A 105250-nucleotide genomic window follows, 5' to 3' on the forward strand; every position below is an offset into this window, starting at 1 on the left:
CGAAGACACTGGAAATTTTTCATCAGCTCACTGAGGTACATTAGGCTTTATTATCGTCTTGTTTGAGGACATTGGGACTTTATTATCGTCTCGTTTGAGGATATAGGACTTTATTATTGTCTCGTTTAAGGATATAGGACTTCATTATCGTCTCGTTTGAGGAAATTAGGACTTTATTATCGTCTCATTTTAGGACATTGGGACTTTATTATCGTCTTGTTTGAGGATATAGGACTTTATTTTTGTCTGGTTTTTAAGGATATAGGACTTCATTATCGTCTCATTTGAGGAAATTAGGACTTTATTATCGTCTCATTTTTAAGGATATAGGACTTTATTATCATCTTGTTTTTAAGGATATAGGACTTTATTATCGTGTCATTTGAGGACATTGGGACTTTATTATCGTCTCGTTTTTAAAGATATAGGACTTTATTATTGTATCGTTTAAGGACATTAGGACTTTATTATTGTCTTATTTTTAAGGACAGGACTTAATTATTGTCTTGTTTGAGGACATTAGGACTTCATTTTCATCTCGTTTTTAAGGATATAGGACTTTATTATCTTCTCGTTTGAGGACATTAGGACTTTATCATCGTATGGTTTAAGGACATTGGGGCTTTATTATCTTCTCGTTTGAGGACATTAGGACTTTATTATTGTCTCATTTGAGGATACAGGACTTTATTATCTTCTCGTTTGAGGACATTGGGACTTTATTATTGTCTCATTTGAGGATATAGGACTTTATTTTCGTCTTGTTTGAGGACATTTGGACTTCATTATCGTCTCGTTTGAGGACATTAGGACTTTATTATCGTCTTGTTTTTAAGGATATAGGACTTTATTCTGTATAGTTTAAGGACATTGGGACTTAATTATTGTTGATAATGTTTAGTTTTTTATACTTATCAGGTCCTGCTGGTCCCTTAGCAAGGAGGAATTGAAAATGCGTAGGCTACCAAATAAAAGATCAGAGGATATCTCCTAGTTTGAAATTTGTCAATTAACTTTGTTCAAATTCATTATTGGATTACCAATAGTTATAAATGCAATTTTACCAAATAGAAATGACAAACGCACCTCCATGTTTTTTTCTCTCACCCTGACGAATGATTTTTAGTTATTGTTATTGGCTTATTCCTGGTGTAGTAGCACTAGTACATCTTTTTATTAACCACTGATAAAGCAATCTATTTTTTTATTTAAATAAAAGGTTTTAGTGTGTCTTTGAGGCTCCTTTGCAAGCGTTAAACATCCCCCCAACAGGCCCAGAGACAGCCACACCTACCAGGAAGTGCTGGGTGCAGTAACATGAGAGGCCACTATAATGCTCATCATCCGTATGTCCTGACAAAGACGGATTTTTTTTTTTAATGTTAAAAAGCATGAATGAAAGCATCTAGTCAAACAACAGCCCTGAAAACACCTCCCTTTACAGTCTGATGAGCAGCGAAGATGTTTCCTCCAGATAAAGTTTGTGATGGGAGGACTGCTTTCTATGAATCTCAGGGGATGATGCTGCAGCTGCAGTTTGTTTGCAGCCTGTTTCGGTTGCAGATCTGATCATGAGGCCGAGAAAAGCAACAAGATGCACATCGGATAAACTTTCCTCTCAACAGTGTCTCCGCTGCAGAGTTTGAATCAGGATGCCTCGGATGATGCACAGACGCTGCTGCCCTGTGTTGCTCCTCCTCGACAGACTATTTGATTCAAGTGTGTAAAAGGGACTTCAACCGGAAACCAAACTTTTTTCTGCGAACTTTTTTTTCACTGAGGCTAAACAGGAAAAAAAAGACAGAGACGACCCTTGGTGTCATAAACGGCACGGTTCCTTATTTTCTTCATTGACGTGTGCTGTTGGAAATGTGTCAGCGGCCGACCAACTGGGGAGACGTAAACAGTTTCTGGCGAGGATAAGGGCGACGTCGAGTGATTTCAGGCTGCTCAGCGCTCACATAACGGATTTTGGTCCTTTATCATGGAAGATGTGAGTAGTCACTTCAGTCCCTCCGTGTGTGCTGCTTCGCTCTTTGTAGCCGTCTTTGCAATGCAGGGCTGTAGTTTTAAGATACTTTAGGAGAGTGAATACTTGAGTATGCATGTGATGTTATAAACTCAGGGAGCACAAAACTCTGCAAGGGCGCGACCGAGTTATTAGAGCAAAGTTAGGGCCCATAGAAAGAGGTGGCAGGCTGATACTCATCAGAAAAACAAGTTAATTTTGGGATTTTATAGCGATGCCAGCCTCTCTTCTGCAGCCATTTAAAGTCAACACAACTTGGCACAAAGCACCTGCCCACCTGTCAATCTGTTTCATCAACTTCTTGGTCAGAGTCCATAAGAATAGCGACGAAAACTGGAGCGTTGCAAACCCCGTTTAAAAATCCTGCATTTTAGTGTAGCGCTACGTCTGGATGTAAGCACATAACTTTTAGAACAAAAAATCAAACCTTTTCTGACTTAGATATGCCCTCCAGCAAATTCGGCTTCATTACAATACTTATTTATCTCATGTGTGCATTGCATTTCATCATATAGTATTGGGCTACACACGCCCCATAACGGTTCGTTTCAGCCAAGGAGGACATGAGGTATAACGTGTCTAAAGGGTGATGTTTCACAAATGAAATATACCTGGTGGATTATACCTAAGCCGAATTTACTACGACAAGTCAAAGTGTCAGAAAAATTGCTAACAAAGGTTTAATGACGTTTATTGTTTTGATAATACCCAAGTCAATTCTGATTTGCCGTATTTATAAACGATATTTGGCTCACTGTTTTCAACAGGGTAAGAATAATGTGAAGTCTTCTCAAAATAAACTATTCTAAGGACATTTTAAATTTTAATTTGTGGCATCTGCATTAAAGAACTCAACACTTTATCCTTAACACACACATCACACACAATGTAATGTAATGTAACGGTGAGAAGTGTGGCATTTTGAGGAAGCCGACTTGCTAGAAAAAGGAAGTCAAGTAGTTACCTACAGTATGCGGGGAACTTGTTGCAAGCGTTTTCAAGCATGCTGTACCCCGCCCTTTTATTGTAACACTGATTACAAACTCTTAGCTCCCTTCCTTTCTCCATCCAGAGTCTGATATGATTAAATACAGACTTTCCTACTCTCCTAGAGTCACTATAGACTATGAAGGCTATCAGCCATTTAACAGCTGCAGCCCACAGTTAAACCTTATTCTCACATGCATCTCCCACCATGAAGTGTGTTGGCCCAGTGTGACAATTTTAACTTCCACTTTATCAGAATTAAATGCAGATGATGTAGGTGAAATTAAGGCCATAAGCAGAGCTGAAGCTACAAATAGAGCACATGTTTAAATGGTTTCCATCAGGTACAGACGTCAAGAAATACAACAGGGATATTTCCAGATTTGTAAGTGATTTGCCAGAATACTTCTTCAAACAGGAACAGCTGTGATGGCGGTGTGGTCTGGATGATGACTTTAAAAGGTTGCATTTTCCATCGCTGATTTCATTTATCAGTGCTGTGTTTGTGTTTTTTGGATGACATTGTGTGTCATTGTGTGTGACATCAGCATTGGAGTCTGAGTAGATGCTTGTGCAGCAGATGGTGGCGGGACTCGAGTCCTGCCCTAAAATCAAGTGAAAACTTAATCCGTCAACATCATTATAACATTACTGTAACTGTATTTCAAGTTATACGTGGAGGGATGACGTTATGAAGGAGGTTACATTATATGGCGTTATTCATAATATTTGAATAAAACAGATTTAATTGTTTGCTTTAAAACTTAACTATGGACATTTTGTGATATGAGACAACGACATCCAGTGCAGCTGGGGCTTCCCAAAGCTCAAATGGGCGAAGGCCAGTAGGACATAAACTGCCTGAAAAGGCTCCAGAGGAAGATGTAAGAGAACGTCAGCATTCGACGCTGTTAACGGGAGTCTGTAACACTAGTATTTTAATTCTTAATTCTGCTGACTGTCATCACTCTGAGAGAGGTGCATCCCTTCACACATACAGTAAAGCACACGTCTCACCTTCACAAGTTACCCACAAGGCCACCGCCATTAAAGTTGAAAAAGGGTGAGCCAGTAACACTTGTACTGAGCGAGACACTGCAGCAGAACAGGCTGCAGTGTAACCACTCAGGACATATGTGCACCGTTAATTCACATCCACTAAAAGTGTTTATTTTTGCCACTGACAGGCTCAGACTATTATTCAAAGTGTCTGGCAACATTATGGAAAGGATCCCTACAGAGATAGACTTTTTTTGTAAAAGAGGAAGATCCTTTTTTAAAACCAGAAACAGCAAACCCACCAGATTCCATTTAAATAAACAGTAATTTTAGCGTGCATAGAGGCAGCATGTTTTCACATCCAACTGGGTGAGTTAAGGATTTATCTCAGCCAAACCAGAGTTGGTGATTGTTGGAACATTGGACAGACGGACCAAGATGTTTTTTGTGACTTTTATTTTGCGTCAATTGAGTTTAAATAAAGTGTGTTTGATAAAGATAAAATAACTGTTTATTTAAATGGAGTCTGGTGGCTTTGGGGAAAGCAATTTAGGGGCTGCTTCTGGTTAAAAAAAAAGGACGTAACTCTTCAACAAAAAGGTTGAACTCTGAAGGGATCCTTTCCATAATGTTGTCAGACACTGACAGAATAATCTGAGTTTGTCAGTGGCAAAAACAAACACTTGACGGTGCACTAATGGTTCCATTGCAGTCTGTTTCACGGCTGCCACCTGCAGTGGTCTCACTCAATACTGGACCATTTTGAAAAACTGTGTTCCCATTAGTCTCTAAGGGTGCTTTCACACCTGTCTCATTTTGTCCAGTTCAGTAGAACTCAAGTTCGTTTGCCCCCTAAGTGCGGTTCATTTGGGCAGGTGTGAACACAGCAATCACACTCAGGTGCGCATCACAACAACTGGAGGGGGTCTCGGTTACAAACAAACTCTGGTGCAGTTCGTTTGTGGTGAGAACGTGTTCCGACCTGGATCTGAACCAACTGCAGTCACATGACACATCGTTTGGGTTAAACATGAGCATGTTACAGTCCTGGAGGATTATTAATGTGCACCTCCTCCTGTACTGCCTTAATATGCACATTCAGCACATCCAATGCATCAAAACATTGTTTTCTAGTTGGAGCCGCGCCTCGTTTTCAAACTGTATGCTTTGACTAAAATGAACAATGACAGCAATATAGTCCACGATGAGCAGCGCTAAAATCAACCTGCGTAGTTGTCCCTCCATTGTGACATTAGAAAGTGTCACATTTATCTTGCAAGTGTACTCTTCTTCAACGTTTGCTTTACTTCCTGGATTTTTCCCACGTGGAAATTCTGACCAATCAAGAGCAGCTTTCTCACACAAGGCATTTTATCTGGTCCGCTTGTAAATGCTGCCGTGAGAACATGAACCAACTCTAGGCAATAATACAACTTATAATGAAATTAGTCCCTGACTCAGACCAAAGCAAGACAACTCTAGGTCTGAAAGCATCCTAAGACGCAAAGCATAGGAAAATAAGGTCCAGGTTGAAAAATATCAAAGTCATATTCAAGTTTTATTCATTCTGCAGTGACAGAGGTCCTTAGATGTTCTCCAGTGCTCTTCAGGCTTCAAGAAATTTTGGTTCCACCTGAGGACATCGGTACTGTAACTTTATTTGTGCAGTAATTGTTGAGAACGTGATAACTAGGCAGTAGTAATGCTTCAATTCCAGCTCATAAACAGGCAGTTTGTTGGCAGACAGTCGGTGTGTTTCCATCCACCTCTTTTTGGTGCATTTTCAGTTTGCGCAAAAAAGAAAACCCCTCAGTGGAAACAACAAAAATTTGGAAAAATCTAGAAATATTGCAGGTTTATGTTTGGGAGAGGTGATAAAGTTGGTGTATTGATAAATGGTGAATGTGACTAAGTGCAGTGGAAACAGATTCAACAAATTAATGATGACTTATGGTTACAACATACCGTCTTTGCATAGGCCACTGCAGGCTCTCTTGAGACAGTAGTAGAAGGAAAAGCACATAAATTTGCATTTTCTTTGTTGATTTTCGGAAAATGTGAAGAGGTGTGTGGTGCTCTAGTGAGTGGTGTGAGATGCTGTGACATTAACGTGTCCAAACATATTTTTTAACCCCCTCCGAAAGTAGGAAAATGTGCTCAATAGCTGCGGTTTGTAGTTTATATTTTCTCCTCACAAAAAGTGAAATTCATTTTGACCCTTCTCATTTTGAAACTATTGTGGTTTGGATATTGTTCTCTTATATCTAAAGATGATCTGAAACTAGTGCTTGGTGTTTATGACTGGACAGACTGTTAGTATGAACACCCACTGCTTGGCCCACTGCCGACTGACAGCTGTTGGGTTCTTATCTGTGTCTTTATTTTTTATTTGTCATTTCCCGTTCTCCTCTGCTTCACACTCTGCCCTTTATCTTCTTTATCTTTCACCTCTGAAACACTGTGGCCCTTCCATGATGATCATTTGTCTCAGCTCTGTGAGTCATCCTTTTATCGCCATCCCACTGACCCAGAGTGCAGAGTGTGACGTGTCTGCCTGACCCATTCAGCAAAGAGGAAACAGACTGCTACATTATGTGTCAGGCAGAAAACAATTAACCCCCTCTCATCATCGTTCTGCTATCCAGGCCTGTGCTGCACAATGGATGTGTGTGTGTACACATCGTCTTACTGGGGCACCGCTGACAATTTTCTGGGAAAGTGCTTTTATGAAAAAGGAAAGTCCTCAATAGTGAATGCATGCGAGTGTTCTGGAATTTGTGTCCTTGCAGAGACAAAAGATGGAAAGACGAGGAAAATGTTCTTGTGGAGGACATTTTGCTCATTTCTACTCACTGCACAAGGGGTTAATTTAGGATTAAATAGAAATAGTGAAGTAATATTGTTGTTCGTTTTTTGACACTTCTCCATATTTCTCACTCTTTATTCTACATAGTATCAGGACCTGTGTCCTGTTCACAGAGTTGCAAAGTGGGAAGTAAAAGTCCTGTTGTTTTTTTCTACATAATGTCAGGTGACTGGCAGTTGGAGCACTTCCACAGCCAGGATGAGTGTGAAATTAATGTATTTTTAGGGCATTTTGCCTTTAATGGACAGGACAGGTACGTTTGAGGGGGGTAGAGAGAGAGAGGGGGGATGACATGCAGCAAAGGGCCACATGCTGGACTTGATCCCAGGCCGCTGCGGCAACAGCCTTGTACATGGGGTGCCTGCTCTACCCACTAAGCTACTGACGCCCTGCATGAAATTAATATCTGAAACAGCACAAGCCTGTGTATATAAATATGTTCCTGCAGTGCATTTCAGTAACAATCATCTAATCATTGAACTTCAAATTGTGGGCACCAATAACACTGAGCGAAAGTTAAAGATTGTGCTGTTGACAAACAATTAAGGCTGCTTTCTGGAGACACCATAAACCAGTGATACTCAATTTGCAGCCTGCGATAGGGTGTCAGGTGGCACCCAACCATTTTCTAGTTCACAATAAGAATAACTTTATTCACACTGGGATTTTTTTGTGTACTTTTAATCTAAATACAGTGCCAGAGTTTATTAAAAGCATCAAAATAGAGCTTGGTAATCAAATAAAAAAATGCCAGAGGAGAACCCCAGGACACCTCAACGAAGGTCTGAGCTAAGCCCTGAATGCCCCAGCATACACTTAGACTCACAAGTCAGTCTTTAGACGCTTTGCTTAACTAAAGACTGATGACTTTCTCCCTGATTTTGTGTTTAAATGGGCGGATACAACTTCAGAGTTTAAAAAAACTCCCTACGTGGCAGAACCAATAGTAAATCCGCAGGGCGGTCCTTTGGTGGCTCGCTGAACTCTTGTGCTCGTAAACATAGTCCGACTCTGTTAAAAGTTTTAAACAAAGTCGCTGTAAGTCCTTCATTTCCACAATCTTGTGGACTGAGCACACGATTGATAAAACGGAGATAAAACTCTCGGCATCCATTTTCAAGCTCTCTGTGTGTTTGTTTCCCTTGCGAGCACACGCATTGAAGAAATCTAGCTATAAAACTCATAGCATACACTTCAGCTTTTTGCAAAAGTGGGCTCTCTTAGGCAAAGAGGGATGTTGAGTATCCAGCATGCCACCCATATATTGTAATGGGCAAAGAATGTTGAGTATCCCACCCATATATTGTAAAATATAATGGACGTCGCTACAATGGGAGTCCACAAACCAATGTGGACTCCCATTATGAAGCCTCAGGTTCGGCATTTCAGCCTTAGCCATTGTGGTTTTTTGGAGCCAGAAGTTACGATATTTGGGCGAGAGGCTGGCGCTGTGGAGGAGTGAGGGGTGGATCTGACTGAGAAGCTAAGGACGCTATCAGCAGACAGCCTGAAATAAAATGTAAACAGATGAGTAATATAAAAATTCAGCCCCGCAGTTGTCATGAAGGAGGAATTTAGCTCTCGAGACCAAAACTATTTTTTGTAATCATGCTTACTTCTGCTGATTTTAACAGGGGTCTGTGGGAGTTGACTGGCCTGTGGACCCAGTCCCAAGTGGCCATTAGAGAAACTGCAGTTTTTAGCACTTCTGTGTTGGCTTCATTTTTCAGCTCCAGAGGTTACCGCTTGTTTTGCCAGGTGTTTATGTCTGTGATCAGACTTTGTCAACGCCAGTTTGTCACAACTGTACAAGATGCAGTCATGAAACTTTAGAGAGATGTAGCTGAGATCAAAATGATGACCTAGTTAAAAGATGGATGTGGTCTGAGCAAGCGGGCTAGAGGTGGTGGGATCGGAAGTAGGGAAGGGGCAACTGACTGCCCCCAATACACCCCTCACCCAAATTTGTTTTTAAGATTTTTTGTCTGGCTTTTTTATCATTGGACAGTTGAAGCGTGAAAGGGGGAGAAAGAGGTGATGACATGCAGCAAAGGGTTATGGGCTGGAACCAAACCCACAGCCACTGCAGCAGGGACGTAGCCTTTGTACATGGGACACCCACTCTACCCATGAGATATTGGATGCCTCAGCCCACATTTGTTTTAAGTCGCGGGACACTGTATCAGACTGATCTGATCACAAGTTGGTCTCTAATTTTTCTTGTTTGGTGCCATATTTTGGTCCAAAGTGTTATGAATTTGTTATAGCTCTGATCCACACCTCTGACTGTCTTCTTCATAGCAACAGGCTCTTGGGCATCATAGTATTTAGAGCCATCCGCCACACCTACCTGATGGAAAAATAACTTTTTCCAGGAGCTTCCTGTGTTTCAGTGTTCCCCGTTGGATGGGGAAGAAGACAGAATTGACCATTTATAGCAAACAGTCGTACAGTTACATTCGGCCAAAAAACTTTGGAGCTCTCGAATAATGCTGCTGGGAGAACTAATACCACCTTAACTCAAATTAAACTGTAGTTAAATCAGCAATACAATAAATACAGCACATAATGTCATAATGTGGAGGTTGGGGTGGTGGAGTTAAGCAGAGGTATGGTGAGAAACCTCAGGCTATAGTAACTGCGCGTTACACCTGCATGAATATGATTGGTCATGACATGCTTCATTAGTTTGGTCAGGTTCAGCCAGTTTATGTCTGCAATTCAGATTTTTGTTGGTCCAGCTGTCATCATTTAAGAGGAAGCATTTTATTTGGATTTTGTGGCTTATCAAGAAAACTTTTTAAAGTTCTGTATGTGGCATTCAGGGCATTAATAAAGCAGCAATCAACTCTTTTCTATGTAAAGATATATATTGGAGTCCGGAGCAGACAATGAAGTCACGCTCCCTGTGTGAGTTGTAATTTGAGCTTCTCCGTGGTTTGTCGTAAAAAGCCGATCCGGCCTCATGCATGTTAGTGCATGTGTGCATCCCACTCATTGCTGCTACTGTGCGATCCCACCATTAGCTCTGTCAGCACCCTGTTTATGGAGTTAGCACCATTAGCTTCCAGCCGGTGCTTCAGCCATCTCCATGTTGAGAAGTGTGTCCAGACAACTCATACATAGTGCATAGAGCACTCTAAATATTCCGCTTTGTTTGACTATGACTGAAAGAATTTGATGCCCGAGGCATAAAACAGAAAGTGAGTCATGGTCACGATCAGGTTTTGCTTCGTCAGACTTTTTTTTTGGTGAGTTGAAGTCATTTTGCTTGTCTGTTGGTTCTTTATATGCTGGGCCTGGTTTTCTCTTCAGCCAGAGGCAACTATAGAAAATAGAGCTGAACCAATCAGGCAACTAAGTGACTAATTGACCAGCAGAAATTGATATAGACATTGATGACTGATTGATATGATTGTATTTAATGTGTTATAAGAATAATTTATCAAGAAAAAGTGCCAGATATTTTCAGGTTCCAGCGTCTGCAATGCGAAGATTTGCTACTCTTCTCTTTTCTTATTGTTGTAAAGTGAGTATCTTTGGGGTTTCTAACTGTTGCTTGGACAAAACAAGATATTTGAAGACAACATATTTGGCTCCAGAAAACTATAATGGGCATTTGTTCAGTTTAGTTCATAAGTTTGTTTGTTTTTTTTCTAATCATGAGCGGCAGTAACACAGAGCGAAAGCTAAAGTTTGTACTGCTGACAGACAGTTAAGGCTGCAACTGATGATTGTTCTCATCACTGATTAATCTGCCAATTTGATTCTCAATTAATTGATTTATTAATCATCTAGACAGTTAAATTCCTTGTTGCTAGCCATGAAAACATGAGTCTGTGGTGTGCGTGTCATCACTGCAAAACGTGGTCCTGGAGACACCATTAACCAGTTAACCTTTAACTTTGAGCCTGCGTTAGGGTGTCTGGTAGCACCCAACCATTTTCTAGTCCACAATAAGAATACATTTATTCACACTGGGATTTTGTTTTTGTACTTCTAATGTAAATAAGGTGCCAGAGTTCATAAACCCCTGGACCGCTCAGCAAAGGTCTGAGCTAAGCCCTAATGCCCTCAAGTCCAAGGGACGCCTCTGCATACACCTCACTTTTGACAGGATATTTGAAGACATCATGGCAGGCATAAGAAAACAGTGATGGGCATTTATTTAATTTAGTTCATTGGTGTTAATGGACCACACACAACACAACCATTAAGCCAGATTTAGCGATAAAGCCATTTTGAATCTGCGGTCCCTCGGCAGGGAAAAAAATGGAATAAAAAGAATCAATAATTGTATCCTGTATGGAAGCTTTCATTTCTTACTGCTGATATGAGGCACCTTTCTCATTATTTACACTTGGAGTTCAGAATAACGGCTGTGTCTTAAGACTGTTGTGTCATGTGTGCACAAACGTTCACACAAGGCCATGACAGCGATTTAGAAATAGATTTCCTCCCTGTGCGTCGATTGCTCTATTAAAAAACCTGAGAAATACAGCTCCACTCTTGCACCACCATCAGAGGAGGCGGTACTTTTTTAGCCTGTATTACGAACCCTTTTGCTTTAGCTCTAAAGGTCAAGGTGAAGGATCGTAGTCTGGTTGTTTTTTAGCCAGTGATTTCAGCACTTTGTTAGATTAAGTTAGAAAGATACAAGTAGAAAGTTTATCCAGTCTCCACCGTGAGTGAAAGGAGGCAGTGAGGTGTCTTTGTAACGGCTCCATACTGGTAGAGACAGTATGCTATATGGCAGTGAACTGAAGATCGCTTATATTTAAGTCAGTGCTTTTATTCTGTTGTTAGCGATCAGAGCCTTTGGACCCATCTGTGGTCTGTGGTGTGATAAGTAGAACAGAGGCGTTACTGTCTTTAAACATAGAAGCATGCAGGAAAGTTTCAGTATAAATCATGTCAGAACACATACATCATGTATGTGACTGGCTTGTTTAAATCCCAATGCAACACTGAGCAACGACTTAGCCTGTCTGTTTCTGATGCTTGGGTGTGGATGACTGTGCAGCTCTGGGTGAAACACTCCTGTCATTTATTGCCATGAATTTGGCTGTGACAACACTGGCAACAAAGGCACAAAACAGGAAGTACACCCTCACATTGAAGTCAAGCATCTTTGACAGTTTTGAAGTCAGAGATTGTGAATCAAAACAGCCTTCTTTTTGTGCAGCTTTTGTCAGGCAGAAGTGGTGACATCACTGGCTGGGCAGTAACTCCTGTTTTATTTAAGACTGACTAATAACTGTTTAATTATACCAGCAAAACAGTATATTTTTCCACCCTCGCTGTCGTCTCCCGGCTCGAATCGTGCGGGGTTAGTGAGGGTAAAGTGTGAGCTCCAGAGAGGCTTGTGGTGACTTCAAGCTGGGCAGGTCAGCATGAAAATCAATGAATGCCAGATGCTCCCTGACCTAAAGCTTCATCAGAAACACATGTCTGCTAAGGTGTGCCTCCTCCGCCAAACCCTGCGCTCTGTTTTCTCTTCCTTTTTTAAGACCCAGCTTGCATGAGATAACTTAGCTTTAGCACATTGTAATTTTAAAACTGCATTAGCACTTGTCTCTGCAAATAATTTCTATCTGCACAGCGGTAGGTGACAGCTCAGTGTTCACCGCAGCACCACAGATAGAACAGCTTATAGAGTGCACAAACTTGTGTGGGCAGTTTTGGGTTGAAGTTTTGGTTAGGTGTGTGTTTCAGTGCAGAGCAGACTTCCTGTGTTAGTCCAAAATTATGATATCACAGTGCAGAGCTATAGTAGTCAGCTGAGCCCTGAGTAATGGAAACCTCTCACTGCTGCTCTGTTGCAAGGGTTTGGTGAGTGTTACGCTGCACTGACGTGTTCAATCTAGCACCATCCATTTTTTCCATGTTCACCCGTGTCAGAGGCATGCCAACGCCACAATGTGCCCAGAGGGGGCTTTTTCGAAAGCGCACAGTGACGCTGCTTTGTCTTTTTGTGATGAACTTATCCCAGTTGCATTATCACTACAGCACTCTATCACTCTGAAGTGGTTTCACAAAGTAGCTTTTCATTTCTGCCCTTCTCGCGCTCTGTCTGGCACGTCTCTCCTCCCCGCCTGGCGTTCCTTTCTTCACAGCTGCACAGCTGTTTACCAAGTGGAGAAGCACTTGCAGCTACAGTGAAAGTGGAAAAACAGTGAGATGACCTCCCACCTAATCCCAAAAAAAGGAAAAAAAGATATCCTGTGGAAATTCCTCCAACAGAAACAAAGGCTGTGAATTTTGCAGACACCTGCATTTCAGTCACTGTTTTAATCACCATGAGGAAGAAGTTTATCTGGGTTTACGCTTACTCCACAGGTCTATATATATATGTTCAGACCCAAGTTTATATTTCATGGAAGTTGGCAGCAGTTACAATGGAAGGATGCTGCAGGGAAGATGTATATTTGTAGCACAACACAGAAGTTTGTTCTCTCGACAAATAGCAGATGGGAGTTTTCCATTGGATTTTGGATTATTGCAAAAAATAAGACGTAGCAAACAAAAGTTTGAGACAAAAAAGGCAAATCATTGCAAACTTCTTTTTTTTCCCTGTCGTTTAATTCTGTACATATTCCACAAAGTCTGGAGATTACTGATGCCAAAATATCCCTTAGGAAAGTGCCGTTAAAAGTGTCGTCTTACTGGGGCAGCTGTTAAAAATCCGACTCGTAGTAGCAACAGAACAGAACGATTTCATGGCACAGAGTACAGTTATTCTCAGAAAAATTTCACAAGACAACTCACAAATGTTCTTATTCCAACCAACACTTTATTCAATATGTTTAGTATACACAGCATCTTTTTTCCTTCTAAATATACTTCTAAGTACTGTACTATGTCAATTTGTGAATACACCTTTGATGACTGAAGCAAATAATTCCAAGGTGTTAGAGCCAAACAGCCTCGGTGTGAAGTGAAAATACATTCATACTGTAGTAAAATGACGCTGCTGTTTACATCTTGGACTATTGCAGAAAATAAGATGTAGCAAATGATACTTTTATGTATTATTTAGCAAGCCAATCCTCACAAATGAACACCACTTTTATGATTTTTGAAGTGTGAATGCAGCCACTAAAAGTAAAAAGCTAATGTTAGGCTATAAACAAACTGCACAAGGGTTGCATGACGTCAGCGACACCACCACAATGAGGCTGTAATGCCGTGTTCAGCGTGATGACACTGAAGTCTCATTTAGCCACACTTAAAATTCCCTTGCACGAACAGTGACAAATAGATTCCCCGTGAAGGTTTTTTCAATAAAAACAAAATTTAGTACATTTCATAAGGTAGAGTTTGCCTCTTTATTAGGAAATGGATGCTCACAACATACTGATGCAATCAATTAAAAACTCATTCATAACTTTTTGTGTAAGCCCAGTTGAATATTGCAATAATAATGTGTGGTTATCACAAGATCCCACGACACACATAGATTTGCATCAGATGAGAACTACTGGTTTAAGCCATTGTGCCATTTTTGTCACTATCGCTGTCATGTCAAACACTTTAGCTTACATTACTGAGTTTTTTTAAGGTGTTTATTGCATCTGCCTTCATTCCAAAAACACGCTGGCATCTTTGTAAGTACGTGGTTGAACACAGCAGCATTCTGTACCATTTTCGTTATCCATGTAGAGAGTTTCAGTTCCGGTTTATTTTGGTCACAGTTTCCTTATTAATCAGACCACTGAGTGTGTTTTGTGTTGCCTAGCAGCTGCTGCCACCATGCTCTTCACTTTGTGCACTGACATACCGCCCTTTTTGGCTGCTCTGCAAACAGAAGTGACATGCTATCACTTATCTGTGGACAAACAGAGGAAGGCACAGAGTGGTGACAGTCCGAAGGTGTTAAAATCTGAGGCGAGGCCCTCTGTTAAAGAAGAGGGCAGAAATGAAAAAGCCTCATAAGAAGTGAGAGCTGCTGCTCCTAACAGGCGTCAGCCCGAGTTCTCTAACGCCAAACTATTTTTTGCAATAACAACACACTTTAAGCAGAACTTGGGTTTTTCTCACTCGCTCTCACTCTGTAAACTCCCTCTGAGCATAAAGTGATCACACAGCTGCATTTCTTCTGAGACTTACATCACCATGTCTTGCATTATAGAACTGGGAGAGGTTTGAAGCAGCACTGTGTAAATAAAGAGGAACCTCTGCTTAGAGTGAGGCACTGATTGGTCTCACTGCCTCAGACTAGGGATCTGCAATCTTAACTATCAAAAGAGCCTGCCTTGTGTCCTTGTATGCAGTGGGCTATTTATGATTATTTGGTACTTTAACATTGCATCGCTGGCGGTGGAGGCAAACAAATCTGTCCACACACAGGGTATAAAATTAACATTTTACCTCATCTGCCATTGGCTAGTGACCTCCAAATATTTACCGGCCAAACATATTTTTCACCAGCCAAATAAAAAAATCATGCCTTGTTTGACGAAAAATAATTACCTTACGTTTTTAGTATGAATATCCAACTTTAGGAAAACCCAACCCTGTCCTTTGTGTTTCTTTGGCGTGCTTGCGGCAAAGGCTGCAGCTCATCGTGTTGGTGTGCGGGTCGTAGGTCAGTCATGACCGCGGCTGGCCAGCCTCGTCTAGTTTCCATTTTTCAATAAAATGCCGTGCGACATTTGTACTCCATTTAACTGTCTGTTCTTCTTGTCCAAGTCCAACATGTTCATCTTCGTTTTTCCTCTTTTCTGGCGGTGGCTTCACGGCAGAAATGTGTCAGAAGTTACCATAGAATGCCCAGGGTTCCGGTAGCTGACGTCATGCCTTCCCGGCACACGTACAGTAAGCCGTGAGGGTCAAAATAGTCTGACACAGCTGGCAAAAATGGTCAAAGCACATAAAAAACCCACATGCAATTCAAAATTTTCCATCCGCCACTGGCAGGTGTGTGTTTTTGTTTTACATGCAAACTAGAGACTCATGCAGACTCATTTTTTACCCGCCATTGGTGCTTGGCGGGTGTTAATTTTACGCCCTGTCCACACACGATTAAATTCTGTAGTTTCTCTGAGACTTTTACTTTTATGGATTTGGAATCCATAGCTAGCCCAGCCAGGGAGGCTCAAGACGAGCCACCGCTGATGAGGTTTGGCAAAATTTAGTGGAAAAGGTGACGTAGAAAGGCCGTAAATATATGACGGACATTTCAGTTTCTTTTTAATTCAGTGCATAGGGTACACATGTACAGTTGGAGAATGTAAGAATTTCTTACTACAACAATGATAAATAAAAATGTTCATGTTCAATATTCATTTTTATGTGATATTTTTTGTAGAAGCCACAGAGACTCAGTGGCGAGCAGCTTAAGAGCAACATATGGCTCCATAGACCATAGGAGCAAATATGATTAAATATAAATATTAAGGTAACTCTTTTATGGATAGCACTTAAACACACGCTGAATATCAATTAATTATTGTTAATATTAAAATTGGAAGAAGTAATTACATATTATAAACTGTCTCACCTGTAGGTACTGTGTCACACATGTAACTATTCACTCACCTGTAACATCATTTGTGTCCTGCAACAAACAGATAATGTTACACCAGTCGCTACTGTTGTACTTGAGCAGGCTCTGTGGATGGTGCGTGTGCACAGAGGCATTTATGCTCAACACGTTGTTTGTTGTAGTGTCCTCCAAAATGCCAGGATGTGCACAACCAAAATATTTTGTATGTAAGTAAGAAGTGAGCAAGTTTTACTGGAACAACGTTACCAGAAAAGTAGGCTGCCTGGCAACAGCAGTAAACACGTACTATAATAAAATCATATCATGATGCTTCTGGTGATCACAATACTTAAGTCACAATACAATATTATTGCAATTTTAAACATTGTTGAATATGCTGTGTATTGCAGCAACATATAATGCAATTTATTACCTTTTTTCAAATTGTGTCACCAAAGGAAAACTATCTAATTAGATAAACAAAGTTTGTTCTTCTCATTTTAGTCATGGACTAAAAAATGGATTTTATTGTTCTATTAGGCTACGAAAAGTTTAATTTGTATTTGCAAATATTAATCGTTTGGCGTCCGTGTATCAAAACAATATTGCTCCACAAAATTTTGCGATGCTATGCCGTATCGATTTTTTCCCCATGCCTACTGTCACCTACCTCCAAGTTGAAATTATTTTTTACCACTTTGTTTCCCCCAAGGTTGCCACCATTTCCATGATGTTTTTTTTTTGTTTGTTTGGTTTTTTTGGCTTTTGCAGAGATCTCTCAAGTTCCTCCACACGCTGCGGCAAAGAGCCTCTTCTTTCCTCAGTGTGGTGGCTGTCTCTTTCCAAGAAGGTCATTTGACTGTCATCGTAGTCTCTCAATGAAGAGTTGTAGAGATGTCTGCACAGGCGAACCTTTTCGGCCAGTCTCCCCTGTTAAACTAAAAAGCGCAGCACACACAGTGGGTGCCTAGTTACAAAAATTCAGAGGTGCACAACCAAGTGCTGCTGCAATTTTTGGAGCCTTTATGTCAAAAGGGATTAGTACAGTATTTTCTGGCATGCGAACCTCGTGCTCGTGATAACAGCATAAACCACACTGATGGTATAAAACTCCCATTGTTTTCTATGGAAGACCTGGGTGTTACACACAAAATGGGCAACTTAAGCAGGCAATGATGAACCTGCACTTGTATAGCGCATTTCTAGTCTTCCGATCACTCAAAGCGCTTTTTACACTGAGGACGCATTCTCACTGGCGCTATTTGGTCCGCTTTAAACGAACCCTGGTCTGCTTCCACAGATAGTTCGGTTTGTTTGGAGTGGTGTGAATGTCATTCAAACTCTGGTGCAGACCAAGCAAGCGAACCCTGGTCCGCTTGAACACTGGGGGTCTCGGTTCACTTGCAGGTGAACCCTGGTGCAGTTCACTTACAGTGGGAAATGCAAATGGACTATCCTGCGAACCAAAGAGAGGAAGTGAACCAAAGAAAGAAAGTGACGTATGTTGGGTAGAAAAAAACAAAGTCAACAGCGTGAACAGGGAGAAGCAGAGGTTAAAACAGAAAAAGGTGGAAAATGTCTCGTGGGCAGACGTGGAGTAGCGAGGAGGTGCAGGCACTTATTGATATATGGTTAGAGAACTATATATTGCAGTTGCTTGTGGCTAGCCACAATGGATTTCCATTTTTGGTCCTGGCCAATTGAAGAGCCATCTTTTCTTCTTCCTAATGCTTTTTTTCTTCCTGGTCAGTGCTCGTTTTTACTTATGAACTAATGGATTGGGTATACCCTGGACAGTGCCTTGATTAAGCTCCTCTGAATGTTTTTTCATCTCTCCATGGCATTTCTTTTACTTATGTACAACTTTGTAGTTGCTGCATATATGATTACAAATAAACTAAGATAAATGCCTTTTAGCTGTTGATGAATTTGGATTATACGTGTTAAAAAATATACATTTTTGTAATTTGCTGGTATAGTTAACTATTAAATAAATACTTATGTCCTTTTCTAGTACAAGTGTACTGTGTAATACCATTTGGTAACATGACAAACTGAAAGTGATAACGACACTCCGACCTCTGCAAGTACACTGGTGTGTGTGTGTTGAGTGTGATTTCCTTCCTCTGTCATTGCAGGGTGCAAAAGAGGACCCAGCCCAGAGTAAAGAGCCAAAGTTCCTGGGTAAGGCTGGCTGGGTGAAGAAGGCCCCCGGCAGACTGCTGGCAAGCTATAAGGACCGCTACATCCATGTGGAGAAGACAGAGATTGTGGTGTATGAAAATGAGGTGTGTCACCATTTCTGCCACAAGTCATGTCTTCATACTCGAACAGCACACTCAGTAATTTGAACCATATTACTGTACAGACTCATGTCAACTGTTGAACCTTTACATTCAGTTCCGTTTTCATATCACAGACACAAAATAGTTCAGAATTAACAACAGTATGAGATAACAGATATATCTGGGTACAAAGACAGCACAGCACTGATTCATTGATATTAATAAAAAGCTAAGATAACCAGCTTTATCCTTTAATTTAAACAACATATTTGCAGATAATTAACCCATAACCTTGTGTTGCAGGACCTGCAGAACTGCTTAGAGAGGCTCGACCTGGAAAACTACGATCATTGTCATGAATTAAAGAGCCCCTTCAAGAAGAAGCACAGACTGATTCTGATTCGATCATCCAAGCCTGGAAATAAGGTGAGCAAGTAGAGTGGGCAGCATGCAAGTGAGAAATGTCATTGTGACACAAAATTTGATAGATCCATTTTTAAATGATCAATACTCTGGCAAAAGATATAGAGGAATTTAAAGGGGAAGCAGTGCCGGCCTGTGGCATAGGCCAGAGGTTTCCAACTGGTGGGGGAAGAAAAAAATAAATGTTATCTTTTGCTATTTTTTACTAATACTATTACTACTGTTATTTTGAAATATGACATAAGGCCATAAGACTACAACGACATAGCAAAGCCTACTAAATAATAGAGAGGCCTTCTTTTCTGAGTCCCTTCCACCCCCTGGCCCCCCTCCCAGCTTGTTACACTTTCTCTGCTCTCTGGGGGAGATGAGCGATTTATCCGACATCATGTGAACCCCAAAACACACTGTATAGTTATCGTATAGAAATGACAAAAGCTCTCTGGTGCCCACTCAACTACCACTACACTACTGAGAGGAGTGGATGTGTAGAGAAAGAAATCCTTGTTGAAATCGGCAGGAAAAGAGCTAGTTATCGTTACCTCTAAGCAGCCGGTGGCCGCGACGAACAGCTAGAGGGGTCGCATTGATTTACATTGTGAAGCGTTCTAGCTCTAGTCTAGTTAGTAAAAATTAGCATTTGGGGACAGTAAATTATAACATTCTCATGTAATCTGTGAGCCAGGGGGAGGCTCACCTAGGGCACCAAATGTGCCAGGGCTGCCTCTGACGGGAAGTATTATAGTTTCCCTTATTTTCTGTCATATACATATAAGACTTTCAGAAAATGAGGTAAATGTATGGTAAAGTAATATCAGTGAGCAAAAACCTCAGGCTTTAGACCATTCTGAATACTCCAAGTGTTTTTTCCTCTTTCGAGACCAGCTGATGTCAGCTTGTGAAGGATTTCTTTGTATGGTTGTCTGGGCATGCTACTATGCTAGTGTTTAAATGTAGCCTACACTGCTACATGTAGCTACATGCTAACATCAGGGAAACATGTAATCTTGGATGCTCTGATTTTGGATCATTTTTCTGCTGCAACATGTCCAGTTGTGTTTAAGAATTGTATTCGTGATTTTTTACAGTAGAAACTGCCGTTATTCTCCGTCACAGTCATTCTCCAGCTGCAAAGGATACAAAGGATTCAGATCGGCTGACCAGTCAGTCGGAGCAAACTGGACTTTTCAGGAGGGGAGCTCAAAGAGGCCGCAGCTAAACAGAGCAGTTTAGACAGAGGGTTAATACAGGTGTTCCAGCACAGGTAGTATGAGGAAAAACTAAGAGTTTTTTCAACATTTAAGTGTATAAACAAGTTCTCGTAGAAACATTAAATACAAGCATCAACCTGAAATGATCTTAAAGGGTCTGCTTTTATCAACATTACACCCTTTCAGTTAATCTGTAATTTGTACAATATGCATCAACTTCTCCTCCAAGTGCCGAATTATTTCTAACTTCGAACGTTAATATTATTAAACTAAAAGTATCTGTGTGGGTGTATCGGCATGAAGTGAGAACTTAAAATGTAGATCAGCTATTCAAACTGTGACATATGGAAGTGGGAAGTGAAACTGAAGAAGCAAAACATGTAAATGACAATAGCAAATGGGCAACATGTACTCACAACAAATGTAGAACAATAAACAAAACTAAAACCTACTCTACTGTGTCTGTCCCACCCTGTAGTAAGTTTAAAAACTAATTTCATTATCTTGGGTTGAAGAGCAGCTCAAAACCCTGTTTTAGCTTCAACACGCCCCCTTCACAGTTTCAGAGATGCACTTGAACTCTGACACGCATGCTGACAGGAAGTTCACTATCTGATACCTGAAAACAGAAGTTGTGAAGTTTGGTCATGGTGTAACGAGATTGTTGTGAAGAGATAATTCACTTTTGACTGAACGTCGACAAAAGTGTTCCACAAAGAGATTTAAATAAAACAGAGGCATGATCAAATAGTAGTATAATATAAAAAATATATATATACATTTCATGTATGATTATCGTGGCCAAAATAATTTTGAAAAAATCAAACATAACAAAAACTGGAATCACATAACCTTACTTTTTATAAATAAAACAAATATTTTTATTGCATCACAGACAGGACAAAGGTCTTTTCTTAGTAAACATCCATTTAGCGGAAAAACAAACAATCTTAAAAAAGCTAATCAGAAATCAAAGACCCCTGGTATGGAAAAGGATAAATTAATTAAAAAACGGGCTGCCTTTGTAATTGTTGCAGCCCGAAATGCCTGATTTTTTTGGCAGCATTTCTTAAAAATATACCTTAAGCCGTTTTTTCTATCACAACAAGAATTTAAAAAGAAAATGTATTTTTTAAAAGTGTAAAATTATTACATTATTATTATTACATGATGCATTTTTAGAGTCAATATTGGTGTAAAATAAAATAGATATAAAAAAAAATCTTTGCTTATCCAAAGTTTTCTTTGATTTAGAAGGCAACAGCAAGGTCCACGAGGATGAAACAGGCCTTGTTTTTAGCTGGTGGAGACCAAAACCGAGCTACAAGAGAGTGAATGTTGGATTTAAATCCATCAGGAGGACACAAACATTCATTCATTCATCCTCTTGAGGGTCGCGGGGGGCTGGAGCCTATGCCAGCTGACATCGGGCGAGAGGCAGGGTACACCCTGGACAGGTCGTCAGACTATCGCAGGGCTGACACATAGAGACAAACAACCATACAGGCTCACATTCACACCTACGGACAATTTAGAGTTATCAATTAACCTAGTCCCCAGTCTGCATGTCTTTGGACTGTGGGAGGAAGCCGGAGTGCCCGGAGAGAACCCATGCTGACACGGGGACAACATGCAAACTCCGCACAGAAGGGCTCCCACGCCCAGGATCGAACCACCAACCCTCTTGCTGTGAGGCGAGAGTGCTAACCACCACACCACCGTGCCGCCCATAGGACACAAACATGACTTTGAATAAATGCTTATGTCTGGATATGTAATGAGGCAACTGTTTGATAACCTAAATCATCTATAACAACTTAAAATGATGATGATGAGTCTGTGGATGTAGACATGCTGAAGTATGAGCCTGTCTTTGCACTGTGCGGTAAACTCTTCAGCACAGTTTCAATAAGGCTGTGGGCTGGTGTGAGTTGTCGTCACTTCCTCATTGAGGTCAGCTTTTATTTTTGTGCACTGGCTCTAAGTAACTGAGTGAACAGTATTTAAATAATTATTTACCCAGGGTTGATTTAATGAGCACATATGCTGTTGTAGAAACCTGCGACCTGCCACAGTGTTATTTGTTTGCATCTCTGCCAGAGCACCTGGAGGGGCACCTCAGCAGTTTATAAAGAGACACATGTCAGTACCCAGCCTGAGGTCTGAGCCCTCTAGTTACAAACCACAAGCTTCTCTAACCTTTACACCACTGCTGCTCCCACACAGCGCTGCAGCGCTGTTCTCAGTCACTGAAATGGTGAAAGACTCATCGAGATCTGTTTGTCCAGACTAAGAGTTAGGGTGGGTTCATATAATTTGTATATTATATATCCTCTACGGATAAATGGTACATTTAAGAGGCAAATATTGAAAGTTGACTTTAAATATTTGGTCTCATTCTTTAGCTCGTTTTCTTAGCTCGTGTTTGATATTTGCAGATCTAAATAGGTCATAAGACTATCTTTTGTTTGATACAGAGGAACTTAGCAGTTTTTTCACATTTGATTATATTTTTTAAAAAATTTAAATATGTTGATATTAATCCTACAAATGTTTGGGAAAAGTAATTGTTTTGGTGTTAGTACTGGGACTCATTCTGTTGGCAGTGATATACAAAATCTTTAGGCTTTCTCCAGCCCTCATTAATATCATTAAAGGTTCAGTAGTTAACTTCTGGGTGAAGAAGAAGGGTCATTTAAACTAAGACGGCAACGAAATTGTCTAACTGGAGCGACAACAAGATTCGGGAACTTCTGACATCATCAGACAAATTCAAGGAGCTTCAAGATACTCAGTTGTTTATGACCAAATTACAATCCAGCTCTACCCAGGCACTAAATCTGGCCCAAATCAAATGGAGTATTTCAATCAGGAGAGACATAAGAATGAAGTAAAGATAATGTTTGATATAGAATATGAGTGTACAGATTAACACATGATTTGTGATGAGATTTAACAGAATTCTTTTGCGCTCGGACACCAGAGGGAGATATTTTGTGATTAAGGGACATATGAGCGGCAGCAGGATAAATCCCCCATGAAGTCCACACTCTGGTGGTGGTGGTGGCTGCTGACTGAGGTGGATGAGGCTGATGAATCTGTAAAGATAAGGTCAGAGGTCGGCAACCTTTATTATTAAAAGAGCCATTATTGGCCAGGCTAACCACTGATATTGAAGTTCAGCAAGATTAAGAGGATAAGGCACCAGGTCGTCGACGTATAACACACATTTTAGTTGGTGCAACATGAAAACATTTCTTTTTGATGTGTACGCTAAACATTTTTACAGTTGTAGGATGCAATAATCACTTTAGGCCTACAACAAAGACAAAAAAAACCCCGAGTCATTATTCATTGCCGTACAATTTTATGTTAAAGACACAGGGAGCCAGTGGAGAGGGTCCAAAGAGCCGCATGCTGCTCTGGAGCCGCAGGTTGCCTACCCCTGATGATGGAGAGGTGCAGGTTGTGCAGGACTGCAGCAAGAAAGATCTGCAGCAGAAAAAGAGCCATATCAAAAATGAGGAGAAGTAAGATGATAGGCTGACAGAGAAGGTGTGTCGCTGTGATGTTGGTTGATTGTAAATCAGCTGACAAATCAGCCGATGACTCAACTGACAGACCCAGACAAATGACAGCTAGAGATAGTGAGTAAGCACGCATGCAAGGAGTGAATTGCAGGGTGAGACAGAAAACTTAGAGCCTGAGCATGAATAGCATTGTCTTCCTGACGCAACATTCGTTAAAGCCTCATCTCCAGTCGGAGAGAACGCATCTGAAAAGAAGTGAGTTAAAAGAAATTGACAGCTTCCTCATATAGATAAACCTATACCTTAGACTTTTCTAAATATACAGTTTTTATTCCCATTTAACCAACTTTATGAGGTCATAATGTGTCATTGTTGTGTTCACAGTTTGCTCTGAGTGGCCTGTTAATGCAGCTGTAAAGTGGCGCCCCCTTGACTTAAGAGCCTGACCATAAATCGCAGTGTCGCAGCTTCAAGTCCAGCCTTCACCTTTGTTTCATCTCTATCCCTCATTTCCTTCCATCTCTCTTTAAAATGGACAAAAATATTTTAAGAAATGCAGCATCAAAAATGTAACACACAAGTAGTGAATTATTTTGCCGTAGTAGTGCAAAGAGACGTGAGTGAAGACTTTTCCAACGTCACAACTTGAACAGTTGCCATCGTGACAATGTGGACAGCTTGTGTGTGTGTGTGTGTGTGTGTGTGTGTGTGTGTGAGTGTGTGTGTGAGTGAGACAGACAGAGGTGCACTTATTACTTCACAAACACACTCTCTGCTCTCTGGTGCATGTGTGTCAGTTTTTCCCCCAGTCTGGATGCAGCGACCAGTCTGCGGAGTGAGTCAGACACCAGTGTACACAGATGAAACTGAGCCCTAGACCTGAGCTCTGTCTGAACATGCTGCTGTCTTTACTGATTTGAAACACCATCAATTTCAGGTTGTGGCTCTGTAACTTGTAATGATGTTTTGATGAAGAAATTAAAGGCAGCCTGTGGAGATTTCCACTTCTAGTAGGACTTCTGTTCCTACCTTTCCTCTAACGTGGTCCACAGTTTTCTTGGCAGCCTTATGACAATAAACAAAGGTTACAGTATTGTAATCCTAGTTCCTACTGGACTCTGAGTAATACTCTCCTCCATTCAGAAGCATGCATTCGTCCACTGAAATTTGCATAAATATAGCCGGCCAATCAGGATATGCCCACCAAAATACATGTGGACTCCACAGCAGAGTCCTGTGTAGGACTATTTTCCTGATTTTCTCATTGTTACGCCCCCGTCTAGAGGGGTAGGAGCACAACATGAAACTGTGGAAGGCTGCTCCCTCCTTGGTCCCCAAACCAGATAACTCACAGCAGGAATTGCAGTTCAAAGTGAAGTTATTTATTACTTTATTAAAAACAAACAAAAATACACTCACTGGGAAAAATATACAAAATGGCAGCCCACCCCTCCAGCTTCAAAGTGAAGTTAGAAATAATAAGAGTGAACTATTGAAACAAATTAAATGCTCACAGTGTTTCTACAAACACAGATACGAAAATCTCACTAAGACGGCCCAGAGGAGGCACGGTCACTACAGAAAAGCCAAATCTTCAGATTTAACACAAACACAATACTAAAGGTGTAGAGGCAGAGGACAGGAACGCTGCTGCTGTCAGACAACTGTCGATCGGCCTGTGGGGAAGCCAAGGATTGGGGTAGTTGGGGAGCCAATCAGCGGTCCACACTCGCCCAGACTGAACCCACACCTCGAGCCTATCAGCACCTCACCCGTATTTAGGAGACAAAGATCCTCACACACAAGAAGCACTTGCTCTCACAATCAAACATGTGAAGGACACAGAGAACTGAAACACATCAAAATACAGCTGGAGCTGTAACACATTCTGAACATACGTGCCTGCACAGTAGATTAGTTATCGGAAGAAACGGAGCTCCAAAAAAATCCAGTCTAATCGGCAGATGCTGATACTGTGTCAGTGTGCCACGAATAAATGAATGTATGGGAAACTCTGGTTTTGGTATCCATCGTCTGTTAATTTCTGAATAAAGTAAAATAAAAAAGGGGAAATGTTGCTTAAAAAAAGGTGGAATATCATCATTCAGCATTTCAAAACAATCCCCTACTTGTTGAACTCTGAGTTCCTGAATCTGTTAGTAGTTTGCAGTCCATTGTGGTTGTTCAGTGTGAATGAAGTAAGTGGGTCTGACCAGGATGTGAACAGCTACTTGGCCGCCTCTTGGTTTCTCCGGGGTAACCCTCTTCAGCTCTGGCTCCGCACGGCTGAACGATGCCAAAAAGATTTATTTAAAGCAGCACAGCAGCAGCAGTGTGTCTCACCACCAGTCACCTGCAGCTGCTTCTCTGCAGTTAAGATACTGTAAGGTACACTTGTAGATTTAAGATACAGAAATGTTAGGTTTTGACAGGCAGGGTGAAAGATTTAGTTTTCTGTGTGTAGAAGAAAAAAGTTCAGAAAAAGGAAATTCTCCCTAACACACACTGTTTGTTATTTTAAAATGACTGTTGTGTAACAACAGCTGACATGAGTCATTTCTCTGTCGAAAGGTCCACGATGTGAAGTTTCAAGCTGCGTCTGCCGAGGAGAAAGACGCCTGGATTAAAGCTCTGCTCGATGGCATCAATCGAGCAAAGAACAAAATCTTTGATGAGGTAAACGTCTCTTCATTTCAGCCCTCACTGAGTTTTCATACACGTTCAGCTCCTCACAGCTCAGATGGATTCAGTGGAAAAGTGAATGAATAAGCGTAATGTTTTCACAGGTGACGGTTGATGAAAGCAGTAATTTAGAGCATGTTACTCGATCAAGGCCCAAAGGAAACCGTAACCGACGGCCACCAACCAGGATACACATGAAAGAGGTTTGTGTTTGTGTGTGAATGTGAGAATCCATTCACGTGTGTGTGAAACAAGACACTGTGTGGTTAGCTCTGCTGCTACAGTAAGTAAGTGAAGCTTTAAATCTCAGCTGAGTTTCTTGCCCTTTGCGTGGTTTTCTTATTGGTTCAGACACACATGGTAAGTATGAATGTGTGACTGTCTCTGGATAAGAGTGTCTGCTAAATGGCCAAACGTCCTCATGTCCCAAGGCCTGTACTATGAAGCAGGATTTGTGGTTAGGGAGGTAACATCAGGTTTAACCCTTCAGGTGTATGGCAGTTGCTATCAGCACCCAAGTGTACAAAGCCAACAATGCTACAGGAATGATACACAAATGGGTCTTTTGAGCTATTCTGCTAAAGTTTATGTAGCCTACACAGTGTGCATTCAGCAGCTTTATAATCCTCAAACCTGAAAATAATAAGTCAACTATCAACCAGCTCAGTCAATTCTGAGTCTTGCTAACCAGCCACAAGCATGTGTATGTAAAAGAGGTGGGACTGCAAATTAAAAGTGAGATCATTAGAACCATTAATGAAGTACTTAATATGATATGAGAGGTAATATTTATTACCTGTTTATGGGACAGCAAAAAGTCACATTTGTTGGTGTGAAATGTAAACGATGGCCTACAATAGTGTCCCTTTTGTCACCGAAAAGTATGACTAAATATCGTCGTCAACGAACCTTTATCACGTGACGAAAACGAGACGAGACGCAACGTAAATGGCGGTCATGTGACGATAACTATAATTAAATATATAATGCAATATTGTTGACTAATAAAAATGAGATTAAATGTGGTTTACAAAATAAAACCTCTGCTAAAATGTCTCTTCATTTTCGTTGACCAAAACGAGACGAGACGAAATAACGTTATAATGTTTAGTCGCGTTATTATTATTATTATTATTTTGCACTCGCTCTCATGTGATATTGCTTTTATACAACAGTTCAACAACAGCTTAAACAGCAATGCTGAGTAAGGAAATGTTAACAAAAGGTGATGAAATAAATTATTTAAGTATGTTATGTAGCTCCGCGAAAAAAAAAACAGTCCCCCCAGTCTGTTGCCAGGCAACGCAGCACACACACCAGGAACTCACAAGCTACTTTGTATTTACATTGATCTGCAACTGTGTAACTTCGTCCAGTTCGGCTGATGAAACCTTGGCAAACCTGGATGTTGGCACGGCCAGATTCAGCTTCCACTCTCTCTCATCCTCATCAGTACCTCATCAGATGATCACTGAGAATTCCTGACCATGTTCGCTTCATTTTTGCTCCTCTCCAGTTTGTCGAGGGCGGCTGATGTTACACAGACACACCTGGAAGTCTGCACAGAAGAGTCCTGGCTTTCCTTTTCCTCGTCCTCTCCTGACGACCACTCATAATTTAATTCAAATGTAATTTTGGGGAAAATATCTATCTTCTTGGTGTAACGCTATAGTGTCAGTTTGTGTCAATGTAGCGAGTGTGACAGTTGGTTAATTAACGGCTGTATTTATATTTATAACACCTGTGAGCGGAGTGATTTTACTGTTACAAGTCCCAGTGATGTTATACTCTATATCAGCACTCACGGAATGGTTTGGTTATACCATACTAGGTACTTATACTATATTGACTGGGTATAATAGAATTGCATTACTAAAAAGAGACTAAAATACAATTTTCATCGACTAAAACTAGACTAAAATGTCATCCGTTTTCGTCGACTAAAACGAGACGAAAATAGTCATGGATTATTCTGACTAAAATAAGACTAAAATGCACAGGCTATTAGTTGACTGAAACTTGACTAGACAAAAAAAGAGTATGAACGTGACTAAAACTAATAAAAACTAAAATGACAGTTTGACACAAAGACTAGACTAAAACTAAAATTAAAACAGGCCGCCAAAAACAGCACTAGCCTACAATCTTACAATACATGAAGAAGCTGTAGAAACACTAGAAATAATTTCCAAATGTTAAAAGCAGACAGAGGCTTTTAATCTGAAATATCTGTACAGGAAGTGCTGAGTGTAATAGACAGCAGCTTTGCAGCGAATGAAAAAAGAAAAGAAGAGATCAATATTCATTTGTGAATGGAAACAGTATTTCTTTTAAAAAGAGGAACCAGCCATTGTGTTTGTATAACAGCTTTTATTTTAGAAATGATGGCACATTGGCTTTTAATTTAACTAACTGTCTTGTTTGTGTGATATTTTTTTCCCCTTTAGATAGCTGATGTGTCGTCTGATGGTATCCTGCGCTTGGATCTTGATCTTGAAGATGCCACAATTCCTAATGGGACCCATCATGCAACTGTTGACGGCACTGGAGCCCCCAAAGCGGCCCCGACTCCTCCGTCCAATGCCAGTGAAGCTGCAGAGAAACAGACAGGAGGTGCTGAGGAGGAGGCTAAGACTGAGCCAGAGGTCAGTCCCCAGAAAAAGGTCCTCAAACCTCCCATGCCCCCCATCAAAGAGGCTAAACCCAGTACAATACCTGAGGATGAACCAGATAAGGATGAAGCCCCCGAGAAAAAGGTCCTCAAACCTCCCATGCCCCCCACCAAAGAGGCGAAACCCAGTACAACACCTGAGGATGAACCAGATAAGGATGAAGCCCCCGAGAAAAAGGTCCTCAAACCTCCCATGCCCCCCACCAAAGAGGCGAAACCCAGTACAACACCTGAGGATGAACCGGATAAGGATGAAGCCCCTGAGAAAAAGGTCTGTATAATACTATACAATGCAGAACTATTTGTGTATGTCTTTCTGTTTGGCTAAAATGGTCAATAAAATATGATTTCATGTGTTCAAGGTCCTGAAGCCACCTATGCCTCCGTCTAAGGAAGCAAAGCCCTGCGCTTCACCTGTTGAAGAAGCTATAGAGGAGGACAAAGCTGAGAAGGTGGCTGAAAAGAGTCCTGATGCCAGGAAAAAGACAGTTCCACCACCAACCCCTCCCAACAAACCCAGCTCCAGCGGCTCCATAAGCAACCTTGTAGAGGCCTCACAGTCCAGGCCGAACTCCCCTCCCACTCCTCCATCCAAAGAGAAGAAGCCCTCCCATCCTACTGTGGAGCCGGACCAAGAGGTTCAAGACACGGCTGATGAGAATGAGGAGAAGGAGGAAGGTGATAAGAAGGAGGCAACAGGAGAAGCTGTGGAAACAGATGAGGCTACACCCAGTGTCAAAGATGATAAACCTGAGAGTCCCAGTGAAGAAGGAGAGGTTTCTGAAGAAGAATCAGGGGAGAATAGTGGCGTAAACGAAGCATCTGACAGTGAGCCTCAAATCCCTGCAGAGCCCATCAGAAAGAGCCCCAGTCCTCTTCTAACCCCCAAGAAAAAGCCTGAGAAACCTGTTGAGCCTGACACGCAACACACAGATGACAACACAACCGTAATGCAGACTAATGAGGGACAGGACCCCACTGCATCACTGCAAACAGCCTCAGATACCTCAGCCAGTTCTCCTCAAGCAGAAGAGGCACCACCCAAGAGTGAACCCCCCTCAGTAGTTGTCTCTTTGGATGACAGCCTCAACTTGAGTCCACTGATCTGTCACTTGCCCGGGGAGAAGAAAAAGAAGACAGAGGAGAAGTCTGTAGACAGTGGTCGGCACTCAGATGATGATAGCGAAGGCTCTGGGACTGAAGACACACTGGCGACTTCCACAGCTGCATTGAGAGGAAGCCATCCTAGTCTGGATGTGTTGGACACCAATGAGGACGACGTTCAGATCCCTGTTAGTATAAGGCTTACAAAGGTCCCACCCAAGCCTCAGGTTAGACCAAAGGTCTTTCCCTTTCGGCGCTCGCATCCCACTCCTCCTCTCAAACCCTCAGTCAAGGCCAGGTCGGCCTCCAGCGGAGATCTGCTGTCTGACTCTTCAGTCTGTATTCAGGTGACACAACATAGCACACCAGTGGCTGGAGGTGACAGGCCTCCTAGTGTTGATGTCATGAAACTTGAGACTGAGGTGGCGCTGGAGATGGAAAAGACAAAGGAGCTCCTGAGCCAAGTGTCCCAGTCCGAGGAGGGAGGTGATGCGGAGGGCATGCCCCAGGATCTGCTGGCCCAGGCCATGGAGAAGCTGCAGAAGGCTGACAATGTCCTCAGGGAGGTCAATAAACTGAAAATTGCAAAGAGCCCATGCAACAGGAAGAGCTGGTGAATGTCAGTCAGAGCAGATTGACTTGGAACTGACCGTTCGCTAAAAGCTTCTCCTGAACAGTGATTGTCCAGTCATGGCATAGCAACCGGCCTGTCAAGCTTTGGATTTCTTCACATACGGGAGGCTAAAGTAGAAGTAATATTCAGTTTACAAAGGCTTTGGAGGGCCATGTCTTTGTGGCCTGTCCAAAACCAAAAACACAAGCAAAGATTTAAAGAATTGATTTAACAATATGTTTGTCTGCCCTAATGTGAGCTGCAACCGTTAGCATGTCTGGCTAACTAGCTTACTACCTACAGTAGTAACTGAGCGGTACTTTCAAGGTCTTTCTAGTAACCTATCATTAACAAGCTACAATGAGGTTACAGTTGAAAAAACAAAAACCTATTCACAGCTAGCACATGTATTATGTTAGAATCACCAAATCTTCAAACCCTGAAACCCACAGATTTATGCACGTGCATATGTATGTGCGTGTGCATGCACCAGAGACATTTTCATCAAGATGAGGGACCAATCACACCTCCCAAGCACACCTTTTAACAACGTAGACGCCACTAACGCAGCATTTTCGTTGCCTGGTACTTTACGAAGGAATGAGTAAGCCTCCTGGAGCTCTTTAGAAAAGGCAGACATTCCCTGCAGCATAACAGCTAACCGTTAGCGTGACATTACTGACAAGTTCTGACAGAAAAGGCCTCAACTCTGGCTCATACCCTAGTAACAGGCTTGATAACGACACGTTGATTGACACATATATGAATTCAGATGTGTGATGCATTGTTGTTATTAATATATATATCGAGTTAGGTACTCCTGCAATGAATCCTCATACCTCCATACGCGTGAAATAGTGCCCCATGAATGACGTTATGTCCGTAAGGTAAAGATACGGAGGTTAAGTTTAGGAAAAGACACATGGTAACGATGTGCCTTAACATAACTCAAAGTTCACACGGTTCCAAACACCAGTTTTGTGACCCGTCCACCACCAACCTGCCTCCTTTCTGACTCCAGACAGGGCATTGGTCACATGATCACAGCCTTCCCAGACACGTGGATTACACTCAGACTATTGGCTCATGATCACGCAGGATGTGTACAAATTTTGGGGCATTACTTTTTGTAGGAAAAGGTACCAATAGTGCATGAGAACAGCCTGAATAATGAGTGGGACAGAACATGATAAACGCCTACACTAGTGCTGAAATTAGTAAAACGTGTATAATAATCAGTATTTTGATTGTGCTTAAAATTCGGACAGTTGGTAGTAAATGTTAAAAAAACAGATATTTACAGATATTTGTCGGGCCTCATGACATGACAACAAACCGAGACGTCTAATCACCATGCACTATGGAAGCTGCTATTTCCCCATTGTGTGGAGGCCGGTTGTGAATACCATCAGAGTTTAAGGCCCAGACGCACCAAACTTAAAAGGACTAGGGACAACGAAAGCCCCCTGCTGTGTCGCCTCCCTGTGTCTCGGTCAAAAAGTTGCACATGAACACATCGCAAAAATTTCAACCGACGGCCAACCAGCATGTAGACAGCAGACACCGGAAGACCGTTTTGACACCACTTAGCATGTTAGCAACACAATCTCATGTTGAAAGAACAGAGCATGTTTACTGTGAGCCAGTAAACAGAAAAGAGCTAAATGGTGAAAGAAAAATACCTTATGTTACAAGTTTGTTTTGCTCTCACTTCCTCTTGACTAGCTCTTTGTTTACTTCCCTCACTTCTGTTTCTTTACTTGTACGCTGAGCGGAATTACCAGTCAGAGTGATTGCATTCACTGATGGGCTTCGCTGCCGTCCACACCAAATTCAACATGCTGAAGTGGCAGAAAATAAGCAAACTAGCCCAGATGATGGCCAGTGGTGCGAGACACACTGCAGCAACGAGGGCCACAGCCCAGTTAATTAAAAGTAATTCTTGCAGTTTAAATGGAAACAACACAGTTTTTGATCACCTTGCGGAGCTAACATTAGACTGTGTATCTAACTGGAAAAAACTGTGTGACATTTCAGTGGGCAAAATCAATAGCTAGCTCGAAATGAGAAGTTGCTTTTGTCTTTCTCTTATGAAATGGTTCCCTGTGACCTTCTAAAGAACAGTTATAGCCTATGTAATGAAATGGAAAGCCTGACGGATGTAGCAACACATGTTAAGGAGTTCAGGGTTTAGCGAATGGTCAGTTGATGAACTTGTGCAGAAAATTTTTTGATGGTCATGCAGCACATGCAATTGTTCGCCTATAAATAACTAAGTGCAATTATTTCTAGTTTAACTTTCCCTGTAGCTGAAGGTAATGCATAATGTTCTACTGTGTATTGTTTATTTTTTGTATTATATGAAATATCGGACATTTTCAAGAAGGATTACTTGAAAGTTAATTAGAGAATAAATAATATAATGACAAAGCAGTACTGTCAGTACAATAAGAACATGCAAATAAAGTACTAAAACGTGTTAATACCAAATTACACAACGGTTTTAATAGTGTACTCGTCTTTAAGGATTAAAGAGGCTTAGATTATATGTTTTTCTGGCAGTTTATATGAGGGAGTTTATATTGTACATAGTTTATACTTTACCATAGCATATGCTGTTTATTGTTGATGAGGAAAGATGAACCAGCCCAGCTCAGGAGTTTTCTGAAATTAACATTTTCAGACTAATCATGTGATTAAAGCAAAAATGAAGAACTGCTTCTCCACTTAGAATGATTACAGTTTATGTCATACTGATTTTGTACATAACAGAACAAAGAGCTTGTAGCAGCACTTTCGGCTCACTAACCTCTCTTTTAGTTCGATTTTATGAGGCACATGTGCTCCTCAGTGATTTTCCTCACAATTTGAATCATGATCTCTGAGGGATTCCCCCTATTTGTTGTCTAATGCTTTGTCAAAAAATGTGATGGTAGTGTTTAAGACTATTTTGAATAAATCATACCATTTAGAGTATGCAAGAATATTTTCTAACATTAGATATAATTTTGTACTCTTTGATAAAATTTGCTACTGCCCAAATAAACAAAGGGAAACTATCTGTTTATGTTTTGTGTCTTTAATGCAGTTTTTCCAGTGGCTGGGAAATATATTGATGTTATATTGATATTGAAGATCTGTTTTCATACCTTGCTGAAATCTGCCAACTTGATTTTAGTCTACTGGCTCAAACTTTTATTCGTTGAAAACAATAATATATTAGCTAACTGACAGACAATTTACAATTTTGCTTGTTCGTTTATATTGTATTTTTTAAGTGAATATGGCAAACATCTGCTGGTGTTAGCCTCTCAAATGTAAGTATTTACTTTAACCCTTTGAAACCTGAGCAAATCACCTTGATTTCATCTAAAAACATGGAAAGAAGGTAGTGAGAAACGGAAGAAGAAATGGCCCAAAATATGAGCAAGAAATTGGTAAAAAGAGAAAATTAAAAACAAGAAAATTAGTAAAATAACAAAGAAGAAAGACAGAAAGAAGAAGAAATGAAGTTAAAAACAAACAAGGAAATGACCCGAAAAGAGTGCTTGAAACTATAATAATTCTAATTCTGTAACTTTATTTAAAATATAATAATATTAATTATAATTATAAATACACTTTTCCCTTGCTTGTACTTTGAAGAAGAAGAAGATATACTTTATTGAACCCTGAAGGGAAAGTCAGTTTTTTTCTATCTTTTGAGGTGTCGGAGCTGTCTGGCCAGAGCCTGTCGGAGATTTTTTTTTGTACAAATATCGGACAAATAATAAGACTTGCTGTGAAGATAATTGTACCAACTGACCGTCCAAGACACCAGTGCCCCAATTTTTTGGTAAGTGACAATTCTGTTATTATTTTATTTATATGTTAGGGCTAATTAGCATGTATTGTTGTTTTACTGGCTTGTTAGCTTAGCGTGTTATCTCGCAATCTAGCTGGTGGAGTCCCCTGGCTCCCCCTCGCTCCTCCACAGCTCCAACCTCTCATCCAAAAATTTGCATGTCCAGCTTCAGAAATCCATGATGGCAGTCCACAAACCAGTGGGTGACATCCCGGTGGCTACATCCATTATTTCTATGATCCGTACAGGGACTTAAGCCGGTGTTCTGACAATTTCTGCTGCTTTGTCGAAAATTGCTACCGCTGCATAAACCGATAGGTCTGTACACGTGCAGGTCAAGCGCTTAGCGTGGACATGTTGCCGAAGGCCTGAAAATTGACTTAGCATGAGTGCTTACCGATAATACGACACAATAGATGCACTTACCTGATATTTATATTCAAGAGCAAAGCCAATGTGCAACCTGCAAGCTAACTTGACTTCTTAAATAGGCCAAAAGCGCAAATAAAAGGGTTATTGAGACTGTTAATGATAACGTGGACATGTTGCCAAAGGCTCGACAATGGACTTAACATGTGCAAGTCAAGTGCTTACCAATGATACGACACAGTACATGCAATTATTTAATATACAAAACTTGGAAAATCGGCTCTGCGCATGCACAGAACCACAAAGTTGCACTTCTCGACAGGTAGGGGAAATCGACAGAACACCGGTGACCTTCTGGTCCCCAAGCCAAGTCCTGAGGATATGAGCTGCTGTCACCCCTAATAAAAAAATGCAAATAAGATTTTGGAGTGCATAAAAAAAGCATCAAAATAGAGCATCCTTAAATCCTAAAAAACACCCTGCTTACGTCTGACCTGTGTGGGGCTGGACTGGCCCCTGGCTGCCTGTCATTTTGTGAAAGTACTGTAGCACCTGGTCAAAGCAAGTTGACTGTTCCTGAAAATAATAGATTTATTTATTTATTTTTATTTAACCAGAAAGTCCAATTGATGATGAAATATCTGCACTGCCATACTCATAGGTGAGACAGATCCCAAAAAAAAGGCTGTTTCAACTTGGGAAAAAAAAAAAAGTACCCTAATAATTTTATTTTGGAGGTCGTGGCCGGAAGTCACTACTTAACAGTGTCACTCTGTGTAACTTGACAGAAGTTTGGCAGCACAGCGCCCAGCCTCCTTTATCTGCTGAGACTGAACATACTACAGTCAGTGCTGCGATGGGAGAGGTGGAAGCAGAGAGACAGAGGCGCCTTTAAACCGGAGTAAAGATGGAGGACGACCTGGTGTCGGAGGATGATGTCTGTGAGTATCAACCACCATTGATTTTCACTCAGCTGTGAGCCTCAGGGAGCGACCTGACATCTGTCAGCAGCAGCAGGATGTCCGTGTTCACCACACAGGGGATAAACGCTTTACACTTCTACAACAGTCAGAATGGGCACTGTGTTACTGTAACCATAGTTTCTTTCTTATCACCATATCTGTGTCTGTTTTTTATTATGACGGTGGACTTACTGTACTAAATGTGCCGTGTTAACCACAATATTCATTTCCTATTAGAGTGCCTGCAGAGATTTTTTTTAAGTAACTTAGTATTTCCACATTTTAAGTGAATTATCTCCCTGTATGAAGACAGTCACGTTACAGCATGCATAAGGAAACGTCGTTGAAACATCAGTGGACGTTTTTCAGCCTCACCCCCATGTGCCTGTCAGACTGACACAGTTTACACATGTCTGTTATCAACACATGGTGGAGGGTTTTGGGAAGTCGACCACAGGACTTCAACATGACCATATGAGAGCATGTCCAGCATCCTCCAGGTTCAATATTCCAGTGTGCTGTGTTTCTTAATACTACAGTCAATAATACATAGAGTTATTACTTGAGTCTTGTACCCCTTTTACACCTGGCATTAACATGCGTTTTTTGTGATTGGGTTGCTCCTGACCACATGAAGCTACAGGTGTAAATACACTCGAAACCCATTTGAGGACAGATTGTTATCCGATCTGCCAAACCACTTCTGAAGATGGTCAAGGACGCATTGTGACCACATCGAACACAAGTGTAAATGCAAATGTGTTTCCTATCCACATGCAACAACTCCATGGGCAGGAATAGGTAAGCGAGGTGCGCCAGCCGGACACAGGAAGAAGGAAGAAGACAACACTCAACGGGTAGTGACTGGCAAGAAAAAGAAAACACGGATGATAGCCGAGGAGGGAGTCACAGTGAGAGGAAGTGTCTGCTCTCCATTTGGTTCGACAAAAGTGCCCATACAGTAACTCGACTTCATGGGCAGATAACATCTGTCATTGTGGTGCACAGGATATGACGTTGTAGTCTGCTGCTGGAAATGTTTGCAGAAGAAGAAGAGGAGGATGTGACGTCAGCGTGATCGGATAGCAAACGGATCTGGATGTGGACACCGGAGATGCAGGTGTAGATATATGTGGTCAAGCGCTATGATTGCATTTAAAGGGACAATTCACCCCAAAACCAAAAATACATATTTTTCCTCTTACTTCTTGTGCTATTTATCAGTTTAGATTGTTTTGGTGTGAGTTGCTGAGTGTTGGAGATATGCTGTAGAGATGTCTGTCATCTGTTAGTAAACAGTATGAGATTTTTGGTGGGCGGGGTTTAGCTGGAGGCGAAACAATTCTCCACAGTCATTAGCTAGCAAGTTATGTTGGCTTGTTTCAGACAATGAAGGAAGATGATGTGAAAAGTGCATTCAGAAATACTCATTCTGAGTTCTGGCGCGCACTCTGGCACAAACTGAACCGTTTGTAAATTCGGAGCACTTTCTGCGACCAACAGGGCTCTCATTTTACTGTAGAACATCAGACTGAATTTATGAACGCACCATGTCAGGTCACTCTCTCTCCGGACCACGAGTGTTGCTGGGATAAGTAAACACAGACCAACAGGACCAGACTGGCCGACCCGTATGCTCTCACTCAGTGGATGGATGATGTCACAGGAAGCTTTGTGGTTGATTACTATGCCAATCTCACAAATCTTGCTATCGAAGCTAACGTCCATTAATGCGCTAAATAGTTAGCGTTACAGAGAGATCTAATATTCCTCTTAATCCCTCCCCAGTTTCTGATGAGGTGGACACGATAACCCTGAATACATATAACATTATTCATCCCTACAACAGGAAATACTTTTCCCTAACCTGATATGAAGTGTGTGCTGCACATGTGAGCATTTTTGATGGTCGCCTCCGTCCAGTCCTTTGGTCTTATCCCATTTAACCATGGTTGTCTTTGTTTTTGTTGACGGGCAGTGGCAGCTGGTACGTGTTCAAATTCAAGTTTTGAGCCATGACTCTTTCTATTCTGGCTCCCAGTAACACAACAAGACGACATTTTAAGACTCCTATGTAGCCTACAGCCCTGTGGTGGAGAGTCGTGTTTTGCCTCCAGCTAACAAACTGACGTCATTGTGATGTCGGCACCAAAAAGAGTCTATAATGGAACTCAAAGGCACTCTCCTTGTGGTGCTCAAAGCGCAAAGAAAATACATCTGAATAATCCACAGACCTTGTTGTGAGCAGTTTCATGTAGGAACTATTTTCTGTCTACCAAACTGCTAGCTCACCTAGCAGTGGATGGATCGTTCATTGCTTGGCCGAGAACGATGCCATTAATGATTACATCTCACGCTGTCATGAGCACGAGACTCTCTATGAGTAAATGCACACTTCCTTCTGCGCAGTGATGCGGTTGACGTGTGTAGTTTGGCGGAAAAGAAAAACTGCTCACAACAAGGTCTGTGGATTATCTTTAGTAACCAGGTCATGATTTCTGGGAAGAGACATTGCTGTTGGGTTTTTCAAAGGTATTTTTTTGTGCTTCGAGCACCACAGGCCGAATGCCATCTAGTTCTGTTATACTGGAGAGAAGGCAGACGGCTTGATATTCCTCCTGTCTATCATCCCTGATAGTGCTGTGGTCAGAAAAGGAGTTCCATGATGCTGCAAAGAGGAACGACACAGGGAGAATGCAGGAGCTGATCAAGAAGGGTGTGGACGTCAATGCCAAAAATAAAGTAAGGACAAACAGGTACAATTTTGTGTATCCATTGCTGGTCACTGCTTTCAATATTCAGTAGTTCTTTTTCACAGCAGCAGCATCACTCAGTCATGTATCTCTCTGCCTGTCTCTGTGCAGATAGACCGTAAAGCTCTGCACTGGGCGGCAGGAGCTGGGAATGAACAGGCTCTGCGTCTTCTACTGGACCATGACACTGAAGTGGATGAAAAGGACTCTGTACGTACACGCATTAGCAGTTGGATAGTGATATGACATGACAGTGATTCCACCCTTAGCCTGTTCTAACGCTTTTACATTTGCTGCACTAACAGCTGACACTCTCCTCCCCTTTAGACTACTCTAGCTCTCTGTACACCTTTATTAGTCAGTCCTCTCTGTCCCGCCTCCAGGTGGTTCAGAACGCCGCTGCCAGACTCCTCACAGGTACCCAGAGGAGAGACCATATCACATCTGTTTAAGCCTCTCTCCCTTGGCTGCCTGTGAAGTTCAGACTTGATTTTAAAGTTCTCCTGTTTGTGTACAAAGCCTTTAATGGTGTTGAAGAAGAAGAAGTCTGTATGACAAGGGATCCGTCTGGCAGCCTTTGTGGGACTTAACTGAAGACACAAATACAAACTTCACATACCGCAACAATGAGACAGCCCCGTAGAGCAGTTCACCGAACATTCTTATGCTCCTCCTCAGATAAACGTCATGCCTAACTTTTCATGTGTGTGTAAGTGTGTGGGCGTGATTTCCTGCTGTTTTCAGAACTTGCGCTTATCTTCATCTTTACCACAACTTGTTCTGCCAATGACATCTATTTCCTCATCACAATGTTTCCCCGTCACAAGTTTCCCCGTCACAATGTTTCACCATCACAATGTTTGCCAGGTCACCTTGTTCTGAGACTTCTCCACAGAGTGAGACCATTCAGGGTTGCTCATTTTTTTTGGCTTCTAACTTGACCTTAAGGGTCAAGTATCTCTAGGCCTGTTCGCCACCACAATGGTCCGGCCCCATCCTACATCGCAGACCTCCTAACCCCCTATTCTACACCCAGGTCCCTCACGTCAGCTGACCCACGGCTCCTGGCTGTCCCCCACTCCAGACTTAAGCTCAGGGCTGATCTTTTCTGTGTCAGCACCCCCCTCCCAATTAGTCCCACCCCCTTCATTGACTCTTTTATGTCCAGGCTCAAAACTTACTTTTATTTATTAGCATTTGAGTCCCCCTGACGTGGCTTTCTCTGTGCCTGTGTGTGTTGTGTCTCTAAATCTGTGAGCTGTGAACCTGACAGTTATGTTGCCTCTCATGTGTGTGTTTTTAGCATTTTATTCCTTTCGTACAGCACTTTTAAATGTGCTTTAGAAATAAATTTGAGTTGAGTTGAGAAGTTACCCAAACACCTGTCTGAACAGGTGTGTGTTTAGCTGGCTTTTAAAAGAAACCACAGACTCAGCAGGGTGTAAGGGAACAGGCAGAGCATCCCAAAATGTAGGTGCTTTGGCTGCAAAAGCTCAATCACCATGTCTCTTAAGGCGAGTGTGAGGGACAGACGACAACTGCAGCGTATTTGATCGAAGACAGCGAGTTGAAGAATACGGGTGAAGTAGTTCAGCTACTTGACTGTGTAATGCTCTGTAAGAATGAGAATTTTGAACTGGATCCTGAAGTCATCAGGGAGCCAATGAAGGGATTTCAGTATAGGTGTAAAATGAGAGCCTCTATTTGATCTAGTTAGTTGGCAGCAGCATTCTGGATTGCTTGCAGTCGAGCAAGAGCAGACAAACTCAGTGAGGAGAAGAGTGCATTACAGTTGTCAAAGTGAGATGAGATAAAGGCATGTACAATCATTTCCTATTCAGCAGTCAAAACAACAGATCTCAGATTCATATGTTTCTCATGTGGAAAAAAAACAAGATTTGGTCAGGTGCTTCATGTGGGTTCCAAATGACTGATTGATCAAAATTATCCCTAAATCACACAGTTTTGACTAAGCAGAGGAAAGAGACCCAATACTTTGCATAATGAGGGGGAACAAGCTTTTCAGGAGCAGCAACCAGAGTTGAGCATGCAAGGATAAAATTATCTGTGGCTTCTGTGTCATTTTTACTCATCTTATTATCCAAGATTAAAGAGATGGAAAAATAAAGTCATTTAGGAATGACCGCATCATTGCTGGAGCTGAAACTGTGGGACGGCAGCTTCATAAGGGGTGAAACATCCCTAAAACACTGAGTTTGTCTCAAGAAACATGATGATCCTCTGTCTTTAGTCTGACTCTAAAGGAAAAGACTATGAGAGATGTATAGCAAAGGAAGATGAGCATGTCCAAAGCATGGATGTGTAACGAGAGCTGGAAGCAGCGTTGGAGGCGCTGCCATGTTCATTCCTATGACAGTTGCTCAGTGGCTCATGAAAAATGAGCCACTGCATGATGCACTGATGCAGAATAGCAAAGAAGATGTTACATTTAGACAGACTGGGTATGCTGAGACTGGCACTGAGCCTGCTGCCACAACTAACTCGGATAGGAACCTTTCCAACGTAAAACCAGCCATTCGACCAGACAATATAAAAGAGAGAGACCAAGGTGAGTTCAGTCAGGAGAGACACCATTATAATGGTGTTGCAGTAACAGTCGAAAGTACATTATTTAAGTACTCAGTCCAGACACAGAATACTCTGCCTTCTAACCCAGGCCTGGCAAAGAAATTCAGCCACAAAAATGGCTCTCCTCCTGAAACAAAACTCAATTTTTTCATCATCCAGCCAAAAGAAATTAACATAGATAGAGGTCATTTTACTGAAAAGTAAATCCCTTATATCTTCATATACAGGACGGTAAAACAAGAAACGAACCTCATCCTCAACTTCACCTTAATTTCACAACAGACAAAGTCTGTCCTCCTCTGGGGCGGCGTTAAACTTTCCAGTCTCGGTAAGTTCCTGAGCGTAACTGCGCACATGGGGATCTTTATCTTTTGTTTAGATTATACTTCACGGAAGGTTCTCACACTGAAGCTATTCGTTATGAGACAATGAGTTTCGGTGCATACCATATGTCAACAGACCATTTTTCTGTAAACATGCAAAGCATTTCACTTCTAACATCCTGAATAGCAGAGGTTAATCTTTTCTGGAAAATAAATGACAAGTTTTTCAGATAAAATAATGATTTCAACCTGTCAGCCTGGGATGACAGTGGGAGGCGTCCCAATTGAAAATCTTTTCCATGAGTCTCTGATCCGACATCTTCACAAGTTAATTCCAAAGTCAAAACATTTGACATTTATGCCTGATGTTTGGAGGTTGCCATCCCATCTCTCCACTTATGGCCAAAACTGAAGTAAATTTATGGAAACTCAGCAAGGATCAAATTGCCCTATAATACACTGTGTTAGAAGTTGTATGGTGTATATTTATGGAGGATGATGAATCCTTAGTAGAATAGGGAACGCGCCTCCCTGGGGTCTAGACACTGGTGGTGGTAGAGGTGGTGAAGATGAGATGAGAAGAAGATGGAGAAGTCCTGATGATCTGGATGAGTAGAGGAATGATCCCTTTGGTGACCTCGTGCTGGACTCTGGATACGATGGCTGGAGGTGAACGGGGTGGAGGAGGGTGTGACAGTGCTGCCTAAAATGTCAGCTGACAGCAGCAGAAGAGAGAGCAGATTTAAAATTTTGCAGTAGCATCCTGATTGGCAGATAGAGATCTTGCCGAAGTTTGATTGGATAATTAGAAGAGTGAAGAAGCAGAGGGAGTGGGATGGAGAGAATTGTGAATGGATGAGCACAAAGAAAGTCTTCCTGATTGAACTCACGCTGAGCTTCATTAGGCTCATGTGCTCCTTCATATACTTGTACTATCAGAGCTTCACTGTCATGTAATGGTCTGAAATGTTTGTCCACAGTTTGGCATGAATGCTCTGCTCCTGGCATCGTGGTTTGGCCACCTGAAAGTCCTGCAGATCCTGGTGTCCTGTGGAGCAAAGCTCAACTGTGAAAACAAAGTAAGGGCTGCATCATTTCGTCATCACTGCAGAGTCAAACTATGAGCTCATTGTGAGAGTGCCACACATTTTTACCTCCAAATTTTCAAAACTTTTCCTTGACTTTACCACAGTATTTTACCCAATTTCCATGACTTTATTTAAGCAGTTTATAGTCTATAGTGAAAGTGTGTAATGTGAAATATGCACTAGGGATGTCAGTCTGTTGAGCGTCTTTTGCTTGTCTTAATGTTGTAACTCTTGAGCATAACTCACTAGAGTCGCCTCCCTCATGTTGCAAATGTGCTAGCGCTTGCTAATTTTACTTGCTTGTACGACATTCCCACCGCCAACCTTTTGTTAACATCATTCAGACATCAACTTTCACGCAATGTGAAAGACTGTGATTTTGCACTCAGGGATTGTTTGAGTTAGTTGAGATTATCAGTTAAAAACTGCACTTTAAAATATAACTATCGTTTTTTTTATGTTGCCTTTTGTGTTCAGTGTTCTTGTGTTTAATCAACAAGAAATTTTATGAATTTTAGCAGGATACTGAAAGCAGCAGAAGGCAGAACTGAGCACACTTTATGATCTATTTCTCTTAAGTAATATTAACGTAGTCAACAACATTATTGCATATCATATGTTTTGTTCATATTGTGCAGCCAGTGTTACACACTAATGTGTATCACATGATACTAGTGAAGTTTCAACAGTCTCTTAGCGCAGCACTAGATTTTAATTAGTAATAAAAGGAATGTATTTTGCGAAACATTACACGTTTTGGGTTTTCTATGAACACATTTTAAACAACAGTAAGCTGCACTGAATTCAAGCCCAAAAAATGAAGACAGAAAATGACAAGGAGGTCCAGAAGTCAAGATGTCAAATAGCAAAAAAGGAGAAGTCACAGATGAGAGCAGGTTCACACTGAGCACATCATTCTGTAACATCATCTGGCATGGGTTGGTGGTAGGTCAGTGATGGTCTGGGGAGACATATCCTCGGAGGGTCGCACAGAGGTACTGCTGTTAGGTACCGGGATGAAATCCTCAGAGCGATTGTCAGACCGGCCTCATGTGGCCAGAGTGTGTAGGCAGTTCCTGGATGATGAAGGCACTGATGCCACTCACCAGCCCTCATGGTCCCCTGGCCTAAATCCAACTTGTATCGGTGCATCTAAAGCCACCAAGTACCACCGCAAACTGTCCAGTCTGTCGTCCCACAGCGGGGAAAATTTGCATCATTACAGCATTTGAAATCCCATTGTCATTGTGTGTGTTTGTGTGTGTGTGTGTGTGTGATAGGATGGTCTGAGTATGCTGCACTGTGCCGCCCAGCGAGGCCACATCAGAGTGTTGGAGTTCATCATGGAGGACCTGGAAGACATCTGTCTGGACAGAGTTGACAAAGTGACTCTTAGTGACACTATTTTAAACTCACAGACTGATGTTGTGCAAATTGTAAAAATAGAAATATCTTACTGTAAAATATACCAGTCTAAATCCTCCCTTTCTTTCCACATCTTTGCTATAACAAACATTTTACTGTAAAATTAAATTCCATTGAATGAACAGGACATGACTCTTCTCTTTGAACACTGTGTGTATACAGTCTGTGTACAGTCGCTCCTGTGTGTAACCTGCTGATGTCTCTCTCACCAGTCAGGGAAGACTGCGCTCCACCTGGCTGCTGAACACGGACAGTTTGAAGTGGTGGAGTTTCTGATTGGGATGGGTTGCACACATGGTTTGAAGGACAAGGTACACACACACACACACACACACACACTACAGTAGAGCTGCATCCATCATTTAAGAGATATTAATCCGTCTTTACACCAACAAACAGTACAAAGCAGGATGTGTTCAGACTTTAAATCCTGTGTATAGAGGGCAGGGAAAAGGGCCACTAATTTATCTGCCTCTGATACTTTCAACGGCCGGCTTAAAGTAAATATTTCAACACTGCTGCAAAGCTTCAAACACTGAAGCAGCTTTTGATGAAATCAATCACAGCCTGAACCACACTGCAGCTGCCACTAAGCATGGTACAGCTGAGGTAAGGCCTAGTCCACAGTTAGTGGTCACCGTGAACCACGAACACATTCCATGAAAGTGAGTTTGACTTGCATCACTACCCAGTACATGTGTGAGTCCCAGCTGAGGGATGCATTTAAATATCAAAGTCAGTGCTTTGCCCATGCAGGGTTAGATGCTAGAACATAAGCGTGTTGCTGGCATGTATTTTTCCAGTTTGCTAAATCTAGTGCCCAAAGTCTGCTTCCTATAGTCCTGTAGTTTTATCTGCATTGTCAAACTTTGCATGACATAAGCTACAATAAAAACAGATTTAAGATGTTTTGTGTTCCTCAGAAGAGTTAGCCCGATTTGATGGTCCACTTCAGCGATTTTTAACAGGGGGTACTTCTGCAGTTGACAGTGTGTACGGTGAAAATACTGTGGTGTTACTCAGCTAAAAAAATAGAAATAATAATTTGGTAACATCTTTGGGAAAATAAGAGTCACTGTTGAAATATTGAGCTCTTGCAGCTCTGTGTGGGAGGAGTATAAATGCAAATGTAACCAAAACTAGTTAAAAAGAAGAAGAAGAAGAACATTGTTAACATTACCACACCACCAGTCCCTCATCTGACAGGGCTTCTACCTGAGACACTAAATGTTGGGCATTACTGGTTTATGTGACAGTTTCAACACAAGCCAACGAGGTCAGTGTTAAGAAACTATTGACTTGCCTGTAAGGTGTTAACAGCCCCTCTTGACATGTTTTGATGGATGGATTGTATGCAGAGGAAGTTGTGTCAGAATGGGTAATGTGTTGTTATGTCTGGACTACAGGAAGAGAACACAGCCATACATCTGGCAGCGAAGCGTGGGCACACAGAGGTCCTGCAGAAGATGGTGGAGACTGGAGTCGACGTTGATGAGAGAAATATAGTGAGTGGACTGGACTGGGCTGCAGACTTCAAGGCCCAGTTTTTTTGATAAGAAGAGAGAGGCGACTGGTTGCTCTGTATATACAAACGGAGATCAAAACTTTGTGTTGGGTGCTCGTGGAGAATGGGAAACAACAGGATCGACAGGAAGGCAACGAGGAAGGAATTATTAAAAAGCCTTTATTGTAGTGACGAAATCATTAAAAGAGTCAACATGTTTGCCACTACATAGAGCCCCACCAAACACTTTCAGTATGGTACCTTTGTAACCAAAAGTAACCCTTCAGACATGGTACCTAGACCCTAGTATTTCCACTGCAAACAGTACTCTTAAATGTGGGCTGGGTTGTTGTCACTCACTGCTCCGTCCTGCACTCCCTGTATTTCTTTATTACAAGTGACACAGATGGAAGTCTGCACCTCATTCATCGTCCACAGAACGAGGCTGAATGTTGACATTTTCAGAACAAAATAAAACAGGCTGCAGTGAGAGTCTCTCTCCATGGGATATTTAAAAATAGCAGCTTTGTGCATTTAGTCCTTCTCAGGCAAGCTCAGGGGTTTAGTGTTGCCGTAGCCCACAGGAGAAATGCTCCACAATACTTTTCTTTCCTGGACAGTGAGGACTGGAATATATGCAGTTTGCATAATCCAGTCGAAATTAATATATATTTTTAAATGCTTGAAGATCCACTCATTACTAAAAGTGTATGTCATATAAGGACTAAAACAATGGTCCAAGTTGTCACAGTGACATTTAAGGTGTGTTAATGGATTCACATCGTGAACGCATGCATTGAGTAACATTACAAGTTAAGGTTCCACCTTAAAAGTTGCCGGCAGTCGGCCCAGTGAATTAAGTATTTTTCTCAGATTGCAAAACATCCTTTCATTTTATAGTTACAGTTTACTAATAAAACTCTCCACAGTATGAACAGTGGTTACATGAGCCTCAAAACCAGCCACAACTCAGCCCTGAGCAGAGTGACCGTCCTCTACTGACCAATCAGACTGCAGTGTTCACAGCTCCACCTCTTAGTACCAGATCTTTGTGCTAGGTACCCCAACAGAGGGGGACCAAACAAATTTTTTTTAGTGCCTGGATTGCCTTCCTGTCAGACAAGTTTTTGTTACTTCATTAGTGGGGCTGTGGTACACAATGGGCAGCGACAAAATTGGACTCATTGTAGGATGTTGTGTACCTGTTGTGTTTTTAGGACGGTCTCACGGCATTGCACCTGGCAGCTGATGGATGTCACTATGAATGTGTCAAACTGCTGCTGGAGTCTGGCTGTAACGTCAACGCACAAACTAATGTATGGGTTTTTTTTAATTTAAAGTTATATATCATTTGCAATAGATACAAGACATTAAAAATATATTGTAATCTTTGTACAATCGCAAAGACCTCGAGTCTTAAGCTTTTGTTTTCTCATGTCTGCAGAAGAATATGAACGCTCTGCATTACGCAGCTCAGCATGGCTTCGACAGAGAGGCCAGTTTGCTGCTGGAGGCAGGAATCAACAGAGATGCTGTGGACAATGTGAGTAATGTCAGCCATCATGTGACTCGGGTCTTTGTTTGTATGATGTAGTAGATGTAGGATATTTTTAAGAGCATCCTCACACTAAGGAAGTTTCCAAACTGACCTCTTTGGGTAGAAAAGTTTATCCATAGCACTTTACAATGTGCCTCTCTCCCATACACACACATACACACACTGACGGCAGGGAGCTGCCATGCTAGGTGTTAGCCAACCTTCGAGAGCAATTTGAGGTTTAGTCTTTGCCCAAGGGCACTTCCAAGGAGCGTGGGATTGTGAAGTACATTGTAAAGTGCTTCAGTGCACAGTGTGGGACACAGCATGCATCATCCACCACTTATTAACCTTCCGTGGAGTTATTATTAAGAGCCTGTGGCAGAAAGCATTGAATGCTGCTAACCCTGGATGAATGGATGGATGGCTCCTTTTTTTTTTTTTTTTTTACAACAAAACTTCAAATTATCAGAAGTAATGCAGTGTCTGTGCAGAATGGGCTGATTGCTTTCCTTCTGGAGTGAGAGCTGTTCCCAGCATGCTGTTTAGCAGTGTAACAGATTAAAGGGTCTCCTCTCAATACACCTAAAAGTGTGTACTTCTGACGGTAGTAACACACCACTAATAAATATTGCACTCGCCGCTGCACTTCCTTTGATCCTCTGCAACACACCTATCAAGTGTGACGTCGATCAGATGAATGGCTGTCGAGAAAACAAATTAAATATGGGCAGAAGCTCCTTTGATTTTAGTTAGGTAATTCAGAAGATGCTTGCAAAACAAATCTGCACGGAGTGGCTTTAAAGATACATATATATTGATTCTAGCTTTTGATATGTGCCTCTGAAGACTGAAACAAAATCTGCCTCCAGATCTGCAAAGTTTCTGCCAGTTTCTGTCATGTTTTTGAAACCCACAACAGTGATTAAGGGGACGTTTGAGCATTTGGGTCTACAATATAAAAATCAAAGAGTGTACTGTTAGGTCTGTTTCTTAAGTTCCCACATGACAAAATAATTTGTGTAATCTTTGAAACCAAATAGCCCAGATTAATCTTAAAGGGGGCCTTTTGTGCTTTATCTATATGTTCGTATTAAGTGTGGCTAAAGTTAAAGTCACTGTGAGTAAAAACCTCAGGAGACAAAGACCAGACCAATCAGAATACTCCAAAGGGTTTTTTCTACTTTTTGACATGCTAACGTCGGCTTGGGTATTTTAACATGTTCATCTGTTCCACACTACTCCAAGTGTTTACATTACTAGCCTACACTGCTACATGTAGCTACCTGCTAATGTCAGGAAACATGTAATCTTTGTAGCTGATGTTGTTATCTGATGAAACGTTCTTCTGTCTTTGTGTTTGAAACAGCAACGCAACACAGCGCTGCACCTCGCTGTGTTCAGCAACCACACAGAGGTGCTACGCCTGCTCATAGACGCTGACTGTGACCTGGACATCGCTGACTGTGTGAGTACAAACCTCCACAGCTGTACTGGTGCTCAGTAAAGAACATGTAATCAGCTGGCTCTGCAGGACCTCCTTCAATCTATTAAATCTGAGTTCCCAGTGACATGGTGATGGTTCTCAGGGGAAATGACACAAAGGCTGCAGTGCAGTAATGTCAGAATTCTGTCGTGTTGTTCGCAGCGACAACAGACTGCTTTGCACATTGCAGCAGAGTACGGCTGGCAGGACATGGCTGAGATGATGCTGATCTCTGGTGTTAACCTCAATCTGACTGACAAGGTACCACACAGCACAGAATGAAGCTGGCATTCATGTGGATACCACCTGACATGTTCCATCCACTCAAACACTGTTGCAGACCAAGTACCCTCCCTCATGGCAACAGTACTCCCCAGTGGCAGAAAAAAACAGCATGCCACACTACAAAAACTGTTTAGAAATGGCCCGTGGAGCGTGACGAAAAGCTCAAGGTGTCGACCTGGCTTCTAAATTTCCCAGGTCCCAATCTGCTCAAGGATTCTTGTGATGTGCCCGTACCCCAGATGTACCCCTAATCCAAGGTGGGGCCTCCTTGGATCAGACTTGGCTCTGACCTGTCGAGGCATGGACACAGGATCTCTGGGAGTGTCCTGTGGTGTGTTGGCGGCAGATCCATTTAGTGCAGTGGGTTGTGAGGTGGGTTAATGGCACGTGCCACAGATGCTCATTCAGATTGGGATCTGGGGAATTTGGGGGCCAGGTTGACACTTTGAGGTCTTTATCACATTCCTTGGGCCATTCCTGAGCCATGTTTGCAGTGTGGCATGGTGCATTATCCTGCTGGGGGGCCACTGCCATTGGGAAGTACTGTTGCCATGAGGGGGGGTACTTGGTCTGCAACAGTGTTTGAGTGGATGGAACATGTCAGGTGGTATCCACATGAATGCCAGAACCAAAAGTTTCCCAGCAGAACAATGCATTGGAACAAAATAATCAAAGCTATTCACTTCACCTGTCAGTGGTTTTAATGGTTTGGCTGATCGGTGTATGTACAAATTCTCTTCAGTGTGTGTTTTTGGACATATGATACACACAGCAGGGGAAAACGTGTCTGGAGGTGGCAGCCAGAGGAAACCATGTCATCCTGGTCGACATGATCATCAAAGCTGACCGTTTTTATAAATGGGAGAAGGTAAGTTAATCCTCTGTAGTGGTTAATCTTGTTCAGATCCAAAAACCACTATGGTGGCTTGTGTTAACTTTAGATGCTTTGCACACAGCACACCAGATGTAAACCTATATGTACATTATGTATGACAAATTTTAGGATCAGATGGGCAGTGAGCAGGACTCCTGGGTGGGGAGGCCTCTGAGCTTCAAGCAGGACCGCCAGCCAGAGACACAGCACATCCGCTCGGTCCTGTGGAACCTCGCCACCAAGCTCCTGTGTCGCGGGGAGTGGAAGCTCCTGGCACAACACTGGGAATTCAGCGATGCACATATACGAGCAATCGAACACCAGTGGACAGGTGAGCTGTGTTGAGCTGCTGAAATGGTTTGAAATGTGAATTTAATACACGGGAGATGCATGACTGCTGAAATATCAGTGGCTCCAGCAGGGAGATATCTGTTTGGATATCATAAAATCATGTTATTGGGTTTCTGTAAGTCCCTCAGAGCATGTTTCTCAACCTCTGCATTGATTATCTGAACTGGCTGTCTGAGCCCAGCAGCTGAAAGATCAATACCACTCTCATGTCTGTTCATAAATATGGAACAGGAGCAGGACTTTTTGAGCTTTGGTGAGAGTGCTCACTGTTTCCTTCTGCTTCAAGTCTTTATGCTATTTTTTTGTTTCAACTTTCACCGAAAAATCCTTCCACCTAGTTAAAAAACACACATTATGTGACTCTTACTGATGTTTTTTTATCCCAGTGTGTGTGTTTATTTTCTTTTAGCGGCTTGAGATGCAGCTGCTGGACAGAGACATAATCTGTTCGGACACCAATAAACAGGAAAACGATCACTTATATTTAGATAAGAAACTCAAGTAAGCATCACATAATGTGTGTTTTTAAATCTGGTGGGGGGATTTTTCAGTAAAAGTTTGAAACAACAAATACATGATGAGTTGTAGTGCAGTTTGTCGTGTCCGACCCATTGACTCCAATAGAACTGACACCAAAGTCTGGCTCCTCGAACACTGTCACAGACGTCACGACCTCTCCTTCTTTTATAGTTTCCTCGTCAAACAAGGAAGTGATATTTCATAGATAAAAGGGAGAAAGAAGGAGGAGGGAAGGGGCAGATGAGGGAAGGAGAGAGGACACAAGGGCAGGGGTTTTTCTGTTCATAACTACAACACATATTGACTACAAAAGCGCCTTAACCATTGATAGCTCTGTGTAATATGGGAGCTATCGATATTGACCACAAAAATCACAATATACTTCCAAGATCATCTTAATTATCAATAGTTCCTTATATTCAAATACAATTTCTACATTATTCCTCAGACAACAGCCACTTGATTTTCAGTTTTCTCATCTTACAATAACTCGTACTTTACGAAACGTAGATATTAATACGTATTATAATTCTGAATTCAACTTCAAGGTATGAAGAGCTTCAAAGAGCATGGTCACCGAATGCTGTTAATCTGGCTTCACGGAGTCGTGATGGCGGGGGAGAACCCGATCAAAGGCCTCTACGAGGGGCTGGTGGAAATCTCTCGGACAGATTTGGCAGGTGAGCTTGTTAGACTGCACTGTGCTTTGCATTCTCGGGTAGCTGTCGCTGCTATATGGAGCCCTGAGTGTTGTTTTAAAGCCTCTGTATTCCTAAACTCATGGTCTAACACATCAGTCTCATCTGATGTGTGAGGCTGGTCAGGAGGAAGGCAAAACATACTGCAAGAGTTGTTCTGATCAGCTATTTCATCAGTTTAATATTTGTGCAATTGACACTGATTTGGACCAACTCCAGACAAAGACCAAGGATGTCCAGTAAAGTAGGGTGAGGTCTTTTTGTATTTGTCTATTTCTTGTGTGGTGGTCTTTGTGGGAATCAGTAAGTGCATGATGTCTCCTTGTTGTTCTGTACCATCCAGAGTGCATCCGGCAGAAGGCGAACGCAGAGACCAGCTCACCCAAAATGTGCTCTGCAATGTGACACCAAACACTGTGAGTGACTGTGAACGCAACAGAACATATCCGAGGTTTCAGTTCACTTCTACTCAACTGTAAATACTGAGAACTGAGCCCTTGACAGAGCTTCGTGTTACCCACAGCATGACCTGTTTACATATTCACTCAGTGAATATACTGTGATTGTTCTGAATTCGGGGTCAGAGAAAATGATGGTTGTAGACCTGTAAATGAAATGGTGAAAATGTAAAATATTTGTTTTTGTTCTTCTTTTTAATGCATGCAGCGAACACCTGCTGGCACACCTCATCTCTGTACACAAAGGGCTTTTCAGCATATTACTACAGCTTATCATACAGCTTAATATAATGTAATGCCTGCTTCTTCTTCTTAAAGTTCCTCTTTCTAAAAACTGCATTGCGTGTTGTGAGGGGCGGTTAAAGTGTGTTTTCAGTCTGCATTTATTCAGCCCTACTGTGGGGAAGTTTGATCAGAGTGAAAGGGAAGTAGATTGGAGGGAGACTCGAGAAACATTCTCAGTTTTTGTATCAGTGACTGAAACAGTCACCCAACTTTTAACACGACAGCTGAAAGCACGTGTGTAACAAAAATGTAAAACCACCAACAACCGTGGCTTAATCTAGGAAAACTCACTTTAGGGCATGATCACGGACACAGCTATGTGGTGCTATTACACTCAAGGTAAATCTCACGACGCAGTATTGACCTTCACTACGTTAAGAATCATGTAGTCTCGCTCACCAGACCTTTCTAAAGAAAAGAAAGGTCTGGCTGGGCCGACTCTCATTTTAAGATTGGAGAAAAAAACGCCCCGTCTGCTTGTATTTCTTTCAACCAATCACAATCGTTCTGGGAGGTGCCACAGCAACGGTGCGCTTGCAAAAATATTGCCGGGGGGAAACAGGTTTTGTAACACGCCCACAAAAATATCGCCTACAGGATGCGAACCATGGCAGAAAAATGGCTACATCCCCGCAAGATCAAACACCGCAAAAGTTAGTAAAGGACGTGTTGAAAATGGTTGAAAACTGCTACACAACCGAAGGTGGTAGTTGGACTTCAGCGGGTGGCTTGTTCCGCCCAATGAGAGGCTGATCTATGCAGCGAACTTCCACCCACTCAGACTAAGAATCATGTGACAACAAGGCCTTGTCATTAAGGCCATGTCCACATGTGTGTGGATATTTCATACGATATTTTCCCTTTCCATTATTTATGACCATTTCTGAGATCCATTCTTGAAACAGTGGGCCTTCTACAGCTTTCCACTTTCTCATTAACATCTGTTCACCGATCAGAATAATTGTCTGTATCCAATTTGCGAGGGGTTTTACACTTTGGTGAGTGGGTTGAGGATTTCCAAGTATGTATATATTTTCCCCTTTCACTTAAAAAAGAAATCTGTCTACTCAACAGTCATTCTACAAAACATTTCAGTCAACACTACAATGCAAAAATGACTCCAAACGCTCGCCGGGCTAGTAAGACGGACGACGGCTACATCAGTGATAAGTCAGATACAAGAAGAATGATGCAAAACGTTGTTTCTGGTGGATTTTAATCTGCAGACATTGAGGTGGACAAAATAGCACCTTCTTTTTTTTCATGAAGAGGTTCAGCAATACTAAGATGTAAAGTAGTCATTAGACCAAGCAGTGCAAGGAAAATGTAAAAGAACTAGGGATGCTCGATAATATTGGCATGTCATCGGTGTCGGCCGATATTGGCTTTAAGATGAAATATCGGAATTGGCCAGCATGCTTTTAAAAATGTACGTGAATTCCACCAGAGATAAAAACTCATAATTGTACCATTTTCATATGGTTCTAAGAAAACTCTGCGTCCTGGCTGTCTTCCCCACATGGAGGCCTCCTACTGACGTAACGGCTTGCCTAACATCCCCCCTAATGTAACATAGGCTATAACGTTATATATGACAACACAGCATCCAGTCGCTAATGGCTAACATTAGCCTACTGTAGCATAGCCTCTGAAACATTAACGTTATCTTCCTTGTGCGTTTCCACTTAGTAGTAACCTTAACGCTACTATCTAACTTTAGCACTGTAACCTTATTCTAAAACTCATCAGTCATCACCGACTCAGGTTGAGTTTTAAAACTCCGGGGTTGCGTTTGACTGTCTTGGTTGTAATGTTACACTTGCTCTCCTCTTCTGTGTATCTTACGTTACCATGCCAACGCCTGTGTCTATCATAGATGTAATGAGGACGTAATGGAGGAGGGGGGAGTAGGCCTTTGGAGGGAGGCGGGAGTTGTGGATGTTCAGATTTTTTCTAAGTGCTGTGTTAAATGCAGGAAAGGTAAGAGTAGCTTTAAATGAGTTGTTACGCATTAGCAAATATTGGCATATTAGCAAATTATCCAATATCGTGCATCCCTAAAACAAACCAGTGGTCCACCATTGTTGTTTTTTGCACATGCTCATTACACAAAGCAACAGTGGGCATGTGCGAACTGAGGAGATGGCATTTATTATTTTTCTTTTATTTTTTTTCTGGGGTGCCAGTTAGGTTTTACCTGAAGTCGTTTTTTTGACATTCTTCTTGTTTTTGAGTGGTTGTTAAGTTTTATGCTTACTCATCCTTTGTGTGGGTTTTGAAGTGAGAGAAAACGTGTGACTTGACTCAAACAAAAAGACTTTTTGTCAGGCAAAACCTGACTGGCACCCTAGAAAAAAAACAAAATAAAAATAATAAAATAAAATAAATAACTAAATAAAGTCTCTCTGACTAAAGGAAATAAAACTGTCACACATTGTGTCCCCAACACCCTGTTTTACACGTCCACATGGACCCAAAGTATTGACGAGATTTAAAAAATGTGCACCTTAGAAGGTGTTTTCAAAAATCTCTTTTTTAGTCATTTAAAACTTCCTTTGTGTGTGGACGAGAGCCCAAAACATTGAGGAAAATATCAGTTTTTCAGAATATCTGTACACATGTAGGCAGGGCCTGAGGGTTGGTTTGTGCTCCTTCAAACTTAGTTCTTACAAAGTCTTGTCTGACCACGTCGTAAATCAAAGGTGTTTGTAGTTGTTCCAAACAGCTACGCTGTGTCTCTGACTGTTTCATTCATCTTTGTGATGTTTGCGTCAGGGCAGTGCTATATGAATAAATATCACCAGGCAGAGTGGCGACACCAGCCACACTCTGCGGCAGCTCTCACACATTGAACACACTGTAGACAGTTATGACTGAATCATGTCACCACAGAAGCACATGGACATTTCCAGATAAACTTACCAGCATCTTTGTTAGTATTACTATTGTTGTTGTTACACACTGATGTCAAGTCTTACACTGTTGTGGCTCCACAGCAGCAGTCCTTTCTGTCCTGCGGGGAACTTCAGGCTCTGCACTTTCTGTTTCTGTGGCCTTAAAAAAATCTCTTTATAACCTGAGAGTTACATCCAGTTTAGGCCATAACTGGTTGCAGAGAGAGAGCATACTGCATTCCATCAGGCCTAGTGACATCAGCAGATCGACCTCAGTTTAGTCCTCAGTTTAACCCAGTTATCTAAAGCACAGTTTGGAGGGCAAACCTTTAACCTATTGCTCTTACCACACTCGTGCATACATATTGTAGACTGTGTAAATGGTGCACTGAGTTTAACAGAAATGATTAGAATGGACATTTTGAGTGTGTTTGCCTTTGTGTTTTAAATCAGTGGTTCGCCACCTGAAGCTCTTTAAGGCAGTGGATCCCAACTGGTCCAGCCACAGGGTCCAGATTTCTCCTTAGTCTTCTTAGTTCAAGGTCCACACAATCTTTTCTTGTAAGTTCCTGGATAACGTGTCTAACTTCTTCTGGACTCTAAAACCTACTTGAATAATATGGGAAAGAGCCATTTGGCTGATCTGTGTATAACTCATAAACATATGCAACAGCTGGTGATCGCTCACAAGTAGTTACATGCTTTATTTTGAAGGGTCATCAGCCAAAAATTTGGAAAGCACTGTTCAAGATAAAGTAACTGGGTTAAACTGGGCAACTGTTTTACTGGTGTGTAAAATGATACAGGACATGGGAATGATGAGCAGAACCATGAAAATAAAATCGAGCTTATGAAAAGAATTTAAGGAATTGTATGTGTGTGTATTTATAAGCGTTCTTTTGTTTCTGCTGTAATCATATTTATGAATATGGACTGGACTGATGCACTTAAATTTGACTGTTTTGTTTTTGGTGACACTAAATATGTATTTTAATGCCAGGTGTAAATAGGGTTAATGCTGTATAAAATAACTGCCATTTTTGCATGAAGTGAACACATACTGTACTTTCACACAGTAATGACGTCAGTTTTTGTAACTATTTGTATTATTATACATCTGATGGTTTTATAGTCCTGTATCATGGTATCCCAACATAAATGCCCAAACGAACAGCCAGAATAAATGTTGGCTTTTGACATTTCTGCAAACTAGAGACAACCATTTCATTTCAATCAGGAGAGACTCGTTCTGAGAAAAAGAATATTTATTTACATCTGCACATAAGAAATGTGGAAAGTCTTTCGAGCCCCCATGGAGTCTAGATGCTGGTGGTGGTGATGAGATGAGATGAAGAGAGAGCTGAGGATCTGGGTCTGTCCCAAACTCCCTGTTTTTGTTGGTCTTGAACAGTTGTCTCTGATGTCGTCTGCTGCTTGACAGCTGTCTCGCCTCAGTATCACACCATCACCTCCTTCTCCTGATTGGACATTCGGCTCATTTACATGTAATCTGAACTACATCACTTCAGACATGTTGATATGATTTGTATGGAACGTGCAAATGCAGCACATCTTTGGTTGATGGAAACGTACAATGCCAACATTTTACTCTGGCGACTGAATGCACCTTGTATGTTAAGAGTTTTGTTGTCAAGCAGCTGAGTTTTAAATCAAATGTGTAGGAAGAGTATAAATATGAGCTGTGTTTGCATGAGTTGAAAACATTTTCTGCGCAGACACCTTTTTAAAAGCGCAGCTGGTCCTTGAACCCCTCACAAGATGAGTGATTGTTGTGTAAAGATTGCTTTTTCAAGATCAATGCAATAACTACATTTTCTGCACCAATGCAAATTTCTTATTATTCATGTATAAACTTTCAATGCAGCTGTGTACATAACATGATCAATAAAAACTCCACTTTGAAAACAAATGTCCTCATTGCCATTTTTACCCACAAATCTGGACCTTCAGCGACGTTCACTAAAAACAAACAGAAATGTTCTGATAGGTCTGCTGTTGATTTAATTTGCACCTTTGACAAAAAAAAGTCACAGTAGTATGTTGTCAAAAATCAAGTAAAAAAGTAAAAGAGTACTGACTTTTTCATGATTTTTGTTGGCATACTATACTATGACTTTCTTTTTTAGTAGTTTTTGACAACACTATACTATGAGGTTTTTCATGGTTTTTGTCGACATACTTTTTTCATGATTTTTGACGACATACTATACTATGACTTTTTTCATGATTTCTGATGACATACTATACTATGACTTTTTTTAACGTGATTTTAGATGACATACTATACTATGACTTTTTTTCATGATTTTTGATGACATACTATACTATGACTTTTTTTCAGGATTTTTGACGACATACTATACTATGACTTTTTTTTTTACGTTTACACGGTAACAGACATTGGAACGGACACGACTATGACTTGGATCTGTGACTCAGTGAAGGATAGGGGCACGGACCTATCCACCAGTGCTAGAATTAGCAGCAGTCAGGGCAAGGTGAGCGCATCTGTAGAGGATAAAAGTAGCACAGTTGAGAACAAGATGCTTCAGGTTTGTCCTTGCGGCTGGCAGAAAGTAACATCAGTGAGAGGCCTCAGAACTCATCAGGGAAAGAAGAAGTGTGTGGCAAAGAAAGGGCAGAGTAGCCGCATTGATCAGTACTTCCTAAGAAGTCAGTCGAGTCAGTCGGATGAAGTCCAGCGGCAGGTAGAAAACCACAGTTCGCAGGATATCAGTAACGCTGCCACTGAGGAGGAGGGGGTAGTAAGAGAAGATGCAGGTGACACTGAGGCCAGTATGCTAGCCAGAGAGAGAACCATGGAGCAAAAGGTTAGAGTTAGATGGCCTAGAGCAAATGACAGTAAAGAATGGGAGATAGTTAATAGAGATTTGTCAGTAATCTTGAGTAGGCTTAGAGGAAATGCAATGGAAAGGTTAGAAAAGATGGGAGATATAATGTATTCATATGGTGTAGAGAGGTTTGGGGTGCATGAGAGAAAGAGGAGTGAGAGGGTACAGTCAGGTAAGTCTAGGCGGCAGAGAGAAATAGAGAAGTTAGGAGACAGTTAAGAAAGCAGTGGAAAAAGGCTACAGAAGAAGAAAGGGAGGGAATTAAGGTGTTGCAAGAGGAGTTGAGAAGCAGGCTAGCAGTTCTTAGAAGGGCAGAGCATCTCAGGAAAAAGAGGAGGAAGAAGGAATATGCTAGGACAGGTTTTTTCAGGGACCCTTTTAAGTTTGTTAAAGGATTGTTCAGCCAGGAAAAGGGAGGGCAGCTTAAAGCAGAAAGGCTAGAGGTTGAAGAATATTTGAGAAACACATATTCAGATTTGGAGAAGAATAGGATAGTAGGTTTCCCACCTGATATCCCTCCATTAGGAGGGATAGAGCATGAGATGGATGTCAGGCCACCTAGGTGGAAGGAAGTTCAGGAGGTGGTCAGGCGTGCAAAGGCTTCTTCGGCCCCAGGGCCTAATGGAGTCCCCTACCGGGTTTATAAAAGTGCGCCTGATACCCTTAAATTTTTGTGGAAACAGCTAAGAATAGTTTGGGAAAAACAAATTATACCAAGAGCATGGCGTAGGGCAGGGGGTGTCCTCATTCCTAAGGAGAAGGAGTCTGTGGACCTTAGCCAGTTCCGGATGATTTCTCTCTTGAATTTGGAGGGAAGATTTTCTTTAGTGTAGTAGCGCAGAGACTAGCTAGTTACTTAGAAAGGAATAGCTTAATAGATACCATGGTGCAGAAGGCAGGAATACCAGGTTTTTCAGGGTGTTTAGAGCATACTAGCATGATCTGGCACCAGATTCAGGCAGCGAAGATTAACAAAAGGGACCTACACGTAGTATTTTTAGATCTTGCAAATGCATTTGGTTCAGTTCCGCACAGCCTCATTTGGAGTGCGTTTGACTACTTCAGAGTGCCACAGGTAGTTGTTAACTTAGTGAAAGCATACTTTCAGGATATTAGGTTGTGTCTAAGTACAGCAGGTTTCACAACAGGTTGGCAGAGGCTAGAAATAGGCATCATGGCAGGGTGTACAATTTCTCCGTTAGCATTTACTATGGCAATGGAAGTAATCATCAGGGCTTCTAAGTGGGTGGTAGGTGGGGAGAGATGGCAGAATGGGTTGCATCTTCCACCAGTTAGGGCTTACATGGATGACATGACACTGGTGACCACAACAATGCCATGTACAAAGAGGCTACTAGAGAAGGTAAATAAGAACCTCAAGTGGGCCAGCATGAAAATCAAGCCTAGTAAATCTAGAAGCATCTCGATATGTAGAGGGAAATTAAGTGATAGGAAGTTTGTCATAGATGACGAGGACATCCCAACAATTAGGGAAAAGTCAGTAAAGAGCTTAGGTAGGTTGTACAATGTAGAGTTGAATGATAAGGAACAGGTGGTGAAATTTAGAAAGATGTGGCTGAAGGATTGGATAGAATAGATAAATCAGAACTTCCAGGAAAGTTGAAGTTGTGGTGTTTGCAATTTGGGCTATATCCTAGGTTAATATGGCCACTGTCAATTTATGAAATTCCAATAACTGTTGTGGAGAGAATTGAAAGGTTGGTTAGCTCCTACATTAGGAAGTGGTTGGGCGCTCCTAGATGCCTAAATAGTGTTGCATTGTATGGAAAAGGGATACTTCAGCTGCCAGTAACTAGTTTAACAGAGGAATTTAAATGTACCAAGGTCAGGACAGAGCTCTTGTTAGCTGGGAGTAAGGATGTGGTAGTTAGGAGTGTGGTTCCAAATCCAACCAAGGAGGAAGTGGAACCCAAGATCGGCAGTTCAGGAGGCAGAGGCAGCTCTTAGACATGCAGAGATTGTAGGTAATGTTCAGTTTGGCCGGGGAGGCCTGGGGCTTGGCTCAGGTAAACCGGTATGGAATACAGCAGGCCTCAAAGATAAAAGAAAGCTGGTTGTAGAACAGATACGCAGACAGGAAGAGATAGTAAGGGGTGCAAAGGTAGTGGCCCAGGCTAAACAGGGACAGTGGTTGAATTGGGAAAGTGTAGAGAAGAGGAAGCTTAGTTGGAGGGACCTGTGGAGTATGGAGGAGAATCGTATTAGATTCCTGATAGGGGCTACATACGATGTCTTACCAACCCCCCAGAACCTAAAACTGTGGGTAAATGAGGACCCGTCATGCCCATTGTGTTCACCGCAACTTTAAAGCATATTTTGTCAGGTTGCAAAGTTAGCTTGTCACAAGGCCGATATACATGGCGACATAATCAGGTGTTGAAATGTTTAGCTGCAGGCATTGAAGGGAAAGCGAAGACAGGTGAATTCAGAAGGTGTTAAGGATAGGAGTTTAGTAATTCAGTTTGTCCGTGAGGGAGAGAAATACAGAAGGGATAAGTTAGTGAGGAGGCAAGGGTGTGGCCGCCTAGAAGGTGCTTGTGATTGGGAAATGCAAGTAGATTTAGGGGGAAAGCTTGTTGTTCCTCAGGAAATAGTCTGTACCAGGCAGAGGCCTGACTTAGTGTTGTGGTCAGTGAGTCAACAGATAGTTTATTTCATCGAGCTGACAGTTCCTTGGGAAGACTCAGTGGAAGAAGCATATGAAAGAAAAAAGCTTAGATATGCAGACTTAGGAGCAGAAGCTGAGCAGCGAGGATGGAAGACTAGGATTTGTCCAGTGGAAGTGGGGTGTAGGGGATTCATAGCAAGATCAACTGTCTCACTCCTGGGAACTGGAGTGGGGACAGAGTTTGAGGAAGACAGTGAGGAAATGTCAGATGAAGCAATTAAATGCAGCCAGTTTATCTATTACAGAAGAAATAATGTCAGCTGGGGCCAGCAGGGGAACTACTAAGCAGGGCACATAACTCCTTGAGATCAGGTGGAGAGATCCACTTCCTGTCAGGAGAAATCCAGGAAGAGGAAGTATTTAAGTGTGGGAGTGGCCTATTGGAATCCATTTTGTTTGAGGCCATGCGGCAAGGTGAGTGTGCTTGCTGATCCTGTAAGTCCAGTTAGCTCCTTTAACTTTAGCTTATATTGTAGTTATGCTATGTAGTGTGTGAAATAGAGTATGGTGAATGTGACAGGAAAGCTAGTATCAGCATTGCTTCTGCCTGGAGCTCATGTATGGAGCCTGGGTTTGGTTGAAGATGGCAGTGCTGTTTGGGCTGAGAAAGCCATGTGTATGTAAGGAGGAAATCCAGGAAGAGGAAGGTTATTTAAGTGTGGGAGTGGCCTATCTGAATCCATTTTGTTTGAGACCATGCTGCAAAGTGAGTGTGTTTGCTGATCCTGTGAGTTCATTTATCTCCTTTAACTTTAGCTTACATTGTAGTTATGCTATGTAGCGTGTGAAATAGAGTATGGTGAATGTGCTAGTAAAGGTAGTATCAGCATTGCTTCTGCCTGGAGCTCGCATAAACGGAGCCTGGGTTTGGTTGAAGGTGGCAGTGCTGTTCTGTTTGGGCTGAGATCACTGTCTAGCCTCCTGGAGGTGTCATTGTTGTGAGGGCTCGTCTTGGGAGGTAGACTGTACAGCCTAACCCGGCGGGGGAGTGTGATAGCCTAACAAGGCTTCCCTCCCTGGGTCTACCTCCTCTGTGGTAATATAGGTAAGGTAAAGGAGGTTGTTCGGTTAGTGTGGGGAGCAGTGAGACCTGGCATTAGGGGAGTGTCTCTGGGACGCCAGAGATCACTGTCTAGCCTCCTGGAGGTGTCGTGGGACCAACTAGACGAAACACCGGTGAAAGGAGGTTCCCACCCGATGACCCCAAAGACATGTTAGTTATCACTGCTCATTGGTCTGTATAGTTAAGCCTTGCCATAATAGTTTGTCGTAGGGCTTAGGAGGTTATTCACTGAGTGCTGATCCCTTCTTATTTATTTATTTATTTACTTATTTATTTATTTTTTTTTTTTTTTAGAGCACAAACTTCTTGTGTTTATTTGAATGACTTTTTTTTTTACGTGATTTTAGATGACATACTATACTATGACTTTTTTTCATGATTTTTGACGACATACTATACTATGACTTTTTTCATGATTTTTGATGACATACTATACTATGACTTTTTTTCATGGTTTTTGACGACATGCTATACTATGACTTTTTCATGATTTTTGACGACATACTATACTATGACTTTTTTTTACGTGATTTTAGACGACATACTATACTATGACATTTTTTCATGATTTTTGACGACATGCTATACTATGACTTTTTTCATGATTTTTGACGACATACTATACTATGACTTTTTTTTACGTGATTTTAGATGACATACTATACTATGACATTTTTTCATGATTTTTGACGACATACAATACTATGACTTTTTTTCATGATTTTTGACGACATGCTATACTATGACTTTTTTTCATGATTTTTGACGACATACTATACTATGACTTTTTTTTTTACGTGATTTTAGATGACATACTATACTATGACTTTTTTTCATGGTTTTTGACAACATGCTATACTATGACTTTTTCATGATTTTTGACGACATACTATACTATGACTTTTTTTTACGTGATTTTAGACGACATACTATACTATGACTTTTTCATGATTTTTGACGACATGCTATACTATGACTTTTTTTCATGATTTTTGACGACATACTATACTATGACATTTTTTCATGATTTTTGACGACATACTATACTATGACTTTTTTTTACGTGATTTTAGATGACATACTATACTATGACATTTTTTCATGGTTTTTGACGACATGCTATACTATGACTTTTTCATGATTTTTGACGACATACTATACTATGACTTTTTTTTTTATGTGATTTTAGATGACATACTATGCTATGACTTTTTCATGATTTTTGACGACATGCTATACTATGACTTTTTTTTTTTTACGTGATTTTAGATGACATACTATACTATGACTTTTTCATGATTTTTGACAACATACTATACTATGACATTTTTTCATGGTTTTTGACGACATGCTATACTATGACTTTTTCATGATTTTTGACGACATACTATACTATGACTTTTTTTTTACGTGATTTTAGATGACATACTATACTATGACTTTTTTTCATGGTTTTTGACGACATGCTATACTATCTTTTTCATGATTTTTGACAACATACTATACTATGACTTTTTTTTTTACGTGATTTTAGATGACATACTATACTATGACATTTTTCCATGGTTTTTGACGACATACTATACTATGACTTTTTTTTTATGTGATTTTAGATGACATACTATACTATGACTTTTTCATGATTTTTAACGACATACTATACTATGACATTTTTTCATGGTTTTTGACGACATGCTATACTATGACTTTTTTCCTCATTTTTGGCGACATACTATACTATGACATTTTTTTTACGTGATTTTAGATGACATACTATACTATGACTTTTTTTCATGATTTCTGACGACATGCTATACTATGACATTTTTTCAAAAATCAGGAAAAAAGTCATAGCATAATATGTCGTCAAAAATCAGGAAAAAAGTAATAGTATAGTATGTCATCAAAAATCATGTAAAAAGTCATAGAACCGACTTGATATATTGTTTGAGTTCAAATTCAAAAATTAAAAAGGAGAGTTAATGATTGGTAAATGTTTATTCGTGAATGTGTGATTTTGTAAGTAATAGAATCAAATTGATGATATAATATTGATTTGCCTTGGCAGAGGAATAAGTAAAAACGCCAAACTATACACTTTCATGAAGAAGGTAAACTGGGAAATGAAAGAACAGACATCTTGTCAGAAAATACAGGAGAGTGGAGACACGACCAAAATAGACGGTATACATCTGGAATCAGTTGACAAAATGAGTCCACAACAATGTCCTTCTTATATCTTTGGAGAAATAACTTGGTGGGATAAAAATGGCGAAACATCTTAAAGTCACTTCCTTCACCTTATTTGTAATAAGGTTTTTAGAAAGTAGGCACCAGATTTTCTTCCAGTCCAGGTCTGAAGTGAGGTTGTTCCTGTAGAAACAACATTTGGAACAGAGACGTTTTAATTTTATTTTATAATTTTTTTTAAAAAAAATAAAGCACGTATAGCGCTTTTATTATTTATCTTTATAGAGGAGACACAGGTCTGCCCAACACCAGCAACAGGATCCAGATGTAGAACTGCAGGGTTTTTAGGAAGCAACGTCAAGCGAAGATTTCCTACCCGGAAGTTATTATTAAATAAAAATTGTGATTCGGTCTATCCACCTTATTTTTTGACGAATCACTGGAGCTAGGAATGAGGTTTACAAAAAAGACAAAAGGACAAGAACAGTTAGTTTAAAGTGTCTTTAAAATGTTTTATTTTCTATTTAAAAATAAACGGAAATACTTGTATGAGTCGCATTGCATTCTGGTTCTTGTAGTCCGTTTCTTGATATCCGTTATTGTTGTCGTTTCTACAGACCGCAGAGCCCAACTGCTCTGCTATTGTTCCAGCGATGGCTTCGGGCACAACAGTCATACCGAAAGTTGAATCTGAAGACGGAGGTCTGTTATTTATCCCAAACACAGAACTCGTTTCGTTTTTAGCCCATTGTGCTGAAAGACACCAGCTATGCGACTAATCTAGCCAGTCAGCTAGCTAGCTAACGTTAGCATGATAACTTGCTGAAGTTCTGTCGCTAGATTACTGACGTTGTTCGGAATATTTGTGCTACATAACTGAAAAATTCATGTAAGGTTTTGTTGATCTGTTTCAGGGAGTAAGAGGACACCGTGTCCGATGTACGGCTGCAGGCGGGTGTACACAGATACAACCTCTCTGGAAAGCCACATCAAGGACCATGAGCTCTCAGCTCAGTCTCTTCCAGGTGAGCTCACAGGTCTGGAGCATGGGGTTACAGTGAAGGAGATATGTCACCAGGCACTGGGCCAGTGCGGTGTAACGTTAATAACATCTGCATTGTAGAGAGGGACAATCCTGCAGGCTTACACACACAGACACACACACACACACACACACAAACACACACACACACACACACACACAAGTTGAGTCTCCTCAGGTTATAATGTTGATGAATGACTTCTGATGTTTGTCCATTGGAGAATGTGTTGACTGGAGCTGTGGAGCAACACACCTTAATTACCTAAAAATGAAGTGACATACAAAACATATTGTGACATGTATTTCCTTTTCATGCATACATTTACTGTCATAATTTAAACATAAAACATGCACACTGTAAACCTCAATTCATCCATGACACACAATTTTAATGTGAAGTTGACACAAATGCCCTGGATTGTCAAAATGACATAAAAACTCATCCCTTGTGAGCATAGTGTTTTTATGGTAAGTCAACACTTTTTGAGTTAATTTGACTTAAATTTATAAAGCTGATTTGGCCTAATCTTTGTTTAAAGCCAATAAACTGCAATATCATTGTGCACTTAACATATTGTGACATGTTGGGGGCTAAATAGGTGGAGTTTCCCAGCATGCCGTGAGACAATGTGTTTAAGGCCATAAGCCGAAAAAATAAATAAATAATGTTCTAAATCAGTGGTACCCAACTGGTCCAGCCACGGGGTCCAGATTTCTCCTTAGTCCTTAGTTCAAGGTCCACACAGTTTATTATATTCAGCGTCACACTTGCGTTTGGCCATGTTGTCGGCACTTCAAATGTGCCAGAAATTCACTGCACTTCAAAATAAAGTGTGCTTTTTTTTTCTATTTGCACAATCTGGACACATTGAGAGTCACTTGCGGTCTATTCAGAATGTACCAGCGACCCTCCAGTTGGGAACCACTGTTCTAAATCACTCACCTTACTCGTCATTCAGTGATTAATATTTATGTATTTCACAACGGTTGTAATGTGTTACGGTTAACGTTGTGGTAAAAGACATTTAGCACCATGGGTTTAATCGTATACACAGTTAGTGACCTCCCGCCTGTGTGGAAATTAATGTGTCAAACGTAAACTTGTGCTTAAGTGAAATAATGAGCACTTCCTGGTTCAAAAGTCAACTCTTCTGAACCAGGAAGTGGAAGTATATATTTTTTTTTATAGTTTAATGAAATTTTAGAAAAATGTTAAGTTGAAATGAATAATTTTGCATGTGACATGAAGTTTCCATGTGATGTGTCCTCTGCTTGACAACCCTGCAATTCAATACAAAAAAATGGTAAAGGCAACACAGCCTCAGGCATTAAAAAAGTAGTTTTATGAATACAGAAATAAATGTCCAACCTAGTTGTAAGTTTCAGATTTGGTATGATTTGTGTTGGAAATGAGAAGAGAGGGGGTTACGTGAAAAACTGTGCCATCATGTAAACACTGTCCTCTCCTCAGGAAAGGTCCTGCTGTGCTCCACCGTCGGATGCAGCGGTTCCTTCCCCAACATGCAGAAGCTTATGGAACATATGAGGCATCATCACAAACCCAACATATTCTTCTTGTGAGTTGGTCTTTATTTTATTTAACTGTATAAAATGTTTCATCCTGTGTATTCAGTTGTCAGTGAAAGTATTTTGAGTAGTGAATCGTTACCTCTATTTTGAAGGTGTGAGAGCTGTCGCACAAAGCTGCGATCCTACCGTGGCCTCCTGACTCACCTGCACACCTGCTCCAAAGTGCCACGAAGCAAAGCAAAGCAGACTGAACCGGCGGCCCCGCCGCCTGCTGCTGTGACCAACCCAAATGTGACCCCCATGGACGTGGAACAGAAGCCCCCACTGCTGGACTCAATGACTACACCCCAGCAACCACCCTCTCAAATCCCGAACCCAGATGGCTCCCTCCCCGCTGCTGCTCTTCAGCTGGATTCGGCTGCCCCCCCTGTCCTCGGCCCCCCCTTCTTGCCTAAAACAGAGTTCTCCCCTCAACAGCTTGGTCCTCCACAGCTCACAGAGGTAGCTCCCCTGCCTCAGGTCATGGCTGAAGCCCCTGCTCTCTCTGCACCTTCAAACCTGGATGGCCCAGCAGCAGCGGCTCCTGACCCCCCTGATATCCAGAGTCAGCAGCACTTGACACAGACCAGGTCTCCTGAACCTGTGCACCCTGCTCCAGCACCAGCTCCTCGTTCTCCTCCTGGGTCCACCGCTGTCTGGAAGAAAAATCAAGGTAAGCCTCTCCTCACACTAGAGCACACAGCTGTAACCTGCCAGATGAGGCTCCACATGATGAAACTATTGGTGCTAAACAGGTCGTTTAAACCACAGGAAGCTGCAGATACTGATCAGTTATCCTTAGACCATCACTTCAGATAAGGAAGAACTCAAGCTCACATTTGACTTCCTCTGTATAGGCAGCTGCGTGACCCTTTACAAAGAATGTCAGTGTAGTTTTTTGATGCTTTGTAAACACCCCATGCAGTACAGAGTTCCTACACAGTATGAAAAAGCATCTTAAAAATGTTCACCGCTTTGTTAGAGAGTGTGAGGCCAGTGCAGGCGTGATGTCATCATATTTTGAATTGGGTGTCTGCAGGTCCTTTTGTTTAAATATTAATTTGTCCTTTCATCCATCAGGTTTATCCTGCAACAGACGTGTCCTTTGGGAGCACACCAGAGGGCGCTACACATGCGTGCAGTGTGGACACATAGTGACCAACCGTAAGGACATGACACAACACATCAGCACTAAACATGGCAGTAACAAACCTGCAGAAGACGCAGCGAGCTCAGCCAAGAACATATAGTGTAGGACACACTGACTGAATGATGCTTTGTAGAAGCAAATGCTGCCTTTTTGTTTTCCTCAAGGACTCTGCCTCTGTCGAGTGATGTTTCTATCAAGGGCTTACATATAATACACCTGTATACTGAGTGAAAAGCCTGAAGCAGTGAGTTAGAAACTGATTATTTGGTAAGGTATTTGGCATTTCTACAAAGCACTTAATGAATGTGTGTTTGCGTGTGTGTGTCTGGGCACACACACAATGACTTATGATTAAATTTCAGACTGCTGGGTCACTCGCTGCAACATGTGTCTGGCTGTAAGATGCTTTTAACCAGATATAAGTGCTGAAATCATTGGCTCTGAACACAGTTGCAGATGCCAGGTGAAGACTCGATTTAAGTTTCAGAGTCTTACATGAATAGAAATCAAAGCACTTAATGCTGTTGTCAGTAGACTAGACTACAGGGGTGGTCTAAAACTGGATGTGCATAGTAGTGTCGAGTCCAGTTTATAACATTTGGGTATTGATATGCTAAAGCCCTTGATGTTAATACCTCTTAGACATGGCAAAAAATTGTCCTGTAATTTTGTTTTTTACGCTGTAAATAGCCACTGCCACACTACAAGTTAGTCTGATATAGACGATTGTGCATTGTAGAGTGCTGTTATCAATGAAATGGGCACATAAACATTTGACACCGATTGTATGTATTGGCTCTGGGCTGAACAGGTGTTGTGTAACTGTTGCTTTACTTGTGTACACTGTGTCTTTGGCTTTTGTACCCTGCCAGTCGAGGATCAGTCTGGTTTTATTATAGACTTTTTGTGTCAACAAATCCAATGAAAAGACTCTCAGTTTGAAACCATTGGTACCTGCTGTATATCTTTAAAAACAACTCACACATATAGTTTATTTTCATAAAGGGATCAGTAATTGCCCAAAACAGCTGATCACTGTAGCTTTTATCAAACAGAAGGAAATGGTGTGTTTGTTTGGGACAATTTTCAGTGGTGGATTAATCCATATTTGTTGCTCTAGTGAGTATTTGTGGCAACTGGACAGTGTATGTGGGATTTAGTCCAAAGAAACTACAGTTTGTGTGTTCACTGTAATTAAGGAACATGAGTGAAAAGATAAATCAGGCTTGAAGACACACAATACACACAAGATGGGGATGGGTATTTTAAGCCAATGCAGACACAAAGAGTATAGAAGATGATCAAGAGACAGACCCGCCCGCCTCTTTTTCTCGCCCAAACTCGTATCGAAATCCAATGAAATGGTAAAACTAGGCAGCCCCGATCAAATGTAAAACAAGATTCTGTTACTGAGTTGCCTTTTCCTCTCCTCTCCTTTTCAGAAATATGTTTTAGTGTACTGTTTAACTGTAATACGAGATTGTTTCTTGCCATTGTTTCAAACCGACATGTTTGCATGACATCGCCTTCCAGCATGAGCATTTGTTGATCTGGTGTGGCGCAGTGCATTCTGGAAGTTCTAGGTTTTCTCCCTCTTGAGCAAAAGCGTCTGGTAGTATGAGTACTTGCAAAAAGATTTAATGTTAGAATAAGAATGTAAATGATTTGAAATTCATTTAATGAACATTTAGGCTTCAGTTAGCCCAAAATATAAATAAATTCAAAGCTAACGTTAGAAATAAAATAGCAAACTTTAAGTTGCTACAGTTACATAGGTTAGACGTGGTGCTGGGGAATCATCTTCGGAGCCGCTCTCCTTGCAGTTAGTTCAATGTCTGCCCGGTCAGCACAAGCTAACAAACAGTCCCGACAAAGCAGCTCTACTGTTTGCTAAACCTGTCAGTATCTGCTAGGTGACGTTAGCTGTGTGATGCTAACAGTTAGCCCTGTCATGTGCGAGCAGACCCTCACCGACTTTCCCGTAACCGAGCTCGCACTCTGGCAGCAGTAGGCTCGTCCCCTGGTGTGTCATGATAAGCAGAGAGTGAACGTGGGACAAGGAGGCGATGAGCGAAGCAGTCTAATTCACACAGCTCTAAAATTAAATATTAGCCATTTTAAATAGAAAAAAATAAGTTAGCTGTTGAACAAATACTGATTCCCAGATTGAGTATGGTTTGGTCTTTTCATGGGATGAGTTGACCATAAGGAACATTGAGCCACCAGTGCCAGCCCTTTTCTCTAAGCTGTATAACTCTCTGATGCCATACCTTGCTTGTGTGCCAGATCCTTTTTCCTTCAAGCGCCTGGAGCATTTCACCTAAACTCTACACAAACACCTTTACAAGGAAGACAAGGTCAAAAAAAGCTGTTTTTATTTGGGTCAGTCAGGATGAGTTGATACAAGCATTCGGTCGCTCAGAGCGCCCCAGAGACATTGGTCAGCTCAGGCTAGCCTCCATGCCTCTGTACATCCATACATGCTCCTGAACAACCATCACCTCTGAGTCCTTTCCGTCCTCTTCACTAGCATTACACGCCCGCCAAGCAGTGAGCTTTATGATAATTAACACATCAAGACAATACCACATGACAAGAGGTCCCACTTGATCACTAACGTGAATTATTAGACATTACCACATGCAGACTGAAGTGCTGTTTTCGAACAAATCCCATCACGTGGATGAAGGGGAGTCATTGTCAATAATCTATATTTAAAAAAAAAACAAAAAAAAAAACATGGGGAGGGCTTTGACATTGGTCATTCATAACACAGACAGGTTTGACAGCACAAGCCGTCCTTCCATCACATTTTGTACATGTGGGTCTTAAAAAGATTTCTGCTCATCTCATGTTCTCACGACCCTGCAGTTTTAATTTGTAAATTTCTGTTAATAAAACAAAACCTGCTGGAAATTAACTGGAAATTAGTGTGTTTTTATTTCACGTGATGGCAAGTTGTCAAGAAGAAGAAAAAAACCCTCATAGTAAACAAGTGCATACAAAAAAGAAAAAAGAGATTAAGTGCCGACTGTCCAACCCCCAGATCAGGCAATGTTGATTCTTTTTTTTGTTTTATTATCACAACTATGTTCAGCTCAGTCCTCTTGAGGCTTTAAAAAAATCTCTTCTGGTCCATCGCGTACATCTTTCCTGCCGGAATCTTCCGGAAAAATAAACTGTTGCCTCTGCTCATGTTGCCCTGGAATGAAGAGGAGACAGAAGTGTTTCAGTAAACGTGTGACCAAAAGGCAAACTGTTTTCAGTACTGTAGACTGGAATATAGACGTAAAAAAGAATTGCTTAAAGAAAACGTCACCCACAAAATGGCCGTACTTCTTAAACACATGCATTTTCTAATTAAAACTGAACTTCCTGTAAAGGGCCAAACACATGCTGCATTTTTTGTGCCCTCACATTCATTGATTTTAATGTAGATGCACAGGAGGCGCACTCAAATGCCAGAGCGACATATTTACGAGCACTTATTTTTTGGGGTGCAATGGTTGTGCCCTAAACTGAGTTCAACTTTTGGAATGCAGCAGCACACACCCCATGGCATGTGAGGAGGAACAACCAATCACGACAACAGATATCTTTCCCTTCATGTGTAAATTTCAGTCTGTGATAAATATGAAGTAGAAGTTGATTGTGTTCGTGCAGAGCTGCCAGAGCTTTTCATCTGTCCCACAGACAACAGGACTACACACTTAAGAACCTGGAAGAAGATCAGCTCTGCGCTCAGGATTTCAGGTAAATAGGCAATACAATGCTTATTGAGGTTGCTTAGCAACCTCAGACACAACCTGCCACCACACTCTTGAAAGCTGGCACAGAAAAGGCACAAGAGTAGTTGTCAAGTATTCCATCCGGTTAAAGACGTGGCATGTGTCGGCCCCTAAAACTTGTCTATGCTCTGTTTAAAGCCAAATTCTAGATTTTTAGTGCATGTATGTGAAGTCCTGAACACATGACTGGATAAATGATAATTGGATTATACTGCACACATTTTGGGAGAGTCTGTAAACTGATGTTTTAACACAGGTTTTCTGTATTAAAACATCAATCAATCAATAAATCATATGTTTGCTGTTTTCTGTGGATGCATGTGAGAAAAATAAAGGTTTCCTAATGAGTTCAAGGTAACATGGCTAACTGATTTACAAATGTTCATTTTGTGGGCGATGTATCCCTTTATTCCTCAAGCCATTACTGTCTTCTCTGGTGTCACAAAGAGCGCACGAACAAACAGTTTTATCATTTTCATAGCTTGAGTCAAAGGCAAAAATATCTTTGTCTAGTTAACCTTTTGAAAACTGGAGCGACATTTTTCTTGGGCTGCTTTCAGACACCTTTCACAAGTATTTAAACCTTTGAACCCTGAGCACATTGGTGAGATTTCTTTCAAACACATGGGAAAAAAGGCGACAAGCAACTTGGTAAGAAATCTCCGCAAATTAAAAAATAATAATAATAATAATAATAAAAAAGGAAAAGAAAAAATGTAGGAAAAAAACTACAGTATATTTATTATTATTATTTATTATTTATGTCACTGAATTATTATAATTTTTTAAGCACCAGCACCACCACCAACTCAATAGAAATGTGCTGCTTATATATATCACATGCACGGTTGTCACTTTTTATTCTATATTAAAACTTTTATCCTCAAAGCAATTAAATCTATTCAATTTAAAATAACTGTGCACAGAGTAAAATACATGCTGTGATCCATGGAATGGTTACTGATGATTAGACTGACGGTGGTAAAACCTCTGCATCCTGACACCGTAGCACTTAATGTAACATCAGTATTTATCCAGTGAACACAGCATCTGCACAGTTTGGTGTTTGGTGTTTTTACCTCTCTGCTTAGATGCCTCCAGCAGTCCACCCAGGTGGGATATACTGATGCATAGGGAGGCAGGCCTCCAGCAAGCCTGCGAGAGCAGGGAAAATATGAGTCTGATCGATTAAACACTTGGGAGGATTTACAACCGCAAATAAGCTGCTGCCAACTCACCCGCAGTTATTGACAGCCATGAGGTTTGACACCAAGACAAAAGGGTATGTAAGCATACTGGCGAAGAACTGGAAGAGAAGAGAAGAGGAGCAACGTGATCTAACTACGAGCTACAAACAGACAAACCAGTGTGCTGCTGCATTTCTGTCATACTTACCCCGGTCACAGCCTGAGAGCAGTTCTTGATTTCTCCTGTGTGACTCATCTGTGCAGATAAACAGATTAACAGAGAATGTGAAAATGTGTGGAATGGTGCTGAAATGTCATAATTTCATACATGGTGTTATTAGTTTAACAGGCGTATAGAGGATATATGACTGGGCTGAGGCATCAAAAAAATCAGTTTAAAGATTATTTGGCTTTAGTTCTGTCTATAAAGCCCTGTTTGCTTGGGTCGAGTACAGGGGGTCAGCAACCTGTATGATCCAAAGAGCCATTTTTGACTAAAAGCAATATAAAAAATATCTGACTGCAGCCACAAAACACAGATAACGGAGCCTTTATAGTCGAAATTAGCCCATCAGCGTTACTAATAAGTCAAAGAATCCATTAACATGTTCTTCCACAAAGTGGCTCCTCTGCAGTGGGCTATTCTTGATTATTTGGTACTTTAACTTTGTAGCATTGGTAATGAAAGCAAATTAATCTGTCCACACACTATTCAATTTTGCAATTGGTCTCCAAGAGTTTTTATTTGGAATCCAGAGCCTAGTTACAGAGACTCAAAGCTAGCCGCTGCAATTTAGTCTGGGCAAAATTTAGAGGAAAATGTTCCAGCGATCATCAGATGTGCAGAAGACCAGTGCACTAACAGGTATAAAGTTTGCATAAAGACTATTTCTGTAGATTTATACTGGACTTACAATGCTGCCTGACAGGGCCTTAAACCAACACATACAGAATACTGAGCTAAGCAGGGATTAAAGAGAGGTATACCGAGTCATCGATGGCGTATGTATTGATGAGATGAGCCAGCAGGTTACAAATCCACAGAGACAGGACATCACCAAGCAGGCGAGGGATCAACCCACTGAAAACAAACACACACACATAAAAAATAATCATTTCTGACTTAAAAAATATGAGGAAAAATGATCATTATCTGTTTAAGTCCACCTTTTTTTTTTAAATGTGTCTTCATACTGTTTAAAACTAGTATTTCTGTTGCAGATAAAGATTAGGCTGCACTACTATTATTAGTATTACACTATTTGTGGAATGTGTTTGCTTTTTTGTCACATGGCCGCGACCAACGCTTGTGGTAGTCTCTGTAGACACCGGCAAATTTAACATGGATTCATTAACTGAATAATTTTACTTCACTGAGAACTTTTAATTTTGCCAGTTTTAGATGTGAAACAGTATTTTGTCTTTCTGTTTTATCAGAAAATCTGAAACTTATTATCTGTAGCCTGTTCAGCATTCAGAAGCATTCAGCACTAAGGCAAACAACCTATGGGGGCATTTTGCCTTTAAGTGATGAGAACGTACTGGAAATATTCAAAGTTGACCATCAAGGCAATGCAACAAAACCTGGTGTATTCAAAATCAAAATAAAAAGGAGAGTCAAACTCACGCAAAGAAGCCCAGTATGCCTTCTTCTCTGTAGACTGTGACGATAGAGTCAAACACCCCACTGAGAACAGAACAAAATAAATATATTTTTCATTTAAATTTAGCCATTTTCATGGCTCTTCTCATTGACGTTTGTGTCTAAAACATAAAAACCGTACCTGTATTTTGTTTCTCTCCCAATAAACTGGACCATACATCGCAAAGTAATCACTGAAAAACAAGGAAAACATACATGACATGCCGACGACTGTCTCCACACACAGATTTGCCACATCCAGAGCGTTCAAATAAAAAACAAGAGAAGCAATTTCAAAGCTCGACTACACCCTTTGGTGTCACATGCACACTGCTGGAGTTAGCTGGTTAAAGCCAACTGAAAGAGTCGAGCAGTCGCAGACATTAATGACGTACCATGAAAGGGATGTGTGACAATGGTGGCGCAGGAACGAGCTATCATCTCTTTGGTTGTCTGTAGAAAAGACAGAAAACAATCAACTGAAATGTTAACATGAAACATATCATATACATTTAAGTAGACATGACCATTAAGTACATCTCTTGAAACTTAAGTCTGTACACATGCCTGGTTTGTTCCTCAAAAGAAAAATAAAGACGAACTGAACCGACCACAATGAGAGAAGTGAAATTTGTGGGACGACTCTGTTGAGCTACAATTTATTCTGATGAACAGTTCATCAGTCAGTTCATAAAACATCTATTTAAAACAGCGGTTCCCAACTGGTGGGTCGCAGTCCAAAATTGGCCATTCTGAATGGACCGCAAGTGACTCGCAAACATGTCAAGTTTGTAAAAAACACCCTCAATTTTAAGTACAGTGAATTTCTACAGTGGTTTCCTCCAGGTACTCCAGGTTCCTCCCACAGTCCAAAGACATGCAGGTTAATTGGTGACTCTAAATTGTCCGTAGGTGTGAATGTGAGTGTGAATGGTTGTCTGTCTCTATGTGTCAGCCCTATGATAGTCTGGTGACCTGTCCAGGGTGTACCCTGCCTCTCGCCCAATGTCAGCTGGGATAGGCTCCAGCCCCCCAGTGACCCCCAACAGGATAAGCAGTTACGAAAAATGAATGAGTGAATTACATTTAATAAAAATGACTGAAATCCTGGAGAAATGCAAAATGAAAAAGAGCTGGTTTACATAAAGATACCATGTCAGCCGTGTGGGGCCAGTACAGGGCAAAACAAAGCTGAATGTAAACAGTCAGAAAGCAGTGTAGTGTATAACAGCCTCTACAGAAGTGTGTGTGTGTGTGTGTGTGTGTGTGTGTGTGTGTGTGTGTGTTAGCACTCAGGACGGGCAGGCGAGCGGCATGTCAGTCAAACCATGAATGTAACAGGGAATGTTCATTGTGAGCTTCAGTTTGTCAGAAACACTAAACTAATGAAGCTGTTTTTTGCAGCAAGAAGAGAAATTGGCTCGCAAGTTTTGTGTCATCTGATGGGCCCACAAACTATTTAAAATGATATGGGGTGATAACCATCAGTGGCCAATCAATCAGACCCTTATCTGAGTGTGTTCAATGTATACAATCCCTGCTTGCCCTCAACAAGCAGAGACAGTGAGTTAACTGCATATAGGGAGATTTTTATAGCAGTGGTGCTAATTGTTTAGCCGTAGCGCAGAGTGTGCTAAACATAGTGTGCCTGGCTGTGGTAAACTAGCACTATGTCGACCAGTGAAAGAGTGTAATACATGTTAACAGACACTTCTGTGGAGTTTGCTCTTGTTTGGTATGTTTTTGACAGTCCTTGATGATAACTGTACAGGTGTCTCACCTCGTTAACAACGTATTGTAGGGAGCCCTCCGCAGCCTTCTGCTGACCTCCCATAACCTGGACAACAGAAACAAATCTCAGCATCTTCTAACCTTAGAGAAATGTTTGTAATGACACGAACAATAAATCAGGCAAAAAGGCTCTTACCTGAAGTGTGCCTTGTTCCTGACATTTCTGTAAGAAACTAGAGGTTAACATGATAAAACTTGTCCTTGTGAATAAAGACATTTACATTCTGTCAAACAATAGCTTGTCTTTCTTTCAAAGTTATGCACTTCACCTGTCAGTTGTTTTAATTTGGCTGATTGGTGTATTTCTATAAATCATTACATTCTTTCTTCTGTTAAAAAAAAAAAAGCTGTAGGTGTGAAACATCCTTTTATGGTGCACTTAAACTCTTCAGGCTCACCTGCACAACTCTGCTGTGCACAATGGTGCCGATGGAGCCAGCACAGAGCCGTGGACCGAGCCCGTTGAAGAGACCTGCTTTTCCGTCGATCTTGATGATGTGTTTTGCTGAAACATTCAGAGAATAAACAGCAGGATAAGTTATAAAAGGCCTTAAAAAAAGAAAAAAGTATGATGTTTCTTGGACTGTACCAGTGGTTTTGCTTAGTAAATACTATGTGCCCAGACCTTCCTTTACCAGCAACCATGTTCCATTTCATGCAAGCGCTATAATTTTTAAATGCATTTTTCCAACCTTGAAACTTCCTGAACACAGCTAATGCATCACAACGAAACACGCCCGCACTGCACTTCCTTAAACTTAGTTATTTTTGGAGATGTAATTGAGTTAAAATAGAGAAGTGGTCTGTGAATCCTTCGGGGTGGTGCAATCAAATGCTAAAGTGAGGGTCTGACGACATTTCAGCTGCCACAGAGCCCTTATAAAGGTATGATGTTTGGAAACTCAGCAGGGAATACAATTAATTAACAGACATGACTGTCATGGGGGTGCGGACACAAAGGCTTTGTCCTTGATGGAGCAGCCGCGGGTTCAATTCCAACCTCTGGCCCATGGGGTAGGCAGTTTAATTTTGGCATTATTGGGCAACAATCCCACAATAAACTTTGAGCATATTCAAGCTTCAAGTTCCTGTTTATGTGGCTGATAATAGCTAGAGCCTCGAGTCACAGTGTCCTCAGCGTCACTCCTCACCGCAACATACCACCTTGCTAGGAGGAGAGCAGGCCACAGCTCCAGAGACAGAGCCCCGGTCAGCAGCTGCTCCAGTCCAAATCTAACCCCAAACCCAGAGTACCAAAAAGCCCCGACTCCCTGCCAGATGAGCAAACTTTCTGTTGCTGCTGTCACACAGTTAAGACCTGCTGTGACAACTGGTGCTGGGGGGTTTTGCACTTGTTGAATTTGAGCCACTACAGCTGCGAACTGAAGATCTGTCTCCCAAACTGTTGCCCGCCTGCCCACCTCCACAGTGGCAGGGAGTGAGGCAGAAGGACCATGTGGTGGCTAGCAGCTAATTCTTGTCTCATTTATGGACTGATAAACAGAGAGAGTGGGACAAGGAGAGGCTGAGCAAATGAGCTGCGGGCAACCCTACAATTAAATAAGATTAAATAAGGAAACACCTGGCTACTATATTAGGCATGTACATACGACTGGTATGGTCTTTAAAGGAACCCTGTGGAGTCTTTGACCCCAACTACTTCTATGGAGCTGTGTTTTTATGAGCGGGTCCCTGTTTCATTAGTTAAGTATGCATGCAGGCAGCAGGTTGGTTTCACGCTATTCCACTGATGGACAGTGCGTGAAAGCAACATGCTGATAAATAAAGCAGTGCACCAACAAAGGTAAAGAAGACACAGACTGCTAGCGAGTAAAGAAGGGTCTAAACAACGCACATTTTTAAAATACTTCCTTTGCAAATGTTCTGTGAGGACAAAAACACACTCAAACTGTGTGTTTGACCTCATTGGTCAAACACACAGGTTGCATTTAGCCGAGAAACACTGTATGTAAACATAACTATAAGAAAACACTCAGGAAAATTACACCTCAAGACTTGCCTTCTTTTGTCATTACTGTTTTAAGTACAAAGACATTTAGAGGCCTTATACTCCTACTGACAAGCACAAACGCTGCTGTCACAGTCCCACAGAATATCAGAAGTGAAAAACTGATTTTAAAAAATGGCATCTGAAAGCCCCATCATAAAGCAACCAAACTGTGACTGCTGTCATGTTTGAATGAACCCCCCAGTCACGTTTTGTTAAAGTCAAAATGGAATCTGACTCGATCGAATGTCATACAAAAACAACATCACACTTCCAAGCTCACAAGGTTAAATGCTTCATGGAGAGACACTGAAAGCATACCTCTGTCTGTAATACATATTATAAATTCCATTTCTGAACAAAGCTAACTCACCATAAGCAAACAGTCCAGGGAGCTGGTAGACTTGTCTGCCAAACAGGTTCCTGCCCAGGGTTGGGGGGAGCGGCTCATGTCCTACCTAAAACACACACAATATAAAGTGATGAACATCTGCACTGTAACTGTACATAGTCTGATTATCAGGGTATCTACTGCCAACAGATACTTAAATTTGGTTTAAATTATTTTGAAATGGTCTTAAACAGCATTAAATTTAAGACAGATTTTTGGACAGATTGTCTTTTTCTTCTACAAGCATTGCAGCTAAGTGTAAAGGCAAGTCGTGTATGGTCCTGTGCAGGTAGGTTTTATGTAGGAATATAGTTATTAGAGTGACTTAGGTCAATCTATAGTTATGATGCCACCATGCGTGACTGTTAGATATAACGGTCTTTGGGTTAAAGGCCTCGCCTTCAAACATATCTCTGGTAGCTTTATTTTTCTTTCATGTTGCCTCTAAAAAGCCTTTTCTTTGTCCAAGTGATCAGCAGCAAAACTTCAGCTGAGCCTGAAGGTGCCGCTTCTGGAGCTTCCTTCTTGTGCAGCAGCTTTCCAGCCTATGGGGATGTTAAACAGGCTTGAATGTGGACACTGACACCTTCGATCCAGCAGCTTCTCATTCATCACAGACCTGCTTTTCGGTGGTTCTTGTTGACTCTTAACCACCTTGACCAACTTCCTCTCAGCTGCAGATGATAGCTTGCAATTACTTCCTCACCGTGGCAGTTACACAACTGTGTCATGCACTCTAGACTTACAAACAACTGCACAGTTGATGTTTGGATGTGTAGCTGCTTTGAAATGGCTCCAAGTTACTTTCCTGACTAGTTCAAATCAATGATCTGCTTTTTCAGATCCACACTGAACTCTTTAGACTTCTGTCTCTCGCTGAGTCTAAGAAGTGTATCAAACAAGGCCAATAAAACTGACTCAGAAGTCATCAGCTGCAGTCAATCAAAATCACTCACAAAAAGTTTAGAGGCCGTGCAACAAAAAACTTTCTACATCACCAAAATTGGATTCAAGTTGCTGTATCACATGGATATCACATGGACAGACAAAAGGCCTTTTGAAATATGTTTGGAGAGGAGAAGGTGAGGCATTTAACCCAAAGACCATCATGTCTAACAGTTAAGTATGGATGTGGCAGTGTTATGCTCTGGGCCTGTTATGCTAACAGTGGAACTGCTGCTTTACACAAAGTGAATAGAATAATCAAGAAGGATTATCTTCAGGAAAACATAAAATCACCAGCCAGACGGTTGGGTCTCAGACGCAGTTAGACGACAACCCCAAACACACATCAAAAGTGGTAAAGGACTAGGTAAAGCATGCTAAAATTAAGAGCATGGAAAGGCCTTCCCAAAGTCATGACTTAATTAAATCCCATCAAGAACATGTGGACTGGGGGGGTCGGTGGCTTAGTGGATGTTGCCACAGCGGCCCGGGTTCAACTCCTGTCTGTGTCTGCGTCTGTCTCTCTGTGTCTGTCCCTCTGTGTCTGTGTGTGTCTCTCTCAGCTGTCCTATCAATTAGAAGGCAAAAACACCCCAAAAAAATCTTAAAAAAACAGAACATGTGGACTGTGTTGAAGAAACAAGTCCAGAAAGTAAACGTATTAAGTTGAACTGCACCGACTCTGTCAAGAAGAGCGGTCAAACACTTAATCAGAGGCTTGTAGATTGCTGCTAAAAGCACCAAACTGAGGCGAATACAGCCAAGAGACATTTAACCAAATCTTAGTATTGCTGTATGTACCCCCCCCCCCCCAGCAGATTTGGTTTCATTTTCAAGAGACCCATACTTTATATGAACGCACCTGCTCATTCTCTTCACCTGCTGGACAGTGTGTATCACTGGGTTCTGAGATTTATTATGAACTGTGCTTCTCTCACTCATCACTTCACTGTGTTCTCTACAGTTAAGTAAACTGGTCATCATTATCTGCTCGTCACTTCAGTCACTGGTATATCTTCATTTACAAAGCAATTTTGGACAGACTTCACTCTTATTCAGGTTCACTACTGACCTGGAAACAAGGAAGTCACAATCTCCGCTCGATGGACATTTTAAAACTGGTTGTTCCAAAGATAAGGACTGAATTAGGAAAGAAATCATTTAGGTTTTCAGCTCCTGATGTTTGGAACAAGCTTCAGTCTGAACTACATTTACACACACTGATTCATTTGACTGATTTAAAGAGAGGGTGAAATCTTTGGAGTCTAGGCTTTCAGTCTGTAAATGTTTTATCCGATTGTACGAGTGTTTGTAAATGTTTTTCTAATTATTGTCAACATGGCCAGGTCTCCTTTGTAAAAGAGATCCCCCATCTCAATGGGACAAACCGGGTTAAATAAAATAATACTTTCATAAAAGAACCAAACTTCAAGAATTACTTTTGTGACAAAGTAGTATAAACTCAAATTATTCCATCACAGAAGATTAGCGTTGTAGAAATCATTACAAAATCAAGACTGCCATGACATACATGTTACGTACAGGTCTGTGAAAACTTCTGATCACAACCGTACACCCAGTTTACCAACATGTAACTACAAATATAAAGTAAAAAGACAGTCTTGGATTCAGTGGTGGGTTGTTTATGGCAATTAAGACCTCACAAATTCAACTTTAGGACTATTGAATGACTTTTAAGGCCCAATACCTGCAGACAGTCTGCATTACAGTGTCTCAGCACCAAACTGTGGCCCTCCAACACTTCCTAGTTTCGTTTTGACACTTTTTGTCCACTTGTTGTCATATTTGTCTCAATGTTTACTTTCTCACTTTGTCAGCTCAATTAATTTAGTCTTCACACGATGTAAAAGTCTCCCTATTCGCAATTTATTTTGTCGTTGAAACAACTTTGACTGCAAAGCTAAAGAAGTAAGCTTCCTGATTAACATTGACTTTAGCTTGTTAGCAACCGCTAGCTTACGAGCTACTTCAGTGGGCCAAAGGACACCGGTCAGTGCAGGTCACAAGTCCCCGGATACTGTGCTCACAATGCGGGCATTACATGTTACAAATATGTTACTCATGACACATGTGAGCTAACAGAGCCGAGTGCTGTGAAACAAACAGTAAGCAGCATGTCAACGCTAAGACATGTTAGCTCGCCCCTGACCTTTTACTGTTAAACAGGTCAACACCGCCGCTGTGTGTGAATCTGTTAGAAACTGGAAATCACTTTTACACTTTGGCAAACAGTTAATAAGCAGCAACAAAGAAGGTGTAACGTTTGACAGCAGAGCTGAGCGGTTTGGCTGATAGCTAACTAGCTGCTATCTGTAGCACTTCAACTACAGCAGCTTTGTTAGAAAACATGACTTTTATATTTGAAGGTATGCAACACGAAGATTAAATGCTCTTGCACGTTATTTGTATAGAAACGAGTGAAGGAGCACTGCATATTAACACAGTATGAACTTTAAGAATTGGTTCACACACCTCACTTCCGCCTACAACAGTGTATTTTGGAAACAGAAGGTCATAGGGACAACAGACGGAACAACAGTGTAGTTGATAATGTTACCGGATATTTAGCTGCTATGTGTATAAAATGTAAGCCGAATTAAAGAGACCGTGATACTGGTTCACGATACAACTTAACTCATACATATTCAATTACTTACAAGCAACGCCACGTCAAACAGCGCTTTTTTCAATGGACTTTGGCAGTTTCCTCTCCAGGCTAACTCCTAGCTAGTTGAGTTCTGCAGTAATTCCTAATGTTAGCTAACTGTGGTAAAAGAAGCTCCTGAAGCGGAAACATCCTACAAACGTCCGCGTGAAAACTTCTCCTCTTACCTGGATCAGGACTTTAATGTACATCAGAGGGTGGGAGAGGACGGTGAGCCCTGATCCCAGCAATACTTGGCCACACGTGTCCGCCATTTTTGGAGAGACAGTGGAGATAGGAAGTCCTTCGTCTTGCGTCACAGGAGGCGATGGCGCTCATATTATATGGCATTATAACGGTACCGCCATCTAGTGGTCATGTGGAGTATGGTAACTTTTATTTAGTATTTTATACATCTCATTAATTTTTTTTTAGCTTGTTATTTTCTGTTCTCTATCCTTTTAATTATAATTTTTAAATTACAAAATAATTTTAATTTTGATCAGTTACAGTTTCTGTGAAAAATAAGCAATTAAAGTACAGTTACCAATCAAAATGTTGGTGATAACAAAGAGGTTACACCCTTTCTTTTTTAAATGACATGATACTGAGAAGGTGGTAGGATTGTGTTAATGTAAACTTCTTCCTGCTCCTTTTCAAGCATGTATGTTGATGTTTTGTTTGTTTTTATTTTTGTTTTGCTCAAAATAAAGTCATTCATTCATTCAAAATTTACACATTCTGTTGCTTTGCATCTTCTTGCCAGGCATTTGACTGGACATTTTTCAGCTTCATTGCCCGGTTTAAATCATTTGTTAGAAAAGAAATCCAAAAGTAATCATCTTTATTACTTTAAGTAATTAAAATAGTTGCATTACTTATTACATTTCATCAGGGTAACTAGTAATCTGTAGCCCGTTACATTTCAAAAGTAACCTTTCAGACACTGACTACAAGACATTGATGGTTTCTCAATATTTAACCCTTTGAAACCTGAGCAAATTGGTTTGATTTCTCTCAAAAAAAAAAAAGCATCGGGAAGGATGCAATGAGCAACAAAAGAAATGAACCAAAAAATTGCCAGAAATTAGTAAAAAGAAAAATTTAAAAACAAGAAAATTACTAAAAAAAAAGAAAAAAAAGTTGAAAACAAACAAAGGTGCTTAAAAATTACAAAAATTCTGTATAATGATTTTAATTATGTAATAATAATTCTACACATATTTTTTCCCTAGCTTTTTTCATTTTTATATTATATTTCTATATTTTATATGTTTACTTATTTATTTTCTTGCAGTTTGTGGGACATTTCTTATCAAGTTGCTCTTTGTTTTTAAAAGAAAACGCACCAATTTGCTGAGAGCTTAAATACAAGACATTGACATTGTAAAAGTTTGAGGAATTTGTCAATATTTTATAATGTTATCATGTACTTTGTTGACTTTCCCTTTAAATATCACAAAAAACTGTACACCGATATAACTGTAAAATAACTATGATTTATTTATTTATTTTTTATCTTAATTTATTACAGCAACCCTTCTTTTATTTCAATGCTCCATTGCTCTTGCCCCACTTCTGCTTTACTCTAAATTACGACCCTGTAGTAAATGCAAAGGAATTAAAAATAATTCTAATAGTTCTGAGTTTCATTAAGGTAGTTAACAAGGAAACAGTAGGTCAGGGGATAAAACAAGACATCATTCCATGGTACTTTGACTAAAATTAGGGACTTTTGGGATTCTTTTAGAACCATCTAAAGGTACAAAAACAAATTTTATATTTAGCTCGGAGTTCATTATTCTTAATATGTGAATGTGTAACTTTCTGAGAAGTTTGCTTGAATCGTCCAGTAAAGAGTTTCCACTGTCATTCTGCAAAAACATTTCTATTTGTTCAAAGACAACAGTGAAGCTAAGTAGAGACGTCTCTCCAGAAGATGGCAGAGTGGGAACATTTAAAGAAACTGCACCAAATATTCCTCCTCATTATTACAGAATACTCAGTCTTTACTTTAAATATGTTTACTAATATGTATGTGTTGCACAGATAATATCCTAGTATCATCTCAAAATGTATTTCATCAACTGTTTTTGAAATTCAAAGTCTAGAGGAACAATGTGTTTAAAGGACACTGTTTACTAAAGTATTTTCTGTGTGTTACAATTTTTCTTTACAGAATATATTTTATTTTTTGACTGTGAGGCCTGGGACAATAAGAGAGAATCTCTTCAGTGAGTTAATTTCATTTAGGAGATGTGTATTATCATCATTTTAAGACCTCTGTCTAACACGCTATTATATTGATTGATGATCTCTTTAACAGTTGATTTACAGTTCCTTCTCTGCCCATGTTCTCCTGTTTGCATTTTCCTAAGAAAAACACGTCCCTTTGAATTATTCACTTCAGTTTGATGGATTATTATGGCTGTGATTAAAAAGAACACACTGTAGAACATCTAAATTTAAGCTCTTCTGCGTTCTTTTTAATATTAACTCTATAACTCTGGGACATTATAATGTCATCATTACACTTGACATCACAGCAGGTGAGCAAACAGCTGCTTACTCTGAATAAATAAATGACTGCATGAATATTCTAAGTTAACCTTTAAGAAAAGAAGCAATGATGTGATAAAGAATGAAAATACAGCGATGTTTTTCACTCAGAGTAACTTTATAGTTTGATCATGACTGGTGTGCTGATGAGTTGAAGTCCGCAGCTTCTGTTGTTCAGTCTTCCCTCTGATCTGTCTGTCAGCACATCTGAACGGGCTTCCTCTGTAACAGTGATCAGCACACAGGTGGGTTAGGTCACACTGAGTGTAACAGGCAGCATGTGTGTGTGTATATATTCATAATATGCTCATGTGGACACTCACAGCAGCCGTAGAGCGTGTTGAGCCTGGCGATGTCGTTGCGACTCATCTCCTTAGCGTTACCAAAGGACACGTTGTTGTTAGGGATGGGGAGCATGGTGGGCTGGTTGTTCTTGGAGAAGGCGTACCTGCAAGAGGACACACAGCAGTTAGGCTGAACCTCAGCACTTCCTGCACGCACAACACACACACGTATGACGACACAGAGCAGGGCTGAAGTGAAGCCAGTTGTTCTCACTTGTGGTACTGCATGACAGAGTTGTAATCGTAGGGAGTGCCCTGGTTCAGGGTGGCGATCTTCCTGAAGTTGTGCTCCATTCCTAAAAACAAAAACAAGAATAGCATTAGTTTAAAGTGACATTTGTTTGCTTTGAATTCACTTTGACTCTGGACATAAAAGAGTCCAGCTGCTGGAGAAAATCCAGTCTACATCTAATGGTTTTATATTTGGAAAACTGCAGTCACACAATGAGCTTCTGTTTTGTCTGATACAATCTTGTCTGTCCGTAAGGTTGTATGTTCAGTGTTTTTGTTCATAAGGTTTATTCATTAAATATTAAACTCGTCTACAGTTTCCTGGGTCTCCTCTCTAACACTCCACTCTGAATAATAGACAGCTCCATTACCAGACTGAACGTTCTGCAGCAGGACTTTGATGTGGTTGTCCCTGTCACTGCGGGTCTGTTCGTGGTTGAAGCCCAGAGCGTGGAGCAGCTCGTGCTGGACGGTTCCATGGTAGAGGCATCCACGACGGGCCAGAGACACCACCTGCTTACCACCACGACGGCCGACGTAGGAGTAGCAGCTGGACAGGATCAGAGACGAGTTGAAGAACACAGAAGTCTGAGAAAAGCTTCCGACTCAAACTCACTGTGTAACATCTCTCTTACCCGTCCTTGGACTCGATGCTCAGCCAGTCGCGTCGCTGCTCCTGCTGGGCCTGAAGCGGATGCAGGAGAAGGAAGAGAAGGACTCCAGTCCACGGGTGATGATGGCCTTCTCACGGGAGGCTGGCAGGACCACACCACACAACAGTTAGCTTTTTACCAACACGCGGCACAAGGAAAACTGATGTTAGAGGAGTTTCTGACAGCTTCTGTAACTTGTGTTGTTGCAAATGACTGATGAGTGAAAGCGTCTTGACTGACTCAGTGGTTTGTAATTAATTGATTGAGTGAATCCTGACTGTGTTGGATTTGACCTTTTGCTGACTGTTGTTTTTGTCTTACATCTGTTTCTGCTTTAGTCATTCATGTTGTGACTCAGGGGACCTGACTGCTGCTATTAATGAGTTTATTATCATCAGTGAGCATCAAACAGGCCCCTGTCTGTTAGATTCTGGTGTATGAACAGTTAGCTCTCTGGTCACTCTCACTCGAACCTTTTGCTGCTACAACCGGCTGCATTAAAAATGAAGCTACTGTATATGGACAGAGCATATTTGGACCTCTGTGTGACACTTACAGAAGTGACTGGCGATGTAATAAGGAATGTAGACCTTTCCGTCAGTGTATTTGCCCCACTTGCAGCCACGGCTGGTGCAGGGGTCGGCGTTTCTCTCGGTCTCGCTGTCGATGACGATGTCTCCCTCAGTCAGGATGGGACCATCATCGGAACGGACTGAAACACATCACACAGCAACTCAGAAACCAGCTGAACTGCTACTAATAGAAGAGACAATAGTGACATATCAGCAGTTTTCATGGGAGACATGGTGACTGCAGCAGCTCACACTCACGCAGATTACTGTTGGCTCTCTCCAGAAGTTCAGAGACAGACAGATCCCTAAGTCCTCCTCTGCAATCTCCTCTGCACAGTGACATCGACACAATTTCACTTTGTGTGAAAATAAACTTGTTACAATACTGTGCACGTCAGTACATCAGGTCTGACTGTTAGAATACATTACATACCTGCCTGCAGGTTCAGCGTGGGATTGGAGGAGGGAAAACAAACATATCAGAAACAGGTAGAAAAACATGAGTTGAAATTACAGCTAAAAGTTAACACAAGAACTTTCTGGCCAGTTAGCCAAATACTGTGTCTCAAAGTGGGACGTTCATATTCAAACTGTTATATAAGGGAGTTACAAGACACATGTTCATTATCAAAATACTGCTAAAATAAAGCATAAAAACTTAATTAAAATAAAAAATTAATGTAAATGTGAAGAAGTTGAGCAGCTTCATATGTGAGACAGGAGTCGTTTCCTGTTTGTGACTGTGGCAGTTGAGGCTTAACAGGTATTTTATAACATCTGGAAGTGCCACATGATGCAACATGACGAATGTCCAGTAATCATTCTGCCTCCACTGGCAACTGTTTCTCTTCCACTATGATCCTACCTCATTGTCAGCCCAACAGCAGGCAGACAGCAGCAGCACAGCCAGAGCTGAGAACCTGAAAACAGACATGCGAGCCATACCAGCAGATCTGCAGGACACAGACATGAATCAGCTTCCACTCAGAGGAAACACAGTGTTTGAACCCCCCAAAAAAGACAGCTGAAAGAGCGTGCACACTTCTCCATCACACTGTGCTGCAGACATCTGCAGCTGAACTCACCTTGGATCCTCTGTGTGGACTTGTGCAGCCGAGGTTTCACTCCAGGTTTTTATATACGTTCAACTGCATCAGCGAGCCCAAATATGGATTATCTGGGTACTAAGAAAGCCCAGAATCAGCTAAACTCACAGACTTATCAGTCACATATGGTTTGAACGCGTGTATAGATAGAAACATCTCAATACCACTGTGGGTGGGAAAAAAGATACTTGATGCCTTTACCACTATACAGGGACAGAAACATATGAATTAATGTGAAAATGTCACTGTTTCATGGCCTGTATTCATTTAACACTGGGTTGCTAAAAAGTGTGATGAGTGTCAGTTGACCTCTGCTATTTTAGTAAATTAGAAATGAAACCATATTTATGAGTTTTGATTATAAAGACGAGGTTAGCATATGACACCTCACACATGCAGAGGTGTCAACAACAAAAGCAGCACCTGTGCAGTGTAATGAAACACACCTTCTGTCATTTTGTCCACCTCATGTACTAAATAAGGATGGATGAAATAAAAGGAACACTTCGCAATTACAAAATGACAACAAATGGCCGAATGTTTGAATGACATGGGATATGGGATAGTAACTTATTACAGAGTTGTATTTATTTTGTCCACCTTACATCTTTGTAGAATTAAAAGGTGACTTGTTCCTACTGGGGTGTTTAAGAGTGGACATGTGTGTACGTGCTGAGTCTGGCATTCAGACCAAGGCCATAAACAGGCTTATCAACTACAGTATGTGCTACGTTTTAACACCTGTATGTGTTTATGAAGCAGCTTCACTGGGCTCTGTTCATGAAGGCCAGAATCACTGAAAATGTGAATATTGAGTTCTGCTGCTATATAAAAGATAAAAATCTTTTGTCATGGTTACACTGGAACGACACTTTCTTATTTCTTTTCAGGTCAAAATATGTCACAAACAGACACAGGCTCAGGTTAAGATTTGCTGATATGCATTTTTATTCTTTATTAATATTCAGGAAAGCTCATAAGCAGTTATTCATGTATGTGTGATGTCATTGGACACTTTTCATTAGTCATTACTTAGGATGGCGCAAGAGCTCATTCAGTCAAATTATGAATTAAATGATATTCATTAAGCGCAAGATGCATTTTTGGTTTTGCTTGTTGATGAAAAGCTGCGTCAATCTGCCTCATTTCCTCTTGATTTCCTGTTGGAAAAAGAGGGAATTTGTCAGAAAAATATTGAATGAATATGACACCACACAGATGGGCGTGCACAAGCAGTGACACATTTAAAGTTTTAGAGTAACAGGTGTGTTGACTGTGTTTCCTGTCTGGATCTGTCATTATCTTGATTCAGCAACATGCCAGAAATACAACAACATGTATGATTAAAAGAATGAATCAGTACATTTAAGCTGAGAGACAGAATGTACAGTTAGGTTCAGCTAAAACATTACATCACATTGATGATAGTGTGTGCATAGCAAGTTCTGAAAAACAGCCAAACCCACAACCCACTTACTTTGATTTAGAAGAAATGGTTTCTTTTCATGGGTTTCAGGCGGCGTCCGGAAGCGGTGGTATCTGACATGAATTAAAAAAGACGGCAAAATCTGTAAATGCTGCTTGATTTTTTTTATGGTGCAACTACAATGTACATGAACATATGTAGTATTTGACTTAACACCTTGTTTCCAAATAGCTCTGTGTACGTATGTGAGTCAACTCCAAGTCTGTTCATTCCCTTGGTACCTCCATGATCTTATTTGTGTTTGCAAAACGCCTGCTTACATTTTTTATTTCCTCAGACCAAAATTTACTTGAACTATTTACTTAAAAAATGTAACTTCTGCAGCAGATTCCAGACAGACTGTGCACACAGTGCCACAGGAAACTAGCATATAAACAAGTTAGCAAACTAATGAATGCAACTCAGCTCTATTTATACTTAGAAACATTCTGTTTAAATACTTTAGATTATTTCACCTAGAAATAAGCTAAGCAATGTACTGCCATGGAGGAGGCCACAGCAGAACATATTTAAACTACCTATAAAGACCCACCCAAAACAATCAATATCAGTGTAAGTGTACACTATATTTAAATATTTTCTCTGCTTTACCTTACACACTAACCAATCGAAGCCGCAGTAGACCAGCAACTCACTGTTCTGCTTAGTAAAATTACACTTTTGTCAGTGGAGTCTGGTGGCTTTGATATAACGGCTTCAATTCTCAGTTGGAAAAGGCTGTCTGACAGCAAGGTAAAGCAGTGAAAATATTCTAAATAAAGTGTACACCGCAACTGATATGGATTTTTTGCGAGCCTTTTTGTAGGTGGCTAAAGGGAAACTAATTGAGGCAGCGTTTGCACGGGGCCGTTTGATTTTAATGTATGTTACACAAGGGTTTTCTATCCAGAAGTTATTTAGACACACATTGTGATTCAGTCGATATGGAAATGCAAATATTAAACAAAACTGTGTGGAAACAAGGCTTTTTAAAGATCTATCATCCAGTAAAAACCATTATACACAGAAACCTTGATGCGTTGTGTTGTTCTATTTTGTTTGTTGTAATTTGCAGTACGAGGCAAAATTTAAACACTCGTTTGCTCCCTGCGCCTCTCCTCTTGAGGTACCTCCCTGGCTGTCGCCGGTCTCTGGCGGTGTCTTGCATTTGGCACTGCGGTTACCAGTGTTATGAAATGATACTGTGCGGCCATTAAATTGCACTCTGCTACAAGCATCATCTTTGCTGTTGTGCATTTCTGGATGGCCAAATGTAACTTCTCTTTGTTGAGGAAGATTTCAAGAAAGGTATTGCTTCCTGGCTCCCTGTCCACTTCTACCCTGTTCTTTTCTCTTGTTGTGGATGTATGTCTCATACGTTACGCCACATTTTCTTCACTGCTTTTTGGTCAAACAACTGTTTTGAGGGATGCAAGTAAATGAGGAAATCCAGCCTGTTCTGAATACTTTAATGACGGACAAAAGTTTCAGAGTCAGTGTGTAAACATGACTGACACATTGTAAGATTTTTAAATGTGTGACGTAAGAAAAATACAGTTTTGGTGTGCAAAGACCTTTATAATGTCACTTTTGTCAGTAGGTATGAGAGAGTACTGCTAGTAGGGGGTGGGCAGGTACATAGGGAGATGGACAGGTGAGAATGTGTTCTTAAAAAGGTACTTACTGCAGTTATAAAGGCGGTTCACCCGAAGGATGTCAGTAGGATTCATCTGGGTGGCCCTACCAATGGACACATTTTCATCGGGAATGGGAACGATGGTTGGCTGTCTGTTACTGGAGAAAGCATACCTATGGTGCATATACACAGCAGTGATGAGAAGTTTAAACTGTACACCTGTACTGTAGAGTGACCACTGACAGCTGAAATATGGACAGCCTGCAAGCTTAAAGCTGCATTTTAGAGTCTTTGGCCACTTGGGGGCAGAGGAACTCAACGACAGTCTGAAAACATTTAATCTGATATGTAACACTTTATTAAGCTGTTACAGGTAAACCATTGTCTAGGCACAGGTCCACATTATTGTTTTAGGGCAGAAGGAAATAATCTGAAGCCAACCTGTAAAAATGCCTAGATGTCATGTCATAAATGCACAGTAACATGGTATGTTATTATTAAGTTCAGTGAGTGAACTGAGACACTACCTTGGATAGTGCATGACAGAGTTGTAGTCGTAGGGAGTGCCAAGGTTCCTTGTCTCGAACTTCTCAAAATTGTATTCAAGCCCTGCAGGGGATCACACAGCTCAATCAAATGTTGTCTCTGTTTTATCACAGTTCGACAGTCAAAATACCTGAAAAGTTCAGTGAATAGTTATATCTGTGCAAAACTACGCTGTTTCTGCACATACGGTTGCTCAGTCTAATTCACACCCATAGCTACTGTATACCTCCTAAAATGATCTGGTAAAGTCAAATCATATTTTTATTTTTTATCTGTTTCTATACTAAACAGTTTTTACTTGAGGTCAGTTGTATTTAAAGAATACTTCACCCAAAAAATGATGATTTGTATACCAGTTGTTCATTGCGTGTTACTTTGAATTTGTGAAGAAAACATTTCTTTTTTTGCATGTAGGGCTGCACCTTAATAGTTACCAAACGTTAGTCGACCATAATAGCTTATTAGTCTGCAAGATTTCATTAGTTGCTTAGTCAGAGAAAAAAAAATTGGTCCACGCTTTTGTTACCTCAAGGCTGGATTACTGTAACTCTCTATTATCAGGTAGCTCTAGTAAGTCCTTAAAAACTCTCCAGCTAATTCAGAATGCAGCAGCACGTGTACTAACAGTAACTAAGAAACGTGATCATATTTCTCCTGTTCTGTTTCTCCTGTTCTGTCATATTTCTGTTCTCTGCACTGGCTCCCTGTAAAATCCAGAATTGAATTTAAAATCCTACTGTTAACTTATAAAGCTCTAAATGGTCAAGCTCCATCATATCTTAGAGAGCTCATAGTGCCATATTATCCCACCAGAACACTGCGCTCTGAGAACGCAGGGTTACTCGTGGTCCCTAAAGTCTCCAAAAGTAGATCAGGAGCCAGAGCCTTCAGCTATCAGGCTCCTCTCCTGTGGAATCATCTTCCTGTTACGGTCCGGGAGGCAGACACCGTCTCCACATTTAAAACTAGACTTAAGACTTTCCTCTTTGATAAAGCTTATAGTTAGGGCTGGCTCAGGCTTGCCCTGTACCAGCCCCTAGTTAGGCTGACTTAGGCCTAGTCTGCCAGAGGACCCCCCTATAATACACCGGGCACCCTCTCTCCTTCTCTCTCTCTCTCTCTCTCTCTCTCTCTCTCTCTCGTATCCTATTACTGCATCTTGCTAACTCGGCCATTCTGGATGTCACTAACTCGACTTCTTCTCCGGAGCCTTTGTGCTCCACTGTCTCTCAGGTTAACTCTTATTGCAGCGGTGCCTGGACAGCATGACGTGTGTGGTTGTGCTGCTGCCGTGGTCCTGCCAGATACCTCCTGCTGCTGCTGCTGCCATCATTAGTCATTAGTCATACTTCTACTGTTATTATACACATATGACTATTGTCACACATGTATACTGCCAGATATTAATACATACTTTCAACATATTGTACCGCAGTAGCCAGAACTATAACTATAATATTATTACTTTCAATAATGTTGTTGTAAGCTACTGTCATTACCTGCATCTCTCTCTCTCTCTCTCTCTCTCTCTCTCTCTCTCTCTCTCTGTCTCATTGTGTCATATGGATTACTGTTAATTTATTATGCTGATCTGTTCTGTACGACATCTATTGCACGTCTGTCCGTCCTGGAAGAGGGATCCCTCCTCAGTTGCTCTTCCTGAGGTTTCTACTGTTTTTTTTCCCCGTTAAAGGGTTTTTTGGGGAGTTTTTCCTTATCCGCTGTGAGGGTCCTAAGGACAGAGGGATGTCGTATGCTGTAAAGCCCTGTGAGGCAAATTGTGATTTGTGATATTGGGCTTTATAAATAAAATTGATTGATTGATTGAAAAGTGAAACTCTATCAGTAGCTGCACCTTGTCAAAATAAATCAAAACCTATATGACTGGACCATGTGGTAAATTAAGCAATCACAGCCGACAGATATCTTTCACTTCTTCTGTAAATATTCAGTCTGATGAATACGGAAAAGTTGATCATTTTAGTGCAGAACTACCCAGAGCCAAACCCATCTTCATTCGTCGACTACAAACATGACATGCCATCTGAAACATGTAAGTAGCTACATGCCCATTAGCCACTTAGCACAATCATTACTGCTTTGCCAACAGCGTCATTAACAGGTGGCTCGCTCAGTGTGTGACGTGCACTTGTAGATAAAATATAGGCCTATGTTAATGAAAGTTCATTAGTACGGTTTTGTATTTCTCTGTAATGTAGCACAGTGTTAACAATGTTACTGATACTATTCTTTCTCACACCTTCAACTCAAACCACCAAAATATATATATCATTTAATGATTTACAGAATTTAATATCGTAAACATGCAGCCACCTAGTCGACTAATGGCTCTAAATGACGACTATTGGTCGACTAGGAAAATTCTTAGTCTTAGACATTACACTATAAAACACTTTCACCTTCGAGTAGGGCACCCCGATCGTACCTGAGCATGCATGTGTGTATGAGGTTCACTTGAGCGTAGTTTAAACACGAGACTCTTTGTTCTGACGAGTTTTATACAGTAGTGTTTTACCAAAAATGTATGTGTTTGGAAACTACTGAATGTAAGACTGGATAAATACAGTATACTGCACGAATTGTGTGAGAGTTTGTAAACTGATGTTTTGATATAATTTTGCTGATATTAAATGTGGACCCCAATGACCCCAACTCATCAAGAGTGTTTGCCTCAGGTGAACTCTCCTTTAACTGTGCAGGCACTCAAAAAGTTTCCTAAACGAAATTCGAGATAACGCCGTAAGTCATTGATATTCAGATGGTCATTTTGCAGATGAATCATTCCTTTAAGTGGAAGACCCCATTTTGGTTGTTTATATCTTCTGTAAAAGCATTACAAAGGTTTCCCCTGTATTCTACATAATGAAAGTCTGTAACTGGACCAACCACGAATGATATTTTCCCATATGATGCGAACATGATCGTCTCTGTCGGACCGGGTCTGCTCATGGTTGAAGCCCAGGGCATGGAGCAACTCATGTTGGATGATCCCCAGGAAAATACAGCCCTGGCGCATCAGAGACACTACCTGGCCTCTACCACGACGCCCAACATATGAATAACACCTGAAAGAGAGAAGTAAATAACACTTTGACTCTTGAGTGTATTCATGCATGCTCTTGTGGGATGTACATTGTGTGGTCCGTACCCTGAGCGTGACTGAATATCCAGGAAGTCCTCCTGTCTGTCCAAGGGAGTGAAGCGGATGCAGGTGGACTCAGCAAATGACCGCAGGCCTTGGATGATGGCACGTGTCTCTCTTCGGGCTTGACAGTAAAAACAAAAACATTTATTATCATACTCCTACCACTAGATCTGCAACTGCTACTGCTATTGCTACGACTATGACACCTTCTGCAACTAGGCAACTATTTACTGCTCCTACCAGTCAATTAGCACTGCTAACACAAATAAAAAACAAAATGAAAGCCCAGACTTCAGTACTTACAGAATTGGTTGGAGATACGGTAGGGTACGTAGACATTGCCATCGGTGGCTTTAGGCCACAGGCAGCCTCGTGCTGGTGCTGTGCAGGGATCAGCGTTCTGGAAACCGTCTGGCACTGCTATGTCTCCTAACACCAGAGGTTCATCAATGTTCTTTCCTGGAAAATGACATGATGATCAAGACAGTTGAACTGTAACGCCAGCTTTATGTATTATTTCTAATGTTTTAATGAATTATTTTCTTCTGTATTTAAGTTTAGATTATCAATACAGTACATTTGCGCTGAATGATAATTTCACCAGAGGGACTGAATAAAGCAGTTGCAGTGGAGATGAACATACCAACATCAACATTGGCCTTCTCTATCAGGGAAAAGACACTGAATTCATCATCATCAATGTTGTTGCCTGTGGAATAGAAAAAGTTCATGTATTTATGTATCAGTCACATGATGTACGACTATATATTTACAGAATCTTACAGTCTGAAAAGCAACCATGTCTCACCAGAGTACTCCTCACTCTTTTCAAAAAAACCCTGTAATAAGACACAAAGTAAAAGTTGTAAAAATATGGTTGAATTAAAAATGTGAAAATTTGCTTCTATTCAGACAGAGTGAAGTTCCATCAGAAATTTGATTTCAGTTTACGACTACTGTATTTGGTCCTGTAGAGACAGCATACAAGGGAAAGCAAACTTTGAAAAATGAATATTTCTGTTTTCAAAATTCAAAAATACATCTTTTGAGGCAGAGAGCAAAATGCCAGCATCAAATTTTGCTTTTTGCAATTAACCAAATTATCTCTGTTAAGAAACAGTTTCCATGTCAGTCTCCCAACAATTAAATACAAAAGCCCCCCTTTTTTGTGAGCAGTCAGTCAATATCAAGATCATTGTATGTCATTGAAGAAAAACTGAATTTTGGGCTATACAGAAAACTGCAAGTATTCATGTAATCATTAAAAAAGTAAGTCTCTGTCTGTTCGTATTAATGTAAAGTGTGTGCAGATGCTTACCGGTATAGTAAAACTGTGCACAAAGCAAAAGAGGACACTGAGCACAGCAGCCTGGAGGGTCATGGCTGTTACTGGACGGTGGCAGCAGACTGAGACAAAGTGAGAGGTGTTCCAACTTATATAGGTGAGAATGCCAACTTACTTTCATCCTAATATGGCATACTGCTTACCAAAGACTCGTTGGCAAATTAATCTACACTAGAAGTGGCAGTTATTACTTAAAATGCACTGTGGTTTGCGCAAGATGTGGGCTTTGTTTTTTTTTTTTATTCTACAGTTTGTGCCCAGGCAGGAGCAGATTACACATTTTAGCAGTCAGTCAATTAATAAGTGAAAACACTTACCTCATTTTAGACTCCAACATGAAACTCATACCTTAATTTAGTATTCTCAAGCAATGCAGTATTTCTATAATATATTGGTATTCAAATATGCCATTTTGCACTGGAGCTGTATTTGTGGAAATAAATAGTATTTTGCCACAAAGTCACAGTCATTGCGTCGAAAACAAACGTTTTTGGTGATAACGGTACAAGTTGCAAGTGCTAATCAATTAACCATCAGTAACCAGTGATGGTAGTGTCAGCAGCCGAAATCAGGCCAGTTGATTTGGTTCGATCCTGAGACATCATTCATCCTGAGTCTCAGCCAAGTCAGGCAACTGCACGCGGCCCAACTTACTTCTTCCAGCATATCAAGTTTTGGCGGATGCTGGGCCAGGTCATTTTTATAGTAGCCCAGTAACAGCAGTGTTGGCAGCCAAAATCAGGACAGTTTATTTGGTTTGATTCTGGGGCATCATTCATCCTGAGTCTCAGCCAAGTCAGGCAACTGCACCTGGCCCAAATTACTTCTACTTCTTCTCTTCCAGCGTATCGAGTTTGGACTGATGATGGGCAGGGTCATTTTTATAACAGCCCAGTTATGGCAGTGTTGACAGCTGGAATTGGGACAGTTATTTGGTCCAATTCTGGGGCATCATTCATCCTGAGTCGCAGTCGAGTCGGGCAACTTTAGGCGGCCCAACTTATTTCCTCTGGCGCTGATACTGGGCCAGGTCATTTTTGATGATGGCCAAGTGATCGCAGTGTCGGCAGCCAGAATTGGGACATTATATTTTGTCCCATTCTGGGGCTTCATTGACCTGAGTCTCAGCTGAGTCGGGCAACCGGATGCTGCCCAACCTATTTGTGTTGGCAGTGTTGGTAGCTGAAGCTGGGACAGTTTATTTGGTCCAATTCTGGGGCATCATTCATCCCAGGTCTCAGCCGAGTTGGGCAATCAGTTGCAACCTGACTTCTTTCAACTGGCGTGATGAGTTTTGGCTGATGCTGGGCCAGGTCATTTTGGATATCTGGGCAATATTAGTTATCATAGTTAATACTGTGGGCCCAAACGACGCATAGTGCGTCCAAATTCACACCTGCTCTTCTCTACTGATTTTCTCCGTGACTGTGTGTCATAGCAAGAAGCCACACACATCACATGAAACAGCGGAATCGTAGCTTTCTGACAAGACCAACTTGTCGGTAGTCCAATGTTTTCACAGTGAAAAAAAATGATAAAGTTACACTAAAGTCATGAATAACAGAGCTTTCATGCAGCTTTGCACACACATTACTCTTGGATGGATTACTCGCGAATGCAGGCTCGCACAGAAATGCCACACATTTCACATGAAAGTACAGGACTACAGCTTTCCAGTGATACCACACACATCATTGTGCTGTCATCCCATCATGCTATAAATACAGATTGATTGTCAATCCATCTTGTTATCAGTCACTTCATATAGTGAGGAATATCGTATCTTACCACGTCTTACGCTTGCGTGTGTTTCTCCCTGTCTATCCACATTTGTAGTCCAGCTTTCAAGATGCAAATATCTCCATATTGTCCAGTTGACACTCGTCAAACTTTGTATGACAAGACAAGCGCACTTCACCTTTGCGCACCCAGACAACTGTAGCCTAATTATGCATGTGTGACAGGGCCGTAGTCACTATATACATTGAGGGGGACATGCCCCCCCCAGCTCAAAATGTCCCCCCAATATATAACTGAAGCTGAAAAACAACAACAAACTTTGTTTACTGCAAACAAAGTGGCAAATATTATCTTGGAGGACATCATTGCACTTGGTTGACTATTTTTCTATGATCTTAAATGTAAATATTGCATGTTTCTTTCAGATAAAACACATTTTTGACTTGTGAATGAGTCAATGGAATTTCTTGCAATAATGAAAACATACTGGCAATCATGTCCGCCTAGCACAAACCACATGTTTTGGACAGCTGTGAAGTGACAGAATGTCCCACCATCATCAAAAAAACAAGATATAGCATGTGTATGTAGCCTTTATAATGACTGTGATATGAGCTTAAAAGTAAAGGCAGTAAAAATACCCCAAAAACCCCTAGGGCCCATAGGGTTAAGTTATATGCAGTTACTGTAATTAGCCAGACATTTACCCAGTGACACACAAGTCCCCTCAGCAGATTTGGTCCCCTGGCTGTGGCCTTGTTCTCAGGGTATAAAAGGCAAAAAGGCACGTTTTTATAACTTAAAGGTGTAGACACACCAAACCGACATCAAAGAACTAGTGGCAATGAAAGCCAACTGTTGCGTTGTCTACAGCGCCTCACGTCACCCTGAGTCCGTTGCATTTGAACACACTACACGGACTACATCCAATGGCCAAGTGGCACGTACGTTCTGCGCCTGCGTGAGAGAGAGCGGAGTGAGAGAGTTGTACATCCTGTCAGCTGAGGGGTCTCCTATCTGTGCAGCCGAGCACCGCAGCACTTCCACAGACTATTACATCCAGACGGTCCCGGTGTTTCCTCCGCAGGCTCCACTTCACTCAGCTGCCCAATAAACCCGCTGCTTCTTCCCACTTTAACCTGAATAACAAACCAGGGCTCAGTGCTCAGCTAGCTGCTCCCAGCTAGCCCCGGCTCTCCGTTTGGATTCAAACGGAGAGCTGGGGCTTGCTCGGAGGCTAGTGGAAGCTAACTGGCCGTGCTTCCCTCCAGTCATGCTGCGGCTAACGCTCCACCAGCCGCTCCCAGCTAGCCGCTCCCAGCTAGCCCCGATTTGTTATTCAGGTTAAAGTGGGAAGAAGCAGCGGATTTGTCATGCAGCTGAGTGAAGTGGAGCCTGAGGAGGAAGCACAGGTTAGCCCCGGTTTCACTACAGGCAGATTCACTCACTAGGGATAGGGAAATAAAACAGCCAATCGGAGTGATCTCTCTCACCGACAAGCTCCGCCACGATTCAACATGTTCAATCAGTCGAAAAGCCGCCGACGCCGAAGTGCAGACGGTGCGGGACACACCGCAAAAACTAGGGAAACAGACGCTCACCGACGGCCCGACTTTGGTCGACGGCCGACCGTTGGCTTGGCATGTCAGGGCCTTTAAAGAAAAAGTAACTTCCATTGAAATAAGATGCCATGCTTTTTTTAATGGCTGCAACACTACACTATATAAAATGTATCTGACATGTCTTATGCATCACTTCATACACATTTTCTCAAAATTCAGCCAGACACACAGATATGTTTGGATCATTTGCTCTCCTCTCAAGTTATGAGGAAACTCTCTGGGTTGAAATCGTCTGGCAAGACACCATAGAAATAGCAGCGATGGGGTCACGGGAGGATCTGGCAGGACTGGAAAGACCATAGAAGTTTAGTATAAAATAAATGTGATAAATAACTCACAATGCATTAAATCAAAACACTTCTTGATAATGGAATTATGCTTGGAGAGGAAAGAGACCCCAATGATTTATGTTTTAATGCATCACTTCACTGTAGTATTGCTTCATATGTGTTAATTTTACATGATCTTCAGTGAGGTGAGAACTTGGTGAGTGGTGAGAAAAAAAAAGTTAATAAGTTTGTTAAACAACATCAAATTAAAGCTAATGACAACTCCTGTAATATAATAGACTTCCCAAATCCCATATCTTCAGGGTTTCTGTTATGTGCTGATGAATAATTGACAATGAGTTACACGTCTCATGATGTTTTACAGAAAATATTATAGTTCAGACATGTAGACGATTTTCATTTGAAAGGATGGTATGGTGTTACAAAAGCCTTTTTTGTGTTTATATGACTTCTCCAAATTGTGGGCACAGTTGCAATATGTTTTAGGTTTATACACAGTATTGCATAGTCTTGCAAAAATAGGACTAAAGCAATGGACCCTTTTCACATGCCCACACCACACAACCTCTTTCTCACGCAGAGAAAAACACATGTATGATTGATAACCGAAACCTGCAACAAACTCAGCTGCTGCTGACTGCCAGACAAGTGCAAGCTGATTACCATTTACTCTGTGGTGTTTTAATCAACATGTTATTAGTGATGCATCATGTTTCAGATGTCCATCCTGTCTGTCTGAATCAGCATCTGTCAGTGCCTTCTCTGATCAGGTCTCTGGTTAGTTGCTGCTCTGTGTGCACAAGAGAACAATGTGGTCTCTTTTAGTGCAGTCAAGTGCATCCGACCAAATGCAAAACTAGACTTTAGAAGAAAAAATTGAACTGAAATGATAGTATACTGACACTGTACATGTCTTTAGTTTTTTTTTTTATTGAGACTGTGATGTCTACATGACTATGAGTCAGCTGTGTGTTGTGTTTGCACCATGATACCTATTCTTAACTTCTTAAATCTTGTTCCTAACAAATACCTTCCACATTATAATAATAAGAAAAACTCTAATACTGAAACTAATAAAAACTGAACTAAATCTAAACACTGTTAAATCATTGAAACTAAACATAAATGAGCAAAACCACCCTGGAAACTAAGAATAAAAATGAAAAATACAAAACTACAATAACTCTGATTTTTTGCATTTACAGATTTGCATCCACATTTACAAATCTGATCACATAAACAATTAAGTAACTCTCTGCCCACATTTGCAAGTACTTCTGCTACAACAGTGGCCCAATTGAATCAGAGGAGCTGCTCTGTGTAATTGTGGTTTGCCAGTGTGTAACATCACTCCAGTTAAAGACTGCAGATGGAACAGATACCTGCTGTCTTCAGATGGCTGTACCGTCCCCAGGGTAAAGAAAAAAGCCTTCAGTACTGTACTAAGGTGCACCAGAGAACATGAGTGTTGATATTTACATGTTGAAAAGAACCTTTCCCAGCACCTATGTAAGCTATTCTAGTGATACCTGCGAAAAACAGCTGAAAACATTTGACACACACTCCATGTCATTTAAAAACATGATTCATGTTCATCAGCTGTGAGCTACATTAAAAATCAATGACAGACAGAAGATGAAATTACTTACTTATGCATATAAAAGGGTTTAAAAAGTAATTATAAACACACAAAATACCCACTTTTAAAGAACAGTGTGTAAGATAAAGGGGGAATTAATGGTGTGAGGCGGTGAGGACTGCAGATTGCAACGTGCTAAAACTTCTCCTTTATAGAATTTGTTGAGGAGGTTTTTACTGGCAGCCGAATTATCCAGAGAGGTCTCCTCCTCTCCAAAACAAATGGACCCCGTGATTTAAGCCAGTAAAAACACTGAATACAGCAGTTTCACATTACAAATCAGTGTTTCTCTGACACTGTTTGGCATGTCACCTAGCTCCTGCTAATGTGTGCTCACCTTTTTGTCCTTTTATAACTTAAGATCCAGATGTGCAGGTTTTTATCTGGAGCCGAATTATCCACAGAGATCTCTCAGATGTGATTTAGGGTGCTTTCACACCTCACCTGTTTGGTTTGGTTGAAATGAAACCAGGTCTGTTTGCGGACCAGACACTAAACTGAGACCACTTGAAAAGGTGGGTCTCTAGCATGCCATTGATTTGCAGTTTGATGACAGCCTACTAATAATGCTCACAATCAGTTATTTCTCTCTGAGCTCTTTGTGACACCAAAGAACATAAACACTTTAGAAGCATTAAAGTGCTGCTGCATAAACTTCTGTCAGTCACCGGAGTTTGATTCCCCCACGTGGATCCTGACAATGCAGGATTACAAATGCCAAAACTTGACAATCGACGAGATACCTGTCAGTCGAAAGAACCTCATGTTTACTCCTCTTGGTTTGTTTGTAAAAGGTCAGTATGAAGAGTTAGAACTAGAAATAAAATGCAAAAGTTTGTCATTTTTCTTCCTGGTTGGGACCAGATGAACCAGACTACAGGTGTGAAAGCACCCTTAGAATGGTAAAAACACTGAATAAATCAATTTCATATTAAGAAAACTTCCAAAGCTGCTTGTTGCAGAGGAACTTTGTGTACTATGGTTTTCAACACCAAAATGCGAATGTCCCTATCTAGAGCCAGTGTTTTCTTTGTACTTTCTGGGCTACTGTAGAAACATGACCGTGCAACATGGCGATCTCAGTAGACGATATAAAAGGTATCGAAAACATAACAGTTCTTTTTTCAGATCATTACACACTAAAGAAAATATTATATTTAATTTCTGCCAATATCTTCCCCTAAATCCTGCATACTGGACCTTTTAATATTTGAATTATAAAACTGTTTCAGTTTTATGTTGTTGGCTAGTTTATGTCATCTTTTATTATTATTATAATTAGATTTTATTTGGTATGGACATCGCAATTATAATGGACAAACCAGATGCACTGCTTGAGTGTTTTAGCATACATGCTAATTCTCAACATTTGTCCATAGGAGGCTTTTGCGGTCAGTCCATCAGTTCTCTTGAGTTTTTGTAATCCAGGCTGCTGCAACAACATCTCATCAACATGACCAAAGTATTTCTAAATAGAGGTAATGTGGCTTTGTCTTGTGACATGTCTGTTGATGTAAGACCTTGAGAGGAAATTGTCTCAATATTGCATGTTTTCGTCCGTAAAATTGACATGCTGATTTCTTGTCTCAGCTGGGCGAGGCTGAACTTGTGAAATGATGATGTGAATACAGAAGTTGTAGAGTATTAGATTTATAAACAGGCCGAAGAAGAAAGATTTCATAAATCAGAGGATGTGTTGATGGATTTAGGAACCGTTTAGGAGGGCAAAATACCAATTACAATTTCTTTTTGTCTTGTCTGTCTTTCTTTTGTCTTTTGCCAAAAAGAACAAAAGATAGCAGTAGGCTGTGCAGAGTGCTCCATAGAGCTCACTTTATCAATGCTAAGCTGGCTAAAATTTTCAGGCCGGAGTAATGCCTGTTACAGATACAATCAATCCCCAGCTGACCATCTGACCATCTACCACACCGAGGTTGAACAAATTTTGGTCTGATGTATTTGGAACCATTGATCAGGCTTTTAACACAAAAATAGACCCTAATCCTTTGTCTGCCCTATTCGGCCTTCCCCCAGCTGAGAATATGCTCACTACTATATGCTGTGTCATTTCCTTTATCACTTTACTAGCCAGTTTGTTTTTTAGTCCTTTTAACTTATTTATTACTAGTCTTTTTAATGCACTGTGTAGCTGATGAGAAACAGTATTTTGTTTCTTTTTGTATGTAAATACTCAGGGAAATGACAAATAAAGTGAATCTGAATCTGAATCTGACGCTGTATCCTTCTCAAATGGAAACATGCTTCCCCCCAACGCATGACCAATGGATGTGTGATGTCTTGCGATGCCTTCAGTTAGAAAAGCTACGATTCTCATTGAAAGGATCTCCAAAATCCTTTCAGACTACTTGTTGTAGTTTCTTTTTCCTGCACACCTAAGTCTTGCAGGTTGTGTTTTTGCACCACTCAACTCATTCCTCTTTATTAACCTTTGATTTAATTGTATTTATTTAGTCATTTGTATTGTTCTTATTCACTCATGCTGCTGGTATTTCTGCCTTTCGCTGACCTGTTTACACTAAACAGATTTATAAAAAAAAATAGCAGTAGGCGATCTAAATATTAATTTTATTGCATTAAATGCAGTAATTGATAAACAAGCTCTATTTTCACACTTTTTATGCACTTTGGCACCTCAGGATCCCCAGCTCCACCAGCAGGGTACACATTTGTGATTTTTAGTGAAATGTCTTAACAGCTATGGGATGAATTACCATGAAATTTGATACAGACATTTATGTATGGTGATTCCCAGACTTCTCATCTAGCACCATCATCAGGCCATATGTTTTATTTGTCACATTACCCCCATCTACTGGAATTAAACAACAATCTTCACCATCTTTGTAAAATAATTCTGATGATCCCCTCCCATCTATTTCCCACTCTGTTATCAAGTTCCTGTTTTCTGCGTGTTTGAGACAGCCTCTCTCAAAAGCTGCTGTACATCTTCCTCAGAACCCCCACAACATCCAGAAATCTCTTTGCTGCATCTACAATTATATGGATTTTCTCAAATTGTCTTTCTCTTACAGCAGTACAGTTAATTTCCATTGCCAAAAATCTTCTTTTGAACCTTACAAAAGCAATATCCCTCATGCTTCCTGACTGCCTTGTCCTCCTTTCTGTCTTATACAATATCTTGCCTTACCAACTTCCTCCTGCTTATCTTTTTAATTATTTTTTATCTAGCTTTGATTATTTTTGTCTCCCATACTCTCTAAAGATAGTTAATCTTCCATGCTGCATGATTCCCTTTGCAAGGAACAAACACTGGTTCTTTCCCTACGATATTTCCAGACTCTGCCATGGCGTGAAAAATTCTCATATCATCAGATGCTGACAACTCACTTTGTTACAAGTGTCCACTTCCCACCATATAGTGTGGGTATAGAGATCTCTAAAATGCATGAGCCCTAAGTGACTGATAAGCCTGTGAGTTCACCTCATTCTTTGGCTTTCTTTGCACCCAGATAATCCATATTTGAGAAAACAAATAACCACAGAAGTGATGTTTCAAGCTTCACACTCTCCATCAGACCTGTCTTTATTTCAATTAAGTATTTATGGGAGCATAGTCTAGCGTGTGGACTCTGTTTTTCTGCCTTTTGCATGACCTCTTGTCTAGCACCTAGCATTCATTGTCTGGATGTCCATGTGTTTGTGCACCTTTTTGTAATAGGGCTGCCACGATTAGTCGACTAATTGATGACTAATTGACTATTAAAATAATCGGTGACTATTTTAGTAGTCGACTAATCGGTTTGAGTCATTTTTTATAGAAAAGTACTATAAAAGTACCCCAAAATACTCTTACTGCAGCTTCTTACGTTCAGATATTGGCAGCTTTACACACTCTCCCGTGACAGTGAACTAAAACTCTTTGGCGAGTACGAAACAAGACATTAGATGACGTAATTTTGGGGTTTGGGTGAGACAGACTGACATTTTCAACATTTTAATACATTTTTTGATGAAATGATTAGTCAACTAATCGAAGAAATAATCGACAGATTAGTCGACAATGAAAATAATCGTGAGTGGCAGCCCTATTTTGTAATCCATATTTGGGCTCACTGATGCAGTGAACAAAAATAAAATCCTGGAGTGAAACCTCAGCTGCACAAGTTCACACAGAGGATCCAAGATTCAGCTGCAAATTTCTGCAGCACAATGCAGTTTAGAGGTGTGCAC

At 41.0% G+C, this 105250-nt stretch overlaps 5 protein-coding genes and 1 pseudogene across 6 annotated transcripts; 3 read left to right on the forward strand and 3 right to left on the reverse strand.

Moving 5' to 3' along the window:
• The first annotated feature begins 1570 nt into the window (after nt 1-1570).
• On the forward strand, nt 1571-33946 carry plekho2 (pleckstrin homology domain containing, family O member 2). Its single transcript, XM_049595267.1, has 7 exons — nt 1571-1993; nt 18507-18656; nt 18957-19079; nt 26389-26493; nt 26604-26702; nt 28947-29441; nt 29533-33946. The coding sequence occupies exons 1-7, from the start codon at nt 1985-1987 to the stop codon at nt 30889-30891; spliced, it is 2340 nt and encodes a 779-aa protein (XP_049451224.1). The 5' UTR covers nt 1571-1984; the 3' UTR covers nt 30892-33946.
• Nucleotides 33947-35901: 1955 nt separating this feature from the next.
• ankdd1a (ankyrin repeat and death domain containing 1A) lies at nt 35902-57061 on the forward strand. 2 transcript variants are annotated; one of them, XM_049595318.1, is made up of 15 exons: nt 35902-36041; nt 38701-38804; nt 38927-39025; nt 42708-42806; nt 44096-44200; nt 44453-44551; nt 45647-45745; nt 46962-47060; nt 47189-47287; nt 48651-48749; nt 48930-49028; nt 49825-49920; nt 50056-50257; nt 51345-51476; nt 51838-57061. In XM_049595318.1, the coding sequence occupies exons 1-15, from the start codon at nt 36008-36010 to the stop codon at nt 51897-51899; spliced, it is 1527 nt and encodes a 508-aa protein (XP_049451275.1). In that variant the 5' UTR covers nt 35902-36007; the 3' UTR covers nt 51900-57061. The 2 variants fall into 2 exon arrangements, with proteins under 2 accessions (XP_049451275.1, XP_049451285.1); XM_049595328.1 differs by lacking the exon at nt 35902-36041 and having other exon boundaries at nt 38718-38818.
• Nucleotides 57062-64523: 7462 nt separating this feature from the next.
• Nucleotides 64524-70395, forward strand: znf414 (zinc finger protein 414). The gene is made up of 5 exons (XM_049595387.1): nt 64524-64648; nt 64861-64971; nt 66460-66565; nt 66671-67230; nt 67638-70395. The coding sequence occupies exons 1-5, from the start codon at nt 64600-64602 to the stop codon at nt 67805-67807; spliced, it is 996 nt and encodes a 331-aa protein (XP_049451344.1). The 5' UTR covers nt 64524-64599; the 3' UTR covers nt 67808-70395.
• On the reverse strand, nt 70066-82457 carry mtch2 (mitochondrial carrier homolog 2). Its single transcript, XM_049595406.1, has 13 exons — nt 82313-82457; nt 78497-78581; nt 76514-76620; nt 76252-76278; nt 76105-76161; nt 74720-74777; nt 74467-74518; nt 74310-74369; nt 73670-73763; nt 72891-72938; nt 72734-72801; nt 72575-72650; nt 70066-70909 (listed from the first exon to the last, which is right to left on the reverse strand). The coding sequence occupies exons 1-13, from the start codon at nt 82397-82399 to the stop codon at nt 70823-70825; spliced, it is 906 nt and encodes a 301-aa protein (XP_049451363.1). The 5' UTR covers nt 82400-82457; the 3' UTR covers nt 70066-70822.
• A 2271-nt stretch (nt 82458-84728) lies between these two features.
• Nucleotides 84729-87426, reverse strand: LOC125899580 (hatching enzyme 1.2-like; annotated as a pseudogene).
• Nucleotides 87427-88513: 1087 nt separating this feature from the next.
• On the reverse strand, nt 88514-95843 carry LOC125900433 (low choriolytic enzyme-like). The gene is made up of 10 exons (XM_049595419.1): nt 95721-95843; nt 95211-95241; nt 95046-95111; nt 94706-94861; nt 94406-94523; nt 94144-94322; nt 91218-91299; nt 90739-90863; nt 89067-89128; nt 88514-88749 (listed from the first exon to the last, which is right to left on the reverse strand). Exons 1-9 carry the CDS (start codon nt 95781-95783, stop codon nt 89073-89075), a joined length of 876 nt encoding a protein of 291 aa, XP_049451376.1. The 5' UTR covers nt 95784-95843; the 3' UTR covers nt 88514-88749; nt 89067-89072.
• Between the last annotated feature and the right edge of the window lie 9407 nt (nt 95844-105250).

Source organism: Epinephelus fuscoguttatus, linkage group LG2 (assembly GCF_011397635.1).
Source record: "Epinephelus fuscoguttatus linkage group LG2, E.fuscoguttatus.final_Chr_v1".
In the NCBI taxonomy this organism is placed as follows: domain Eukaryota; kingdom Metazoa; phylum Chordata; class Actinopteri; order Perciformes; family Serranidae; genus Epinephelus; species Epinephelus fuscoguttatus.

What these genes read in the sequence shown, in the direction of transcription:
- plekho2 (XM_049595267.1), top strand. An exon ending in CATCCAAGCCTGGAAATAAG is followed by an intron (nt 19,080 to 26,388) that starts GTGAGCAAGTAG and finishes CTCTGTCGAAAG; the next exon opens with GTCCACGATGTGAAGTTTCA. An exon ending in CCAGGATACACATGAAAGAG is followed by an intron (nt 26,703 to 28,946) that starts GTTTGTGTTTGT and finishes TTTCCCCTTTAG; the next exon opens with ATAGCTGATGTGTCGTCTGA.
- ankdd1a (XM_049595318.1), top strand. Translation starts at nt 36,008, where the DNA reads ATGGAGGACGACCTGGTGTCGGAGGATGATGTCT. An exon ending in ACGTCAATGCCAAAAATAAA is followed by an intron (nt 38,805 to 38,926) that starts GTAAGGACAAAC and finishes GTCTCTGTGCAG; the next exon opens with ATAGACCGTAAAGCTCTGCA. An exon ending in ACGTTGATGAGAGAAATATA is followed by an intron (nt 45,746 to 46,961) that starts GTGAGTGGACTG and finishes TTGTGTTTTTAG; the next exon opens with GACGGTCTCACGGCATTGCA.
- znf414 (XM_049595387.1), top strand. Translation starts at nt 64,600, where the DNA reads ATGGCTTCGGGCACAACAGTCATACCGAAAGTTGAATCTGAAGACGGA. An exon ending in AGTTGAATCTGAAGACGGAG is followed by an intron (nt 64,649 to 64,860) that starts GTCTGTTATTTA and finishes GATCTGTTTCAG; the next exon opens with GGAGTAAGAGGACACCGTGT. An exon ending in CTCAGCTCAGTCTCTTCCAG is followed by an intron (nt 64,972 to 66,459) that starts GTGAGCTCACAG and finishes TCCTCTCCTCAG; the next exon opens with GAAAGGTCCTGCTGTGCTCC.
- mtch2 (XM_049595406.1), bottom strand. Translation starts at nt 82,399, where the DNA reads ATGGCGGACACGTGTGGCCAAGTATTGCTGGGATCAGGGCTCACCGTC. An exon ending in TACAATACGTTGTTAACGAG is followed by an intron (nt 74,778 to 76,104) that starts GTGAGACACCTG and finishes TCTTTTCTACAG; the next exon opens with ACAACCAAAGAGATGATAGC. An exon ending in GGAGGCATCTAAGCAGAGAG is followed by an intron (nt 70,910 to 72,574) that starts GTAAAAACACCA and finishes TCTTCATTCCAG; the next exon opens with GGCAACATGAGCAGAGGCAA.
- LOC125900433 (XM_049595419.1), bottom strand. Translation starts at nt 95,783, where the DNA reads ATGACCCTCCAGGCTGCTGTGCTCAGTGTCCTCTTTTGCTTTGTGCAC. An exon ending in GAAGGCCAATGTTGATGTTG is followed by an intron (nt 94,862 to 95,045) that starts GTATGTTCATCT and finishes GTCATTTTCCAG; the next exon opens with GAAAGAACATTGATGAACCT. An exon ending in ATGGGAAAATATCATTCGTG is followed by an intron (nt 91,300 to 94,143) that starts GTTGGTCCAGTT and finishes GATCCCCTGCAG; the next exon opens with GGCTTGAATACAATTTTGAG.